The sequence below is a fragment of the Bufo gargarizans genome, chromosome 2 (genome assembly GCF_014858855.1).
Source record: "Bufo gargarizans isolate SCDJY-AF-19 chromosome 2, ASM1485885v1, whole genome shotgun sequence".
Classification (NCBI taxonomy): domain Eukaryota; kingdom Metazoa; phylum Chordata; class Amphibia; order Anura; family Bufonidae; genus Bufo; species Bufo gargarizans.
In genome coordinates this window covers 152,763,876-152,896,879 of record NC_058081.1, presented here as the reverse complement: position 1 = coordinate 152,896,879, position 133,004 = coordinate 152,763,876, and the positions used below count along the sequence as shown (strand labels likewise).

The 133,004-nt window shown below is 44.3% G+C and overlaps 3 protein-coding genes across 5 annotated transcripts; 2 read left to right on the top strand and 1 right to left on the bottom strand.

Moving 5' to 3' along the window:
• Nucleotides 1-40,198: 40,198 nt before the first annotated feature.
• SPATA5L1 (spermatogenesis associated 5 like 1) lies at nt 40,199-62,828 on the top strand. Of its 2 annotated transcripts, XM_044279608.1 has the most exons (9): nt 40,200-40,349; nt 45,665-46,729; nt 48,868-49,053; nt 52,743-52,901; nt 53,909-54,118; nt 54,711-54,932; nt 57,403-57,537; nt 59,531-59,656; nt 62,472-62,828. In XM_044279608.1, the coding sequence occupies exons 2-9, from the start codon at nt 45,665-45,667 to the stop codon at nt 62,649-62,651; spliced, it is 2,283 nt and encodes a 760-aa protein (XP_044135543.1). In that variant the 5' UTR covers nt 40,200-40,349; the 3' UTR covers nt 62,652-62,828. The 2 variants fall into 2 exon arrangements, with proteins under 2 accessions (XP_044135544.1, XP_044135543.1); XM_044279609.1 differs by lacking the exon at nt 48,868-49,053 and having other exon boundaries at nt 40,199-40,349.
• Nucleotides 62,643-106,986, bottom strand: SLC30A4 (solute carrier family 30 member 4). The gene is made up of 7 exons (XM_044279610.1): nt 106,510-106,986; nt 100,570-100,716; nt 98,015-98,168; nt 94,092-94,281; nt 88,625-88,730; nt 78,433-78,567; nt 62,643-65,049 (listed from the first exon to the last, which is right to left on the bottom strand). Exons 1-7 carry the CDS (start codon nt 106,871-106,873, stop codon nt 64,901-64,903), a joined length of 1,245 nt encoding a protein of 414 aa, XP_044135545.1. The 5' UTR covers nt 106,874-106,986; the 3' UTR covers nt 62,643-64,900.
• Nucleotides 106,987-107,313: 327 nt separating this feature from the next.
• BLOC1S6 (biogenesis of lysosomal organelles complex 1 subunit 6) lies at nt 107,314-116,160 on the top strand. 2 transcript variants are annotated; one of them, XM_044279611.1, is made up of 5 exons: nt 107,314-107,512; nt 109,205-109,349; nt 111,253-111,340; nt 114,667-114,753; nt 115,195-116,160. In XM_044279611.1, exons 1-5 carry the CDS (start codon nt 107,437-107,439, stop codon nt 115,312-115,314), a joined length of 516 nt encoding a protein of 171 aa, XP_044135546.1. In that variant the 5' UTR covers nt 107,314-107,436; the 3' UTR covers nt 115,315-116,160. The 2 variants fall into 2 exon arrangements, with proteins under 2 accessions (XP_044135546.1, XP_044135547.1); XM_044279612.1 differs by having other exon boundaries at nt 107,348-107,516.
• The last annotated feature ends 16,844 nt before the right edge of the window (nt 116,161-133,004 follow it).

The window sequence follows — 133,004 nt, the reverse complement described above, 5'->3', positions numbered from 1 at the left end:
CTGGTGGCAAGTGGCATCTTGGCAGCTGCACGCTTGACTTTTCTCAGTTCATGGGCAGTTATTTTGCGCCTTGGTTTTTCCACACTCTTCCTGCGACCCTGTTGACTATTTTGAATGAAACGCTTGATTGTTCGATGATCACGCTTCAGAAGCTTTGCAATTTTAAGAGTGCTGCATCCCTCTGCAAGATATCTCACTATTTTTGACTTTTCTGAGCCTGTCAAGTCCTTCTTTTGACCCATTTTGCCAAAGGAAAGGAAGTTGCCTAATAATTATGCACACCTGATATAGGGTGTTGATGTCATTAGACCACACCCCTTCTCATTACACAGATGCACATCACCTAATATGCTTAATTGGTAGTAGGCTTTCGAGCCTATACAGCTTGGAGTAAGACAACATGCATAAAGATGATGATGTGGTCAAAATACACATTTACCTAATAATTCTGCACTCCCTGTATGCTCCTGAATTACGTGGACGATGCTGCCACCTCATGGTCGTATGACAGAATGTCAATTAGTTTTCGTCCTGAAAACAAAGCTAACATTCTGAAGAGATAATTAGGAGATACCATTATAATAAACACACGTCCAGCGCCCAGGAAGACACACGAGCCAATGAAGACCGTGGGCTGCACTAACCTAATAAGCATAACCTAATCTATGATAAAACTACATCTCCTGGCCTGCACTGCTGTGACGCCTGTGACAACCCAGAAGCTGAGAGTCTAAAATCCAGTACGGACCTGGTCCTTACCAAGTATAGGAAATAGGAAAGCAAAAAAGAGGCCAAGGGTGTCCAAATGGAAGATGGAAAACAGTGTCAGATGCGCTGCATGTCCTAATATGGAACGGTCTTTTGATTTTGTGGACTCTTCTGGAACCCGGTCCTTCAAGATTTATCATTCCCTCACATGTTCTAGTTCGCGGGTGGTATATTATGCGTCATTATTTTTTTGACACAGATCGTGTATGCGATTCATTTGGAGCCTGATACAGGCTTGAGTTAAGGACGAACTCTCCAAGTATATAAAGACCCGGTGAGATTATTCTTATTGTGGGGACTGCTGATTATTCGCGAATATGAATTTTTGGACTTTCACGATTGTCTGGCGAATTTTTTCATGGCCCTTTTCCATTGGGTATTCATTTCATTTTATGCATTTTATTATATTTTATGGATGTTTTTAACATTGTGATTGTTTGATACATTGGCTTTTTATAATAGGATTAATAAAATCTAGCCATTATTAATTTGCTGTTTGTATTCCCTTATATGGAGTGCCCCTCATTTATCTACTATTTTCTCTGGTCTATTTGTGCGGTCTGGGTGGACCGAGAGGTGAGCACCCTTATCCATTCGGTCTATAGGTCGAGTCACTGGTTTACACTGGTTCTTCTAATTCATATTATGCGTCATGCCCGTGTCCCAAGATATATGTGGGCCTGACAACACGCGAACTAAAAACCCGCGTACGCGAACATGTAAAGGACATCCTCAATGCACAGGAAGCACAAGAGGATGAGTTCCCCAAACCAATTGCGAGACATTTTAAAGAGTTCCATTTGTGTAATCCCAGACTTCTTAAGGTTAGGGGAATTGACTGTGTCCAGGTCGATTTACGTGCAGGCAATGTATCTAAGAGGCTGGCTCAGAAGGAGAGCCGCTGGATCTGGCCCCTTGGGACTTTATGCCCCAGGAGCCTAAAAGAAAACTTGGGTTTCTCATCTTTCTTGCAAACCGCTGGGACCACGCCTGTGGGTCCCATTATTTTTTTTTTTTTTTACTTTTTTAGTTAATATTTTTGAATTTTTTTCTAACATGTTCTCTCTCGCCATTATTTTTTTCTTCATAGGACGCCACATCTACATATTTCTTATCCACTTATGCCAGTGATAACCGGACTTCCTTTCAGCCTGCTATTTTTGTTATTTAAGCACCTGTCTGATTATGTCTATTGTATTGATATATGTTCTATACGTGCTTGTTTATTTATTACACTTAATTCCACTTCCTTCTTTTATCATGTTCGTCTCCCTCATGCATTCACTTGATTAGTACAGTATACTTGGAATTTTGGCAATCATGCCTCTTTGTGTACCTACACATTTGTTCTTCCTCCTTTTCCTTCTTTTCCTTTCCCACCCCTTCTTTTCTCCCTCTCTCCTCCCCACTTCCCCTCCCCTTTTTTCCTTTCTGCAGTCAGCACCTTTATTCTTCATTTACCATGCACTGTCATTTTGATTCCAACGGTTGACACGCATTGCAACCTAATTCACATTTCTCTGTGGGTTATCATCCACTCCACACTTTTTTTTCACATTTCTTTTTCTCTTTTTCTTTCTTTTCTCACTTGAATTTTTTTTTTGTTCAGCCCTAGTCAAGCTGACATTCATTTCTGGAGTATATTTTTACATATTCCCTTAATGCACATTGGCACTTTATAGACCTCCGTCTATATTCTATATAGCCCTATATGCACTTGATCCCTATTTCACACATTGATCAAATACAGGTCTATTTTAGTATAATTTCTAGTTTTTGTACTACTATACATAATTTGCTTTTATTATGTACTCTGGCACCTATATTTGTTCATTGTATATATATTATTGCTTTTTGTATGCACTATGTAAAATCGAACTTTCGGTACCAATCATGTATTCAATGGTGGTGCGCACCTCCTATATTATATGTCCGTGGAGATACTCAAGCTACATGATAAGATGTGGTTTTTGTCTTATGAATATAATGTTTTTATCCTTTTCCTCTCCTGTGATGCATGTGCGCGTTGCCTAGCACCGCCCCCGGCGCCTCTCGCCTCTGCGTCCTCACACCACTATCGTCCGATCATGTGACTCTGTCACGTGGTGTGGGCGTGTCGGCGGGACGCCGGCCGGGAGGCGGCTGGGCGCGGCCTGACTAGAGCCCCGCGCGCCATTAGACATTTCACAGCTGAGGACAGGTATGGTTATTTAACCTTCCATTGGTTGAGAGAGCTCTTAAATACGTGATTCACAGTGATGACGTTACCCCCAGGACGAAGGCACGCCAAAACGCGCGTTGGGGTAGCGCCATCATGGGTGATAAAGCACACAGTCTATTTTTTCAGATGAGTCTCCATCTTCTTTTTACTCATACGGCATTCAATACAGGTTTTAATCATACCTGGTCTCTATTGTGGTTTGTTGCTTATACCCTTTTTTTGCACTTACAATACAAACCTTGTGGTTTCTTTTTTGACTGTTGACTCACCTGCATATTTGTATCCACCATACTTCATTGGTCATCGGTCGGTCATTGTACCATGTATATTCTATTTGACCAATACTTCAATCTTTACCATTGACATGTGTGCTAACCCAGGGTGGCACTTTTCTTCTGCTCCCAATTACTTTTTAATGGCATATAATTTATTTCCTTTTTTATATGTATGTTTTTTTACCATGTCATAATTTAATAAAATAAATTTTTACTTTTTTGTACCATGAGCTCCGTTTTCTTGTTTCTTCAAGTATAGGAAATAGCCAGCTCTATATGAGCTGTCTAAACTCTATACATGGTATGGACCTTAGCCCCCTAAGTGGACAGGTCCAGAACAGAGCTAGTGTTTAGCCAGCTCACATGGATTTGGCTAAACTCCATACACGGTACGGACCTGGTCCTTACTAAGTATGGGAAATCGCCAACTCTATAGGAGCTGTCTATTTCCCATGCCTAGTACGGACCTCTCAGCCTCCTGGTGGTCAGGTCCGGAACTATGATGGGATTTAGATGATTCAAAGTGAATTGGCTAAACTCCATACTCCGTAAGGACCTTCTTAACCCTTTGTGGTATGGGATCAATTACAATTAATTTTGCCCAATAAATTGGAACAGATGAGTGGTAGAAAATCTGTTTTTTCTTTGTATTTTATTTTTAATCCTTATAACTGTTTAATATCACCATAAAACATGAATCCATATCATGGAGGCACTTCACCCTGAGTCACCCTGAGCTCAGATGATACTGCAGATGAGCCTCTAATCACTGAGAAATTCCTGCCTTTCAGTGTAGTAGAAAAATAAAGTATCGGCTCAAATTTTCTATTTATCAAGAGTTATCTGTGAATTGCTCCCACCAAAGTATACATTCAGATTGCAAGACTTTGGCGGTAACCGGTGATTTTACCGTCATCATTGTCAAAGGAAAGCTCAGCATGTTTCCCCATCAGTTTTCTTGCTGCTGAGGTCCTCTGCAGGCATGGGGTTTAGCCTTCTCACAGTGTAATGTCTATTTCCCATACCCCAGACAGACCTTTTTCTTGTGTTATATATAGAGAGGTTTTCCTGCTGGTGAGGTCCTCTTCAGGCTCGGAGTTTAGCCTGCTCACAGTGTAATGTCTATTTCCCATACCCCAGACAGACCTTTTTCTTGTGTTATATGCAGAGAGGTTTTCCTGCTGGTGAGGTCCTCTTCAGGCTCGGAGTTTAGCCTGCTCACAGTGTAATGTCTATTTCCCATACACCAGACAGACCTTTTCTATGTGTTATATATAGAGAGGTTTTCCTGCTGGTGAGGTCCTCTTCAGGCAGTGGCGTACATACCAGGGTCGCAGGGGTCGCAGTTGCGACCGGGCCCGGCACTCCAGGGGCCCCCGCTGTACTCACATGTAATGGAGCTCTCTGATGGGGTCCGGCATGAGGTACAGTGGCAATTTCGGGCCCCATCAGAGCGCTCCATGCCACCATTACATGTATAATATGGGGGTGGGGGGGTCCGGGGGGTCAAGTAAGAGGGGAGGGGAGCGCGCACTCACTCACACCCGGCCAGGCAGTTCCGTTTCTATAGTGAAGCAGGGAAACCTCTCTGCTTCCTGCTTCACTGGTCTTCAGAGCTCAGGAGCTCCCCCTGCTGGTCCCAGATCACGCTGCTGCGTGTGGGAGGAGACCTAAAAGCCTGGCAATCTGCCTCCTCTCATCAGGGAAGAAGGTAAGTATGTGTATTTTTTTCTAACGCTGCAGACTGGGGGCAGGGGGGCAGAGGGGAGGGGAGGGGGGGTTTGATGGGAACAACTAGACTGAGGGGGCACAAAAGTTGGCATCTCTACTGAGGGGAACCTAATCTGCCATAACTAATTTGAGGGGGCACCTAATGTGGCATAACTACTGTGAGGGTTGCACATATAAAGGCATAACTATGAGGGGGCACATATGAAGGCATAACTACTGTGACGGGGCATGTAATCTGGCATAACCAATGTGAGGGGCACATATTTGGTCATATCTAATGTGAGGGGCACATAATCTGGCATAACCACTCTGAGGGGACACATATCTGGGCATATTTACTTTGAGGGGGCACATAACCGGGCATAAATACTGTGAAGAGGCACATAATCTGGCATTATTACTGTGAGAGGACACATAGCCTGGCATAACCACTCTGAGGGGGCACATATCTGGGCATATTTACTTTGAGGGGGCACATAACCGGGCATAAATACTGTGAAGGGGCACATAATCTGGAATTACTACTGTGAGGGGACACATAATCTGGCATAACCCCTCTGAGGGGGCACATATCTGGGCATATTAAGTTTGAGGGGGCACTTTAACCGGGCATAAATACTGTGAAGAGGCACATAATCTAGAATTACTACTGTGAGGGGACACATAATCTGGTATAACCACTCTGAGGGGGCACATATCTGGGCATATCTACTTTGAGGGGGCACATAACTGGGCATAAATACTGTGAGGGGCACATAATCTGGCATTACTACTGTGAGGGGCATATAATCTGGCGTTACTAGGTGAGGGGCACATAGTCTGGCATTACTACTGTGAGGGGGGCACATAATCTGGCATTACTACTGTGAGGGGACACATAATCTAGCATAACCACTTTGAGGGGGCACATATCTGGGCATAACTACTGTAAGGGGACACATATTTGGCATAACTACTATGAGGGGGCACATATCTGGGCATAATTACTGTGACAGGAACAAAGGTGGGCATAACTACTGTGAGGGGCCACAAGGTGGGCATTAGTACTGTGTGGTTGCACTTAGGGGAAATGTCCTAGATTACCCTGCTATACATTGGCATGGCTCAGTCTTACAGGCCAGCTGGTGATTTCACAGGGGCAGTCACCATCCCTTCCTTATGTGATTATTCTTTTTTTCTCACCACAGGGACCTTGTTCTGGATCCAGCGGACATCACGCCGATACCAGCGACACCCTGGATAAGGAAGGACCAGATTTTATTAGGACTGGGTGAGTGTAGCCATGCATTGGGCTTAGGGCTCTTTAACACGAGCGGATCCCAAGCGGGTAATCCACTGCGTGAAAGACAGCCAAGCCCCGTTCCGGACAGCAGACACACGGAGCATTAACATGATTGGCAATGCTCTGTGCCTCTCTGTGATCTCTTTACTACAAAATCACAGAGACATAAAGTTGTCACCGTGATTTTGTAGTAAAAAGATCACAGTCAATCATGTTACTGCTCCGTGTCTCTGCTGTCCAGAATGGGGCTTGGCACTCAGTCACGCAGCGGATTACCCGCACAGAAAGAGCCCTTAGTAAGAAAATCTGCCGGTTCTTTGTAAAAATGTTTGCACTGTGGCCCATTACACTATAGTTACAACACTAGTAGGGGAGGTAGTGGGGGGGGGGGCTTGGAGGCAGGTTGGGTGGGCGACGGGGAGGGGGCCCCATAGATCAGTTTTGCACCGGGGCCCCATGGATTGTGTGTACGCCACTGTCTTCAGGCACGGAGTTTAGCCTGCTCACAGTGTAATGTCTATTTCCCATACCCCAGACGGACCTTTTCCTTGTATTATATACACAGAAGTTTTCCTGCTGGTGAGGTCCTCTTCAGACATGGAGTTTAGCCTGCTCACAGTGTACTGTCTATTTCCCATACACCAGATGGACCTTTTCTATGTTTTATATGCAGAGAGGTTTTCCTGCTGGTGAGGTCCTCTTCAGGCATGGAGTTTAGACTGCTCACAGTGTACTGTCTATTTCCCATACACCAGGCAGACCTTTTCTATGTGTTATATACCGAGAGGTTTGCCTGCTGGTGAGGTCATCTTCAGGCATGGGGTTTAGCCTGCTCACAGTGTACTGTCTATTTCCCATACCCCAGACGGACCTTTTCTATGTGTTATAGAGAAGTTTTCCTGCTGCTGAGGTCCTCTTCAGACATGGAGTTTAGCCTGCTCACAGTGAACTGTCTATTTCCCATACACCAGATGGACCTTTTCTATGTTTTATATGCAGAGAGGTTTTCCTGCTGGTGAGGTCCTCTTCAGGCATGGAGTTTAGCCTGCTCACAGTGTACTGTCTATTTCCCATACACCAGGCAGACCTTTTCTACGTGTTATCTACAGAGAAGTTTTCCTGCTGGTGAGGTCCTCTTCAGGTATGGAGTTTAGCCCGCTCACAGCATACTGGCTATTTCCCATACACCAGACTGACCTTTTCTATGTAAAAAGAAGTAACTTTTTTTTTCTTAAATGGCCTTTCAAAATGTATTAATTTATGAGGCGCAGGTCCTAAATGGGTGTTGCCTACATTTCCAATACAGAAGAGATCAGAGCAGACATAACGGCGAGAGATAACTGGCTGTTTGATGGTGATACCGGCAGTGGCAAGTTGTCGATAGCGGCAATACAGTTTGGAACATGATGCGGGCAAAGCAGCCGATGTCTCGCTGTGTAGTGGTGGAAGCAGCAGTGGTGCGTCAACATAAATGGCTGTACAGTATGGAACATCATGGACAAGGCTGGATTTGAATATCAAATAGTGTCTGGCTGTGTAGTGAGAATGGTAGAGGCACTAGTGGTAGTAGTAACTGGTGGCAGCACAGTATGGAACATGACAGACAAGGTGCAGGAGATGTCTGGCTGTGTGGTGCTAGTAGTTGGTGGCAGTACAGTACCCCAGACGATGTCTGGCCTTGCAGTTGTAGTAGCAGTACCAGTGTGGAACATGACGGACAAGGTGCAGGAGATGTCTGGCTTTGTGGTGCTAGTAGTTTGGTGGCAGCAGCAGTGGCAGTACAGTATGGAACATGATGGACAAGGTGCAGGAGATGTCTTGCCTTGCAGTTGTAGTAGCAGTGACAGTGTGTAACATGACGGACAAGGTGCAGGAGATGTCTGGCCTTGCAGTTTTGGTAGCAGTGACAGTGTGGAACATAACGGACAAGGTGCAGATGTCTGGCTGTGTGATGCTAGTAGTTGGTGGCAGTACAGTATGGAACATGATGGACAAGGTGCAGGAGATGTCTGGCCTTGCAGTTGTAGTAGCAGTGACAGTGTGGAACATGATGGACAAGGTGCAGGAGATGTCTGGCTGTGTGATGCTAGTAGTTGGCAGTACAGTATGGAACATGATGGACAAGGTGCAGGAGATGTCTGGCTGTGTGATGCTAATAGTTGGCAGTACAGTATGGAACATGATGGACAAGGTGCAGGAGATGTCTGGCTGTGTGATGCTAGTAGTTGGCAGTACAGTATGGAACATGATGGACAAGGTGCAGGAGATGTCTGGCTGTGTGATGCTAATAGTTGGCAGTACAGTATGGAACATGATGGACAAGGTGCAGGAGATGTCTGGCCTTGCAGTTGTAGTAGCAGTTGGCGACAGCAGTACAGTATGGAACATGACGGACAAATGTCTGGCTGTGGTGGGTTTGCAGTGGCCGCAGGAGCGGACATGTTACTAGTGGACGAACCTAGAAACTACTGTCATTTTCTTTTGCCAAACATTTGCTAACCAAATATACCTCTGTCTACCACACACAAAATCTGTCTGTGATGCAAGAAGTGTATCTTTTTTAAAATACACACATAAATGGTGTTTGTTCACAGCCTGAGGCAAGAAATTGAATTACCACTGAAAATACAATTTTGAAATGTAAGTGTTCTCAAATACTCACCAAAATAGCGTGTGATGATTACCTGCTGTATAAAATGCACCAAAGAAAATAGAAAAAGCCAATTTTGTCAGGCACTGCACTAAATACAGAGCGCACAGTCATTAGTGTCAGATTTCTTTTGCGCAGATAGATTGTGTGGGAATTTGTGAATGTGATGCAGAGCCGTCAGTGACACACACACAGCCTGTGTAAATGACTGCTATGACCCTGCCTGGCACACTGTGCAGAAACTGCAGGGGTGAATGTGTAAATGACTAAGACTCCCCTCCCTCCCTAACACTTGGGGTAATTTATCTGGTGTAAAGTAGAACGGCTTAGTCGCCTATAGCAACCAATCAGATTCCATCTTTCATTTTTCACAGCTCCTTTGGAAAATGAAAGGACGGACCCATTTTGCAGCCCATATAATTCTATTATGATGGAATGACTAACGGAATGCCTCTAAAGGCATTTCATCATAGAATTGCATTATGGTCCGTGGGAACGGAATCCATAACGCAATTCACCTTTTACTACCAAACAAAGTGTTAACGAATTTCATAAGCAGAAATTCGCTCATCTCTATTTACAACGTTCCCTATGAGATAAAACTGACCTGTTCTCTTCATTCTCCAGGTCAGTACGATTACAGTAATACCACATTTATATAGTTTTATGGGTTTTGTATTTACAGCGTTCCCTATGAGATAAAACTGACCTGTTCTCTTCATTCTTCTGGTCAGTATGATTACAGCGATACCACATTTATACAGTTTTATGGGCTTTGTTATTACGGCGTTCCCTATGAGATAAAACTGACCTGTTCTTTTGGGAAGGCGAGATGCCAAAAAGTGATTTTGATGTTTTTATTTCCCCGTTATGCCATTCGCCAAATGGGATATTTTTATATTTTAATAGTATGGGTGTTTTTGCATGCAGTGATAGCTATGATGTTTATTTTTTTTATTATGTATTTTAATTTTGGGAAAATAGTGTGATGTGAATTTGTGTGTGTATATATACAGTACAGACCAAAAGTTTGGACACACCTCATTCAAAGAGTTTTCTTTATTTTCATGACTATGAAAATTGTAGATTCACACTGAAGGCATCAAAACTATGAATTAACACATGTGGAATTATATACATAACAAAAAAGTGTGAAACAACTGAAAATATGTCATATTCTAGGTTCTTCAAAGTAGCCACCTTTTGCTTTAATTACTGCTTTGCACACGCTTGGCATTCTCTTGATGAGCTTCAAGAGGTAGTCACCTGAAATGGTCTTCCAACAGTTTTGAAGGAGTTCCCAGAGATGCTTAGCACTTGTTGGCTCTTTTGCCTTCACTCTGCGGTCCAGCTCACCCCAAACCATCTCGATTGGGTTCAGGTCCGGTGACTGTGGAGGCCAGGTCATCTGGCGCAGCACCCATCACTCTCCTTCATGGTCAAATAGCCCCTACACAGCCTGGAGGTGTGTTTGGGGTCATTGTCCTGTTGAAAAATAAATGATGGTCCAACTAAACGCAAACCGGATGGAATAGCATGCCGCTGAAAGATGCTGTGGTAGCCATGCTGGTTCAGTATGCCTTCAATTTTGAATAAATCCCCAACAGTGTCACCAGCAAAGCACCCCCACACCATCACACCTCCTCCTCCATGCTTCACGGTGGGAACCAGGCATGTAGAGTCCATCTGTTCACCTTTTCTGTGTCACACAAAGACACGGTGGTTGGAACCAAAGATCTCAAATTTGGACTCATCAGACCAAAGCACAGATTTCCACTGGTCTAATGTCCATTCCTTGTGTTCTTTAGCCCAAACAAGTCTCTTCTGCTTGTTGCCTGTCCTTAGCAGTGGTTTCCTAGCAGATATTCTACCATGAAGGCCTGATTCACACAGTCTCCTCTTAACAGTTGTTCTAAAGATGTGTCTGCTGCTAGAACTCTGTGTGGCATTGACCTGGTCTCTAATCTGAGCTGCTGTTAACCGCGATTTCTGAGGCTGGTGACTCGGGTGAACTTATCCTCCGCAGCAGAGGTGACTCTTGGTCTTCCTTTCCTGGGGCGGTCCGCATGTGAGCCAGTTTCTTTGTAGCACTTGATGGTTTTTGTGACTGCACTTGGGGACACTTTCAAAGTTTTCCCAATTTTTCGGACTGACTGACCTTCATTCCTTAAAGTAATGATGGCCACTCGTTTTTCTTTACTTAGCTGCTTTTTTCTTGCCATAATACAAATTCTAACAGTCTATTCAGTAGGACTATCAGCTGTGTATCCACCTGACTTCTCCACAACGCAACTGATGGTCCCAACCCCATTTATAAGGCAAGAAATCCCACTTATTAAACCTGACAGGGCACACCTGTGAAGTGAAAACCATTTCAGGTGACTACCTCTTGAAGCTCATCAAGAGAATGCCAAGAGTGTGCAAAGCAGTAATCAAAGCAAAAGGTGGCTACTTTGAAGAACCTATAATATTACATATTTTCAGTTGTTTCACACTTTTTTGTTATGTATATGAAGTATATAACTTTTTTTTGTTATGTATATAAAGTCAACTTTTCACATTTTTTTTATACAAAGTTGTCATTTTAGAGAGATATTTCTCTCACCCAGCATGGGTATATGTAAAAAGACACCCCAAAACACATTGCCCAACTTCTCCTGAGTACGGCGATACCACATGTGTGACACTTTTTTGCAGCCAAGATGCGCAAAGGGGCCCAATTTCCAATGAGTACTTTCAGGATTTTACAGGGCATTTTTACGAATTTGGATTCCAAACTACTTCTCAATCATTAGGTCCCCTAAAATAGCAGGGCAGTATAATTACCCCACAAGTGACCCCATTTTGGAAAGAAGACACCCTAAGGTATTCGCTGATGGGCATAGTGAGTTCATAGAAGCTTTTATTTTTTGTCACAAGTTAGCGGAAAATGATGATTTAAAAATATATATTTTTTTCTTATAAAGTCTCATATTCCACTAACTTGTGACAAAAAATAGAAACTTCCATGAACTCACTATGCCCATCACGAAATACCTTGGGGTGTCTTCTTTCCAAAATGGGGTCACTTGTGTGGTATTTATACTGCCCTGGCATTTTAGGGGCCCTAAAGCATGAGAAGTAGTTTGGAATCCAAATGTGTAAAAATGCCCTGTGAAATCCTGAAAGTACTAATTGGAATTTGTGCCCCTTTGCGCATCTTGGCTGCAAAAAAGTTTCACACATGTGGTATTGCCGTACTCAGGAGAAGTAGGGAAACGTGTTTTGGGGTGTATTTTTACATATAGAAGTATCTGTCTGAATAGACGTATAGAAAAATAATAATAAATAGTTTATTAAATCAAATAATAAAACGGGAAACTGAATATCACATCCGTGACTATCAGGCTTCCAGACTCAGGTGAAGTGGTGTAGGAGTGGGATTAGATCCACACCACAACCTAAGGGTCTGGACTAGATCCCTATCCAGCTAGCACGTAGGTGCTAATATATGCTGGCAAGGGAAAAGGACACAGTTCATATAAATGAACCAGGCACAGGTGCATCATAGGCGGATCTACCTGACTGGGTGATGTGAAATAGCTAGCGAGTGAAATTAAACCCTGTTAGGTGTAAAGCATCCACAAGGTGCTAGTATATGTGGACGCTCACTCAGCTATCTCCATCAGCCTGCCTAAAACAATTAGATATTCGATTATGATCACAGACCATATGTATTATTATTATTATTTATTATTAAAGCGCCATTCATTCCATAGCGCTGTACATATGATAAGGGGTGCACATACATAATACAGACAATTGCACTAATCATAAACAAAATGAGTTACAAACTGGTACAGAAGGAGAGAGGGCCCTGCCCGTGAGGGCTTACAATCTACATGGTATGGGAGAAGGACACAGTAGGTGCGGGTTAAGTTGGTCATGGCGGTATAGAGGCAGCAGGGTCATTGGTTGTAGGCTTGTCTGAAGAGGTGGGTTTTCAGGTTTCTTTTGAAGGATTCCACTGTAGGTGAGAGTCTGATATGTTGGGGTAGCGAGTTCCAGAGTATGGGGGATGCACGGGAGAAATCCTGGAGTCGATTGTGGGAAGAGGCAATAAGAGGAGAGGAGAGAAGGAGGTCTTGTGAGGATCGGAGAGTGCGTGTGGGGGTGTATCGGGAAATTAGCTCAGAGATGTAGGGAGGGGACAGGTTATGAACGGCCTTGTATGTATTTGTAAGTACTTTGAAGTGAATTCGTTGGGCAATGGGGAGCCAGTGAAGGGATTGGCAAAGGGGAGAGGCAGAGGAATAGTAGGGTGAGAGGTGGATTAGTCGGGCAGCAGAGTTGAGGATAGATTGGAGGGGTGCGAGAGTGCTAGATGGAAGGCCACAGAGGAGAATGTTGCAGTAATCTAGGCGGGAGATAACCAGGTCAGCTGTTGCGCTGCTTGGCACACAGTAACACCCTGCCTAGAGATGTGAGCGCTGGGCGGATCAGGGGTGAATGTCAGATGACGCGCCTTTCTCTGATTGGCTGAGTGCTAACACACGCCCCCACTGTAGGCGGGGTTGACTCGATATCTTCTCGGCGTTCAAGCGGCCGCATACGGCCATCACAGCGCCGAAGCCTTGACACGCAAAAGTGTGAGGCTGTTCTGCTTGACAGGCAACCAATGTTAAAAAGAGATTTTCACTCCTGATGAATTGTGGCTCACATTGCCATAGCGAAACACGTTGAGCCGGTGATCTTTTGTTAGGACACGGCTCTCTAGGCAGGGTGTTACTGTGTGCCAAGCAGCGCAACAGCTGACCTGGTTGCATACATATGGTCTGTGATCATAATCGAATATCTAATTGTTTTAGGCAGGCTGATGGAGATAGCTGAGTGAGCGTCCACATATACTAGCACCTTGTGGATGCTTTACACCTAACAGGGTTTCATTTCACTCGCTAGCTATTTCACATCGCCCAGTCAGGTAGATCCGCCTATGATGCACCTGTGCCTGGTTCATTTATATGAACCGTGTCCTTTTCCCTTGCCAGCATATATTTGCACCTACGTGCTAGCTGGATAGGGATCTAGTCCAGACCCTTAGGTTGTGGTGTGGATCTAATCCCACTCCTACACCACTTCACCTGAGTCTGGAAGCCTGATAGTCACGGATGTGATATTCAGTTTCCCGTTTTATTATTTGATTTAATAAACTATTTTTTATTTTTTTTTCTATACATCTATTCAGGCAGATATTTCTATATAATTAGTGGACGTAAAACCTATTTCCATTGTTTGTGAGAATTAATTATTGCTGATAGTCTTAGTTGGGGAATGTCAGACTTCCTGTCCAACGACATGAGCTCTGAATGTTGGCTGGGGGATCCTAAGGAAGGTGTTCAAGGAAAATGAGTTGCCCTCACAGACAGCTCAAACTAGTATCACTGCATCCTTTAACCACTTCAACCCCGCTAGCTGAAACCCCCTTAATGACCAGGCCACTTTTTACACTTCTGCACTACACTACTTTCACCGTTTATTGCTCGGTCATGCAACTTACCACCCAAATGATTTTTACCTCCTTTTCTTCTCACTAATAGAGCTTTCATTTGGTGGTATTTCATTGCTGCTGACATTTTTACTTTTTTTGTTATTAATCAAAATTTAATGATTTCTTTGAAAAAAAATGACATTTTTCACTTTCAGCTGTAAAATTTTGCAAAAAAAACGACATCCATATATACATTTTTCGCTAAATTTATTGTTCTACATGTATTTGATAAAAAAAATGGTTTGGGTAAAAGTTATAGCGTTTACAAACTATGGTACAAAAATGTGAATTTCCGCTTTTTGAAGCAGCTCTGACTTTCTGAGCACCTGTCATGTTTCCTGAGGTTCTACAATGCCCAGACAGTAGAAATGGCATGGCGAGTTCCTAAAAATTTTTGTATTTTTTGTCACAAGTTAGCGGAAAATGAATTTTTTTTTTTTTTCCCTTACATAGTCTCATATTCCACTAACTTGCGACAAAAAAAAAAAAAAATTCTAGGAACTCGCCATGCCCCTCACGGAATACCTTGGGGTGTCTTCTTTCCAAAATGGGGTCACTTGTGGCGTAGTTATACTGCCCTGGCAATTTAGGGGCCCATATGTGTGAGAAGTACTTTGCAATCAAAATGTGTAAAAAATGGCCTGCGAAATCCGAAAGGTGCTCTTTGGAATGTGTGCCCCTTTGCCCACCTAGGCTGCAATAAAGTGTCACACATCTGGTATCGCCGTACTCAGGAGAAGTTGGGGAATGTGTTTTGGGGTGTCATTTTACATATACCCATGCTGGGTGAGAGAAATATCTTGGCAAAAGACAACTTTTCCCATTTTATTATACAAAGTTGGCATTTGACCAAGATATTTATCTCACCCAGCATGGGTATATGCAAAATGACACCCCAAAACACATTCCCCAACTTCTCCTAAGTACGGCGATACCACATGTGTGACACTTTTTTGCAGCCAAGGTGGGCAAAGGGGCACATATTCCAAAGTGCACCTTTCGGATTTCGCAGGCCATTTTTTACACATTTTGATTGCAAAGTACTTCTCACACATATGGGCCCCTAAATTGCCAGGGCAGTATAACTACGCCACAAGTGACCCCATTTTGGAAAGAAGACACCCCAAGGTATTCCGTGAGGGGCATGGCGAGTTCCTAGAATTTTTTGTATTTTTTGTCACAAGTTAGCGGAAAATGATTTTTTTTTTTCTTACAAAGTCTCATATTCCACTAACTTGCGACAAAAAATAAAAAATTCTAGGAACTCGCCATGCCCCTCACGGAATACCTTGGGGTGTCTTCTTTCCAAAATGGGGTCACTTGTGGCGTAGTTATACTGCCCTGGCAATTTAGGGGCCCATATGTGTGAGAAGTACTTTGCAATCAAAATGTGTAAAAAATGGCCTGCGAAATCCGAAAGGTGCACTTTGGAATATGTGCCCCTTTGCCCACCTTGGCTGCAAAAAAGTGTCACACATCTGGTATCGCCGTACTCAGGAGAAGTTGGGGAATGTGTTTTGGGGTGTCATTTTACATATACCCATGCTGGGTGAGAGAAATATCTTCTCCTTATATTGAGCATACAGGTAATGAGATTTTTTTTTTCCGCTCAGCCTCTGGGCTGAAAGAAAAGAATGAACGGCACAGATTTCTTCATTCGCATCGATCAATGTGGATGAAAAAATCTCTGCCCAAAAAAAAAAAAAGGAGGGGAAAGGCGTCTGCCAGGATATAGGAGCTCCGCCCAACATCCATACCCACTTAGCTCGTATGCCCTGGCAAACCAGATTTCTCCATTCACATCAATCGATGTGGATGAATAAATCATTGCCGGGATTTTTTTTTTTTTTTTTTTTATATACATAGTGTTTGCCAAAGCATAGGAACACCGCCTCCTCCTCAGCTCGTATGCCTTGGCAAACGTATCTTTTACTGCAGAGTAGAAATCTCATCTTGCAGCACCGCATACACCGACTTGCGTGTAAATCTGACAGCAGCGCAATGCTTCTGTCAGAATGCACATCAGTGCTGCAGCTAGTCGATCGGTTGGTCCACCTGGAAGGTACAAAAAATGAAAAAACCAGGCCGCAACGCAATAATTTTATTAACTTTGGAACAGAACATATAAACTTCAACTTTTTGAACTAAACATTAACCTTTTTGCTTAGTTTTTTTTTTTTTTACCTTTATAGAACAAACCTCTCCTTCCCCATGGGTCAATGTGCAAAGCGGAAATCGCACAAAGATGTGGCGAAGTGCGTTATGCACTTTGTCCCAGGTGAAAGGAGAGGTTTGCAGCAGCTGTATGTGAATGGGCCCTAATAGCCCTGTGTGCCTGTCCTGGTGAGATGTGATCCCTATGCTAGGTGTACCTGTGTGCGGTACTTCCGGAAACACTCCCCTAAGCATAGGGCAGGGTGGTCAGGACAGTCAGGACAGAAATAGCGAGTGTCACGCCTTATTCCACTCCTGCTACAGACACAACATCTTTTTCGGGGTGACGTTGGGTTGAGGTACCGGCAACGACATTGGGGAAATGTCGCTCGTGTAGACGGCTAACTACACTGGTGGATGGGGCCACAGAACCTCCTGGGTACAGGAGGTTCTCGATGATCTCTTCCTGAAATTTGAGGAAGGATCCTGTTCTCCCAGCCTTACTGTAGAGAACAAAACTATTATACAGAGCCAATTGAATCAAATATACAGACACCTTCTTATACCAGCGTCTGGTTCTGCGGGACACTAAATATGGAGACAACATCTGGTCATTGAAGTCCACCCCTCCCATGTGAAGGTTATAGTCGTGGACTGAGAGGGGCTTTTCAATGACACGGGTTGCTCGCTCAATTTGGATTGTCGTGTCTGCGTGAATGGAGGAGAGCATGTAAACGTCACGCTTGTCTCTCCATTTCACCGCGAGCAGTTCTTCGTTACACAAGGCAGCCCTCTGCCCCCTTGCAAGACGGGTGGTAACGAGCCGTTGGGGGAAGCCCGCGCGACTAGTTTGCGCGGTGCCACAGGCGCCAATCTGTTCTAGAAACAAATGCCTGAAGAGGGCTACACTTGTGTAGAAATTGTCCACATAAAGATGGTACCCCTTGCTGAATAAGGGTGACACCAAGTCCCAGACTGTCTTCCCACTGCTCCCCAGGTAGTCAGGGCAACCGACCGGCTCCAGGGTCTGATCTTTTCCCTCATAGACACGAAATTTGTGGCTATAGCCTGTGGCCCTTTCACAGAGCTTATACAATTTGACCCCATACCGGGCGCGCTTGCTTGGGATGTATTGTTTGAAGCCAAGGCGCCCGGTAAAATGTATTAGGGACTCGTCTATGCAGATGTTTTGCTCAGGGGTATACAAATCTGCAAATTTGGTGTTAAAGTGGTCTATGAGGGGCCGAATTTTGTGGAGCCGGTTAAAAGCTGGGTGGCCTCTGGGACGGGAGGTGCTGTTGTCGCTAAAGTGCAGGAAACGTAGGATGGTCTCAAATCGTGTCCTGGACATGGCAGCAGAGAACATGGGCATATGATGAATTGGGTTCGTGGACCAATATGACCGCAATTCATGCTTTTTTGTTAGGCCCATGTTGAGGAGAAGGCCCTGAAAAGTTTTAATTTCAGAAACTTGGACGGGTTTCCACCGGAAAGACTGGGCATAAAAGCTTCCCGGGTTGGCGGCTATAAATTGAGTGGCATATCGATTTGTTTCTGCCACAACTAAGTCCAACAGCTCCGCAGTCAAGAATAGCTAAAAAAAAAACAGTGCCGAACCGATCTGAGCTGTCTCAACCCAAACTCCAGACTGGGCGGTGAAAGGGGGAACTACTGGTGCGGCTGAAGTTGGGGGCTGCCAATCAGGGTTTGCCAACACCTCAGGGACTCTACGGGCCTGTCTGTGCAGTGGCTGCGACAGGGGAACTACTGCACGTGCCACCGTACCAGCTTCAACTGCCCTTCTGGTGCTTGCCACTTCACCATGTTCTACGGCAGTGCTGGTACTAGGTCTAGGATGGGCTGCGCTGCTGGTGTATGCCTCACCACGTAATCCGACAGCGCCAGCCCCACTCTGCTGCCCTTGAAGCGGATTCTGCGCAACCTGTGGTCTAGCAACACGGGGCCGGGTACGCCTGGTGGTATCAGGGACCTCAACCTCCTCGTCCGAACTTTGGGTCAGACTGCCACTGCTTTCTACAGGTTCATATTCTGACCCGCTGGATTTGTCAGACAAGGGTTCCCATTCCTCATCTGACTGGGTCAGAAGCCTGTAGGCCTCTTCAGAAAAATACCCCTTATTTGCCATTTGGACTACTAAATTTAGGGGGTATTCCCTGAGACTACCCAAGAAAAAAAGGAAGCCTGTCTTACAAATGGGAGGCTAGCGAAGTACCGGAGGCCGCTGCGATTGATAAAAAAATTTGTCACTGCGGCGGGCGTGGGTGAACGCACATGTGTAGGCGACCGATCAGGCCTGATCGGGCAAACACTGCGTTTTGGGTGGAGGGCGAGCTAAGGTGACACTAATACTATTATAGATCTGACTGTGATCAGTTCTGATCACTTACAGATACTATAATAGTACAAATGCTGATTAGCGATACGCTAATGTCTGACTTCTGATATGTTTTTGGCTTTCCATTGGAGGAATTGCGAATTAAGGGATGTGTCTCTAAATTCTGGGTGATTCCAAAGGGACATCTTGTTGGAGATCAAGAAAGGGAGACCAAACAACCCCCTCACTGCCTTCCAAGCAGCTATTGTGTCTCGTAATAGAATACTATGCTTTATTTTTGGGGATAAGGACGCATATTTGGTATTTAGTAAAGCATTTCAATTCCAGGGCTTGGCCATTTCCTGTTCTATATGTGTGATAGAGTAGTGAGATGTATTATTTAGCCAATCTATACCCTGTCTCATTAAACTCGCCAAATTATACTTCCGGACATCTGGAAAGCCCAACCTTCCTGGAAAGTGTCCATAGTGATATTCTACACCTTTTAGACTGCCAAATATAGGAGCGAAAGGTTTTCTGCAGGTGTTGGATGTCTTTATGCTTCAAGAGCATTGGTAATGTCTGCATAGGGTAGAGCAGCTTGCTGAAACTCATAATCTTCAAAAGATAGCATCGCCCTAGAAACAAGATGGGTAGGTTCATCCATGAATTAAGTTCTGTAATTATTTTTTAAAATAGAGGGGGGTAATTTAATGTATATAGCATATCTGAAGTTTCTCCTATTTTAATTCCCAGATATTTTATAAATTTGGGTGCTATGGTGACTGGTAGATTCCTTAGCGCTGTATTGGTATTGTGTGGTGGGGATAAATCCAATAGTTCACATTTGGGCATATTAACTTTAAAGGCTGACAGGTGTCCGAAGTGAGATAAGAGGTCAAATAGAATCATAGCCCAAGACTATGATTCTTTATGGTAGTGTCTTGGGCTATTGCTCTAGAGAGTGGTTCCAATGCGATATTAAACAGCAAGGGTGACAGTGAAGACCCTTGTCTGGTGCCCTTTTGTAGACTAAATTGGGTTGATAGAAATCCTAGCTAAGGGGGAGCTGTATAAAGTTTTAGGATATGTCCGGAAAGGTCCCGTGGAAACCTATGGTATCTAATACTTCATTCAGCCATCTCCAGCTCACATTGTCGAACGCTTTTTCCGCATCGATAGCCAGAAGAGCTGGAGATGGGTGAAGATGGGGATTGGCCCTGATTTAGTCGAGTACTGCAAATACCTTCCTAATATTATAAACCGCTGACCTTCCTTGAATAAATCCTACTTGGTGGGGAGTTATAAGTTTGGGCAAGAAAGTGGCAAGTCTATCAGCCAAAATTTTGGACAGGTATTTCAAATCGTTATCAATTAAAGATATCTGATGATATGAGGAGGGCAGGGTGCATTCTCTGCCTGTCTTGGGTAGAACTTTAATGTAGGCCACGTTCATGTCTGGTGGCAACCCCTGTCCTTATAATAGTTGATTGTATAGGGGAGTAGGAACCTTGGTGGTTTGTGGGGTCAAAACTTTATAGAATTTGTTTGTAAACCCATAAGGGCCTGGGGCCTTCCCATTACTTGAGTGTTTAATCACTCTCTGAACTTCGTCCTCCGTAATAGGTTGGTTCAGTTGCTCTAACTCTTCTCGTGATACATGTGGTAAGGAGAGTTTTTCCAGCCATGTTTTCCCTTGTGTATTCATATCCTCGGAAGAGGCATAGAGGTCTACATAGTATTCCCTCAAGATATCGACTATTTGCTTTGGGTGATTGAAAAGAGTTCCCCGGAAATGTACGTGGGTGGTTTTAAACCTTTTGCCATAGAAGCCAAAAGCTTCCCTGCTTTGTTGCCATATTTAAAGTATTTAGCTTCCCTCTTTTTCCCATCTAACTCCTTTTTTTTTTCTCATTGCTCATAATTGGTTTCTTGCCATTTGGCTTTAGATGTAGACGTGGACTGCAGTAAATGTTGGGTGTAAAATTCCTTAAGGGCAGTTGATAATTATTTTATCTTTGTAGATGTTCGTTTTTGTAACCCCTTAACATAAGATATGATCTTACCTTGCAACACTGCCTTGCTCGCCCCCTACATGCTAATTGTGCATCGTCAATGGGAGAGTTCGTATCCCAATATTCCACCCACCAGTGAGCCAGCATTTCTGTAAAACCTTCGTTAGCAACTAGGTCAGATGGAAATCTTCATAAGATGTCTGTCCCCCTTGGGATAGAGTCTGAGATTTCCATAATCAGGGGAGAATGATCCAAAATGATCAGATCTCCAATTTCCACAGCTAGTGTTCTGCGGAGGACAACCTCAAAGACTAGAAAATGGTCGTGGTGTGACCATGAGTCATGGACTAGTGAAAAGTCCAGATGGGTGGAGCACCAAGCGTCAAACAAGTTTAGATCGGATGTTATTCTGCTTAGAATTGTCTCTGTGTCTAGGTTTTATGTGTCATGGAACGACGGTCTTCGTCATGGGACATTACCGTGTTCATGTCTCCTGCGATTATTTGGGGTTATATCTTGTAGTATCTTATTTCGTAAAGAATTCTGTGGTATTTTCATTTGGGCCATAGACGTTGAAAATGCTCAAGGTGTCGTTTGAGAGCTTAAGCTGTACGTGAAGGAATCTACCCTCCTTATCTTCGGAAGTGGATATAACTGCGCACTTCAAACGTCTATGGAGCAAAAGTAGAACCCCTCCTTTAGAACTGTTTGGGGGGATCCCAAAACCTGTCCCACCCACAAACGCATGCGGATAAAATCTGTCCTAGGCAAATGGGTTTCTTGGAGCAAGGCTATGTCTACGTTTAGACACTTAAGGTGCCTCAATACCATAAGCCATTTGTGGGGAGATTTCAACCCCTTCACATTCCACGTGACTAATTTAGTCATGATTTAACAATGGAAGGGTAACTACCAAGGAAACTGACTTAGTGAACCTTCTAGTGTGGCCCTGTATCTGAGATGAATACCCAAACAACTTATCCCCAAGACCCCTATCAAACTATGCAAAAACATTAACATCAAGATCACAAGAATGTCATTTAAACGGGCTTCACTTCTTCCCAGCACGATTTTGATCTTCTCCCATGAACGTGCTGTGTTGGAAGTTAAATAACAGTACCTTAGCCCTGAAAAGAATTAGCACCTCAATGTCATTTAGGGACATATGGTATTAACATTACCCAGCAGGTTTGGACCCCATTTTGGAGGATCCTGAAACTTGACAATAAATCTCTGTATAGATCCATGTCCGTCGGGGCAGTCCCTTGGGTAAGTATAAATACTGTAGATTATGTATTGGTTTTGATAATCGTACCATTAGGATTCAGTGCTGTTATAGCTTCTACCGAGACGATCTGTTGGCAGTTTCATGGTGTAGAGCGAACATGTCCGTTCTTTTGCGATGCCTGTTCTCGATTTCTGAGGATTGTGCGCTGCAGAGCACTCCTGGCTTCCTGAGGGTCTTGGAAAGTGTGAATATTCCCCTCGGGCGAATTTGGCCTGTGCTCGATAAAGATCTGAGCAAACTGAGAATTCTCGCCTGTGTTTGGTGACTTCAGCTGAAAAGTCCTTAAATAAAAGAGCTCTGAATCCCTGTATCATCAGAGGAGCCTTTCGTTTCTTATATGCACGGAGAATAGCTGCTTTCTCTGAGTTATCAAGGTAACGAACAATCACCTGTCTAGGTCTCTATGTTAATGCTGAATGCGGTGGCACATCATGGCACTGTTGCCTGGTAGATGCGGGTGCTTGGCCGATTCTATGGGCTCTCTCCACCTTGCAATGAGTCGACAGGTCTAATGCCTGCGGGAGCTCCTGTTCACAGAGGTGTACTAGCTCATGAAGGGGAACAGACTCGGGTATGCCCTCTAACCTCAAGTTATTTCTTTGTGAGCGATTTTCCAAATTAATAAAAAATAGAGAAATGAACAAAAATATATAGAATACATTTTTTTTTGTTCAACAATAAGTTTTTATTAGAAACAGTAAAACCGTCAGCTTTCACTTCGACTTGTACAGTAGAAAATATATAAGAATAAATATCAGGTGCGGAGAACATGAAAATCACACTGCCCACCCCCCCCCTCCCCGCATACAAAAATCACTCTGCACAATATTTCACCGTCCCCCCCGCATACAATATTAGGCTACTTTTACACTTGCGTTCGGGGTTCCGCTTGTGAGTTCCGTTTGAAGGCTCTCACAAGCGGCCCCGAACTGATCCATACGGCCCCAATGCATTCTGAGTGGATGCGGATCCGCTCAGAATGCATCAGTCTGTCACCATTTGACCTCCGTTCCGCTCAGCAGGCGGACACCCGAACACAGCTTGCAGCTTTCGGGTGTCCGCCTGGCCGTGCGGAGACAAATGGATCCGTCCAGACTTACAATGTAAGTCAATAGGGACAGATCAGTTTGTCCTGGCTCCGTTTTGACACGGACCCGTTATAAACCGTTCACGTCTCTGCGCATGCCCAGTAACCTCCTGTCCCGCCCCTCATCGTCAGCTATTTTGAATCATCAACTTGATGAAGACTGGTAAGTATATGAAGTTTTGTCTGTCTATCTATCTCTCTATTTCTAGGGGAGGGGCTGCTGGCACTTGGGAAGGGGTGTGTGTGTGTCTGGAACAGTGGGGGCTGCTGGCACTGGTGGTGGTGGCTGCCTTTATGGGGGGGCTTCTGGTACTGCCGGGGTTTATGTGGCTGGAACTGTGGTTGCTGCTGGCACTGCGGGGGTGTTTGTGGCTGAAACTGTAGTTGCTGCTGGCACTGCGGGGATGTGTTTGGCTGGAATTGGGAGGGGGTCTGCTGGCACTGCGGGGGGGTTTGTGGCTGAAACTGTGGTTGCTGCTGGCACTGCGGGGGATGTGTGTGGCTGGATTTGGGGGTCTGCTGGCACTGCGGGGGTGTTTGTGGCTGGAATTGGGGGTCTGCTGGCACTGCGGGGGGGTTTGTGGCTGAAACTGTAGTTGCTGCTGGCACTGCGGGGATGTGTGTAGCTGGATTTGGGGGGTCTGCTGGCACTGCGGGGGTGTTTTGTGGCTGGAACTGTACAGTGCTTCTGGCACTGCAGGGGTTTTTGTGGCTGGAACTGTGGTTGCTGCTGGCACTGCGGGGGTGTTTGTGGTTGGAACTGTGCGTTGCTTCTGGCACTGCAGGCGTTTTTGTGGCTGGTACTGCGGGGTATGCTGGCACCGCAGGCGTGTGTGTGTAGCTGGAACTATGGGGGCTGCTGAGGGCACTGTGGGAAGGTTGTTTGGAACTGGGGGGCTGATGTCTTTGGGGGTGTTTATGGCTCCTGTCGGATTATTTTTTTTTATCATTTTATTATTAGGGTTATTCAAAAAAACAACTACATTTTTTGGGAGTTTATAGAAAGTTCTGCGGTGGGCAAGCACCAATCCATATTTTGAAAAGTAAGTATTAAAAATAAAAAAAGCCGGAATTAGTACTTACCGGTAATTTTCCATGAGATCACCACGACGGCCATACAAGGAGATTGACCCCTGACCTCTGTGGGGGCAGCAAGCAGAGAAAGGTTTAAATACCCCCCTCCCACCACCAAACACCAGTGCTTCCAAAATACCACAGTAAAAGGTGGTGGATACACACGTGAAAAAAATAAATAAATAGGAGAAGATATTTCTTCATATCAACCCCCAAGTAATGAACAGGGAGGGAAATACGGGCCGTCGTGGTCATCTCATGGAAAATGAATTACCGGTATGTACTAATTCCCGCTTTCCATAGCATCACCACGACGGCCATACAAGGAGGTATATCAAATATACATTTAAGGGGGGGGGGGGGGGACACAGACTGAAGGACGTTCTGTCCGAAAGACATATCAGTCTTTTTGAAAAGGTCCAATCTATAATGCTTGGCGAAAGTATGGATGCTGGACCAAGTGGCTGCCTTACAGATCTCCTCAAGGGAGTCAACCGCTCTTTCTGCTTGAGAAGATGACATTGCCCTAGTAGAGTGGGCTCTGATATTATCAGGGCAAGGAAGATTCTGTAAGGAATAACAAGAAGCGATGGTAGCTTTAATCCATCTGGCAATGGAGGACTTGGAAACTTTCTGACCCTTGTTTCTTCCCCCAAACTGGATAAAGAGACAGTCTGACTTCCTAAAGTCTTTTGTGGTTTCTAAGTAATCGAGTACTGCCCGTCTAACATCAAGCGAATGAAGGGTAGATTCCCAATCATTAGATGGGTTGTTAAACAATGAAGGTAGAGTGATATCCTGGTCTTTATGAAACTTCGAGACTACTTTCGGTAGGAAACACGGATCTAGTTTTAGAATTATCCTGTCGTCCAGGACCTGTAGGTAGGGCTCTCTAATTGATAGTGCTTGTAGCTGATTCTTCTGGCTGAAGTGATGGCAACCAGGAACGCAGTTTTGTAGGATTCAAAGAGCAGTCACTCAGAGGCTCAAATGGAGGATGTGATAGTCCCTTAAGGACAATGTTTAAATCCCAGGTAGGGACCTGAGACCTTAGAGTCGGACGTAACCTCGTTATTGCCTTCATGAATCGCCTTATCCACCTATGGTTCGCCAGCTCGGTGTCATAAAAGCAACTGAGGGCTGATACCTGTACCTTGAGTGTGGATGGTCTCAATCCCATGTCAAATCCTTTTTGTAAAAAGTCCAGAATCATTTGGATGTTTGGAGCTGAAGTATTTGGCGAACCTGACCACGAGCTGAACCGTTTCCAAATCTTCAGGTATATTGAAAAGGTGAGACTTTCTTTCTGGAAGCTTTCAGGGTTGAAATTACTGCTTCCAAAGTCCCTGATGCTTTAGAATTTAGGTCTCAGGATCCAGGCTGCTAGGTTGACGAAGTCCGGGTCTGGGTGTAGAATCGGACCTTGGTGAAGGATGTCTCGCCTCTTTGGTAGAATCCACGCTGGCATACTAGTATGACTGAAGTCCTGTCCTGTATGATTTTCTGTACCACCCTCGGCATTAGCGGAAGCGGGGGGAACGCATAATGAAGATTTCGGTTCCATCTGAAAGAGAAAGCGTCCAGAAATCTCGGGCTATCTCTGGGATCTAGGGAACAAAGAAATGGCAATTTTGAGTTTACCCGAGTGGCAAAGAGATCTATAGCTGGTCTCCCCCACTTGTCCGATATCATCAGAAAAACTTCCTCGTTTAAGGACCATTCTGAGTGGTCTATCTTTGCCCGGCTGAGGTAGTCTGCTTCCACATTTAGGGACCCCTTTAGGTGGACTGCAGACACTGAATGAACATTTGCTTCTGCCCAGGTGAATATCTTTGCCGACAAATCCAGCAGGCTGCTCGATCCCGTGCCTCCCTGATGATTTAAGTATCTTATCACTGTCGTATTGTCTGAAAGGACTCTTACGTGATGGCCCTGAAGATGAATTTTGGCTTGCTTTAGAGTTTCCCAGACTGCCATCAATTCTCGAAAATTTGACGACTGGAGACTGAATGATTTTGGCCAGACTCCTTGGTAGTAAACATCTCCGACCTTCGCTCCCCAACCGTACTGGCTTGCATCCGTGGTGATCTGGGCATAGGGATTCTTTGACCACGTCACCCCCTTGGAGATAGCCTGTTTTTCCACCAAAGGAGGGAGGTTTTTATCCTTTGAGGGATGATCACCTTTTGGTCTAGGGAAGATTCCCTTCTGTCCCAGACCCTGAGGATCCACGTCTGCAGGGTTCGGAAATTGATCTGACACCACTGAACGGATGGTACGCAGGATGTTAGGATCCCCAAGAGACTCATTGAGTCTCTGATGGAGTAGAACATCTTTGAGTTGAAGATGGAGATTCTGTTTTGGATGTCCTGTATCTTGCTTAGAGGTAAACAGGTTATTTCTCTCTGGGAATCCAGAATAACCCCCAGGAACTGGATCTTTGTTGTCGGTTCTAATTGTGATTTCCCTATGTTGATCAACCAACCTAATCCCTCTAGGGTCTGACGGAAAAAATTCAGATCTCTCTGTAGAAGAAGAGCAGAACTGTTTGAGATCAGAAAATCATCCAGGTATGGAAAATCTGTCAGACCCTCCTTCCTTAAATAGGCAACTACCTTGATCATTCGTTTTGTAAAAACTCGAGGGGCTGAGGATATGCCGAAGGGGAGAGAGGTGAATTGATAGTGAAGAATTCTGCCCAGATGGTCTCTGACCGCGAACCTTAGGAACCGTTGAGAGCTGGGATGTATCGGGACATGATAGTAGGCGTCGGTCAGATCGACCGAGCACATTACTGAATTTTTCTGGAGCAGAGGAACTATGGATCTTAGGGTTTCCATCCTGAATTTTTGATAGATAATGTTCAGGCGCTTTAAGTTTATTATTGTGCGATAGGATCCCTCCTTCTTTTTCACTAGGAAGAGGTTCGAATAGAACCCCTTTCCCTGTTCGGATCGTGGTACTTCCGCCACTACCCCTTTTGCGAATAGTTCTCGAATGCCCACGTGAATAGGATTGGGGTCTAGGACCGCAATTTTGATGACTATAAATCTTTTTGGGGGAGGATCTGAGAACTGTATTCTGTATCCTGACTCTATAATCCTCAGAGCCGATGAGTTTGAGGATATTTCCTCCCAACGGGGAAAAAACATCCTCAATCTCCCCCCTACCCTGATGTCACTGGTTTTCATTTCCTTTTTGGGGGGTAGAGACGGGAGCCTTACCTTTCCCCCCTTTGGGATAACTGAAACGGCCTGACTTGCCCTTACCAATTTATTACTTTGATTGGAAGGGGCACGAAAAGGATACTTCCTCCTATAGACTTTTTCCTCCGGGAACCCTTTCTTTTTATTGGAGACTTTCTCTAAGATTTTATCTAATTCTGGGCCGAAGACATACTCCCCAGAAAAGGAAATGGCACATAGTCTGGATTTTGACACCTTGTCACCCGACCAGCATTTAACCCACAAGGCACGGCGAGCTGCATTAGACAGACCCACATCCCTTGCTGCAAAGCGTACCGACTCAGCGGAGGCATCTGCTAAAAAGCTGTAGCAGATTTTAACAGGGGAATAGCGCTCAAAATCTCAGTTGTTGAGGAATCGCTGGAAGCCCTATTTTCTAACTCAGAGAGCCAGACGTACATAGATCTGGCAACTGATGTGGCCGCTATGTTAGATTTAAGCGTGAACATGGCCGCCTCCCAGGACCTTCTCAATAGGCCGTCAGCCTTCCTATCCAACGGATCTTTGAGCTGAGAGGCATCTTCAAATGGTAGGCTGATTTTTTTTTTCAATTGACCCTAGCTACCTGGGCGTCAATTTTAGGGATGGTATTAAAGGTCCTGGCTTCTTCCTGATCAAAAAGAAGCCGGTTTTGGAAGGATCTGGCAACTCCTAGCCGTTTCTCCAGATCTGCCCATTCATCCATAATCATCCCCTTGATGTTATCGTTAATAGGGAAGACTTTGGACTTCTTCACCCTGAGACCTCCGAACATCTCATCTTGTACTGATGGAGTAGAAGGCACCTCTTCTACCCCCATAGTAGCCCTGACGGCTTTTAAAAGCTCGGGCATATCCTCAGAAGAAAAATAAAATTTCCTTCTGTTCTCTGAAAATTCTCATTCAGAGAGTTTATCTTCATCCTCCATATATCTAGAAGAGGAAGCCGAACCACCATAAACTTCAGAATTGGATGAGATATAATCGTCTGATTTGTGGCGTTTGACGGGGGGCTCCGTAACAACGGGTTTCTCTATTTGAAGTGTAGAAAAAGCCGCAAAGGAGGATTTAATCTCTTCCATGAGGGACGGCTGTTCCTCACAGACAATTTTAGAAATGCAGTCCCCACACAACTTCTTAGGGTGGTCATCAAGTAAACGTTTAAGGCATGAAATAGCCCAAGAAGCCCTCAAAGTGTTTCTCAGAGAATCCTTAGCAGTCTGGAAAAGCCAAGGAAAAAACCCATTAATCCAGGGAAAATACCCCCAATAGTGTGCCCAGATAAGAGAGGAAAAAAAACTCTCCCCTATGGGGAACTTACGGACGGCAGGGTAGAGGCCTCAGCGTGCTCAGACGCAGACATCCCGAATGATAGCCAGAGAGGTAAGGACCCACCACAGGACGCTGCAGCAAGAGGATCCATTTAAATTCTCCCACCTCCCGAAGCCGGCCGCGTCACTTCCGGAAACATCACAGCTAACCGAGAGTGACGGATTTGTATAGCGCCGCATGGCGCTGGGAGCACAACCAGACTTAGCTTTAGAACCAGCGGGCGTCTGCGCTCCAGGAGCAGGCCCCAGATCAACCGGAGGAGAGTCTCTCCCTTTCCCCCGTCTGGCGTTAGTACGGGACCGTGGGCAGACAGGGGGGTCCCGCCGAAGCAGGTACGCGACTCCATCCACATCGGGACCTTCATCTCCACGGCTGCTGCACATGGAGACCTTTCTCCACCCCTGTCCTCTGTATAGACAGGAAACACTGGTGTTTGGTGGTGGGAGGGGGGGGGGGGGGTATTTAAACCTTTCTCTGCTTCCTGCCCCTACAGAGGTCAGGGGTCAATCTCCTTGTATGGCCGTCGGGATGATGCTATGGAAAAATTGTTTATATATGTGGAAATAGTGCTCTAAACAGGTTCTTTTAACGTTATCTGCATTTTGTCTGGTATTCTGTTGCATACAGATATCATCAAAGAAGACAATAGATTGGAAAAACCCACCCAGAAGGCGCCGGCATATTCAGTGGCCGGTAAGTATAAAATCAACACTTGGAGTTTGTACTGTTTGATTCGTTGCATTAATCAGTATGTGCTCTTATTATAGATTTCTTCATCCTCAGCGGAGGGCTCTCCAGAAGTGGCCGGCTCACCAGCGTCCAGGGGAGGTGGACCAAGCCTGGGGGCTGTCAAGAAGTGTGTGTATATATATATATAGAAAAATTGGACTGCACTCCAAGCTTATCTTCTCAAAAGATGTGTTTAATCACCCATATAATGGCAAAAGCGACGTTTCGGCTCCAACATGAGCCTTTCTCTTGAGAAAGGCTCATGTTGGAGCCGAAACGTCGCTTTTGCCATCATATGGGTGATTAAACACTTCTTTTGAGAAGATACGCTTGGAGTGCAGTCCAATTTTTCTAAGTGGGTAAGCACCTGTTACCATACTTGGATTTTGCACCCGTCTTTTCCCTGTACTATCTGAGGGTGGTGCCGCCAGTGATTTCTTTTTCTTAGAGATATATATATATATATATATATATATATATCTCTATCTCAATTTTTTTTATTTAAATACATTCTTTTTAAATAATAAATTTTTTGGTTTCAGCAATCTACACCTAGAGCCGCCAGCGAGGATCCCCCCCAGTCGCCTCCAGAGTCCACGGGAATGAGCGTGGCGGTCGTAGACATGTAAGTCTTGAATTAAGTAGTTTTAATTTGCATTTTGTATTAGGATTTACATTTAATTTTGTATTTCCTTTTTTTCAGGGTTCCGTAGGCTCCACCAGGGAAGATGAGGAGTTCGGGGTCCCAACCATCGATAACCTGCTCCTCATCCAACTGGTGGAGGCGCGTCCATCATTATGGGACCACTCCGGCTCTGGAGGGACATCTGTTCTGAAATTTTTGAGACCTGGGGGCTCTAAATGCGGCAGCTTAGGAGAAATATGGTAAGTAAAACAATATGTATTTTAATATATTTAAATATTGTTCTTTTTCTTTCATCATGCTGTTTTTTTCTATAGTCAGTCAAACTGGTTACAACGCGTTGGCGATCTATCCGGGACCGCTTCAGGAGGGATTTTAATAAGGAGGTTCAGGTCCCGAGTGGCTCCGGAGGAAGCTCAGGGACCACATACATCCATACAGCAGCCCTGGGGTTCCTACGAAAGACAATGGCACCAAGAAGGTAAATATTTTTAACAACTTAAAAAAAAAATTGTAAAGGGGCTGTCTGAGACAGTGGAGCGTTCGGCTCCCCTGTTTTGGCCAGCCCCCTACGGTATACGGTAGACATAGCATAGAACATGGATGTTTTATTTAAAGAACAATTCATAACTTTCCTTTTTTTTTTCTACAGAAGTGCCAGCAGCACTCGGGAGCCTGACCAACCTCCTGAGGCGGAACCGGAACAGATCGCCAGCGCCAGCCCTCCTGTATCGGGTCAGGATAATCCGGGTCCCCTACCGGATCCCTCCGCTCAACAGAGGCTCTTAAGGTTTTAGCCAAAATTTGAGAGCCCTGGTGAGCGGGCAGAGATCCGGTAGGCCAAATCGAGCTGATTATGCGAACCTTGTAGAGGTCGTTTCCGACACTCTAGAAGGTTTTGCCGAACATCAGAAGGAGTTTGGTGCTGACTTGATTCGCCGCTGGGAGGGGGCAGAGTTGGCGATACAATGCAGCCCAAACTACCATTATGGGCTAAGCATAATCAGTTTGATGGACTCAATGACGCCCAAGCAGTTGCATGAGTTTAAGATCATGCTAGAGAACGGGTCATGGGAAATTATGCACCATTGCAAGCCCCAGACCATCAAGCCCACGACAGTCCACCTCCCCTCGCCGTTATGAAAATGTATAATTAAAATGTATGTTTATATTTATTTTTTTACTGTTACAAAAATATTTTTATTTTTTTATAGTTTACTGCACTGTGTCTGTGTTTTTATTGTCCTGTACAGGGTAACCTTGGCACTACAGCTGTGTTGAAATTAAAACTACCCTAGTCTCACTACTGTGCGTTTATTATAACACCCTCTGTAGTTTTTATATCAAAACAGCATTAGTGCCAATGTTGTAAGATCCATTAACATGACCATCAATAATGAGCTATCTTTTGGCTCTTTATTGATCGTAGACCCTACGATTGGCACATGAACAAGCAAATGCGTGTTCATTGTTCAATCTTGTGCCCTTTCAGATGAGCCCTTGTGGGAGTCACGGTCCATCTGCATCATCAGGAATTCATTAATAAATTGTGATTTTACCGTTTAATGATTTCCCGATGACGCTCTAATATAACTAGTGTGATTACCACAAGGGACACGCAAGGGACATACAGTTTTTAAAGGGGTATTCACATAGACAATGGGGGGATTTCGCTTGAATATGCCCCCATTGTCTGATAGGTGTGGGTAACATTGGTAGGGCCCGCACCTATATCGAGAACGGAGCGGGGAGCACTGTTTCTGGAGGACAAGAAATTTCCCATGGTATGTCCACCACCAAGCTCTAATCCCCGCCTCTGCCATAGAAATGAATGGAGGGCGGCAGCGCAGCGCGACCTCATCCACTATTTTGGCTCCGTTCTCAATATATGTGAGGGTACCAGCGGTGGGACCCGCACCTATAAGACAATGTGGGCATATCTTAGTGGTATGCCCCCATTGTATGAGATGAGAAAACCCCTTTAAGGCCTCTTGCACACGACTGTATGCCCCAAGAGACATACGGTCCGTGAGTGGGCCATATGTCCCGTAGTGGCATTAATCGTGCGCGCGAGAATACACAGCATCATAGTGTACAGTGATTCTGTGCAAGTTGAGCTGCCCGTGGGGATATAGTCTTGCACTCATAGTAGGGATCGACCGATATTGATTTTTTAGGGCCGATACCGATAATTTGTGAACTTTCAGGCCGATAGCCGATAATTTATACCGATATTCTGGGAATTTTCATTTTTGAAAAAAAAATTAAAATTCCCACAAATCTGCTGAAAATTAATGTTTATTGTTAATGTGTATTTTTTATTTTTTTTGTGAATCTTTCTTTTTCATTTATATTTAATATTTTGGTGTTTTTATTTTTATTACTTTTTTTTTTTTAAACTAACTTTTAGCCCCCTTAGGGACTAGAACCCTTGTCCTATTCACCCTGATAGAGCTCTATCAGGGTGAATAGGAGCTCACACTGTCCCTGCTGCTGTGTGCTTTGTGCACACAGCAGCATGGAGCTTATCATGACAGCCAGGGCTTCAATAGCGTCCTGGCTGCCATGGTAACCGATCGGAGCCCCAGCATTACACTGCTGGGGCTCCAATCAGGGGAGAGGGAATCCTGTGGGGGGCGCACTGCGACTGGGGTGGGGGGGAGGGGGGGGGGCGCACCACTGCTTAATACTGGGGGGGAGGGGGGGCGCACTGCGCCACCAATGCTTAATACTGGGGGGGGCTTGGGGGGGGGAGGCGCACTGCGCCACCAATGCCTAATATAGGGGGGGGAGGGGGGCGCACTGCGCCACCAATGTCTGATACTGGGGGGCTTGGGGGGGCGCACTGCGCCACCAATGAAGCTTAATCTCACATTTATTCGTATACAGGAGGCGGGAGCTGCAGGATCACATAGCCGGCTCCCGACCTCTATGAGCTGTAGCTGCGATCCGCGGCACCTGAGGAGTTAACTACCGCAGATCGCAGCTACAGCTCATAGAGGCCGGAGCCGGCTATGTGATCCTGCAGCTCCCGCCTCCTGTATATGAATTAATGTGAGATTAAGCTTCATTGGTGGCGCAGTGGCCATAGCTCCTCCCCGCCTCTTGTCCCCTGTCCTCCCATTGGCTGGAGCGGCAGCAACAGCACAGGGGGAGGAGACACTGCTCCTTCTCCCCTGTGCTGCTGCTGAGGGAACACGGAGAGCGCTGTCAGCAGCGCGATCTGTGTTCCCAGGACGTTATCGGAATATCGGCAAAATAAATGCCGATACCGATAACGTTCAAAATCCTGAATATCGGCCGATAATATCGGTAAATCCGATAATCGGTCGATCCCTAACTCATAGATCATATGAGTGCAGGACAATAGCCCAGTTTGCGGCACAACATGGTCAGCATCATGATGCTCTGTACTCCCGTACGCACGATCAATGACGATCAGGGACATATGGCCCGCTAACGAACACTATACATCTTTAAAGGGCTTCTGTCACCCCATTAAACCGTTTTTTTTTTTCTTTACTAATAATCCCTACACTGCGATCTCATCATACATAAGCTAATTAATGATTTTCGTTCAGTAGAATTTGTTAAAAATCGATTTTTGAAATATGTAAATTACCTTGCTACCAGCAAGTAGGGCGGCTACTTGCTGGTAGCAGCCGCATCCTCCGATGGTAATGACGCCCCCTCTGCTTGTTGATTGACAGATCCCGTCCGCTGGCCCTTTCTCTGCTGGCCCTGCCTGTTTTGATTCACATCTACACCCGGTGCAGGCACATTGAGGAGCGAGCGGCCAAGCGAGTGGCCGCCTCTCAGTGCGCCTGCGCAGATTGAAGAGAGGTACGGCCGCGGCGCAGGCGCCAGATATTGAATCAAAACAGGCAGGGCCAGCAGAGAAAGGGCCAGCGGACGGGATCTGTCAATCAACAAGCAGAGGGGGCGTCATTACCATCGGAGGATGCGGCTGCTACCAGCAAGTAGCCGCCCTACTTGCTGGTAGCAAGGTAATTTACATATTTCAAAAATCGATTTTTAACAAATTCTACTGAACGAAAATCATTAATCATGTATGATGAGATCGCAGTGTAGGGATTATTAGTAAAGAAAAAAAAAAAAAAAAAAAAAAAAAAAAAAAGGTTTAATGGGGTGACAGAAGCCCTTTCATGACCAGGCCACTTTTTACACTTCGGCACTACACTACTTTCACCGTTTATCGCTCGGTCATGCAACTTACCACCCAAATGAATTTTACCTCCTTTTCTTCTCACTAATGGAGCTTTCATTTGGTGGTATTTTATTGCTGCTGACATTTTTACTTTTTTTGTTATTAATCAAAATGTAACGATTTTTTTGCAAAAAAATGACATTTTTCACTTTCAGCTGTGAAATTTTGCAAAAAAAACGACATCCATATATAAATTTTTCGCTAAATTTATAGTTCTACATGTCTTTGATAAAAAAAAAAATGTTTGGGCAAAAAAAAAAAATGGTTTGGGTAAAAGTTATAGCATTTACAAACTATGGTACAAAAATGTGAATTTCCACTTTTTGAAACGGCTCTGATTTTCTGAGCACCTGTCATGTTTCCTGAGGTTCTACAATGCCCAAACAGTAGAAAAACCCCACAAATGACCCCATTTCGGAAAGTAGACACCCTAAGGTATTCGCTGATGGGCATAGTGAGTTCATAGAACTTTTTATTTTTTGTCACAAGTTAGCGGAAAATGATGATGATTTTTTATTTTTTATTTTTTTCTTACAAAGTCTCATATTCCACTAACTTGCGACAAAAAATAAAAAATTCTAGGAACTCACCATGCCCCTCACAGAATACCTTGGGGTGTCTTCTTTCCAAAATGGGGTCACTTGTGGGGTAGTTATACTGCCCTGGCAATTTAGGGGCCCAAATGTGTGAGAAGAACTTTGCAATCAAAATGTGTAAGAAATGACCGGTGAAATCCGAAAGGTGCACTTTGGAATATGCGCCCCTTTGCCCACCTTGGCAGCAAAAAAGTGTCACACATGTGGTATCGCCGTACTCAGGAGAAGTTGGGGAATGTGTTTTGGGGTGTCATTTTACATATACCCATGCTGGGTGAGAGAAATATCTTGGCAAAAGACAACTTTTCCCATTTTTTTATACAAAGTTGGCATTTGACCAAGATATTTTTCTCACCCAGCATGGGTATATGTAAAATGACACCCCAAAACACATTGCCCAACTTCTCCTGAGTACGGCGATACCAGATGTGTCACACTTTTTTGCTGCCAAGGTGGGCAAAGGGGCACATATTCCAAAGTGCACCTTTCGGATTTTGCAGGGCATTTTTTACACATTTTGATTGCAAAGTTCTTCTCACACATTTGGGCCCCTAAATTGCCAGGGCAGTATAACTACCCCACAAGTGACCCCATTTTGGAAAGAAGACACCCCAAGGTATTCCGTGAGGGGCATGGCGAGTTCCTAGAATTTTTTATTTTTTGTTGCAAGTTAGTGGAATATGAGACTTTGTAAGGAAAAAAGAAAAAAAAAAGAAAAATCATCATTTTCCGCTAAATTGTGACAAAAAATAAAAAATTCTAGGAACTCGCCGTGCCCCCCACGGAATACCTTGGGGTGTCTTCTTTCCAAAATGGGGTCACTTGTGGCGTAGTTATACTGCCCTGGCAATTTAGGGGCCCAAATGTGTAAGAAGTACCTTGAAATCAAAATGTGTAAAAAATGGCCTGCGAAATCCGAAAGGTGCCCCTTTGCCCACCTTGGCTGCAAAAAAGTGTCACACATCTGGTATCGCCGTACTCAGGAGAAGTTGGGCAATGTGTTTTGGGGGGTCATTTTACATATACCCATGCTGGGTGAGAGAAATATCTTGGCAAAAGACAACTTTTCCCATTTTTTTATACAAAGTTGGCATTTGACCAAGATATTTTTCTCACCCAGCATGGGTATATGTAAAATGACCCCCCAAAACACATTCCCCAACTTCTCCTGAGTACGGCGATACCACATGTGTGACACTTTTTTGCAGCCTAGATGCGCAAAGGGGCCCAAATTCCTTTTAGGAGGGCATTTTTAGACATTTGGATCCCAGACTTCTTCTCACACTTTCGGGCCCCTAAAAAGCCAGGGCAGTATAAATACCCCACATGTGATCCCACTTTGGAAAGAAGACACCCCAAGGTATTCATTGAGGGGCATGGCGAGTTCCTAGAATTTTTTATTTTTTTGCATAAGTTAGCGGATATTTATTTTTTTTTGTTTTTTTTCTCACAAAGTCTCACTTTCCGCTAACTTAGGACAAAAATTTCAATCTTTCATGGACTCAATATGCCCCTCACGGAATACCTTGGGGTGTCTTCTTTCCGAAATGGGGTCACATGTGGGGTATTTATACTGCCCTGGCTTTTTAGGGGCCCTAAAGCGTGAGAAGTCTGGAATATAAATGTCTAAAAATGTTTACGCATTTGGATTCCGTGAGGGGTATGGTGCGTCCATGTGAGATTTTATTTTTTGACACAAGTTAGTGGAATATGAGACTTTGTAAGAAAAAACAAAAACAAAAACAAACAAAAAATGTCCGCTAACTTGTGCCAAAAAAAATGGCTGAATGGAGCCTTACCAGGGGGGGAGTGATCAATGACAGGGGGGTGATCACCCATATAGACTCCCTGATCACCCCCCTGTCATTGATCACCCCCCCTGTAAGGCTCCATTCAGACATCCGCATGATTTTTTACGGATCCATGGATCGGATCCACAGAATGCATGCGGACGTCTGAATGGAGCCTTACAGGGGGGTTATCAATGACAGGGGGTGATCAGGGTAATCAGGGTGATCACCCCCCTGTCACTGATCACCCCCCCTGTAAGGCTCCATTCAGACATCCGCATGATTTTTTACGGATCCATGGATACATGGATCGGATCCACAGAACGCATGCGGACGTCTGAATGGAGCCTTACAGGGGGGTTATCAATGACAGGGGGTGATCAGGGTGATCACCCCCCTGTCACTGATCACCCCCCCTGTAAGGCTCCATTCAGACGTCCGCATGATTTTTACGGATCCATGGATACATGGATCGGATCCGTAAAAATCATGCGGATGTCTGAATGGAGCCTGACGGGGGGTGATCAATGACAGGGGGGTGATCAATGACAGGGGGTGATCAGGGAGTGTATATGGGTGATCACCCGCCTGTCATTGATCACCCCCCTGTAAGGCTCCATTCAGACGTCCGCATGATTTTTACGGATCCATGGATCAGATTCGTAAAAATCATGCGGACGTCTGAATGGAGCCTTACAGGGGGGTGATCAATGACAGGGGGGTGATCAATGACAGGGGGTGATCAGGGAGTGTATATGGGTGATCACCCGCCTGTCATTGATCACCCCCCTGTAAGGCTCCATTCAGACGTCCGCATGATTTTTACGGATCCATGGATACATGGATCGGATCCGTAAAAATCATGCGGCCGTCTGAACGGAGCCTGACAGGGGGGTGATCAATGACAGGGCAGTGATCAATGACAGGGAGTTTATAAGGGGTCAATAAGTGACGGGGGGGGGGGGGGTGTAGTGTAGTGTAGTGTGGTGTTTGGTGGGACTGTACTGACCTACCTGAGTCCTCTGGTGGTCGATCCTAACAAAAGGGACCACCAGAGGACCAGGTAGGAGGTATATTAGACGCTGTTATGAAAACAGCGTCTAATATACCTGTTAGGGGTTAAAAAATTCGGATCTCCAGCCTGCCAGCGAGCGATCGCCGCTGGCAGGCTGGAGATCCACTCGCTTACCTTCTGTTCCTGTGAGCGCGTTCACAGGAAATCTCGCGTCTCGCGAGAAGACGCGTATATGCGTCCAGGAGGAATAAAGCAACCACCTCCCGGACGCATATACGCGTACGGCGGTCGGGAGGTGGTTAAGTGCATGTAGTCGTGTACAAGAGTCCGAAAGGTGTGGCCCATTATCAAAGCCGGACCAACTTTGAATTTCAACAAGATAGCCCTGGAAAAATATAGGAGCATGACAACCCCGGGGATCTGAATACATGAAGATGGAACCTAGAGATGCTACACATTCCAAAACGGATCCGCTAAACGGATGGCAAAACGGAAACAAACGTGACAAACGGATCCGCAATACAGACGGATCCGCCTGAATGGCTTCCGTTTGTCTCCGTTTAGTCATTTTATTGACGGATCCGTTTGAAATGCATTTCAAACGGATCCGTGAAACGCAAGTGTGAAAGTAGCCTAAAACGGCCCCCCCTCTGCACACAACATTACACAACCCTCCCCTGCACACAACATTACACAACCCTCCCCTGCACACAACCCTCCCCTGCACACAACATTACACAACCCTCCCCTGCACACAACATTACACAACCCTCCCCTGCACACAACCCTCCCCTGCACACAACCCTCCCCTGCACACAATATTACACAACATTACACAACCCTCCCCTGCACACAACCCCTCCCCTGCACACAACCCTCCCCTGCACACAATATTACACAACATTACACAACCCTCCCCTGCACACAATATTACACACATTACACAACCCTCCCCTTGCACACATTACACAACATTACACAACCCTCCCCTGCACACAATATTACCACAACATTACACAACCCTCCCTGCACACAATATTACACAACCTACACTTACACAACCTCCCCTGCACACAATATACACAACCCTCCCCTGCACACATAACCCTCCCCTGCACACAACCCTCCCCTGGCACACAATTACACACACATTACACAACCTCCCTGCCACACAATATTACACAACACCTCCCCTGCACACAATATTACACAACCCTCCCCTGCACACAACCCTCCCCTGCACACACCCTCCCCTGCACACAACCCTCCCCTGCACACAACCCTCCCCTGCACACAACCCTCCCCTGCACACAACCCTCCCCTGCACACAATATTACACAACATTACACAACCCTCCCCTGCACACAATATTACACAACATTACACAACCCTCCCCTGCACACAATATTACACAACATTACACAACCCTCCCCTGCACACAATATTACACAACATTACACAACCCTCCCCTGCACACAACATTACACAACCCTCCCCTGCACACAACATTACACAACCCTCCCCTGCACAACAACATTACACAACCCTCCCCTGCACACAACATTACACAACCCTCCCCTGCACACAATATTACACAACCCTCCCCTGCACACAATATTACACAACCCTCCCCTGCACACAATATTACACAACCCTCCCCTGCACACAATATTACACAACCCTCCCCTGCACACAATATTACACAACCCTCCCCTGCACACAATATTACACAACCCTCCCCTGCACACAATATTACACAACCCTCCCCTGCACACAATATTACACAACCCTCCCCTGCACACAATATTACACAACCCTCCTCTGCACACAATATTAAACGGGCCCCCCTCTGCACACAATATTAAACGGGGCCCCCCTCTGTACACAATATTAAACACGGCAGACAATATTACACAGCCCCCCCCCCCCATACATTACACAGTTCCCCCCTGCATACAATATTACACTACCACCGCATACAACATTTAACGGGGCCGCACACAATATTACAATGCCAGAGTAAGGGAATCTGAGGTTCTCTGACAAAACACCCCCACCTCAGCATACAGTTCTCGATCCCCCTCCCCTCAGCACGTCCACAGCACACCCTTCCCTCTATGAGCGATAAGCAGCTATCAGTGACCTGCTCTGCCTGAGCTCTCCAGTCTTCAGCTTCCGACCCTTCTTTTCGCGCTGCCGAGTGCCGATTCAGAGTCACGTGACAAGAGAATGTCACGTGACGTCAGGAGGTCCGTTTCCTGTATGGAGTTTAGCCGCTACCATGGAACATGTGGGGGCCGCTGGTGGCACATACTGTCGCTCTTTCTGTACTTACTGTAAATAATGTGATGTTGCGGTGTCTCCGCGCTGGTTGCACTGTGGGAAGGTTAGTAATAAGCATTGCTACATGAGTCCCCTCCTACAGAGAGAAGTCCCTGACTATAACTGTATGTCATGTATGGGGCTGTATACGGCATGCATTAGTGTAGTTACCAGCTACTGATGGCTTAGCCTCATCTGTAGCCTGGACAACTCCTTCAATGGCGCCCTCTAGGGTTATTATATGGTAACACATAAATATTACACAGGCTCGAACTTCATCAGCTTAATGGGATTTCCAGGTGGTACAGAATATTCCATGGTGCAGGCATGTGTGATGATGGGAAGTCTCCCAGTAATGCCATTATGATCTATTGGTGGTTTTTACTGTTTCTGCCATCTTTCTGGAGAGCCCAGTTGCTTACAGTCTCTCTGAGGAGATCGGGGTCCTCCCATGAGGATTTATGTACATGTGTTATCTTCCTACCACTCTGACTGCTGCCCCCTTACTGCAAAGTTATTGAGGAACATATTAGTAAATGATAGCACTTGTAATTCTCAATTATGTCAGCTACGTATATTAACAAGGAACCCCTTTTAAAGGCTATGTACACATTCAGAGCCATTTTTTTTTTATGATTGCATTTCACTCATTTTGGGCTAAAAATCATTTGTTTTAAATGGTCTTTGTTAAAAAAAAAAATAATTGAGCCTGTCTGTCACAAAGGGTTAACTGTCTAGCTGTGTGAATGGTACTTTAACTTTCACATAATCTTATCAGAAAGATAAGAACTAATCTATAATCAGTGTTTATAATGTCCGAGAGCAAAGATAAGGAGCCCATCAGGTGAGCTGGCTGACGGAGCAGAGAGAAAAAGCAGATACCTCTATTAGGCTACTTTCACACTAGCGTTCGGGGCTCCGCTTGTGAGTTCCGTTTGAAGGCTCTCACAAGCGGCCCCGAACCCATCCGTACTGCCCTAATGCATTCTGAGTGGATGCGGATCCGCTCTGAATGCATCAGTCTGGCACCGTTTGTCCTCCGCTCCGCTCAGCAGGCGGACACCTGAACGGACACCTGGCCGTGCGGAGGCGTGCGGATCCATCCAGACTTACAATGTAAGTCAATGGGGACGGATCCGTTTGAAGATGACACACTATGGCTCAATCTTCAAACGGATCCGTCCCCCATTGACTTTACATTGAAAGTCTGGACAGATCCGTCTGAAGCTACTTTCACACTTAGAAATTTTTTAACAATATAATGCAGACGGATCCGTACTGAACGGAGCCACCGTCTGCATTATATGAGCGGATCCGTCTCAGACGGATCCGCTCTGAACGCAAGTGTGAAAGTAGCCTTAGAGCATCTCAGACCTGTACAGGAAAAAGGGCTACATATATTTTTTTTTAATAAAGACCAATTTAAAAATGATTTTTAGATGAAAATAGATACAATGCAATAATGATGGGGAAAAAAAAACAACTAAATTGCCCCCAAAGGTGTACAAAGCCTTTAAAGGGTCACTAGGGGAGGGGGATAGTCTTTATAAACCACTCAAAGTGGTATAAAAAATTCTACTTATCATGCTCAGTTTCATCCAGACACATGGTCTTTCTTCCATCTGTATTTGTACACCACTTATGGACAGATTGTAACCTGCCTGCGATATACCATTTCCTTTAGGTATAATTTAGGATAGATTTTTGTAACATTGCAACATATGGTTAATACTAGTGTTCAGCGAAGCGAGCTTCAGATGCTTCATCCGGAGTTGCTTCGTTCAGAACTTTTGAATAATACTGTACGGAGATTTTTGTCCCTACAGTATTAGAATGTATGGACTCCGATGAGCTGAAGTTAATTATTCGCGAAGTCGCATGTGACTTTGTTGAATAACTTCAGTAGTTGATTTTTAAAGTGGAAAACCACTTTAAAACTTGAAACCGACTCTGCTTCGGTTCCGACTAGTACCTCGGAACCAAAGCCGAGTTCGGTTTCAAGTTTTAAAGTGGTTTTCCACTTTAAAAATCAACTACTGAAGTTATTCAACAAAGTCACATGCGACTTCGCGAATAATTAACTTCGGCTCATCGGAGTCCATACATTCTAATACTGTAGGGACACCAATCACCACACAGTATTATCCCGAAGTTTACAACTAAGCGACTTCGGATGAAGCATCCGAAGCTCGCTTCGCTCAACACTAGTTATTACCATAGTTCTGAATTACTCTCTCCTTTCAGGGAATAATATGTAGGCATTTCCCTCAGACTTAGGCCTCTTTCACACTACCGTATGGCTATTTCAGTGTTTTGCGGTCCGTTTTTCACTGATCCGTTGTGTTTCCATTTCGGTTCCGTTTTTCCATATGGCATATACAGTAACATTTTCAATAGATGGTTCCGCAAAAAACTGAACGGATACGGAAGACATACGGATGCATTTCCGTATGCATTCCATTTTTTTTGCGGACCCATTGACTTTAATGGAGCCACGAAACGTGATTTGAGGCTGTTTTACTATGCATTCTGTATTCAGAATGCTATTATTTTCCCTTATAACCATGTTATAAGGGAAAATAATACAATCTTCAGAACATCAATCCCAAGCCCGAACTTCTGTGAAGAAGTTCGGGTTTGGGTACCAAACATGCCTGATTTTTCTCACGCGAGTGCAAAACGCATGACAATGTTTTGCACTCGCGCGGAAAAATTGCGCATTTTCCCGCAACGCACCCGCCTCTTATCCGGGCAAAAAAACTGACGCCCGTGTGAAAGAGGCCTTAGGGTACTTTCACACTTGCGGCAGGACGGATCCGACAGGCTGTTCACCATGTCGGATCCGTCCTGCCGCTATTTCGCCTTGGCGGCGGCACGGCGAAATAGCGGCAGGACGGATCCGACATGGTGGACAGCCCGTCGGATCCGTCCTGCCGCAAGTGTGAAAGTACCCTTAGCTTATTTTCATATACCCTGTTAAGGATTATTAAATGGGGTTCCCCTTGTTCAAAATCCTCTTCTCTTGGAGGGTGATTACAAAGAGTGTGTCTCTCTTTGATTGGACAGCGTGTAATGCTGCATTTGCTGTGTGGCGGCGCTGCAGGGAAATTAAACACCACGCATTTACACGCACCAATAATAGTCCTGATTATCCGGAACGACCTTTCTGATCATCTGGCCGTCTAAATATGAGTGTGTTCATCGTGTGATCCTGTCGCTCATGCAGGCACCACCGATCATGGCTTCTGAGCAGAAGATTGTGCGGTCTAAACAGCGATATGCTGCTCAGAAGCCATGATTCTGCATGAAGACAAGGGATCGCTATAGCAGTTCCTCATCCTCATACAGTGAAAGAGATCGTTGCATGTAAATGTTTGGTCTCCTTCACTGAACAAGCAGCCAACTATCAGGAAGGAACGCTTCTTTCCCAACAATCGGCTGCTGCATTGCCCCCCGTAAACCCATGTGAGGTACAGGGTCAGTTCTACCTTTGTTAGAAAGAGATTGTCATGTACTATATGTACTATATGATATCTGATTTTCATTATTTACTGCATAACCTCTTTAATGGAGCTTGTGTGAAAAGTGGAAGACATCTGGATGCAATGCGGTTTTCACTGATGGTTGCTACAAGATGATTCTATCGTTTTTCTTCACTCATGAAAAATGCATCAAGATTGATTGCATCCCCACGGAAAAACTGAAAACTGAATGCAGTTGCAGACAAAGCTGATTGAACTTGCGTGCAAAACCATCAGTTTTTTTTCCTGAACAGATTTCCTGAGCAGATCCTGTCACAATCTGTATCACTTGTGTAAACAAGGCCATACTTAAAGGGAACCTGTCACCTCCAAAAAACATCCCAAGCCGGCAGCAGTACCTGAGAGTAGCCAGCAGCGTGTTTGTAATGATCATTTTTCTTCCTGCAGGCAGATGAAGGAAAAGCTGTAAAAACGTTCTTTAATCCCCTGCCCGGCGAGCTTCTCCACACATGCTTGAACTCACGGAGGAGGCGGCGGCCTCCTTGCTTCAAGTCTTGGTAACCGCGCCCCCTTGCCTGCCCCTTCGCTGTGACTGACGGCGCTTATGCACGAGAGTACGGCTGCCTTTGCCGAACTGCCGGCTGTCAGTCACAGCGAAGGGGCAGGGAAGGAGGCGCGGTTACCGTGACTTGAAGCAAGGAGGCCGCTGCCTCCGTGACTTCAAGCATGTGTAGAGAAGCTCGCCGGGCAGGGGATTAAAGAACGTTTTTACAGCTTTTCCTTCATCTGCCTGCAGGAAGAAAAATGATCATTACAAACACGCTGCTGGCTACTCTCAGGTACTGCTGCCGGCTTGGGATGTTTTTTGGAGGTGACAAGTTCCCTTTAAGGCCTCTTTCACATGGGTGTCGTGTGTGAGGGCCGGACAAGATGTGGGTGCGTTGCGGTAAAATGCGCAATTTTTCTGTGCGAGTGCAAAGCGTTTGAATGCATATTGCACGCGGGTGAGAAAAATCGGCATGTTTGGTACCCAGACCCAAACTTCTTCACAGAAGTTCTGGTTTGGGTTAGGTGTTCTGTAGATTTTATTATTTTCACTTATAACATGGTTATAGGGGAAAATAATAGCATTCTTAATACAGAATGCAAAGTAAAATGTCCATTGAGGGGTTAAAAATAATAAACAAATTTAACTCCCCTTCTACTTTCTTCAGGACCTGGCTAAAGGACCTTGGATGACGTAAATCCCCCCAATGGACATTTTACTAAGCATTCTGTATTAAGAATGCTATTATTTTCCCTTATAACCATGTTATATGGGAAAATAATAAAGATCGGATCCCCATCCCAATTGTCTCCTAGCAACCATGCGTGAAAATCGCACCGCATCGGCACTTGCTTGTGATTTTCACGCAGCCCCATTCACTTCTATGGGGCCTGCGTTGCGTGAAATACGCACAATATAGGGCTTGCTGCGATTTTTTTTAACGCAACGTACAAGTGATGCGTGAAAATCACCGCTCATGTGCACAGCCCCATTGAAGTGAATGGGTCCGGATTCAGTGCGGGTGCAATGCGTTCACCTCACGCATTGCACCTACGCAGAATTCTCGCCCGTGTGAAAGGGGCCTAAATGTTTTACTACAGATTTTAGCTGGAGGTTCCAGCAGGGGACTCTTTGTGATCAGCTTATTGTAAAAGCACCCGTGTAACAAGTAGAAATTGATTTCTAAAGCGGAGAGCCCCTTTAATAATGGTGAGCGGAACTGAACAACATAGAGATGTGAATGGAGCCCTAGGAGATATTTTTCGGTCTTTATGCTTTGTGTGGTTTATAGAAAATGTTTGCTCTTTTGTTAGTAATTTCAGTGTTATTTAATTTAATTTTATTTTATAGATGGACCCGCTACTTAGGTTATTACCTTTAAATCATGAAGACCATGGAACCCAAAGATGCCGAATAGGGCCCAAAGCAATGTCTCATCTTAGACTTAAGATTGGATTTCCACTTCTAATATCTTTACCTAGTGGAAGCTGCTTGTGTACTGCTTGGCCGAGAAGAGATCTGTCTGATGGTTTCCTACAAGCTGACCTCATGTGTTCCACATCACCTAAACCTGCGATAGAATATAGGGACTCTGTTCCTCTAAATAACCTTAAAAGATTAAATTCTGTCAAGTTAAAAAGAGTGACTGTGAAAATAGTATTGAAAAATATGGAAGAACAATTGGCTGTATCTGGATCAGCTCTCCTTGACGTTGTCAGAGATTTACTAAGAAATTTGTATGTCTTACTCAAATATGTGGTGACTGTTACAGACATTTCAGGTGTGGCAAATGTGGAAATTTTAGACATGGACCCAGTAACAGATGGAGCAGGATTAATAACGGCCAAAACAAATGTGCATATTAAAGAGACAACCACACTAGAGTGGTGCAAGAACGTATCGGACAGTAACTCTCAATATCAGATGGCTGGAATGGATGATGTATGTGCATCACTAAAAGAGATTCTTAGTTTACCTTTCCTTTACCCAGATACCATAACTAAATTAGGTCTTGCTTGTCCTAAAGGTCTGCTCTTAGTTGGGCCACCTGGAGTTGGTAAAACACTTCTGGTAAAAGCTGTTGCAAGACAAGTAGGTGCCTACCTTATTAGCCTGAGTGGGCCGGTAATTCATGGATCAAGACCTGGAGAAGCTGAGGAGAATTTGAGGAAAATTTTTGAAAGTGCCAGAGTTGTTTCTCGTGGTGGCCCTTGTATTCTCTTCATTGATGAGATTGATTCTTTGTGTCCTAAACGAGGGCACTCCGGTAATGCCCCTGAAAACCGAATTGTTGCCCAACTTTTGACACTCATGGATGGGATTCACAGTGACAACAAGATGGTTATTGTTGCTGCTACAAACCAGCCAGATGTTATAGATTCGGCACTCAGGCGGCCTGGCCGGTTTGATCGAGAGGTAACTATCTAAATATTAATCTGCTCATCTCCTCCCGCTCTATAACCTGCTACCTGCATTTCATGGCGATAGGTTCCCTTTGCAGGTCATGGCTTGACCTTGTGGACTAAAGGCGCAATTCAGTAAAAAAAGGAATTTGGCCTTGCTGCCAGTGGGTTACATATGGAGTTCTCTCCACTTATTGCGTCTAGATAGGCGCTTCAGTCCTGTTAGTATTACTACTTAAATACTGTATAAAATAATACCTAGACACAATGGACTGCCTCACACCATAATCATGTTTCATTCTCAGGATTAGACTGGGAACTTAAAGTAGCCCCCGAAAAAAAACAAAAGTGGTTCCATGTTGTAGGTGGGTCCAAACTGACAGAAGGCAGGGCCAACAGAAGTAGACAGGGATAGCAATATTGTATTGCCGAACAAGTTACTGCCCTAAAACAACCAAATACCACAGTTCAGCACAAAATATTGCCGCCCGCGCCATAGTATGAAACTGTATCATCGTTCTGAGGATGGTAATACAGTTGAATTTAGGAGGGCACCTGTGGCCACTGGCCAGGTGCATAAGTGCCTGATGCTCCCACATTAAAGGGGTTGTCGGGGTTCAGGGCTGAACCCGGATATAAGCTCCCCTTCCATGAAGGAGTGGAGCATCAGAGCATTTCCTTGCTCTGATGCTCCCCTCGCCTGGAGCTGCATCCCGCAGGGCAAGGTCTGTTTGTTGTGAGCCGGTGACGTAACGGGCTTCACATCAATATGCTAGGCAGAGACTTCCGCCTAGCAGGGAGCCCAGTGACATCACTGGCACAGATGGTATTCAATAGCACTATGCAATTTTTGCTGCACATTTTGATATACATGAAGCTCATCATTATTGATTTCATATGATATGATAAGTACATAAGGCTCAGTTCACACTATGTTCAGCTCTGGGCTAACCGTTGGGGGTTTATGTTAGAATGCCTGAGAAAATGTTTTCTGATCCAGTCACTTTAATGAGGCAAACGTTAACATTTACTTTAAAGAGTCCAAAGTTTAATCCTATCCAATTGACCTGTTTTCTGTTCATTTCCTTGTATTTTGGCAAACATGAACATTTTAGTCTACCATGTTGTTCTGTCCGTAAAAAACCCTGACATTAATGAAAAGCAGGTCAGTTGGAGTCCAAAGTTAAATTTAACGTGTCATTAAAATTAATGGTTCTGTGGTGCTTCCCACCCCCCACCCCCCAAACATGGATTCTTCACAGATGAAACATGGACAGATTTTTTTCACGGACATTAAACGGACACGGAAAAGTGAGGGCTCGGTGTTTGTTCAGTGATTGTGAGCCAAAAGTAGGTGCGGATTAAAAACGCAGGACGGGAGCACTACTAGTTTTAGCTCACAATCACTGAACTAATTCCCTGACCAAACACTGAATTTAATGCACACAAATCTGCATGTAATGTGGCCTAAGAAACGAGAAAAGGGACACATGAGGAAACCAAGCCGTCTTGCAAGTTTGTCATATGGAAGGGCTATTACTGGCAGAGGTAGCCATGTAGTTTTTTTTACTATGTGCTGAGAGCGATGGCGCCAGTCAAGAAAAATACTTGTAAAAGGCTTAATTCTTTCTAATTTACCTGTTTTATAGCCTTGTGCAGGTCAGATACATCAGATTTTGTCAGCCTTCAGATGATCAGAATACTTAGGTTCACACATAACAGGATTTACTAAGGTATAGTTGTGGTGCGGCCATCTTGTTCCCATATTAGGATTTGTGTAAAGGAACAGTCAAACTCGCTTTATGCAATTGTGTGATCTCGCTTCTCATGATCAATGTTGGTCCAAGGCCTCAAAATTAAAATGATTTTATTTCTTGGTAGCTATTTCCCCATTTATATATAACAGTGTATAAGAAATTAAACTACCCTCAGTGCCTCGTGGATCCAGGGACTTAACGGACAAGAGCCCTTGCTCATATTTCATATCATCTCAGGGGCCCCTTCCCCCTTTATGAACTGATTGAATGTAGTTCTTGTAAGTAGAGACTAAAAGAAATTATAAAAGACACTAAAAATAGTGCTAGAAACCCATATCAATATGTTGTCGATTCTCTGCTGTGCAATATAATGTGCCTGCTTTATTCAATCCAGATCATTATTGGGACTCCTACAGTAAGCCAGAGAAGAGCCATACTGGAAGTACTAACGTCAAACATCCCCATACACAGGGACGTGGACATGGCTGCTTTGGCTGATATGACAGTGGGTTATGTAGGAGCTGATCTTACAGCCCTTTGCAGAGATGCTACCATGCAAGTGGTGCTTCAAGCCCATGAGGTAAGCACATGAGTTCTATAAAGGGCAAGTTTAGTGTTAATACATAGGACCCATTAGGGGTGGGCGGTATAGGCGATATAGGCGATATAGGCGATATGAATTTGGGCCACGATATGGATTTTCGCCATATCGCCGGACCACGATATGATCGCGCGCACCATGTTCTGAGCCGGCCGGCACAGCGGAGGGAGGAGGAGGGAATCCCTCCCCACTGTGCGCGGCTGCCGCTGAACACCAATGAGGACAGAGTAGGAGGAGGAGGGGAGGGACTGTGGCCACTGCACTACCAATGAATGTGCCGGCCATATCCCTCAGGGTCCCCCTCCTCCCCCCCATCATTGGTGGCAGTTTGCAGTTCCGATCTGGGGCTCCGATCGGTTACCATGGCAGCCAGGAGTCACGCTGCTGAAGTCCTGGCTGCCATGGTATGTTAGTGAGCAGAGAGCAGCGCATTATACTCACGTGCGCTGTGGCCGGCGGTCGCTCCTTCTTCTGTCTGTGCGGCGGATAGCTAATGCTTACAGCATTAGCAATGCGCCGCACAGACCTATGAGAAGAAGGAGCGACCGGCGGCCACAGCGCACGTGAGTATAATGCGCTGCTCTCTGCTCACTAACATACCATGGCAGCCAGGACTTCAGCAGCGTGACTCCTGGCTGCCATGGTAACGATCGGAGCCCCAGCATTACACTGCTGGGCTCCGATCGGGAACTGCAAAACTGCCACCAATGATGGGGGGGAGGAGGGGGACCCTGTGGCCACTGCCACCAATGATTATACTGGGGAGGGAGGGGGGTTTGCGTTACCAGAGGGGGCAGTCAGAGGCTGGGGAAGGGAGGGCAGATCAGAGGCTGGGAAGGGAGCAGATCAGAGGCTGGGGAAGGGGGGCAGATCAGAGGCTGGGGGAAGGGGGGCAGATCAGAGGATGGGGAAGGGGGGCAGATCAAGCGGGGGAGAAAGATCAGAGGCTGGGGAGGGGGCAGATCAGAGGCTGGGGAAGGGGGGCAGATCAGAGGCTGGGGAAGGGGGGCAGATCAGAGGCTGGGGAAGGGGGGCAGATCAGAGGCTGGGGAAGGGGGGCAGATCAGAGGCTGGGGAAGGGGGGCAGATCAGAGGCTGGGGGGGTGGCAGATCAGAGGCTGGGGGGGTGGCAGAGCAGAGGCTGGGGGGGGTGGCAGAGCAGAGGCTGGGGGGGGGCAGATCAGAGGCTGCGGGGGGCAGATCAGAGGCTGCCGCCATGGTCAGCTCCCTGCTGTTGTGTGCACTATGCACAGGGCAGCAGGGAGAGTGTAAAGTCCTATTCACCCTAATAGAGCTCTATTAGGGTGAATATGACAAGGGTTCTAGCCCTTAAGGAGGCCAATAGTTAATAAATAAAAAGTAAAAAATAAATAAAATTTAAACACCCCCCCCCAATATAGAAAACAATATATCGCAATATATATCGCACATGCTTAAAATTATATCGCAATATAGATTTTAGGCCATATCGCCCACCCCTAGGACCCATTACACTGGGCACCTGCATTGCTAATTTCACAAAGAACAACTTGATTAAGGAATTGACTATAGCCATGTCTGCCAGGACAAGATTTGTACATATAAGAGGGGGATGTATCAAAACTGGTGTAAAGGAAAACTGGTTTAGTTGCCCATAACAACCAATCAGATTCCACCTTTTATCTTCCAAAGGAGCTCTGAAAAATGAAAGGTGGAATCTGATTGGTTGCTATGGGCACCTAAGCCTGTTTTCCTTTACACCAGTTTTGATAAATCCTGCCCAGAACTCTACAAAAAGCCTGACAGCCAGGCACGTGTTCATCCAGCAGCTTTCCTCTTCTCCATAAACATTCACAATTAGATCAACACATTTCAGTGTGGCTGCTGCAGGGGTTAAGTAGCATTAGGTGTGGGGATCCCTTCGCTATGTCATCCATATACCCTATTATGACATATAGACAGGGCTTGTCCAGTTGTTTGTAAAGAGCATGGAACTCTATTTAATATAATGGGGTTCGGCGGGTTTCCGGTAGGAATGCCAGGATTCTGATTCTGCCAAAATACTTCTGCATGCGAGTACATGAGGATTGGAGGATGGGACTGAGCATGTGTGACCACCAATCCTGGACACATTAAGTGGACATTCTGAGAGGAAATCAAGGAATACCCGAGGCCACCACAGCAAGTGTGTAACAGCACTACGTAGACACAAGAGCATTACTTTTATATGGTTCCAATTGAAAATTTGTTGTGCTTGTCTGATCTAATAGAAAAAAATGTAATTGTGGGGCAACCCCTTTTATATTCATCAAATGTTGTAGCTAGAACATGATTTCACCAATTCAACTTGCAGTAATTACCTTACAAAGTTAGTACAGTGGCATGGAAAAGTTTGGGCCCCCCTGGTCAAAATTACTGTTACTGTGAACAGTAAAGCAAGTTGAAGTTGAAATTATCTCCAAAAGGCATACCGTTAAAGATGACACATTACCATTGTATTTTAAACAAAAAACAATTTTTTATTTTCAAAATAACAAAAAAAAGAAGAGGGCCAAAGCAAAACTGTGGATGCCCTGCATGTTAGTACCTAGTACCACCCCCTTTGGCAAGTATTACAGCTTGTGAACGCTTTTTTTTAGCTAGCCAAGAGTCTTTAAATTCTTGTTTAAGGGGTTTTCAGTTCTATCAGATTCCTGGGCTGTTTTGCAGGCACTGCTCTTTTGAGGTCTATCCACAGATTTTCAATGATGTTCAGATCAGGGGACTGTGAGGGCCATGGTAAAACCTTCAGCTTGCGCCTTTTGAGATAGTCTATTGTAGGATTTTGAGGTGTAATCCATTTGTAAAAGCCATCCTCTTTTCAGCAACAGCATTTTTACAGTTTGTTATTTTTGCTTCCAGAATTTGCTGGAATTTCATTGAATCCATTCTTTCCTCTACCTGTGAAATGTTCCTCATGCCATTGACTGAACACAACTCCAAAGCTTGATCCACCCCCATGCTTTTTTTTTTTTAAACATACCTTTGCTCACTGTGGCCAAAGAGTTCTATTTTAACCTTGTTTCCAAAATGCATCAGATTTATTTAGATGTTCTTTTGCAAACTTTTGATGCTAAATGTTGTGTTGAGGACACAGGAGAGGTTTACTTCTGATGACTCTTTCTTGAAGGCCATATTTGTACAGGTGTCACTTAACAGTAGAACCATGTACCACAACACCCGAGTCTGCTAAATACTCTTGAAGGTCTTTTGCAGTCAAGCGCGGGCTCGGATTTGCATTTCTAGCATCCCTACGAGCAGCTGTCTTTAAAATTTTACTTGGTTTTCCAGACTTCTTGACTGCCACTGTTCCTGTTAACTTGCAATTACATCTCAAACTGAGGAAACGGCAAGCTGGAAACATTTTGTTATCTCATAGCCTTCTGGCTACTGTGATTTTGGGACAAGGTTAGAGCAGTCTGGGTATTCATAAAACTTTCAAATTTGCATCACCTAACAGGCTATTTAAGGTCTGAGACCTCGGTCAAAGCTATCTAACAAAGTTATCGCAATTTTTTTTTACAATCTAAATTTGTACAAAACCAAAATACTATGCTGATGTTGCTTAAAAAGTTGAAAAGTGTATTTCATCTTCAACTTTGTCTTTTGGGGATCATTTTAAAGCTGTTAATAATTCTGTTCCATTTCAGGACTGTCAAGTAAACCAAGTAAGAAGAGAACACTTTTATGAAGCTTTCAAAAAGATCCAACCTACTTCTGCACGTAGTGCTGTTGGACAGGTGGAGTTTAAGCCAGTGTCCTGGGACCAAATTGGTGGCCTAGAAGATATAAAACTTTTATTAAAACAGGTACAAAAAATGTTTCAGGCTGTGTCCCTTCCTGTTCTGCATTTTGTTGAATCTATTTGAACAAATAACCAGTATCTTAGAGGGTTTCTGTCATCAGAAAAATCGTTATGTAGCTGTCTGACATTAGCGATGTGCTAATGTCAGCAGAACATAACTGTATGGCTCATATCTCCCTGCCTGCCGCCGTTCGCGCTAAATAATGACTTTTATAAAATGCAAATTATCCTCTAGGTGCTTGTGGGGCATTGCTGCGGCACCTAGAGGCTCCGTCCTCTCACCATTTGGCACGCCCTTGTAAAGGCGATTGACATCCTCGGTCTCCTCCATGCCCCGCAATCCCGCGCCTGCGCCGTCCATTTTAGTATTAGGCACAGGCGCAGTGAGTGAAGGACGCTTGCCTGGTGCCGTCCTTTACTCACTGCACCTTTGCCTCATACTAAAATGGACGCCGCAGGATTTGCGGGGCATGGACATGCTCTATCTTTTTTGCGGGGCCGCGGAACGGATCTACGGATGCGGAGCCAAAAATACGGTCGTGTGAATGTAGCCTTAGACTGGATTAGTAAATCTGCCCCACTGAGTTGTGGATTAAGGGCACAAAAAAACGGAAATATATTTACCAACTTCTAGTGCATTGAAGAGTAAACTCTACTATACCCATGTTCCACGGCTAGAAAATCTTGAAATCCAAAGAACCGTCAGATGCTTCCACTTCTGGGCTGGTTTATAGGATTTGGGCTCTGTTATACCTGCACTCATGTTTTAAGTATGTTATCTGGAAAAATGACATTAATAGAGGTATCCTTCCATGACACAGCACTGTAAGGAAAGTTTAGCCATTTGTAACCCAGTTGTTTTGGCAGGGAGTAAATGGTGGTATTTAATAATTACAGTATATTCTGCAATGTGTGCTTCCATGTAGTCATGTAATACATTATGGCTACTGATAAGGAGGGTTAAAAGTGATAACTGGGTACAGTTTAATGCAAATTCATCTTTATTTCTAGAGCATTGAATGGCCCATGAAGTATCCTGATGCTTTCATGAGGATGGGATTAACGCTGCCCAAAGGCGTTTTACTATATGGGCCTCCGGGATGTGCCAAAACCACACTGGTAAAAGCTGTGGCCACCAGCTGCCATTGCTCGTTTTTCTCAATTAGTGGTGCTGATCTTTTCTCTCCATATGTGGGGGATTCAGAGAAGACTTTAGCACAGGTAAGAATATTGAATATAGAATATTGAAGCAGATTCGCCTCCTGATTTTTTTCACTTAAAGGAGTTTGTGCCACAAAAATATTACAATATTTAGAATTTTTTTTAAAACCAGCACCTGGATCTGAATAATTTAGTAATTCCATATGATAAAAAAAATTGTATAGTTCAATTAAATATATCTGTATAGAGCCCCCCTGCTGTTTGTTCTTTTCCTTATTTCTTGTCCACCTGGCTGAGGTGGTCGCACATGCTCATTTTAAAACTCCAACTGCCACCAGCCCTATCTTTTGTTAGAAGCTATGGCAGTTGCAGGGAAAGAGCTACAGCAGAAAGGACCCCCACCCCCGAGCTGCCAGCCTAAAATAAATTTAGCAGAACAACTGGAGCAATGAATGGGAAGATCTTTGGGAGGTAAAGGGCTAATTCTAGCATTGTTAAAAAAAAATAAAGAGACTGTCATGTGCTGTTTGATGTCTGATTTTAATTTTTTACATCAATCATGGCATAACCTTTTTAATGACATTGACAGATGTCCACAGACATTTGTAGGTGGTTTCTCTGAGTTGTAGCATGGTTCTTTTTACCTACACAGCTTTTCCGGCAAGCAAGAGCAAGCACTCCAGCCATTGTGTTCCTAGATGAGATTGATGCAATTGTGGGGTGTCGCACAGAAAGCGGAGCAGGGTCTGGTGTCCAAGAGAGAGTTCTTTCGGTTCTACTAAATGAACTTGATGGAGTTGGGTTGAAGGTAACTGAACGCAGGGGAAGACAAGTACTTCTGGAGGGTGATCATGAGCACTGCCACAATGAAGAGGTCAGTAAACAATAGGGAAGAAATTAGTTTTTTTTTTCTGATAGTTTGGTTGGTCTTATGTATTTTCACCATGTTTGCTATTTTTTGCTGCAGAATTCAGATATACAATGAACATTTCATACACTGTGACCACTGAGCTAGTCAGTTACTTCTGTTTCTGTGACATTTGTGCGGCACTTTTTCTCTGGGCTTTTACTATTGGTGAACACATCAATATCGGATCGGCGGAAATACGACCCCTCCCACCCCTCCCAGTCAGCTGTATGAGGAGACGGTGCTTGCAGTGTGCACATCCCGTCTTCTCATACAGCTGGTCCTGAGGATAGGCCATCAATATTAAAAGCCTAGAGAACCTCTTTAAATATGGAAGAAAACAGTGGGGAATCCAGTTTCCAATCTCCTAAAACCTGCTGATTAAATAACAAAGGGGAATCAGGCCCTTTGGTGTACATTAAAGATATGAAATATTTTGTTTAACCCCTTCCCACTACAACCATTTAAATTTTATTTTATTTTTTATCCCTGCCTTGCAAAAAAGTTTTTCTCCATTCACAACGCCTTATGCCCCATGTACCATTAGAAATTATAACTTGTCCCACAAGAAACAAGCCCCTTGTTTCTTGTGAGACAAGTTATAATTTCTAATGGTACATTTTAATATGCCATACAATGTATTGGGAAGCCAGTAGAATTATTAATGAGGTGGAACAAAAACAAAAAAAAAAACACAATTGCGCCATTCTTTAGCCCTTTCCTGACGCGGCAATTTTCAGTTTTTGTGTTTTTATTTTTCACTCCCTGCCTACCCAGAGCCAGAACTTTTTTATTTTTCCGTTCACATAGCCGTATGAGGGCCTGCGTTTTGCAGGACAAGTTGTACTATCTAATGCCACCATTTAATACCACATATGTATAGCTTTTCTTGCATTTTCATACTGAAAAAAAAAACTTTTTACATTTATTTTTTTCTTTTAATCGCCATATTCCGACCCACATAACTTTTTTCTATAGTTATGTCTATTGAGGATTGTGGTGCTCATTTTTTATGCGGGACAATCAGTAGTTTTTGGTAATGCCATTTTGGGGTGTGTATGACTTTCTGATCAATTTTATTTTGTTTACATTTATTGGGGAGATAAAGTGTTGAAATAAAACGGCAAATCGGCCATTCACCGTATGGGATACCTTTTTTTTTTATATTGTAATAGTACGGGCGTTTTCACACATGGCAATGCCCATGATATATTTTTTTAATTGTTCATTTATTTTGATTTTGAGGAAATGGGGTTAATTTGAATTTTTTTTATATATATATATATATATATATATATATATATATATATATATTTTTTTTTTTTTTTCCAAAACTTTTTTTTTTTTGCTTACTTTTTTTTACTTTGTTAGGTCCCCAAGCAGACCACAACTTGCAATCATCACATTGGAATTTGTTCCATTATTTTGTACTGAAATTGCTAGATCCCAGTTCAGTGCTGCCACCTGCTGGCCTGAACTGGGATGTACAAATGACCCTGGAAGCCTAGTACAGGCTCTGGCTTTTCCTGATCTCCGGCATGGGAAAGCACACACGTCCAGGTTTTAGCACTCTGACGCTGTGGTCACATTCAACCACATCATCTGAGGGATCAAATGTCCACGATCGGTGGTAATGCCGACATTAGCTGCGGATGCCTGCTATATGAAACAGCAGGCACCTGATGGCTATATAGGCGCCATCTTGAGGATAGGTCATCAATATTAAAATCCCAGAAAACTTCTTTAAACTCATTTACAGGAATATTATATTCTTGCTCATCAGATTCCCTCTTTTTGATATTTAAAGGGGTATTCCCATCTCAGACACTGGAATATAACTAGAATATCACATTAATGTTAGATAAGTGCAGAACCTGCTTCTATATCCAGAAGGGAGCCCCCAAAGTAAAGGGGAGCATGTCGCTTTCCACTCACTGCTATGAACGTTGTATAGCGGTGAATGGAGAGCACACTGCGCATGCAGTCACCTCTCCATTCACCCAAAAAGTTTGTGTCTTTTTGACACCGGAAAACGGTCATCACACTGGGCTGGATAACAGAAGTCCTAACTGTTATCAGTTTCTCTCAGTAGCGTAGCTTCACAGTTTGGGCCTGTAACTTCAAGCATCAATCATATCTAGGTTGCAAATTGTAGTGTACACTAAGGGAATTTTTTTAATTCTCATGGTAATTTTCATAAAAAAATAAAATGATTACTGCTAAACGATGGAAACATTGTGCTACGTCACCACCGCTAAGTGTGAACTTGTTCTAATTGTTTGTACCTTTGTCCATGTGATGCATCTGGTACTACTCAATGAACTGCAAAACCAGAAGAACAGCACCGTTTCTGAAAAAGAGAAAGTCCTTTTTTCCTAATCCTGGACAACCCCTTTTATTGTCAATTCTTTTTGCTGTTTTTCCCTCTGCATTTCAGCTGGAGTTTAAGGAAGTTCTCAATAGATCCGTGATGGTTGTTGCAGCAACAAACAGACCGGATGTTTTAGACGATGCTTTGTTGCGGCCAGGGCGACTGGACAAGCTCCTCTATATACCACCACCTGATGATAAGGTAATAGACTGAAGCTGAACACATTAGAGGTGTTACTAGGTGCTTATTTCCACTGCCACAGAAAATATGTCCTACATCACAACCTTCCATTATGAAAAACCCCAAAATGCCTTTGTGGCAAGTGTTGGAAACCATCCAGGTTTTGAACTGTTGGAACATGGATTCCCACTGCAGCTGTTAGAGGAGCAGCACATATAATACATCCACTTCAGGGATGAGGAGAGTTGATTTTGTTGTCTGGCTGCCATTATATAGCTGTAAACAAAGGCAAGTCGCAGTCGGATTAGATAATCCCTCCGACTTTGTGCCGTGGAGCCATAGCCACTCCAGATGCCAATTTATGATACACTGTGTAAATGCTTCTAGGAGTAAGTAGTTGTTCTGTAAGTAATCTTCTGTAACTCTAAATGCGCATTTACACCTGCAGAGCAGCAGCAGATTGTCCGGAAGTAAGCGTTCCTCCCGACAGTTGACTGCTCGTTCAATGAAGAAGAAACATTTATAGGCAGCGATCACCTCCACAGTATGAGGTTGCAATTGCTCATCCTCATAGACAGCACAATCTGCTGCCCAGAAAGGATAATTTAGGTGCCTGCATGACGACGGGCAGATTGTCGGGGATGAGTGTTCACAGGGACATTTTTCCCCCGATAATCTGCCTGTGTAAATCCACTTTTAGGCATAAAGAAGTATAGTAAGGGTCCTTTTACACAGGCAGATAATTGCCTGTAATGAGTGGCAGTTAATGATGTAGCAAATAGATTATTAAAGGGCATCTGTCAGCAGATTTGTACCCATGAAACTGGCTGACCTGTTGCACGTGCGCTCGGCCGCTGAAGGCATCTGGGTTGGTCCCATATTTATATATGCTCACATTGCACATGAAGCTGTAATATATGCAAATGAATCTCTAGGAGCAATGCCGTTGTTGCCGTTATCCTAGAGGCTCTGCTCTCTCTGCAACTACCACTCCCTCTCTACTTTGATTGACAGGGCTAAGCAGGCATGATGAGGTTTTCACTGCCTGGCCCCGTCAATCAAATGCAGAGGGTGCAGCTGTTGTGGAAAGAGCTGAGCCACTAGGCCCAATATGCGGGCACATGTGAATATGGGACCAACACAGATGCCTTCAGCTGCCAAGCGCACATGTAACAGGTCAGCCAGTTTCAGGAGCCCTTTAAAAGAATATTTTAGGCTGGTCAATTGTCAGAGTTGAACACTGCACAAATGATTGTGGGCATTATTTTCCATTCTTGGCAGCAGCACATCCCCTGTTTGCATTGGACAATGTACAGCCAACAAACTATCATTTTTACTGGCACATAAAAGATGCGATGTGGCGACAGACAAGCGTGCGCTTACTGCATTGCCTGTTATATAGAGCAGTGATCTGAAACAAAGCTTTCTATGAACATACTTACGTTTATTGGCCTTTCACGGTGAAATCACACATGGCAGACTTGTTGCATCTGAATAGGGCTTTCAGAAATCCATGCACATACAGATATATCAAGACATTTCTGCAACATATTGCTCTGTAAGAAAGACTTTCTCTATAGAGTAATACTAAACTGAGAGCAATTTGCAAGAGGTTTTCTTATTACCCTACAGAGAGACTACGTAGCCACCATTTTTTAAATAGCTCAGAAATGCTGTCATATAGTGATTTGAAAAATACAAATCAAGTGTAACTAGCATTACTTCCAGTAAATTTGAAGATATTTTCAGTCTACTCCAGGGCTCCTCAACTCCGGTCCTGTTTTCAGGATTTCCTTAGTGTCAGTGCATCAGGACTTACCTCAGGTATTCATTCTGTGGGATATTCTCAAATCATGAGGGGTAGGTGGGCCCTGAACAGTGCTCTACTCAATGCATTACTATGGATAGTCTAGCTCTAGGCTTAGCCTAAGGCTCCATACAACTTGTAGCTTGTATGAAGCCAAAAGGTTTCTGGACTTCTTTCCTTTATATATAATATCCTTTTGTGTTACAGGCCCGTTTATCCATACTTAAAATATGTACCAATAGTATGCCACTTGCTAACAATGTAAGTCTGGACAACCTGGCAGCCTTTACCCAGTACTACTCTGGAGCGGACCTTCAAAATCTCTGTAAAGAGGTGAGAGACTGAAGATTTATGTAGGCGACTCAAAGGGGCTATCCAACCTAAATCAAACATTACTGACAGGCTGGAACATAAAAAAATATATATATATCTTTAGATGTTTCCTCTGTTCCAGCACTGCAATCCTCTCTGGACCAGAAATGACGATGTCTAATCTGTGGTCATGTGACAGCTGCAGCCAATCACTGGCCTCAGCGGTGTCTTGTCTGCGAACAGTATGTGACCACAGAGTCTCAGCAGAAACGGTGGGACTTTTAGGGCTCATTCACACGACCATATTTATGTGTCCACAGCCATTCTGCAATTTTGTGGAACGGATGTAGACCCATTCATTTCAATGTGGCTGGAAAAGATGCGAACAGCACACTGTGTGTTGTCCGCATCCGTACTTCGGTTCCGCGGCCCCCCAAAAAAGATAGAGCACGTCCTATTCTTGGCCGCAATTTGGGACAAGAATAGGTGTTTCTTTCACAGGGCTGGCTGTGTGTGTTCTGCAGAATGCACACGACAGTTATCAATGTTTTGCGGACCGCAAAACACATACGGTCATCTGAATGAGCCTTTAAAAGTGAGGATTTTTTTTCTTTTTGTAAACCAGTTGTCTGTCAATTTCAGAAACCACTTTATAGAGCATTTCCATTATTGAACGCTCTAGCAGCAACCACTGCTCTGCACACACTGTGCTGTAGCTGGATTTTTGTACTTACTGTAAAAAAAGCTCTCACTGAATTCACTTAGGGGGCACAGTACTATGGATATATGATGTGCCACTAGGCATTAAAAAGTGTTGCCTCGGCCTCAGTGGACTAGACCCTATCCAAAGACTAATCAGTTTGTGCCAACAGCAGTAGAAGAGAAACAAAATGAGAAAAATACATGAAACTAGCATGTCCTGGACCCGGGACGAAAAAAAAAAAAATGTAAAACTCCGGGGGGCAAGAGCTGTGTTCCCCAATGAATGCAACAAAAAAGGGATTTTTACAGAAATACAAAAATGTAGTTTTCTCGTTAATATAATTGGGGGGACAAAGTAAAAGTCCCTGAGGGTGGAAGATACGCAATGGACCTGCCTAATGCACATATTCCTGTAGTACCTGATACCCAAAAGTGACATTGGCAGAAGCTATTGTACGGATCTACTAGTATTTGGCAAATGTGTGAACCCAGGAGGCAAATGCCTGAAGCCGGACCACCCAGGAGGCTCTGACTGCTCGAGTGGAATAGGTGGGATCCAAAAGGGTGAAACCCCACCCTTTGACTGGTAAGTTTCTAAAGTGGTAGACCTGATCCACTTGGCGATGGAAGTCGCCAGATGCTTGTATGGATCTTCCATCACAACAAAGTAGTAGTCAGTCCAGTGAAAGGATTCCATCAAGGCCAGAGAGACTCTGAAAAGAGTGCTCTTGGAATGAGAAGAGCAGGGCCTAAAGAAGGAAGTGTCAGAGAGGTATACTTCATGACACTTGCCAAAAAGCTTGACACAAGAGGAAAGCAATGAGTGACTTTTTGGACTTGGCATTAGCCACCCAAGGTTGAAGTAGGATGGTATGCTGAGCAGCAATAGCATTGACAGACTCATGAGTAATTTGTGGGACCTACCCCTGGATAAAGAGGACCAATTATCTGGCCAATGAGGAGGGGGAGGCCACACTGGGGAGCAGTTTTGGCAGGCAGCCCAGTGATTCCACGACAGACTGGGAAAGGGGTGTGTGGGGTGGTCCGATTGAGTATAGATTGGTACAGGCTGGTCACAAGGCATTTGTTTTTTTTATTAAAAAGTAGCCATAGCTGCAGAGGACTTGGGATGTACAATATTTTGGGAACAAAATAAGTAGTGCACAAGGCTATCCAACCAGACCAGGTGACCAACTTCAGGATCCAGGGAAGAGGAGGCTGCAGGCAATGTGAGGTGAAGCAACTTTGTGAAGACAGCCCTTGAGAGAGCCTGCACTAAAAAGGAACTGGCCTCATAGAAGAGACCCTCCCACTGAAAAATGATGTGCTGGTAAGTCACTTAAGGGGACAGGTTAAAGTGAGTACTAGGCATAGGAGACTAAATTAGACCAACTGCTAGCATGACACCTTTGGTGTGGAAGGAATAGGCACGACAGAGGCCTGGCGACCCACTGAGATGTCAGGAAAGGCAGCCCATTGAAGAGGAAGGGGAGAAGCAGCAGTCAGTCCAAAAAAAGCTCCCCTCACCTTAAACCGCTTGGCTTTTAACAAAGAAAGTGCTTTATTTGGAATCTGGTGAGTGCAGCTATTTGCTTTCTCTAACTTCACTGGATGTTTGGAAACTATTTGGCTGAGACCAGCCCCAGTGGGTTGTTCTCTGATGCACATGGCTTACTTTTATATATCAGTGTATGATGTCCAAATACTAACTCTCCAGCACCTTCAGGTACACGCATGGACACCCTTTTTGGAACCTCACCAAAGTGGATTTCCTGAAATCCAGCCACAGTAGTGGAACAAAAGGGAGACTCTGTGACCAGCATGTGGAGACCCTTGGTTTCTGGCACCCACTGGGAGGGCTAATGTGGCAGCCAACACTGATGAAAAAAGTTTACCTCACCCAAAATGAAAACGTGCATAGGACCAGAAATAATGTGTGCCCCCTACAGACACTAGGCTAAAATATTTTTTAGGCCTAGTGTCAGTCTGCTAGTGGGAGGGCCTGTACCCATGAAATTAACGAGAAATAGTTCTTCCACACTAATCTACCTGAATGTGTGTCATAGTACATAGAGATGCAAAGAAATATTTACCTGTGTGTATAAAACTGATAGAGAATTGTTCATCTCTGCAGGCTGCCCTAACTGCATTACATGCAAGTGGATTACAGGCTACGTGTGTAAATGAAGAACATTTTCAACAGGCGTTAGCATCTTACACCCCATCCCTGAACCCCGTGACCTCCCTTGCCTTTGAAAAACTACGTGGTCATACAGGACTGCTGCAGACTATCATCTCCACGAACTCCAAGTAACAACTTTATTATAACACGCTTTATTTTGCAGCTTCTATACCATCCTTTCCATCGTTACAGAAATGTCAGCAATTTTCAAGTACAAATTTCAAAATTATTACATCGTAGATCTGTTGCAAGCGGAAGAACATTTACCAGTAATTACTGATACAATCTATTAAAAGTAACAAATTTCAATAATCGTGTTTTATCTGCATGACCAATCACTCCATACACATGTACTGTGCATTTAGAGATTTGGGTTTCGATGAAGATGGGAGGCCTCGTTTAACAAGAGAACAGCCTGCTGTATCAGTTACAATGCACATACAAAAAATGTCCTCTGAATTCTCCTGACGTCTTTAGTAAATTCCCCCTTAACTAAAAATTCTGGATAATTGTTCTCATCTCTCTGCATATGATCAACCAACAAGAGTGTCGTCTCTACACAGTATGACATTGGCAGCACTGATTGCAAAAGTGTCAGACTTTAGGGACGCACTTCCAACACCCAGTTGTCAATATACATTTCTAGGAGGAATTAACAGAGGAACAGTTAAGCAGAGTTCTAAGAAAAGATGCTCCAGAATTGTTATTATATATAGTAGAGCTTACTAAAATGGACATGTCCAGAGTGGTGATAGCTTCTCCAAATACCTTCGATGAAATACTTGCGGCATTTTATGTTGCCATCCATTTGTATCCCCTGCCCGTACATCCAGTGTGTAAAATCCAGGGGATCTATATACTATTATAGTTACTGGCTAGAACCTGTCACACACTTGAGAAACAAACATTCCTTCCAGCCGGGTATAACACTGTCCTTATTTAGACTGGCACAATATACGGAGATGTGCTTTTATTTGCATTAAGGTGTCCACGCTTTAGAAATATGGGCACAAGTTATTTACATTTGCAGCATATTTTCCCGTACTAATAAGTGTGAGCAGCCATGTTACTTGCTCTAGAAGGGTAAAATGAAATATTCATTAACTCAGAACAGCGCCACTTAGTGGCCAAGTAAATTAGCATTATAAACTTCCAACTCAGTATAAGAAATACCCTTGTTACAAGCCATATAGACTGTATGTGCTTTCCTGGTCGAGAAATCTGCATTTTAAGGCCTCATGCACACGACCGTTGTTCATCGGATGCGGACCCATTCACTTCAATGGGGCCGCAAAAGATGCGGACAGCACTCAGTGTGCTGTACGCATCCGTGGCTCCGTTCTGCGGCCCCGCTAAAAAAAAAAATATATATATATAACCTGTCCTATTCTTGTCCGCACTTTGCGGACAAAAATAGTCATTTAAATTGCCGGCTTCCATTCTGTAAATTGCGGAAGGCAACACGGGCGGCTTCCATTTTTTGCAGATCCGGACCGCAAAAAAACGGCACGGCCGTGTTCATGAGGCCTAACACCGATATGTCTGATCTGCTTTATCGCTACTGTAGTGGTACAACAAGCTACAGCACCTTAGGGTCTGTCTCATTGTCGGTATATCAACAGCAGTGGAAAAGTGCAAAGTTCAACAACACTGTTGCAGAAGACATTACAAGCTTCATTTCCTGCTGTTGCATTGATTCACTCGCAAGAATAAAAATCTAAATGTAGTTAATATATACACCACGAAACTCGTAACAGAGCCCAGTAGGGGTGTGGTACCATTGCTAACAGAAAAACTAGGACAAAAGGGTCCCATAAAGACTTTATGATCGTGTCCTCTTGAGGCTATAAAACTATTATTAACCTGTTTCGTGTAGCAATTTATGGAGTGCATGCCCTGGACTGAAGTTGTATACAGGCTCTTGCTTGATTTGCTCTCTTTTCAGAGGCACATGAACTTTATGTAGGGTGGGATTGCGTGCTCTTATGTACTAACCTCTAGATGCCGCTATGTAAATCTAAACAACCATGTTCTATTAAATAAAGTCAAACCACAGGATCAATAAAGCTAGTGACTTGATAGGATTACCGCCAAAGTGTACTTTGTGTCCTCAGGGCAGGGCTTTATTTTTGTCACCCTAGGTCTGAGGTATGTGCAAACTTGCTTAAATCTGTAAACAGCACTTCAAAATTGGTCTGTTAGTCCACAATGGAGCATTCCTCCTTTCTTCAGACAGATTCTAAGAACCCCAGGTTCTAATACAAAAGTGTGCTTCTGTCGATGTGTATTGCAACAATACACCATCACTTCCTCAGACAGGTTTCTAGGTCAGAGATATTGCTGTAATCTGGAGTGTGCGGTAAGGCAGCAAGCCACAGGACTTAGGCACTGGAACAGTTAGCACATGTTGTGTTCTCTTCTCGGCTGTAGCTCTGCATTTGGATAAAGCACTTGTACATCCCATATGTATTGAGAAGGATCTGTCTGGCTTTGTTTTGCACTTCTTCCCACTTCGATGAGGACCCTGGACCTACATTGAGAGAAGAAAATACAAATTTGAAAGAGTGTGAAGAAAATGCTAAACTAATACCCATCACTAAAACCTTTACATTTTCTATTTTTAACATTAAAAATAAGAAACTGACGTGTAACAGCACCATCCTATCCATAAGGGATCCTTGTTTTGCATCCAATTCAAATGCCATCCTCTAGCAGCCAGATACAGGGCTGTAGTCAGCCAGATCAAATACAGATGCTCTACAAAGTGGCATGTCTGGTAGCCCAACATGGAACGGTGAGTGTAAAACCACTCCAAACCTGACACCACAGTGTATTTTACAGTCCTTCCTATGACGTACCTCCCTTTTTATTCTTGATATAATACATTTCTTATGGAGAAATTTCAGTCATGTACCTTATTGCCCAGATACAGTTGGTTGGAACAGGTTTGTTGCCCTTTACATCTCTACACTAAGACTCCTACTAAGCACTCTATAAGGAGAATTGGTACCCCCTATTCCTGAAGAAGGCTTCTCACCCAGTTAAACCAGTTCTCTCTCCTCTGCACTGATGAGGGGGCAATCACTCCAAAACAGAAGTTTGCAGATGAGATAATGGCTTAGCTATATCACAAGGCCTGTTTGTAGGCGTTTTCTGACTTATGCTGATGACCTGTCTTCAGGATCATGGGGATCCAACTTATAGACCCATACCGGTCAGCAATTTGTGGAGGCCACAAGCATAGTGCTTTACACTTCTGCACTACACTACTTTCACCGTTTATTGCTCGGTCATGCAACTTACCACCCAAATGAATTTTACCTCCTTTTCTTCTCACTAATAGAGCTTTCATTTGGTGGTATTTCATTGCTGCTGACATTTTTACTTTTTTTGTTATTAAATCGAAATTTAACTTTTTTTCTGCAAAAAAATGACTTTTCACTTTCAGTTGTAAAATTTTGCAAAAAAACCAACATCCATATATAAATTTTTCGCTAAAATAATTGTTCTACATGTCTTTGATAAAAAAAAAATGTTTGGGTAAAAAAAAAATTAAAAAAAATGGTTTGGGTAAAAGTTATAGCATTTACAAACTATGGTACAAAAATGTGAATTTCCGCTTTTTGAAGCAGCTCTGACTTTCTGAGCACCTGTCATGTTTCCTGAGGTTCTACAATGCCCAGACAGTACAAACACCCCACAAATGACCCCATTTTGGAAAGTAGACACCCTAAGGTATTCGCTGATGGGCATAGTGAGTTCATAGAACTTATATTTTTTGTCACAAGTTAGCGGAAAATGATGATTTTTTTTTTTCTTACAAAGTCTCATATTCCACTAACTTGTGACAAAAAAATAAAAACTTCCATGAACTCACTATGCCCATCACAAAATACCTTGGGGTGTCTTCTTTCCAAAATGGGGTCACTTGTGGGGTAGTTATACTGGCATTCTAGGGGCCCTAATGTGTGGTAAGTAGTTTGAAATCAAAATGTGTAAATAATTACCTGTGAAATCCTAAAGGTGCTCTTTGGAATGTGTGCCCCTTTGCCCACCTAGGCGGCAAAAAAGTGTCACACGTGTGGTATCGCCGTACTCAGGAGAAGTTGGGGAATGTGTTTTGGGGTGTCATTTTACATATACCCATGCTGTGTGAGAGAAATATCTCTGCAAAAGACAACTTTTCCCTTTTTTTTTATACAAAGTTGGCATTTGACCAAGATATTTCTCTCACCCAGCATGGGTATATGTAAAATGACACCCCAAAACACATTGCCCAACTTCTCCTGAGTACGGCGATACCACATGTGTGACACTTTTTTGCAGCCTAGATGCGCAAAGCGGCCCAAATTCCTTTTAGGAGGGCATTTTTAGACATTTGGATCCCAGACTTCTTCTCACGCTTTAGGGCCCCTAAAATGCCAGGGCAGTATAAATACCCCACATGTGACCCCATTTTGGAAAGAAGACACCCCAAGGTATCCAATGAGGGGAATGGCGAGTTCATAGAATTTTTTTTTTTTTGGCACAAGTTAGCGGAAATTGGATTTTCTTTTTCTATTTTCTCACAAAGTCTCCCTTTCCGCTAACTTGGGACAAAAATTTTAATCTTTCATGGACTTAATATGCCCCTCACGGCATACCTTGGGGAGTCTTCTTTCCGAAATGGGGTCACATGTGGGGTATTTATACTGCCCTGGCATTTTAGGGGCCCTAAAGCGTGAGAAGAAGTCTGGAATATAAATGTCTAAAAAAATTTACGCATTTGGATTCCGTGAGGGGTATGGTGAGTTCATGTGAGATTTTATTTTTTGACACAAGTTAGTGGAATATGAGACTTTGTAAGAAAAATAAAATGAAAATATCTATTTCCGCTAACTTGTGCCAAAAAAAATAATAATGTCTAAATGGAGCCTTACAGGGGGTGATTAATGACAGGGGGGTGATCAGGGAGTCTGTATGGGGTGATTACCCCCCTGTCAGGCTCCATTCAGACGTCCGTATGTGTTTTGCAGATCCGATCCATGTATCCGTGGATCCGTAAAAAACATACGGACGTCTGAATGGAGCCTTACAGGGGGGTGATCAGGGAGTCTGTATGAGGCGATCACCCCCCTGTAAGGCTCCATTCAGACGTCCGTATGTGTTTTGCGGATCCGATCCATGTATCCGTAAAAAACATACGAACTTCTGAACGGAGCCTGACAGGGGGGTGATCAGGGGTTCATAAGGGGTTAATAAGTGACGGGGAGGGGGGGGGTGTAGTGTAGTGGTGTTTTGTGGTATTTTACACAGCTACCTGTGTCTTCTGGTGGTCGATCCAAACAAAAAGGGACCACCAGAGGACCAGGTATATTAGACGCTGTTATCAAAACAGCATCTAATATACCTGTTAGGGGTTAAAAAATAAATAAATAAATAAAAAAAATCGCATCTCCAGCCTGCCAGCGAACGATCGCCGCTGCCAGGCTGGAGATCCTGTCTCTTACCTTCCGTTCCTGTGCGCGCGTTCACAGGACGTCTCGGCTCTCGCGAGATGACGCGCTGGCGCGTCACTCTGCGCAGAGCTGCCGCCTCCGGACCGCGGATCTGCGTTAGGCGGTTAAACCGGTCAAGCATTGACTTATAGGATAGTTACCTTACATCTGGTAGCATCAGAGGTTCAGCTCTTTACTTTTTGAAAGAAATATACAAGACAAAAATCTTCTAGAATGTCGCACCAACTGGTTGGAAAATAAAAATAAACGAGGGTTTGCCACAGATTTCACTCTTTGCATTACAAAAGTCGAAATCTGCAACAAATTCCCATGCTTTGAATTTTAACCAACACTGCCTTTCAAGTTCTGTGGATTTCCTTACAGGAAATGTCCACAGGGTGTGAATGATATTTCTGAAATTCTCACCTACTCTGCTGCTACTATAAACGCTGTAGCTTTTCCACACACAATTTTGCTGCAGAAAATCAGCAGTGTATATGCCACATGTGGAAGTACTCTTACAGGCTATGTACACCTTCTGAGGCAATTTTTGTTTGATTGCATTTTAAGCTAAAAATCATATTGTCGATTGGCTCAATATTTTTAATAAAGGCCAGTCTGTCACAAAGGGTTAACTGTTTGACTGGTACCTTTACTTTGTGCCAGTCATCTAAGGCTACTTTCACACCTGCCTTAGGTGCGGATCCATCTGGTAACTGTACAGACGGATCCGCACGTATAATGCAAATGCTTGTATCCGTTCACATTACCATAAACAAAACAAAACTCATCTCATTTTTTTTCATGATAATGCAAACAGATCAGTTTTGACTTACACTGAAAGTCAATGGGATGCGGATCCGTTTTCAATTGCACCATATTGTGTCAGTGAAAACTGATCCGTCCCCATTGACTTACGTTGTAAGTCAGGACGGATCCGTTTGGCTCAGTTTCCTCAGACGGACACCAAAACACTGCAAGCAGCGTTTTGCTGTCCGCTTCCAGACCGGAATGGAGGCAAACTGATGCATTTTGAACGGATCCTTATCCATTCTGAATGCATTGGGGCTAAACTGATCCGTTTAGGGCCGCTTGTGAGAGCCTTGAAACTGATCTCGCAAGCAGACCCAGAAAGTAGCCTAATAACCCTCATCTCTAAACTACTGAGAGGTCATAAACACTTATTTAATCCACATTCTTATCAGTAAGATACTTGTCATCTCCAACACTCCCATAGAGAAAAAATGCAGCAGCTGGGAGCACGCTCAACCTGCTGGTCCATCAGAACGGAGGAACGTATCCCCTATCCTGAGGATGAAAGATAACTTATTAACTTTGCACAACCCCTTTAAAGCAGACAATGCAGTTTTCCATTCAATAAGTACACTCAGATCTTGAAAATAGTAACTGAGCCAGTTGCCAGGGACTTCTCATATGTCCTTGCAGGTTGACAAATCAGACAAGGATGTATCTCATATGTCCATGGTACTAAAGGATGGATCTCGGGATGTGTAGGAGCTAGACATATCAGTCTGGGCTTAAAGCACTCAATTTGAGCTTTAAAACAAGACCAGAATCCCCGAAGTTGTACATGGTTGTCAACAGCACGTCAAGGCAACTGCAATCATCATATGGTGGGATTTCAGGGAATATACAGGCTTTTGGGGTGCACTTTTCATGAAGCGTAATCCTTGTATTCTATTGGCTGTTATTATTATTATTTTTTTTAAACCACATTTTTTATCTTTTTAATTCTAGTAACTTTATGAAGAGCATGCATATAGGCTTCAGTGTCATGTGCAAACTCAGTACATGTTGAACTTTTATTTTTAGGAGATGTGGTGCATATAACTTTCTATTTGGGTAACACTTTCACACGTAGAGCTGTAAAATGCCCAAGCACCCCTGGCAGGAAAAGGATTAATGGATTATAACATTTTGTAACTTTTTAATTAAAGAGAACTTGTTAGTAGGATCAACTGTATTAAACCAGACTTACCACCCCATAGGTTTGACCATGCTGATTGAAATGATACCTGGTTGGCATCTATTTTGCCATTCCAGTTAAAACAGCTTTATTAGATATGCAAGTAAGGACATCAGTGCACCAAGGAGCAGGCCCTATCCCCTTCAGTATACCTCTACTCTTCCATTTTCCCTCCTTCTGCTTGCCTGACAGGACCAGACAACAGTGTTCTCTCACCTGACCCTGTAGTAGCGCATCTGTACAGTGCACAACAATTTTGTCCGTATGTGCAGAACATCAGGCTCATCTAAATAGATGTTTTTTAACACAAGCTCAAAAAAAAAAAAAAAATTGTGGCATATAGCTCTCTATTACAGACCCAGGAGAGAGAACGGCAATGCCTGGCCTGAACAGTCAAGGAGAGGGGATCCATTCCTTGATGCACGGAAGATGAAATTTGCATATAGAAGAAAAATTTGGATTACACTTACCAGTAAATAATTTTCTTTGAGCCCATGACAGACCTCCACCTTCTATTTGGGACAGGAAACAGGAACCAGAAGTGCTTAAAAAGGAGGAAAAACCTTCCCATATCCCCAAGAACAAAGGCATCATATGTCCCCTTTTCAAAATTAATAATTAACATATTTTTGGGCCATGAAGCAGAAATTGATCTAGTAGAATCTGCTACGAACCAAAACCTGAAAGGAAGAATCTACCCTACAATGAATATGCTTGACAAATGGCCTGTTTGATCCATCTAGGTATTGAGAGGAAACTGATTTCCCGTGCCTAGCCCCATGGAACTGCAGCAAAAGCTGAGAAGATTCCTGTATAACTTACAAATATTGAAAACATCTCCGGAAATCTAGACAATTAAAATCTGCTTCTTTCTAATTTCTCAGGGACGGACAAAGGGATAGTAAGTAACTACCTCTTGGAAATGGTGTAAACTAAAGGACACCCTGGGGGGGGGGGAAATACTATTTTCCAGGATTACCACACAAGGAGGATCTATCGAGAAAATAGTATCTCACTGAAAGGAAAGCAAAATCTTTTTGATAGGTTCAAAAAAGAGTCGTATGTAAGGATGAGCTCTGTGCTGGAGCGAGCAGACTCACTGCTCTAATGAGTCTTTGAATCCAGGAATGCTCTGCTTAGCCAGAGTTCACACTTCAGTTATTTGGTCGGTCATTTCCATCAGTTATTGTGAGCCATAAAGCCTTCAAATAGATCAGGTATAATGGAAAGTTTTGCACCTGTTTGGCTCAAAATAACTTATGGAAATAACTAACCAAATAACTGAAGTGTGAACCCAGTCTAAGCAAAAGTCAAACAGGGCACTCAAAGCTTAAACCTAAACCTTACAGGGTATATACACCTTTGGAGGCAATTTTTATGATTGCATTTTACTCATGTTTGGCTAAAAATAATATTTTCAATTCGCCTTTATTAAAAATATTGAGCCACTGTCACAAAGGGTTAACTGTTTTTCTAACTGCACTGGTACTTTCACTATCACTTTGTGCTGGCCATCTAATAACCCTAATCTCTAAACTACTGAGAGGTCATAAACACTTATCTTACCGATAAGAATGTGGCTTAGATAAGAACTGAGCTATAATGAGTGTTTAGAAGGTCAGAGAACAGAGATAAGAAGTCCATCTGCTCCCAGATGATGGCAGGAACAGAAAATCCACAGGCTGCTACTAGAGCATCTCAGCTATGTACAAAAAAAAAAAAAAAAAAAAAAAAAAAAGGGATTCTATATTTTTAATAAAGACCAATAGGAAAAAGCATTTTTAGCTCAAAATGCAATAATTAAAAAAAAAAAAGCCCCCCAAAAAGGTGTGTACATAGCCTTTAAGGGTACTAGTCCTAAGGCTCCTATTCGATCTATCCTGTAAGAAACTCAATAAGAGGGATATCCGTATTAGCCAACACATCTACTGGCCTAACAAACCAAAACTCATTAACTCCACCCAACATGTCGTTTAATTTGGGGGGGGGGGGGGGGGGGTGATTGATTTTCAGTCAGATCCCCGAGTCCAGGGACTGCTGACATCTGTCCCACTCTGCCAAAATCTGAAGTTGTAATTCTCTTGTATGATACTGTCACGGTAGGTGAGGGAAGGGAAGCAAACCAAACACAACAAAATTACGGTAAGCAAAACAGCAGGCTGGGCCCCACAGCTAGGGAACAGGGAAAGGTCACCTCCTGACAATCCCTGAGCCTTTCCCTGACTGCTATCAACATAAACAAATCTCAATGGTAGAAGTGTTCATGCACACCAACCTAAGCCCTGCTGCAACTGACACAAACCCTCAGCTAGGGAGCAGGCGAAAAGACAACCGGTTCCTTGCAGAAGATGAAGGAACCAGCATCTACCTAAGGCCAAGCCAGAACAAACAGGAGGACTTAACTAAAGACAAACTGGGAGCAGAAGATCCACCAAAACACCAGCAGAGAACTCCAGGAGAAACTAAACTGCAGGTATAAATAGCATCACTAACTAATGAGCAGAACCTGTGAGGGGGTGGGATCCCGCCCAAAGTCACAACAAAGCAATCTGTCGGATAAATCTCCTCAGATCACTCACAGGGCAGGGCGTGACAGATACTGAGGCCATTTCACATTCTTGAACAGACTAACAGAGCCTTTTGGTGGGCAAGAAAACACCACCCCCAGAAACTAACATTGACTTGGGAATAAGTTGGACTTTAGCTAAGACTTTGTTTACCCAGGCTATCTTCTGTCGAAGTCTTTGCTCCAGTTTGCCACCAAAAGGATATAGTCCAGGAAAGGAACGATCACTACATCTCTCTCTCTCCTGGACATGGGGCATCATCTCTGCTACAACCTTGGTAAAGACTCTCAGAGCCTGTGACAGACTAGAAGGGAGGGCACAAAACTGAAGGTGAAGAACTCTGTCTCTCAACTGAACCGCTGCTCACAGAAATTTCCGGCTGGCCAAAGTATTGGCATATGATAATATGCATCTCGCAAATCCATAGTCACCATAAAAACACCCTTGAAACACTCTTGAGGGAATGGATTTCAGCCAAAAACTTTTGTACACCAGACTCTGTGCTCCAAGCACTTCAGATTTAGTATAATTTGAAACCTACCCAATTTCTTTTTTATATTTTTCTTTTCCTCTATAATACTCTCTTACGATGAAAGTTTTCAGCCCTCCTGCAGATCCTAAGGGATCATTAACATTACCGTAGGCTGCCAGTGCCCATATTGATGCAAGTGGGTCTGCAAGATACGGCGTGGAGCGGAGGAATGGATCAGAAGCACTACAAAACGCTTCCATGGGCTTTTAGGTTTGTGCCTCTGCACCACAAAAAAATAGGACATATCCTATCTTTTGCCGTATATTGCGGATCACAGACCCATACAAGTCATTGAGTCCATACCGCAATACAGGATTCACACGCCCATTGCCCATTCATTGTGGACCGCAATTTGTGGTCTGCAGTCGTATGAATGTGCCCCAATAGTATGGAATCCCTTTTTTCTTATCCAAAGCTTTCTCCAGTCATTCATCAAGCATCAATAAAAATTCACCTCGACATGGGAAGGCACATAACTTAGCTTTAGACCCAGCATCACTATTCCAACTCCTAAGCCAAAGGGCCCTATATGGCAAATTAACCACTTCAACCCCGCTAGCTGAAACCCCTTTAATGACCAGGCCACTTTCTACACTTCTGCACTACACTACTTTCACCGTTTATCGCTCGGTCATGCAATTTACCACCCAAATGAATTTTACCTCCTTTTCTTCTCACTAATAGAGCTTTCATTTGGAGGTATTTCATTGCTGCTGACATTTTTACTTTTTTTGTTATTAATCGAAACGTAACGATTTTTTTGCAAAAAAATGACTTTTCACTTTCAGCTGTAAAATTTTGCAAAAAAAACGACATCCATATATAAATTTTTCGCTAAATTTATTGTTCTACATGTCTTTGATAAAATAAAATAAAAATGTTTGGGTGAAAAAAAAATTTTTGGGGTAAAAGTTATAGCGTTTACAAACTATGGTACAAAAATGTGAATTTCCGCTTTTTGAAGCAGCTCTGACTTTCTGAGCACCTGTCATGTTTCCTGAGGTTCTACAATGCCCAGACAGTAGAAAAACCCCACAAATGACCCCATTTCGGAAAGTAGACACCCTATGGTATTCGCTGATGGTCATAGTGAGTTCATAGAACTTTTTATTTTTTGTCACAAGTTAGCGGAAAATGATGATGATTTTTTTTTCTTACAAAGTCTCATATTCCACTAACTTGCGACAAAAAAAAAAAAAATTCTAGGAACTCGCCATGCCCCTCAGGTCTTCTTTCCTATCTTGGCAAAAGACAACTTTTCCCATTTTATTTTATACAAAGTTGGCATTTGGCAAGATATTTATCTCACCCAGCATGGGTATATGTAAAATGACACCCCAAAACACATTGCCCAACTTCTCCTGAGTACGGCGATACCAGATGTGTGACACTTTTTTGCAGCCAAGGTGGGCAAAGGGGCACACATTCCAAAGTGCACCTTTTTTTACACATTTTGATTGCAAAGTACTTCTCACACATATGGGCCCCTAAATTGCCAGGGCAGTATAACTACCCCACAAGTGACCCCATTTTGTTTGAAATCTCTTTTTATTGAGCAGAGAAACAAAGATCATCGGATAATACAAGCGCAATAAAGCGAGCATCACATCACAATCATGTTCAAGTACAAAGCATCAAAGGCATCGCCTAACAATACAAGCTAGGATGCGATCACCGCTTGTCTAGGGCTAAAAGGCCCTGAAAGCGATCGATCTTACAGAACACATAAACATCAGGAACGTTAGGGAAAAACAGGGCCCAAACGTTGTGTCAACCCTAAGCATCGTGCAAATTGCTCAAGTGACCCCATTTTGGAAAGAAGACACCCCAAGGTATTCCCTGAGGGGCATGGCGAGTTCCTAGAATTTTTTATTTTTTTGTCACAAGTTAGTGGAATATGAGACTTTGTAAGGAAAAAAAAAAAAAAATCATCATTTTCCGCTAACTTGTGACAGAAAATAAAAAAATTCTAGGAACTCGCCATGCCCCTCACGGAATACCTTGGGGTGTCTTCTTTCCAAAATGGGGTCACTTGTGGGGTAGTTATACTGCCCTGGCAATTTAGGGGCCCATATGTGTGAGAAGTAGTTTGAAATCAAAATGTGTAAAAAATGCCCTGTGAAATCCTAAAGGTGCTCTTTGGAATGTGTGCCCCTTTGCCCACCTAGGCGGCAAAAAAGTGTCACACATCTGGTATCGCCGTACTCAGGAGAAGTTAGGGAATGTGTTTTGGGGTGTCATTTTACATATACCCATGCTGGGTGAGAGAAATATCTTGGCAAAAGACAACTTTTCCCATTTTTTTTTATACAAAGTTGGCATTTGACCAAGATATTTATCTCACCCAGCATGGGTATATGTAAAATGACACCCCAAAACACATTCCCCAACTTCTCCTGAGTACGGCGATACCAGATGTGTGACACTTTTTTGCAGCCTAGATGCGCAAAGCGGCCCAAATTCCTTTTAGGAGGGCATTTTTAGACATTTAGATCCCAGACTTCTTCTCACGCTTTCGGGCCCCTATAAAGCCAGGGCAGTATAAATACCCAACATGTGACCCCATTTTGGAAAGAAGACACCCCAAGGTATTCAATGGAGGGGCATGGAGAGTTCATAGAATTTTTTTTTTTTGGCACAAGTTAGCGGAAATTGATTTTTTTATTTTTTTTATTTTCTCACAAAGTCTCCCTTTCCGCTAACTTGGGACAAAAATTTCAATCTTTCATGGACTCAATATGCCCCTCACGGAATACCTTGGGGTGTCTTCTTTCCAAAATGGGGTCACTTGTGGGGTATTTATACTGCCCTGGCATTTTAGGGGCCCTAAAGCGTGAGAAGAAGTCTGGAATATAAAGGTCTAAAAAATTTTACGCATTTGGATTCCGTGAGGGGTATGGTGAGTTCATGTGAGATTTTATTTTTTGACACAAGTTAGTGGAATATGAGACTTAGTAAGAAAAAAAACTAACAAAAAAAAAATTTCCGCTAACTTGGGCCCAAAAAAAATGTCTGAATGGAGCCTTACAGGGGGTGATCAATGACAGGGGGGTGATCAGGGAGTCTATATGGGGTGATCACCCCCCTGTCATTTATCACCCCCCCTGTAAGGCTCCATTCAGACGTCTGTATGATTTTTACGGATCCACGGATCGGATCCGCAAAACGCATACGGACGTCTGAATGGAGCCTTACAGGGGGGTGATCAATGACAGGGGGTGATCAGGGAATCTATATGGGTGATCACCCGCCTGTCATTGATCACCCCCCTGTAAGGCTGCATTCAGACGTCCGTATGCGTTTTGCGGATCCGATCCATGTATCCGTAAAAATCATACGGACATCTGAATGGAGCCTTACAGGGGGGTGATCAATGACAGGGGGGGTGATCAATGACAGGGAAGTGATCAGGGAATCTATATGGGTGATCACCCGCCTGTCATTGATCACCCCCCTGTAAGGCTCCATTCAGACGTCCGTATGTGTTTTGCGGATCCGATCCATGTATCCGTGGATCCGTAAAAATCATAGGGACGTCTGAACGGAGCCTGACGGGGGGGGGGGGGGGGGGGGGGGTGATCATGGGTTAATAAGTGACAGGAGGGGGGGGGGGGGGGGGGGTGTAGTGTAGTGTGGTGTTTGGTGCGACTTTACTGAGCTACCTGTGTCCTCTGGTGGTCGATCCAAACAAAAGGGACCACCAGAGGACCAGGTAGCAGGTATATTAGACGCTGTTATCAAAACAGCGTCTAATATACCTGTTAGGGGTTAAAAAAAAAAACCAAACACATCTCCTGCCTGCCAGCGAGCGATCGCCGCTGGCAGGCTGGAGATCCACTCGCTTACCTTCAGTTCCTGTGAGCGCGCGCGCCTGTGTGCGCGCGTTCACAGGAAATCTCGGCCCTCGCGAGATGACGCGTATATGCGTCACTCTGCGCAGGGCTGCCGCCTCTGGACCACACATCTGTGTTAGGCGGTCTGGAGGCGGTTAAAAAGAGCTGCCGCTCTGGTCGATTATCGCAGATAGGCCTAATGCACACGACCGTTCCATTGTAGAAATGCCTATTCTTGTCCGCAAAACTGACAAGAATAGGACATGCTATTTTTATTTTATTTTTTTGCGGGGCCACGGAACGGAGCAATGGATGCGGACAGCACACAGAGTGCTGTCTGCATCTTTTGCGGCCCCATTGAAGTGAATGGTTCCCCTCCCCCCTCTCCTTTGAGGCCTAAATAATAAATCCTAAAACTCATTCAATAAATCAGTTACAGAACAACAACAGGATCAAAATTCCTCTTACCCTACCTGGGTAGCAAAGTCGCATTGGTGGTAGACTACCACGAGATGTGTTCCACAGGGCAGCAAGCCCTTCCTTCAGCGCACATAGGCAAGGGAAGAGACCAGTGAATAGGAAGGGGGAAAGTGAGCACCATACTTGGGCCGCCCAGGGCAACCATCTATACCTAATGGTGTCTCCACATATCTTCCACACAACGATTCTCATTCCACCTGTCACTAGAACGGGAAACAAAACTGTGGCTATGGGAGGGTGTTCCCTCCTTTAAAGGGAACCTGTCACCAGTTTTATGGTGTCCTAACTAAGGGCAACATAAATAAGTGACTGATTCGCTTAGCAAAATGCTGGGTCACTTTCTTTAATTGGCCCAGTCAATCTGCCAACATCTTGTATTGAAAAGCTCCAGTTGATAATGACGAGTCATGAATATTCATGAGCTCCTGACTCTCCCCGCCTGCCTGCTGCTGATTGACAGTTATTTTCCATATGAATCAGCAGCAGGTGGGCAGGGGAGTGGCTATAGCTCTGAATTAAATATACGCTGGACTCAATGACATCACGCTAACCTCGAATCAGCTCATTAGCATGCGGCATCTTTGTGTGTATATTATGAGGTAACCATCTGTCACATCAGTAAGTGAATACATTTAAGGTACTTTTTAGTAGTTAATGATTGTATATAATTAGTTAGATTATAATCAAATATCCACATGACAGGTTCCCTTTAAGCAACTCTGGTTTCTATTTCCTGTCCAAAGGAGGAGGAGGTCTCTCCAGGAGTGCAGTCATAAGGCAAAGGGAAAAAACTCACAGCAGAATAGCTTTTCGCAGTCCAAGTATTGTTAATCAACCCCCATCAGTCAGTATGCCATGTATAATAGGGTTGATACTGCTGACAAATCCTCTTTAAACTAATTATTTTCTGAAACTGAAATTCTACTTCAGGTGGAGATACAGATTAGTGAGGTTTTACCAGATATACTTTCTTCTATTGATGCATTGCTTTGTATATGGCGCTTAATAGTGCTGTCCCGTGCTAGGAATGTACTTACTGAGCTGTAAACGGATTATGGCAGTGGACTTTCCTGTTGTCAGGGACCAGACATTAAGGTCTTCTACTGAATGCACATCATCTATTTTCATCAAGTCGTCTTTAATTTGATCCACATTAAGGTGTTTTGGAACGCCTGGAAGAAATTATTCAAGCCCAACAGTCACTCTTTGTCTTTAAGCCAATTTCACAAGCATTCAGTTTGTTCAAGATTCCTGGCATCATCGCTCATGCATGTCAACGCTCAGTGGCAATGAATAGTGATTACGAGATGTTCAAAGGGATTTTCTGGGAGTTTTGAACATTAGCATTAACAGTATGAAATGATAATTAATACTCACCTACTAAATTCCCCACTTCTCCAGTACTTCCTGAAACCACTGCAGCCAATCAATGACCAGTGTTTGGCTACAGCAGTCACATGGATGTTTACTTGTCCTGCTGTTATGACATCATTTACAAAGACCACTAGAGACCTCCTGAGTGTCAGTGCTGTTGCAGTGGGAGATTTAACAGGTAAGTACTGTGTTTTTTTTTTATTATTAGATTTTCAAGATAAATACAGCCCATATAAACTGTATCTCGCAGTACAGGATAGATATACAACACTTCACTATGACAGAGAGAGAAAGAGAAAGAAAGAAAGAGATAGATAGATCTCTATCTCTTATGTATTATATAATATACTAGCAGAAGTACCCGGCTTCACACGGGTATATTTCATTTTCTCTTTCCGTGCGACGTAAAAAGATAGACAGTTTCCCCCATAACAGTGACCTCCACAGTGGCCTCCCCTTTAACAGTGACCTTCACAGTACCCGTCCCTTTAAGCAGTAAGCAAAAATGGCTGGGTTGTTATGGAAACCTGGAGTAAAAATGTGTTTATGGCAGTTGGGATTTGAAGAGAAAGAATTGTATTAGCTAATGTGGGTCATTTTTTGGGAATATCTCAGGAACGGTACGTCCTAGAGAGCCGAGACCCAGTCTAAAACCTTCCCGGACACCTGATGTACCTGTGTGCCAAATTTGGTAAAGATCGGTTTAGTAGTTAGGATGCGCATAAAAGAACAGACAAACATATACACATTGTGTATATATATTATTATATTACACACACTTAGAAAAAGAGAGCAGCACTCCAGTATAGGATAAAACAAAATCCTAAAGATTTATTCACCCAAAATGTGGCAACGTTTCGGTTCTACAATTCAAGGCTCAAGCAAGAAAGGCTCAATTGTAGAGCTGAAACATTGCCACATTTTAGGTGAATAAATATTTTGGATTTTGTTTTATCCTATACTGGAGTGCTGCTCTCTTTTCTACATGTGACTATTGGGTAAGCTTTACCTTAGAACGTGCACCTGGTTGTTTCAAAGTACATTGAATTAAAAGTTACTTTTATTTAACCAGCAAGTAATTTGACGGGAAATGACATGGGTGTCTCCCAAAAGATAAGACTATGTACAAGAGGCATTAATAGCAATGCGCTTGAAATCTTTCAGGTTGGAGGGTCTTCTTGCCATCACCCTGATCTTTAGCTCTCTCCACAGATTCTCAATTGGATTGAAGTCTGGACTCTGGCTGGGCCACTCCAAAACGTTAATGTTGTTGTCTGCTAACCATTTCTTCACTACTTTTGCTGTGCGTTTTGGGTCATTGTCCTGCTGAAATGTCCACTGGTGCCCAAAGCCAAGTTTCTCTACAGACTGCCTGATGTGGTCATTAAGAATCCTCATGTATTGCTCCTTTTTCATGGTGCCGTTTACGGTGATTAGGTTCCCAGGTCCATTGGCTGAAAAAACACCCCAAAGCATTAGGTTCCCACCACCATGTTTGTCAGTGGGGATGGTGTTCTTTGGGTTGAAGGCTTATCCTTTTTACACCAAATGAAGGAAACATCATTGTGACCAAACAATTCAATTTTTGTTTCATCTGACCATAACAAAGATTACCAGAAGTAGTCTTCTTTGTCCAGATGAGCTTTTGCAAAGGCCAAGCGAGCTTTTGTGTGCCTTATCTGGAGAAGTGGCATCCTCCTTGGTCTGCATTGTGCAGTGTCCGTTGGATTGTCTGCCTTGAGACATTGCCACCAGCAGAGCCCAGATTCACCAGGATGGCCTTTGTGGTGATCCTTGGATTCTTTTTCACCTAACTATCCTCCAGGCCAGAACACTTTGGCTTCCGACCAAGTCCTCTGAGATTTTCCACAGTGCGGAACATCTTGTATTTTTTGCTCAAATGTAAATAAAAGCTGAGAAAAGTTTTTTTTTCTCCCCACAATAATGCCTCTTGTGCATAGTCTTATCTTTTGAGAGACACCCATGTCTTTTCCCGTCACAAAATTACTTGCTGGTTGAATAAAAGTAACTAGGTCAAAATTTGCCAGGGGTATGAATAATTATGGGCAGCACTGTATATAAAACTAGATAGTTCTATGTAGGAATGTAGTACCTAGATGTAGACCATGGGCCCCATAGTTTCAAGTACCTGCCAGGGGGATGGTGAATGAAGGACAGTGATTTCTCAAACGTACAAGTGGAATTAATGTGATCTAGTATATCAGAAATTGGTGGAACGCTTTGTGCTCTTCAAGTTGGCAATAATTGCTAGTTTCATTGCTAGAAATAAATGTGCCAATACCCTTTATATTTGTTTGGTATGTTATCAAATTCCAGCTATAGTATGAGCTATTGGGTAACCCACCAGTTCAGATGCTATAGAAAAAGACCTCTTGCAACATGTTATCAAGAAGAGCGCAATACAATAGGGTATGCATTAAAGTGCTTTTACCACCACAGTTTCTCCAGCACCGATGTGAGATTCCCTGCAACATGTGACACAATCTGTCAGGGGTTTAGTACCACCAAAGCATGGTTTCTTATGTTTTTTTTCATAGTGCATTTTAACAATTTAGCAGAGAAGCGTAACGCTGTCGTCCATTGGACATTATTTTTTTTTTTAAACTCGTTTTATTGAAAAAGAGTAACAAGGCACATATATGGCATAGACATATGCATATCGTAAAATCACATACAGTAGGCTACAGCAAGTACAATGAAAACATACCGAAATGTCACATAATACAGCACAATAAAGAAAGAGTACACCATTGCACAGAAGTCATCACTTCCTTCCCTCCCAAGCACAGTGTGGACAATCAAAGCATCGAATCAAAATAAAGAGAACCTAGAGGTTCTGTGCCCCTCTCAGGGGTTGTCTGACCTTGTAGAATTGGGCGACGTGGTTAGAGTAGAGTCGCACCATAGTCCCCAAACCTTCTGAAATTTGTCAGGGCACTTCCTATTTACATATAATACTTTTTCGTATGGGATGATCTGGTTCACTAGCCTCTTCCAGATTCCCACAGTAGGAAGATCGTCCGCCATCCATTTTAGAGCTATCACCTTGCGGGCCATAAACAGGGATTCACTGAGGAGTATCTTATTGTAATGTGACCACCCGTCATTGTTTAATACGCCCAACAGACATACCTTGGGACATAACGGAATCGGACCCATACCTAATGACGACAAGACTCTAAGGATATCCTGCCAGTATGATCTGATATGGGAGCATTCCCACATCATGTGCCAGAAGTCCGCGCCAGTCTGTGAACATCTAAGGCAATCAGGCTGAGGCATCCTCCCCATCTTATGCAGCCTGGTAGGAGTCAAATAACTACGGTGCAACATATATAACTGTATCAGTCTGTTGTTAACCGACGGTGACACAGAGGTGACAGCCTCCAACGCATCCGCCCATTCCTCTGCAGTAAGATGGGTAATATTACCCTTCCACCTGGCTTCGGCTAGAATGGGTTGTGAAGACATTCGTAACCCCAACAAGTAAGTGTAAAGGGCTGAAATTAGACCCCTAGGCCCTTGTGATTTCACCACACCGATTAAGGGATATGAAGAGATGGCCCTGCTTGGATCCCTAAACTGTGCCTGCAGCGCATGCCTGATCTGCAAATATCTAAAAAATTGGGTACGCTCCAGGCCAAATTTCTCCTGAACTTGAGAAAAGGAACAAAGAACACCATTCTGATACAAGTCGCGCAGCGCATGTATCCCTAAAGATGCCCAAACCTGAGTCCCCTCTATAGATTGCAAATGTGGAAGCAATGGATTATCCCACAGGGGTATATCATCCGCCCAATCCTGATAGCGCCTCAATTTGGAGTCTCTCCAAACTTGATGTGCCAGCCTGTGAATCTGCAATAATTTCACTGACAGCGATCCCGCCCCTTCTAACACTGGCCATAAACTGGACAGCCCCAGATACTGCTGCAGGTAATATTCCATATTCACTAGAGGCTGCCCATTAACCCACCCAGCTAAAAACCTCAATTGACCCGCTAGGAAGTACAAATGAAAATCCGGGAGAGCCGCGCCCCCCGACATCCTGGACCGCTGTAACGTGTGCATGGCTAATTTATGTCTGGCCTTGCCCCAGATAAACTGCACCATTAAGGAATGAAGCCGATCAAAAAAATTCCTAGATATTGGAGTGCAGGCATGTTCCAACAAATATAGCCCCTTGGGTAGTAGGATCATCTTTATCAAGTTAATCCGTCCCATAAAAGATATAGGCAGCGTTTTCCAGATAGCAAACTTGCTAGAAAAAACTGATTCCAAAGGGGCAATATTTTTGGCGTACGCCTCTCTCGGGTCTCTGGTAATGAAAATCCCCAAATATTTAAAATGGTCCACAATCCTCAGATTATGATACTCAATGGGCCAATCAGCGTCCCATAAGGGCATGAGAGCCGACCCGACTTGGTCCAATTAATATGTAAACCCGAGTACCGACCAAATGTCTCTATAATACTGATCGCTCGTGGCAGAGACACCTCCAACTTACTAATGAACAATATGAGATCATCTGCGTACAGGCCCACTCTATCCTCCCTCCCCCCAAGCTCGACACCTGCATAGAGAGGATCCTGTCGAATGCGAAGAGCCAGGTGCTCAATGGCGATCGCAAACAGGAGAGGGGAAAGAGGGCAACCCTGCCTCGTACCTCTTTGTAAATCAAAATAAGCGGAGGTGGTACCATTCACCAAGACATTGGCTCTGGGACTTTTATACAATATCCGAATCCATTGCAGGAACCTAGGACCAAAGCCAAACTTCCCCATTACCTTCAGCAGATAGGCCCATTCTAGCGAATCGAATGCCTTCGCGGTATCGAGTGAAGCCAAGGCCCACTGCCTGTCATCCTGAGTACCAATTTGGGCTATGACTTGAGTCCTACGAATATTGCTAGAGGTCGAGCGTCCAGGTATAAACCCAGTCTGATCGCTATGTATTATGCTGGCTATCAACTTGTTCAGCCTATTGGCGAAGATCTTTGTCAGAATCTTATAGTCAAGGTTCAGCAAAGATATCGGCCGATAGGAAGCACAGTCCACTGGATCCTTATCCGGCTTCAAAAGCACTACTATAGTCGCCTCATACATAGAATCAGGCAACCTACCCAATCTCCACGCCTCCTGGAACAACGCCTTAAGTTGAGGCCCAAGGATATCCGCGTATTTAGCATATACCTCTAACGGCAGGCCATCAGGGCCAGGGGCCTTCCCATTTGCCAGGTCTCCTATAGCCTCCTGTATCTCCTCCACAGTTATGTCCTCCTCCATCACATTGCTGTCCTCCACTGATAAAGTCGGATGGTCTATCTCAGCTAAATAATTCTCCAGTTCTACCTCCGAGTGCTCCTCTCGTGAGCGGTATAGATCGCGGTAAAAGTCGGCAAAACTCGATAGGATACCTGATACAGAGTCCCTCACCACGCCATCTGAGGCCTGTATACGCAGAACCGGTGGAGCAGCCGAATTCCTATGGACAATCTGCGCCAGTACTCTCCCTGCCCTATCTCCCACCTCAAAAGCCTGTTGTTTATAAAAGAACATCTTCCTGTTACTCTTTTCATGCAAGTGTACCAGATACATCCTGCCTTTCTGCAACCAGTCCTGCCTATTCCCCTCAGAGGGATCAGCTGCAAACCTCGCCTCAGCCTCTCTAACGCAAGTGTTAAAGGAGTCCTCCTTCTCCCTGTTTTCCCTCTTGATATAAGATATAGAAGATTTAAGACACCCCCTAAGATGGGCTTTAAGGGTGTCCCACAATAATAAGGTATCCGTATCCACATCCTGTACCTCCAGAAACACTCGCAACTGGTCAGGAATCCTGTCCTGATCTTTCAGGAGGGTGAGCCAGAAGGGGTGAATTCTCAATTTAGTCCCAGATCCTCCCTCCCGTGAATCATTCAGCCTCACTAATAATGGTGTATGATCTGACACACTCCTGGGACCATGAGAGATATCTGACAATCCCAGGCATACCCCAGGGGATCCAAACACGTAATCAATCCTAGACATTGCACCGGCGGAAGGAGTGAAACAGGAATACTCTATGGAGTCCGGATGTTTCTCCCTCCACAGGTCCAACCATCCCATCTCCGCAATCCAGGACGCCAATAAGCTCGGCGCACCAGACGGCGGGGAAGCCGGATTAGCATGAAAGCGGTCCAACCGCATATCCATAACCATATTCAAATCCCCCACACACAGCAACCCAGCATGCGGGTACTGAGCTGCAAAAGTAGCCGCGGTCTGCAGAAGTGACATGTTAGCAGGTGGGGGGCAATAAATGTTTAAAATCACAAACGGCATATTATTCACATGCGCATGGACAAAAATATACCTGCCCTCTGTATCAGACTCAACCGTATGCGGCTCCCACCTAATAGACCGGTTAACAAGTAGGGATACTCCTCTTGAGTGGGAAGTACCAAATGAGTGACTAGACCATTGGACCCAGGGTTTCTTTAATCTAGATGCCGTGTCGGCCGTGAGATGGGTCTCTTTTAAGCAGAGCAAGTGTGGGTTATATCTACGGACATGCGCGAACACAGATATTCTCTTACCCGGAGCTCCCAGACCCCTCACATTCCACGACATTAACAAAATGGCAGCCATTTCTCCAGTGTCATCCAGCTACATACAGGGCTGTCTCCCCCCCAGGGACTTCCGTGCAGGCCCCTCCCCACCTTGCCACAGACATAGAATTTGCCGCCCACAAACAGTGTCATGCCATATAGTGCCCATACACAATAAAACAACATAAATGTAAACCAACCATGCCATAAACTAGCAATGAAAAACATGGTATAATGCCAAAAGACAGGTAATATCTCCTGTGCGGCTACAGATTCAGGGACCAGCATGGTCACACGATGGAAAACAGAACATGCCGGTATCTGACCAACTCCCTCAGCACGATATAGGTCGTGCTTGCAGCTATTATATGCACATAAACAGTGAAACAGCATAACTCACGCCGAGATCATAATGTCAACCCGTTGTCTTGTGCGGGCAGCGAAGCACCACCCGTAAGTGCAGAATACGTCCCGGCTGGCCCCCAAGGTCCCTGGGGTATAACAAAGGCGGGTTATGGATGTGCCGCCATGCTTCATGGCGGTGGTGGTGACCTTCGCCTCTTCCTTGCGACCCAGTCGTCCGCCTCTTTAGGATCCGTAAAAAAGATTGATCCGTCGCCGTCCACCACCCGCAACCTGGCGGGGTACGCCATAGAATACGGCAAGTTCATGTCCCTCAGTCTCCTCTTCACCGCAACGAAGGTCGCCCTCCTCTTCTGCAGGTCAGCGGAGAAATCGGGGAACAGAGACACCTTGGCATTCTCATGCATGACGGTCTGCTTCTTCCTAGCGTGGGTAAGGATCAAATCCCGGTCCTTCCAATTCAGCATGCGGGCTAGGAGGGGCTCCGGGAGGCGGCGGGCGCGCCGGTACTCTGTGGGCCCTCTCAACTGCATACGCCATAGAGAATGCCGCCTCAGGAAAGGTTGATTTAAACCAGGCCTCCAGGAATGCCGCCGGATCCTGCCCCTCCGTCCTCTCAGGTAGGCCCAAGATGCGCACGTTGTTCCTCCTGGCCCTGTTCTCCAGGTCATCACATTTTTGCTGCCATAATGAGACTGAACCCTCCAGAGCTTGTATCTTGGCGGGCAGTGGGCACGTAAGGTCCTCCAGCTCAGAGATTCTATCCTCCGTCCCCCGCACTCTGTCCCTTAGCTGCTGGACATCATGCCTGAGGAGGCCCACATCCACACGTACCTCCTCAATCTTAGTCGTGAGGGAGGTCTGGCACACCAATATCGCGGCCATCAGCTGGTCATGCGCTTCTTTAGGGGTAAGTTCTACCGTCTCTGGCACGTCGGCAGCCGCCTGCAATGCCGCCTGACCTCGGGTGTGCTGAGATCGGGGCGTTCCGCTCGCCGCGGCGCCATGTTGGGTGTCCTGGCGCGCGAATTCTTTCAGCCGGTCCGCCGCGGCCTGAGCTTTGCTGGGACTCATCCTTGACCGTACGTGAGGTCCCGGCTGTATGCTGCTTCGGTTATTTCTAAAAGCTGCTGCAGTAGCACTCAGGATGGCTCAGGATGGAAACGGGAGCCGGAGCTCAGATCAAGTGCGACCGCTCATGTCGGCCGTTAGCCACGCCCCGTCCATTGGACATTTGAGAAGGTTTTGCCTACGTCCGATTCCCAGGAGAGAAAAGGTGAAGACTAAATAAAAAAGTCTCCTTGCTCCCAATCATGACATAAATAGGTCTGAGGGGCATGGATTTCGTCGTAGGGACTGACTATAGTTTCAATAGAGTACGATTAATAGTAGCAGAGCCTCGAAGTTCTGACTGAACAAGATGTCGGTGCCTTAAGTATTTGTAAAGGTCCTTGATCGGGACATTGAAGGTGTCACATAGGTATTGGAAGGAGTGTGGATCGGACAAGGAAGCCACTTGTGATATGTTAGTGATACCCAGTGCCAACCTGGAGTTCAAATCAATGTCAGAAACAAGGAAACTGATGGAGTCAAGCGGGAGAAGTTCTAATATGGCGGTGGGTTTGCAGATGGTCAGCACATGAAACTTCATCCAATTTTTGATAGCCACGTCTAAGAAAGAGGGATTGTTTGGGAGGGGAGAGTACTGTTTTTTTTATTTAAATCAAATTTCCTACTGTTGTCCTAATGAAACCGCTTTCACTAATGCAGAATGACCGAAGAAAAGATGATACACAGAAATGATGGAGGGAAAAAAGAATGACAGAGTGAAGACAATCAGTCATGCATGAGAAGGGAGGACAGTGGAAAATTGGAAGGGGCCATTTTTGGATCAGTGCTTTAGAGGATTTTCCCACTACAGGCAGTGATGGCAGATGGATTGCTGAACAGAGAACTACAACCCAGTCCCATTGACATAATTGCAATTTTTATATATTTGAGCAGATGATTTTTATTCAACAGTTATTAAAGTTACGTAAACATAAGCAACACAGATATCTCAGATAATACCGAGACAAGTTTTCACACCATTATACATAGTTGTCAGCTGTGTACCAAAAAACAGACCCCCCCCCCCCCCCCCCAAGTGGGGGGTTGTGAGAAAAGCAAAAGCCCGGTATTTCTAATCCTGGACAAGCCCTTTAACTGTTCACAAAGTCTTTACTTCTAGTTCTGTGTATTCTGTATAATCCACGTCATTTTTGTTCTCTACATCAAAACATTTCCAATTAAACTAGTCATAGATACAACAATAAAAGTTAATGATCTGAATGTCAAGATGATCATTAACTTATCTTTATGGGACGAATCCATTCTAACCGATGGTACTTTGATCCACTAGTTGTAACAGATTTAGGTGTTCTGCTGAATTCCTCGGTTTTGTCAGCTAATGTGTGACAAGACAACCAGCTATTCCAAACCACATCAGCTAAGAATATATTAGTCATGTTCTAATAATCTATCACGTAGTCCAGCTAGACTACTGTAGAAAATGTGTAAGGCGTCTGAAAACATCACCTAGGTTGAGCTCTGGCTTAAAAGTGATCAATTTCCTGCATAGCATTAAATTTCTCCCACCACAAGTATAAAGAGACACCTAAGGCCAATTCTACATGCAACTTATTTTCTGCAATTTGCTATGCAGATTTACTGCAGAATTTAACCTATGCACTGCAAGAGGTGCAGTCCAAGACAATTCTCCATAAGAATAAGCAATCTGCTGCACTTCCATGATTCCTGTATTGCACTGTAAACTGGAACAGATTTGTGGTGCAAAGTTTGCATTGCAAATCCATGGCAGTTATATATAAAGCAAAATTTCTACTCACCTTCAAGTATAATTAGTACAGTGTCTCTTACAATGCGCACTGTGGTGAACAGGACGAGTACGGAAAATACGTAGGTACAGATGGGGTCTGCAAGCTTGTATTCTGGCTGGAGAAGTAAAGTAAACATTAGATTTAAATCCATCATTTCTACGAATGCCCTCAGTTCATCAGTCTAATAGCAATGTGTGGGAAAATCTGAAAACAGTGGAAACCAGTAGTGATGAAAGCACAATCTTCACCGACCTTGATGTAAAAAACTATTCCCGTGTTCATTACTACAACTGTTGACAGATGTAGAAGGCTAGCTTTACATGATGTTTGGGACATTTGTCCTCCTGTAAGATCAAAAAGAAACCTTGACTGCGGCACACGGGGGAAATATTCCCTACAAAACTTTGGAGCTGTTTTCATTACCCCTTGTGCCACAATCCACTCCTTTTGATCAAAAAGGCAAATCTAAGAACAACCTGCCAAACATCATGTAAACCTAGCTAGAAAGGGCATAGATGGGCATTTTATATATAGGCACAACTCTGCAGACAGATGCCCTATAATATTGTGTGAAGCCGAAAATCTATCTGTATGACGGATTATTTAAGGGTTTTTATTTTTAGCAACGTTAGTAATTGGAATCTTAATTAATGATGGCATGTTAAACATGATCTGGGTCTGTCTTACCATCAGATGTCAGGCCCACTTTACATGTAGCAATTAGCTCTCAGATTACACACATTTTTAAAGGGAGTCTTGATTCTTTTCTTCATTCTAGAGAAAAGGTGCTTATAATCCATATAGAAATGAGCTGTTAAGTGCACCAAGGGCGACATAAGACACTCTTTGCACCTTTGCTCCACCTCTCCTTCTTGCTTGATTGCAGGGCCAGAGGGAAGACTATGCAGGAACCTGACCCTGTACATCTAGGAAGGGGGGGGGATGCTGGCAGAGGAAGCAGGAGGTGCCAGCGTGCACAGATTGTGTTGGACTAGAGTTGAGCGAACTTTCAAGTTTGACGTCCAAAGTTCGGGTTATTGAACAAGCATGCACCACGGAAGCCTGTAAGAGGCATTCCATCATAATAGAAGTCTGTGGCCAGCATACACTTCATGACGGAATGGCTCAGTCATACAATTCCGCTACCACGGATCATAACGGGATTCTTCAATAACCCGAACTTTGGACGCCGAACTTAAAATACAAGTTTGCTCAACACTATGTTGGACTAGGATTGGGCGATATCAAAAATATTCCCACGATAACGATATTAACCCTTTCATGACCAAGGGTCATTGATGCCCCAGTGTCCAGGTCAAAATTTACAAATCCGACATGCGTCACTTTATGTGGTAATAGCTTTGGAACACTTAACCATGCCATTCTGAGATTGTTTTCTCGTGACACATTGTACTTCATGATAGTCATATATTTGAGTCAATATATTTCACCTTTATTTATGAAAAAAAAAAAAGAAATTCTTTAACACATTGAGGGTTAACAGCCAAACAAAACTCAATATTTATTACCCTGATTCCGCGGTTTACATAAACACCCCACATGTGGTCGTAAACTGCTGTACGGGCACACTGCAGGGCGCAGAAGGAAAGGAATGCCATACGGTTTTTGGAAGGCAGATTGTGCTGGATTGGATTTCTGAAAGCCATATGTTTTTTATTTTTCTGCCGATCGTCTTGTGCAGGGGCTCGTTTTTTGCAGAAAGTGTTGAGGTTTTTAATGGTACCATTTTTGGGTGCATAGGATTTTTTGATCATTCATTATTACACTTTATGGGGCAAGGTGACCCAAAAATTGGCTGTTTTGGAACAGTTTTCATTTATTTATTTTTACAGCGTTCATCTGAGGAGTTAGGTCATATAATAGTTTTATAGAGAAGATCTTTACGGATGTGGCAATACCTAATATGTATACTTTCTTATATATTTAAGTTTTACACAATAATAGCATTTCTGAAACCAAAAAAATTATGTTTTAGTGTATCTATAGTCAGAGCCATAGCTTTTTTATTTTTTGGGCGATTGTCTTAAATAGGGTATCATTTTTTGCGGGACGAGGTGACGGTTTGATTGGTACTATTTTGGGGGTCATACGCCTTTTTGATCGCTTGCTGTTGCCCTTTTTGTGATGCAAGGTGACAAAAACGGCTTTTTATTTTTTATGGTGTTTATCGGACGGGGTCTATCATGTGATATCTTTATAGAGATGGTCGTTACGGACGCGGTGATACCTAATATGTGTAGTTTTTTTATTTTTCATAGGAAAAGGCAATTTTTTTTAATTTTACATTTTTATTTATTTATTTATTTTTATTAATTTTTTCACTTTTTTTTTTATCAAGTCCCTCTTGGATCTTGAAGATCCAGTGGCGCTGTACTATACTTTGCAATGCTCTTGCATTGCAAAGTGTAAGGCCTCTTTCACACGGGCGTCAGTTTTTTTGCCCGGATAAGAGCCGGGTGCGTTGCGGGAAAATGCGCGATTTTCCCGCGCGAGTGCAAAACATTGTCATGCGTTGCACTCGCGTGAGAAAAATCGCGCATGTTTGGTACCCAAACCCGAACTTCTTCATAGAAGTTCCGGCTTGGGATTGATGTTCTGAAGACTGTATTATTTTCCCTTATAACATGGTTATAAAGGGAAAATAATAGCATTCTGAATACAGAATGCATAGTAAAACAGCGCTAGAGAGGGGTTAAAAAAATAAAAATAATTTAACTCACCTTAGTCCACTTGCTCGCGAAGCTGGCATCTCCTTGTGTCTCCGCTGCTGATGAACAGGACCTGAGGTGAGCTGCTCCATTAAATACAGGTTAAGGACCTTCGATGACGTCACTCCGGTCATCACATGGTACGTCACATGATCTTTTACCATGGTGATTCACCATGGTAAAAGACCATGTGATGACCGGAGTGACGTCATCGAAGGTCCTTAAGCTCTATTTAATGGAGCAGCTCACCCCAGGTCCTGTTCATCAGCAGCGGAGACACAAGGAGATGCCAGCTTCGCGAGCAAGTGGACTAAGGTGAGTTAAATTATTATTATTTTTTTTAACCCCTCTAGCGCTGTTTTACTATGCATTCTGTATTCAGAATGCTATTATTTTCCCTTATAACCATGTTATAAGGGAAAATAATAATGATCGGGTCTCCATCCCGATGGTCTCCTAGCAACCATGCGTGCAAATCGCACGGCATCCGTACTTGCTTGCGGATGCCATCCGATTTTCACACACCCCATTCACTTCTATGGGGCCTGCGTCACGTCAAAAATCGGACAATATAGAGCATGCTGCGATTTCAACTGAACGCACAAGTGATGCGTTAAAAACATCGCTCATGTGCACAGCCCCATAGAAATGAATGGGTCAGGATTTAGTGCGGGTGCCATACGTTCGCCGCACGGATCGCACCCGCACGGAAAACTCGCCCGTGTGAAAGGGGCCTAATACATTCAGATGCCCTGTAGGTGGCAACAACGGACGCTTTTGCAAAGCGTCTGGTTGCCATGGCAACCATCGGGGCTGCCATCGCAGCGCGGCAGCCCCGATGGTGGAGAGGGAGCCCCCTCCCTCTATTAACCCCATGGATGCCGCTGCATCTATGGGGTTACAGAACTTACAGCAGAGTGTCAGCATAAAGCTGACACTCTAATGATGGCGGCGGATCAGGAATGGAGCCGCCGCCATCAAACACAGCAGAGGGGCAGACGGGGGGGTGTCACGCCAGCAGGGGGCGGACTCAAGGAGGGGGCAGCACTGTGGAAGATGGGGAACAGATGGAGGGGGCACAGATGGGTGTCTGCACAGATCGGGGGGGGGGGGGGCGAGGCACAAATGGGGGGGCTGCATGGATTGGAAAAGGGGGGGCACGAGGACACAGATTTCAGGCTCTGATCTGCAGAGCGCAGATCAGAGCCTGAAATCTGCTCTTTTTTTTTCACTGCCGCAATCCGATTTGGTTAGTCTGCACAGACTAACCAATCGGATCGATTGCCGGCAAGGGGCCACTCTGATTGGTCCCTTGCCGGCATTACTGCACTGTATGCAGCGCTTGGATTAAAGAGCTGCCAGAACGTTTATATACGTGGTAGCTGCACGGGGTATGTGCAGCTATCATGTATATATACAGATTGCGGTCGGGAAGGGGTTAAGAAATGTATCGCGATAATGATAAATCGCGATAAATACCCATTTCGAAAAAAATAAAACAATTGGGGCCACAATGAGACATTACACTGTATGGGGGGCCAAAAGGAGACATTATGCACTGTATGGGCAGGCAGAAGGCCACCAAGAGACATTATATAATATATATGGGCTGGCCGCTCGGCAGGCAGTGGGCCACAAGAGTCACCAGGGCCACTAGGAGACATTATACTGTCTGGACTTAGGAACTATACTGTAAGAGGGCCACAAGGTGACATTATACTGGATGGGACAACAATTTGTAACCCCTCCGCCATCAGTATAATAATGTCTTGTGGCCCCAGTATGGGGGCAACAGAGAGACATTATAGTTTATCAAGTGCCATCACCATGTGCAGTGCAGCTTGCAGGCAGGGCCAGGACCGCAGAAGACAGACAGTTCCACCTTTATTTCTGACACCTGGGCCGTTAGGGTCTCTCACTCCTCTTCCCCCACCTTGGCATGAACATGGACTGCTGACTGACTTTGCGCGCCTCCTGTGCTTGGCCAGTGGGCGGACACTTGAATATGGGAGCGAAGAGGAGCTGGGGGCTGCAGGAACTAAAACGTACGGTACGCAGATGCACCATGCAGGGGCGGGCTGACACAGATTTGGGAGCGGTCAGCATGCATATGACATCACCAAATACCGCGGTTATTTGGAAACAGCAATATCGCCATATCGCTGTTCCTTAATACCACGGTATATCGTTGACACCGGTTTACCGCTCAACCCTATGTTGAGCGGTAACTATGTGAAATATATCATTACATTCAGCTGAGCTGGTCTTACCAGGCATTGTATCTGCTTTCATCCTGGGGGCCAAGTACCATTTGTAAATGGAACTATATGGTAATGGTAACTATCCATAGCTGATCTGTATACAATATCCACTTGCCTCCTCCTGACATTTCCATCGTAACACAGCAGGAAACAATCAGTGCTCAAAAGGGGCATCTGAAGCCTCGGATTCCCAGGACACTGGAAATTTGGGAGTGAGAGAAAAATGGCCCAGCCTTCATAAATATACATTTCTCTGCAGTGCTCAGGAAGGGGTTTATTTGCACTTTGTCCTCATGACCTGCCATCGGAATTAAAGCGCCCAGTGACCGTCACGTGAATTGTTATGGAAGAAATAATCCTGAAACTGATGCTTGGCAAACAGCTAATGCGGTAACCTTGGAGGAGACGCGATGCTGCTAACCTCGCCAATTATAAGATAATACAGTGGTTTCTTTAATGGGACTTATTTCCATATGGGACTCTTACCTTAAAACGAATGATATATGCTGCAATGAGTACACCAACACTTTGAGCAAGGTCTCCCAGCGCATGTACAAATGCGGCTCGTACTGCCAGGCTACTGTGACTGTGGCCATGAGCAGTGGGGGGTGGGTTTGTAGGGCCACCATGAGAGTGTGAATGAGGATGTCCCGCCTGATTCAACAAAAATCCCATTCTGTAAAAAAATTAATAAAATAAAAATGTTAGAGAAGTGGAAAGGAAATACAGGGTGGCTCACAAAAGTAGCCCGCCTCCAATATCTCCAAATCAAACTGCCTAATAGTAAATCTGTCTTAGGGTACTTTCACACTTGCGACAGAGGATTCCGGCAGGCAGTTCCGTCGCCGGAACTACCTGCCGAATCAGTCAAAACGTATGCAAACTGATGGCATTTGTCAGACGGATCAGGATTCTGATCCGTATGACAAAGGCATTGAAATATTGGTTCCGTCTCTCCGGTGTCATCCAGAAAAACGGATCCAGCATTTATTTTTTTTACATTTTTTGCAGTCTGAGCATGTGCACACCGCAATGCCAGATCAGTTTTGCCGGAACGCTTAATGCATTTAAATAGGGAAAAATGCTGGATCTGGATCAGCATGCTGCGGAACTATCTCAGTCCTGAACGGATTGCTCTCCATTCAGAATGCATTAGAATAAAACTGATCAGTTATTTTCCAATATTGAGCCCCTAGAACGGAACTCAATGCCGGAAAAGAATAACGCTAGTGTGAAAGTACCCTTAGTTGTCCATAGCAATCAATCACAGCTCAGCTTTAATTTTTTCAGAGCCCTGTAGGAACTGAAAGCCGAGCTCTGATTGGTTGTTATGGACAACTAATGGCTCTTTCACACTTGCGTTGTCCGGATCCGGCGTGTACTCCATTTGCCGGAATTACACGCCGCATCCGGAAAAACGCAAGTGAACTGAAAGCATTTGAAGACGGATCCGTCTTCAAAATGCGTTCAGTGTTACTATGGGGGAGCAGTATACTTACAGCCCGTGCGGCTCCCGGGGCGCTACAGAATGACGTCAGAGCGCCCCATGCGCATGGATGACGTGCCATGCAATCACGTCATCCATGCGCGTGGGGCGCCCTGACGTCACTCTGAAGCACCCCGGGAGCCGCACGGACTGTAAGTATACTGCTCCCCACTACACTTTTCCATGGCTGCCAGGACTTTAGCATCCTGGCAGCCATGGTAACCATTCAGAAAAAGCTAAACGTCGGATCCGGCAATGCGACGAAACGACGTTTAGCTTAAGGCCGGATCAATGCCTTTCAATGGGCATTAATGCCGGATCCGGCCTTGCGGCAAGTGTTCAGGATTTTTGGCCGGAGCAAAAAGCGCAGCATGAACTGAACTGAAGACAGTTTTTAACTTTTTTTTTACCCAGACCCACTTAGTTCTTGAAGATCCAGTGGGTCTGATGTCTGTATAATACAGTATAGTATATTGTACTGTATTTTACTTACTCTGTCTGAGCAGATCTATGCCTTTAGCACAGATCTGTTCAGCACCATGGACAGCAGCATGCTGAGAAGGCGTCCTGTTGCCATGGGAACCTTCCCCGTCTGCCACAACTGAGCAGACGGGAAAGGGGAAGGAGGGGAGCTCCCTCCCTCTGTCACCCCATCCTGTCTGGGGGCTGCAAAGGCACAGCAGCCCCCCCGATGGGAGAGGGAGGGAGCTCCCTGACTGTTAACCTTTTCCATACTGCGGTCCGTATGGAAAGGGTTAAACAGCTGACATCGCAGCACAGATGTCAGACGTTTATACCAGAGTGTCAGCAATGTGCTGACACTCTGGTATATACCCACTGAACACCAATAAATATTCAAGAGGAGGCGGGTGGGGGGGGATCACGATCCCGCCTGCCGCAACCCACCCGCCGCATAAAATCATTCAGGGGTGCAGGGGGGAGGGGGTGAAAAAATATCTTTTATTCTGGGCATTTTAAAGTTTCTGATCCCCGCGGTCCCTATCAGAAACTGCAGAAAGCGTAGGTGTGAATTGACCTGCAGTTTGCAGCGATCGCCGATACAAAGGGGGGGGGTCACAGCACCCTCCCCTCGGCATTGACCCTGGGTGCCTGGCTGTGTGTAACAGCCCGGCACTCAGCGCTGTCACCATGTCTGCAGACATGGTGACAGTTTAATGCCATGACGAGTATACTCGTCATACAGCGCTAAGTAGCAGTGCTCGTCATAGGTCCTTAACATGTTAAACTAATAACACACAAAGAATTAAATGTTACCATGTTTTGTATTAAACACACCATGTAAACATTCACAGTGCAGGTGGAAAAAGTATGTGAACCTCTAGACCAAGCAGGGTCAACCTGCGGCCCTCCAGCTGTTGCAAAACTACAACTCCCAGCATGCCTGAACAGCCTACAGCAGCGCATTGTGGGAGTTGTAGTTTTTACAACAGCTGGTGGGCCGCAGGTTGAGCATGCCTGCCCTAGACTAATGACATCTCCAAGAGCTAATTGGAGTGAGGTGTCAGCCAACTGGAGTCCAATCAATGAGATGAGATTGGAGGTGTTGGTTACAACTGCCCTGCCCTATAATAATAATAATTAAAAAACACACACACACACACACACACACACACACACGTTCTGGGTTTGCTTTTCACAAGAAGCATTGCCTGATGTGAATGATGCCTCGCACAAAAGAGCTCTCAATTAAGAAATGTTGACTTGCATAAAGCTAGAAAGGGTTATAAAAGTATCTCCAAAAGCCTTGCTGTTCATCAGTCCACGGTAAGACAAATTGTCTATAGATAGAGAAAGTCTACCCTAGGAGTGGCCGTCCTGTAAAGATGACTGCAAGAGCACAGCGCAGACTGCTCAATGAGGTGAAGAAGAATGTCAGCTAAAGACTTACAAAAGTCTCTGGCATATGCCAACATCCCTGTTAGCGAATCTACGATACGTAAAATTCTAAACAAGAATGGATTTCATGGGAGGATAGCACTGCTGTCCAAAAAAAAAAACATTGCTGCACGTTTACAGTTTGCACAAGAGAGCACCTGGATGCTCCACAGCAATACTGTCAAAATATTCTGCGGACAGATGAAACCCACAACACTATGTGTGGAGAAAGAGAGGCACAGCAAATCAACATCAAAACCTCATACCAACTGTGAAGTATGGTGGTGGGGGCATCATGGTTTGGGGCTGCTTTGCTGTGTCAGGGCCTGGACGGATTGCTATCATCGAAGGAAAAACAAATTCCCAAGTTTATCAAGACATTTTTCAGGAGAACTTAAGGCCATCTGTCCACCAGCTGAAGCTCAACAGAAGATGGGTGTTGCAACAGAATAACGACCCAAAGCATAGAAGTAAATCAACAACAGAATGGCTTAAACAGAAGAAAATACGCCTTCTGGAGTTGCCCAGTCAGAGTCCTGACCTCAACTCGATTGAGATGCTGCAGCATGACCTCAAGAAAGCGATTCACACCAGACATCCCAAGAATATTGCTGAACTGACACAGTTCTGTAAAGAGGAATGGTCAAAAATTACTCCTGACCGTTGTGCAGGTCTGATCTGCAACTACAGGAAACGTTTGGTTGAAGTTATTGCTGCCAAAGGAGGTTCAACCAGTTATTAAATCCAAGGGTTCACATACTTTTTCCACCTGCACTGTGAGTTTTTACATGATGTGTACAATAAAAACATGGTAACATTTAATTCTTTGTGTGTTATTAGTTTAAGCAGACTGTGATTGTCTATTGTTGTGACTTAGATGAAGATCAGATCACATTTTATGCCCAATTTGTGAAGAAATCCATATCATTCCAAAGGGTTCACATACTTTTTCTTGCAACTGTATATAGATACACACTTAACTGCAGAATCAGTCTAGTCACCCTTACCAGCCAAGTGTTTAACTTACATGAGGTTCACCGCAACACCGACAGCCGCCGTTATCAGCATTACATCTCCATTAATGCTGTAGTCCATGTGAATTGTTCTCTGAACTGCTTCATAAAGCAAAAATCCTGTGAGAACGTACACCAGTAACACACTGATGATGGCCGACAGAACCTCTGCAAGGACAGAAGAGAAGATGAGCTCCACATGCACCGAACGAGATCAGGTTAGATCAGATGTGCTCCATGGGATAAATCCGGCTGTTTTACGCGAGCATGTATCCTGCCTGCGCCTTGGAACAGAAGGAAACATTTGCCTTCAATGTGCAGCTTCACTGTCCACCCATCAGCAGACAGAGGTAATTTATGAAATAACAGTCTGCTGCCAGGATCACGAGGGGCAGCAGTAAAAGTGAAGGAAGCGACTCTCACATTGAAAAGGATGCACATGTAGATGTAAAACTGAGAAAATCCATTCACTGGAATTTTGAAAGAGTTTTCGTGTACTCCCCCTGAGCAAAAACCCACTTTGAGTCAAATACACATCTTCCATATTGAGCAATAGCACAGTCATTGGCATAAAGTGATGTATTGCAGTAGACGAGTAAAGATACCCATTATAAACCAGTTCATCAAGAGTAAATATGCATTACTAAACTATAAATAATGGGCTTATGTAAGGTTTACATTTTAAGTGCAGGTTACAAAATGAAAGCTGAACCCTTGGGTGCGGCCACTACCCCTAGTGTTGAGAGTTTGGTTCGAAGTTTTAAAGTGGTTTTCCACTAGCGAAGTTATTCAACGATGTGTCTTCGGCTCATCGGAGTCCATACATTTTAATAGTGTATGGAGACGGATCTCCGTACAGTATTAAATCAGAAGTTTTGAGCGAAGCAACCTTCGGTTCTGCATCCCAAGCTCGCTTTGCTCAACACTAATTACCCCTTTCACCGTCAAGGAACTATTGTATATAATATGTCAGTACTTCTTGTAGGCAGAGATTAGATCTCTATATCCTAGCTTTCAATTCTGTGACGTCTCTCTGGCTCAGTGGGTAGCACTGGTGCCTTGTAGGGTTGGGGGTCCTGGATTTGAATCCAACCAAGGTCAACATCTGCATGGAGTTTGTATCTGCTCCATGTACATCAGTTTCCCCAACACTCCAAAAATATGCAGGTTATTTCAGAGTTTACATTGTGAACCCCTCCAATAAGAGTGACTTCAATCTCCATACTGTGCTGCGGAATATGTAAGCGCTATATAAACTAATACAGTAAGTGATGGGGGGAGATGCTGCAACTGACATCCGGAACACAGATCAGTCCCGGTTACTACCATCCATTCTCTCGTAGAGTGACCCCTGGGGGGGGGGGGGGGGGGGAATACAAGAATTCACCCCATCACAGGGTTCTCCACTTTGAACTACCCCTACTAAGGCATGCATTTTGTACTCACTCTGTACAAGACCCTCCCCTATTAAACGGGTTGTGTGCTGTAATGATATTGATGACCTATCCCCAGGATAGGTCATCAATATCATATCTGAGGGTCTAACTTTCTGTATCCCTGATTATCAGTTGCTTGAAGTGGTTGTGGTGCCTGTGCAAGCACTGTATCATCTTCAAAGTTTACCTGCACACCATCTAGCTAGTAGTGGTAATGCAGCGTAATAACTGCTCATCCCATTCACTTGGTGTGCACCGAGGTAAACTTTGAAGAGGAAACAGGGTTCACACAAGCGCCGAAACCCTAATCAGCAGGGGTGTCAGGAGCCAGACCTCTGCCGATCTGATATTTGCTGAAGATAGGTCATCAGTATTGTTACAGTGCACAACCCCTTAGAACTGAGAATTCCCAAAAAAGGGAATCTGGTTTTCAGGTTCACAATTTGGGAATTCAAAGGCTAAGGACAATGGCATTACAAGTGAAGCAAACATCAGTGACCTCTACCATTTATTGTAGCCATTTCTGACACATATTTCACTTCATTTAAAGGCTATGTACACATTTGGAGGCAATTTTTTTGTATTATGGCATTGTACTAGTTTTGAGCTTAAAGTCATTTTTTTTTTAAATCGATTTTTATTAAAAATGATGAGCCGCTTTCTCTGCGCAGCTTTGAGTTTATCTACTAGCAGGATTTGCATTTTCTCTTTGCTCCATCAGGCAGGGAACTGACTGCTTCTTATCTCTGCTCTCTAACCTTTCAAACACTTATAGCTCAGTTCTTATCTTACTGATAAGAATGTGGTTTAGGCTACTTTCACACTTGCGTCTTGTGCGGATCAGTCATGGACGGATCCGTTCAGATAATACAACCGTCTTCATCCGTTCAGATCAGATCCATTTGTATTATCTTTAACATAGCCAAGACAGATCCATTTTGAACACCATTGAAAGTCAATGGAGGACGGATCAGTTTTCTATTGTGGCAGTGAAAACGGATCCGTCCTCATTCACTTACTGGTACATTGTGTACCAGGACGGATCCGTTTGTCTCAGTTTCATCAGACGGACACCAAGATTTTTAGCCCGTAAAAGGTGTACATAGCCTTTAAGTAGCGCAAGCTAAACCTACCTAAGCGGTGGAATCCAAATGTAAAACGCTTGTTTGGAGACTTTGCGGACAACCACAGTGCAAGTAAAGTCAGGATAATACTGCTCAGATCAGTAAGCATATGAAGTGCATCCGTCATGATCGCCAGGCTGTTGGCAACATACCCACCTGTTTAAAAGGATTAAAAAGTTAAGTACATTGAGAAGAATTTTTTAATTAGACTTTACCAGGCAGGGCGCTTATGAAATAAGATATAAACAAGCTGACTTTTAGAAATAACATAACGCAATTTCCTTGTGATATGGAAAGTTTATTTTTCCATCAAGGACTACTCCCTTTCTCCAGATGGAGATGCTGATATAGTGTCTCTAAGGGCTCTTTCACACTTGCGTTCTTGTCTTCCGGCATAGAGTTCCGTCGCCGGGGCTCTATGCCGGAAGAATCCTGATCAGTTTTATCCTAATGCATTCTGAATGGAGTGAAATCCGTTCAGGATGTCTTCGGTTCCGGAACGGAACGTTTTTTGGCCGGAGACAATACCGCAGCATGCTGCGCTTTTTGCTCCGTCCAAAAATCCTGAACACTTGCCGCAAGGCCGGATCCGGAATTAATGCCCATTGAAAGGCATTGATCCAGATCCGGCCTTAAAGGGACACTGACAGGGCCAATAAGCATATTGAGGTATGTATATATATATATATATATATATATATATATATATATATATATATATATATATATATATATATATATATATATATATATATATATATAGCAGTACAGGTCTTATAATGGGTATTACAATCATCTAAGTATCCCCCCTGTCCACATTATACATACAGTAAACTTAAGTTTTATAACCTGCTCCAACGGTCTTCAATCTGCCCAAGGGGCGGCGTTTCACCTCTCTTGCGCCCAGCCAGCCTCCCCCAACTGCCGCTTTGAAGCGCCGCCCAGCAAACTGAATATTCAGTTTGCTGGGCGGCTTCTGCGGTCCCCGCTCTGAAGCGCTGCGCTTAACAGTGCCCAGCGCATGCGCCGGATCTTGTGAAGTCCTGTACAGTAAGCGCCGCCCAGCTCATCAATATTCACTTCGCTGGGCGGCGCTTACTGTCCCCGACTTCACAAGATCCGGCGCATGCGCAGGGCACTGTTCAGCGCAGCGCTTCAGAGCGGGGACCGCAGAAGCCGCCCAGCAAACTGAATATTCAGTTTGCTGGGCGGCGCTTCAAAGCGGCAGTTGGGGAGGCTGGCTGGGCGCAAGAGAGGTGAAACGCCGCCCCTTGGGCAGATTGAAGACCGTTGGAGCAGGTTATAAAACTTAAGTTTACTGTATGTATAATGTGGACAGGGGGGATACTTAGATGATTGTCATACCCATTATAAGACCTGTACTGCCAGATATATACCTCAATATGCTTATTGGCCCTGTCAGTGTCCCTTTAAGCTAAACGTCGTTTCAGCGCATTGCCGGATACGACGTTTAGCTTTTTGTCAATGGTTACCATGGCTGCCGGGACGCTAAAGTCCTGGCAGCCATGGTAAAGTGTAGTGGGGAGCGGGGGAGCAGCATACTTGCCATCCGTGTGGCTCCCAGAGCGCTCCAGAGTGACGTCAGGGCGCCCCAGGCGCATGGATGATGTGATCGCATGGCACGTCATCCATGCGCATGGGGCACTCTGACGTCATTCTGGAGCGCCCCGGCAGCCGCGCGGACTGTAAGTATACCGCTCCCCCGCTCCCCGCTCCTACTATGGCAACCAGGACTTTAATAGCGTACTGGCTGCCATAGTAACTCTGAAAGCATTTTGATCAGTCTTAAAATGTTTTCAGTACACTTGCGTTTTTCCGGATCCGGCGTGTACCTCCGGCAAGTGGCCTAAGCCCTCAACCCCTTGTCAAGGGGGAAACAAAGTAGCAATTTTTTTTAAAGTCAACTCACAGATGACACTATTATTTCTAGTGTAGAGTAACTTTTGTCAAAATTATAGATTTTAAAACTTAGTCACTGTACTTTCACACAATTTAATAGAGAATGGAGTAACTATCAAATTTCTAAATCACTTCACATAAAAGATATGCCTGCATCCACCTGAAAAAAAGCTGTAAAGTCATGACCACTAGAGGTCTCCCTTCCACCTAAGCTGCTGTCCTCTGCCTGTTGTCAGGCAAGAGCCGACCCTGGTAACAGAGACTCAGAAGACTGCTCACAGGAAGTGGGGGTGTCAGAGGTAGCTGATATCCTGAGCCTGATAAAACAACTGCTTCTACACTCCTTTTGAGCGTCACAGGAACCTCCTGCCTTTCTGAAAACAAACAGTGGGAACTAAGGCAAAGGATGTCACAGCAGTACAGTGCTAGCATAAGAGATATGCCCCCTACTTCTGAGTGAAATGGATCTAGCCGTGCAGTTGAAAAAAACGCTGGGAAAAAAAAAAAATTAGGGAAGCGCAAACATAACTGTTCCTTCACAGTCATGATTGTACAAAGCAGCATAGCCATTATGCAAACTTTTTTTTGAACACTCAAGTATGCTTTAACGTATGCAACTTAAAAAAGCCATTGGTTTTGAGTGTCAAACTTGACCCAACCCCACTGAACACAATGAAGGAAATTTACTACTGTGATTGTGCCTAGCCATTCTAGAGCATAATGGCACATCAGGTTTAAGACCTATTTATGAAGCAAATGTGCCAAAAAGTGCAACCGAGAACCAAAATTGTGGAAGAAAGTAAGGCAATTGATAATTAGTGTAAAGTTAGACAAAAGTACCTAGCCATACAGCAAATTTATAATCCAGCATCAGCCACTGGGATACACTAAACAGTCTCACGATACTCTGAATATTAGGCTACTTTCACTCCTGCGTTTAGGTGCGGATACATTGTGTCAATGTAAACGGATCCGTCCCCATTGACTTACATTGTAAGTCAGGACGGATCCGTTTGGCTCCGCATCGCCAGGCGGATACCAAAACGCTTCAAGCAGCATTTTGGTGTCCGCCTCCAGAGCGGAACGGAGCCAAATTGATGCATTCTGAACGGATCCTTATCCATTCAGAATGCATTGGGGCTAAACTGATCCGTTTTGGTCCGCTTGTGAGAGCCTTCAAACGGATCTCACAGGCGGACCCAGAAACGGCAGTGTGAAAGTTGCCCAAGTGTACAGGGTCTACATTTTAAAGGGGTTTTTCCAGGAACTTGATATTGATGACCTACCCTCAGGATAGGAAATCAATATCAGATCAGCGTGGGACCAACCCTACCCGATCAACAGTCTGAAGAGACTGCAACACTGGTGAGCGTTGCATCCTCCTCGCAGCTTACCAAGCACAGCACTGTCCATTTGCTAGTGGCTGCGCTTGGTATTGCAGCTCAGGCCCATGCTCTTACATGGGACTGAGCTACACCTAGGCTGCGTGACTGATTAACGTGATTGCACTGGTCTAGGAAGAGGCTGCAGCGCTCACTGGAGTTCTGCAGTCACTTCAAACAGCTGATCAACGATGGCGCCGGATCCCCAAAGATCTGATGATCTTTGTTGAGGATAGGCCATCAATATGAAAATATCGGACAACGCCTGTAAACAGGATTAGTTAAATCTGCACCAAATGGCTTTTTGTCACTGAAAAGGGTTTGAATTTGTTACTAAGTGCTAAGATGCTGCTATGTAGGAGACTGTTCTGAACACAGTCATGTGTAACATGAGTAATACAGATCACTTCACAAAAAGTACTTTGAACAACTCCTGGCCACATACAAATGAAAGGTGTGTTTACAGGGGAATTATTATTATTTTTTTTAAAGGGGGCAGAATGAGTAAAAAAAACAAAAAAAAAAAGTCATCGGTGGAGAATCAGTGTCAGTGACTGAGCCGGGATCATTAAGGTGAATAGTTTTTTTTAAACCCCTTCTGGGAGAGATATATACACACACACACACACACACACGTGAATTTGAATATCGTGCAAAGTTCATTTATTTCAGCAATGCAACTTAAAAGGTGAAACTAACATATGAGACTCATTACATGCAAAGCGAGATATTTCAGGCCTTTATTTGGTATAATTTGGATGATTATGGCTTATAGCTTATGAAACCCCAAAGTCACAATTTTGAGGTACCCTTTGCTCAGGGGATATGGATTAATTAGCTGACTAGAGTCTGACACTTTGAGCCTAGCATATTGAACCTTTTCACAAAACTCTAATTTTAAGCTGCATTAATGCAATTCCTTTTAATTTGCATTACTGAAATAAATGGACTTTTGCCCGATATCCTACTTTTCCGAGTTTCACCTGTACATACATAGACACACACATCCCCCCTGGAGAATCACTTCAGCCTCAAGTGTCTGCTGGGTATTTCTTTCACAAGCAGGTGTCCTGCAATTTTGACAGCAACCTCTCCCATCGAGACCAGCTTGGTGAAGAAACGTGCCTCAGACATCTCAGCCAGCACAGTACTTACTCCAGGTGCTCTCCTACAAGATGGCACACATGGACAGGTTCACAACAGTCTCCTTTAAAGAAAGTCCAAGGTGTTTCCATGCAGCAAACCTGTTTGAGATGGTTTACGTATATAGTCACAGGGAAAATTCCTTCCTCTTGCAAAAGATATTTGGCCCCAAGGACTGATCGAGGGAGGCTGCAAAAAGCTGGGTTCAAGCGCGTTCTATATTCAAGACGCCCTGTACACAATATACATAAAGCCTGTATTAAGGCTACTTTCACACTCGCGGCAGAGGATTCCGGCAGGCAGTTCTGTTGCCGGAACCAACAATCCGGACACAAACTGATGGCATTTGTCAGACGGATCAGTCTGACAAATGTATTGCAATACCGGATTAGTCTCTCCGGTGTCATCCGGAAAAACAGATCCAGTATAAAAAAAAATGTGGGCATTTTTAAAGGTCTGCGCATGCGCAGACCGAAAAGCAGGGTCCGTTTTTCCGGCAATACATTTGAATGTAAATTAATGCCGGATCCGGCATTCCGGCAAGTGTTCAGTATTTTTTGGCCGGAGAGAAAACTGCAGCATTCTGCAGGAATTTTCCCCGTCCAAAAAACGTAAGAGGGACTGAACTGATGCATCCTGAACAGAATGTTCTCCATTCAGAATGCATTAGGATAAAACTAATCCGTTTTTTTCCGGTATTGAGCTCCTGTGACGGAACGCACTACCAAAAAACAAAAACACTAGTGGGAAAGTACCCTTACACGGCCTGATTTTCCAGCAGATAATCGTTAACAAACAAACACTCATTAGTGATCATCTGGCAGTGTAATACTGCTGCCGACTGCCCAATGAACAAGCAAATGCCCAATCATCAGGCAATCCAAATCTTTTGACAGATCGTGCTGTCTAATAACAATCTGCTGCCGGCAAACCACTGTACAGCGCTCGCTCCTCCCTATACTGAGGAGGAGATCGCTGCATGTAATAACAGTGGTCTCCTCTGCTAGCGAGCAGGCGATGGTAAGAGACTAAACTTCCTCCCCTAGGTTTAGATTGCAGATTACAAGGCTTGTATGAAGGAGATCACTGCTGTTACTTGCAGACCTGTCTGAACCTGATTCCTTTCCATGGGAGACCTGATGGATGCCAAAAGGACACTCCTTTGGCATCCGTCTGATGACTGCAGCCTGGCATGAGCTTTCCAGGTGTATACCCCGCACACACACGGAGCAGCACGGTGGCTCAGTGATTAACGCTGGGGTCCTACGTTCCATCTACATGGAGTTTGTATGTTCTCCCAGTGTTTGCGCGGGTTTCCTCGGGGTTCTCCGGTTTCCTCCCACACTCCAAAGACATACTGATAGGGAACTTAGATTGTGAGCTCTGCTGGGGAAAGCAAGCAGTGATCATCAGCGCTATATACATCAGTATGGAAAACCATGCCAAGGGGACAGCCTTGGCATACAAAGCACACATCTACTCATGTACTACTTGGCCCACTCACCGATCAGCTCGCCCACCATGAAGAGAAGGTAGAGGACCGCCGCCAGCCCCAGCCTCCTCTTCACCATGCTCTGCTTCCTCCGCTCCCGCTCCTGGCGGCAGCCATCGCACGGCTCGGCCCGGGACTGCGGGGCATCTCGTTCCAGCAATGAGTCATCATCGGAGGACAGGGCCAGGGGGCCGCCATTAATGGCTGGGGCATCATCGGCAACCAGAACCCGCAGCTTGTTGAAGCGGGGCAGCTCGTCCTCCGCTGCCACCTCATCCGGGTAGTCAAAGCCGGCGTCATCGCTCAGGTAGGGAGGCTGGTCACCTCTGCGGAGCTTTAGCCGGACCGCGCTCCACCAGGAGTGAGGCCGCCACATGGCAGCCGGGCTTCAGCACTCTCCCGACAGAACCTCCGAGCCGCTGCCCCCGACGTATCTGACACTGCCACTTCCGGGTTTCGGCTCCAAACAACGCATCACATGACCACACTGTCACCCGCCCTACTGAGAGGACGTCATATGACTCTCGCTATAAAGCTTTATATGTCACGTGATTCGCGGGATCGCGCGCCGCTGACAGCTAGTAGTATTGGTTCCCGTGCGCGCGCTTTAAACGGACTCACGTGACACCTCGTGAGCGCGCATTGACTGACCAGTTTTAGCACTATTAGAACAAAACATATTGCACATGCTTTTGCACTTGGAGCTGTCACCTTTCTGTACTGGAGACCTCTAGCGGTGTAATGGGTGTACTGAAGCGAAACATTTTTTTTTTTTCGTTCAAGCTTTATTTAAAACAACTTTAAACAAACAGAAATAATCTTAGGAGAAAGTAAACGAGTTGCTTCCGGGTTTCTAGTCCCCTGGATCACGTGTCATAGGCAGACTGCGGCTGGAACCAGCTTTATGTGTCCGCTCCAAGGCACCAAGGGCTGGATTTCATGGAGGAAGGAGGGAAGAGTGATGGCCAAGTAGTAGAGAGCAGCACATCCTCCCAAGGGCACAATGTTGCCGCAGGTAGGTAGGTAGCTGTGTAGTGACTGCCTCGAGCAATTGCTGGACCCCAGTGTACATTAGATATCTGTAGTGATCACCCTCTGGGTATTGGAGTAGCAAATATGTGTGACATGCTAGTATCTAATGCATGGCACTGCCAGGCCACAGTCTGAGCTGCAGGGTATGATCTGATCACTCCACTCATGAGAGGATTGATTACCATGTAGCATCATTACATTAGAATGGTTTTTGCCAACCTGTGACTCTTCAGATGTTGCAAAACTTCAACTCCCATCATGACCTGATGTCTGCAGATTGTTAATGCATGATGGAGTTGTAGTTTTGCAACACATGGGGAGTTTGGAGACTATTGCATTAGGAGATTTCAGTTATACAACTGCCAATTGTAATCTAATTTCTGCAAAGTTAGATCTGTATAATAAGCGCCTGCTCATGCTCTCATGTGGGCTCATTGTAACGATGCGGATGTCATCTCCCCGTCACATGAGAGACTGTCACTATATGCAGTGTCTTCCTACAGAATGGCTTCTTTGAGGCTGTATTCACATTTCACTCCAGTGTTGACCCTGTGAACAGATGAGGTCTATTAACAGTCACTTAGTTGCGAACAGTCAATCACACTATTTTTTTTTTTTGCACACCATTTTCGGCTGAAATTGCGACATTAACCTCATGTGTATGGTTAGCACTGCTGTCAGGGTCTATTTTGTCAGATTTTCATTGCTTCCATAGCATTTCCTTGGGGTGTACAGACGTACAAACCAGACATTGTGTGAATATTGCCTTAGCTATGAAGCAATACTTCAGACAATAAAAAAAATGCCACATCATGGAATTGCTGTTTTTATTTTGCTAAGCATATTTTCACTTTAAATGGAATCTGTCAGCAGTTTTGGCCAAGCTATTGGGCAAATTGGCCTAATTGCTGGGTCATGGTGAGCAGTACAAACGGTACCGTGTACAGCGGTACCGTTTTTTGTGGTCAGCAAAATACAAATACCGATCGTGTGCGTTCCGCATTTTGCGGAACTGAAGGTCTGGCCCTTAATCGACCAGTCCTATCCTTGTCAATGATATGGACAAGGATAGGATGGTGGTACGGATGCGGACAGCACGTGGAATGCTGTCCGCATCTTTTGCGGCCCCTTTGAAGTGAATGAGTACGCATCCGAACCGCTAAAAACACGGCTTGGATGCAGACCGAAACTTCATTTGTGTGTATGAGGCCTTACAATGCTATTATCAGGAGCAGTGTAACTATGAACCTTTATTCCACCAGGTTCTGCTTCTGCAAATGCACTTGGAGTGACAGCTGTAGCATCCATCCAGAAGGCCACTACAGCTTTCACCGTGAAGCAGCACCTCCGAGGCACTTGCTTAGAACAGAATATTTTGGAATAAGTTTCGGAGTTTCTGAGTTTATATTCACACTGATAATAAAAGCTGGCATTTTTATCCTGTTGTCTCCGTCCCCTACCTAGTACGCAAATAATCATTACGGAAGACTTATACTGCTATTCAGTGAAGTCCCATGTAATTGTGATGCATAATTGAAAATAATTGTAAGAATATCAGAGAAGTGTTTCCGCTTATGCATAAAGCCTGTTCTGTATTCTTACTACATAGTGTGCTTTCAAAGTGATGTGAACCACATAATTAAATGTGTTCATGTTTTCTGTAAATGTTCTCCAGGAGAAAGTATTGAGGTTGTAGATGAAGGATTGCCGGACGACCTGCCTTCTCTGGACTCAAGAGCTGTGGAGCAGCTGAGTGCAGGGCTTATTTCTCACTACTTGCCCAATCTTCAGAACTCCAAGCTTTCCTTACAGGAGCTCACGTATGTATGAATACATCTACATTAATTATTTTAGGGAGGTACGACTGCAGACTAATTCAGTCATAACTGTGTAGCAGTCTGCAGCCTAATTACACAGATTGTCCTAAAGCTACCTAGGACTGCTCCCGCCTCTGACGACGGCATGATCTGCCTGTGGAGAAGCTGGTCTTTGCTCTTCTTCATCAACTTTTTTTCACCAGTTGCACAAGTAAGCAGTCAGAGGGAGAACTCCTGCACACAGACTGCCAACAGACATTTTCTGACAGGACGTAGCTGTCATCAAATTAAATATGTTGTCCCATTACAACAACTTATCCCCTATCCACAAAATAGGGGATAAGTGTCTGATCGGTGGGGTCTGACCACTGCGGGTCCTGCCAATCGTGAGAACAGGGCCAGTGTTCCCCTTGTTTGAATGGTGTGCCGAACACCTGTACAGTGCCGTTCCCTTCTGCTCTATGGGGGCTATGGAGACAGCGCTCCCATACAATTGAATGGAGCGGTGGACACACGTGGGAAAAAGGGTCCCTGTTCTTGTGATCAGCGGGGGCCCAGTGGTTGGAACCACGCTATTCAGACACTTGTCCCCTATAATGTGCATAGGAGATAAGTTGATGTGATGGAACAACCCTAAGGCCCCTTTCACACGGGCGAGTATTCCGCGCGGATGCGATGCGTGAGTTGAACGCTTTGCACCCGCACTGAATACCGACCCATTCATTTCTATGGGGCTGTTCACATGAGCTGTGATTTTCACGCATCACTTATGCGTTGCATTAAAATCGCAGCATGCTCCTCTTTGTGCGTTGCGGTGCGATAATCCACGCAACGCAGGCCCCATAGAAGTGAATGGGGTTGCGTGAAAATCGCAACCAAGTGCGGATGCGGTGCAATTTTCACGCACGGTTGCTAGGAGACGATTGGGATGGAGACCTGAACAGGACCTGGGGTGAGCATTAATTACATGAACAGGACCTGTGATGACGTCACTCTGGTCATCACATGTTCCATCACATGATCTTTTACCATGGTGATGGATCATGTGATGGAACATGTGATGACCGGAGTGACGTCATTACAGGTCCTGTTCATGTAAATAATGCTCACCCCAGGTCCTGTTCAGCAAAGGAGACAGAAGGAGATGCCGGGCTACGCAAACAAGTGGACTAAGGTTAGTTAAATTTTATTTTATTTTTTTAACCCCTCCAGCGCCATTTTACTATACATTCTGTATTCAGAATGCCATTATTTTCCCTTATAACCATGTTATAAGGGAAAATAATACAATCTATAGAACCCCGATCCCAAACCTGAACTTCTATGAAGAAGTTCGAGTACCAAACATGCACAATTTTTTTCACGCGAGTGCAAAACGCATGACAATGTTTTGCACTCGCGCAGAAAAATCGCGGGTGTTCCCGTAACGAACCTGCTCATTTTCCCGCAACGCCCGTGTGAAAGAGGCCTATAGGGGTTAAACAGGCTTTTAAAATTGATAACTATCAATATTCGATTGATGCAGTCCAACTGTCTGCACCCCCGACGATGAGCTGTTTGAAAGGGCTTCGGCGGCCTGGCAAGTGTTGCAGCCTCTTGATTGTGTACATGGGTCCAGACATTGAGGTTCACACTGCCAAAAAAACAGGCTGCGGGTATCGGCAGTGCAGGCTATTTAAACTTTGCAGCTTTGTCCCGTTCACATGATCTGATATTCATGGCCTATTCTAAGAATAGGCCATCAGTAACCCATTACTGTGTCTATAGTTGGAGCAGGATTATTAATCACTGTCAGATCACTAAAACCAACAGTTTGGAAACTGCTATACAATTGCCTTTCTGCTATTAAAATAAATTGGCACACAAAAGGATTCTTTTTTATAATACCCTATATATTTGGTTGCAGGCAAAATCAAGTGGTATTGTTAGACACGCTTGAGCAAGAAATTTCCAAATTTCGAGAGTGTAATTCAATTCTTGATATCAACGCCCTGGTAAGTTTTACATAACTGCTTCTAAAGTACATATGGGGATATGAAAATGTGGGGAAGTATATTTAGGCTATAGACTGAGCAGATTACCTTCTGATGTTAACTAAGTTCACATGAAAGGGGTTATCTCACAAAAATAGCGCAGTCAATTACATAGAAGGGAACGGAGCGTTGGACCGACGTGCACTACTGCTCTATTCAGACAGGGAACTTGGGAGCCCTCCTTTCTTAGGTTTGCTGAAGGTGCCAGTGGTCAGACCCTCAGCAGTCCAACATCCTGTGGCTAGGTGATAAATACCTTTCATGGGATAATTCCTTTTTTGTTTTTTCCTTTTGCCTGGGTTCCAGTGTTTTTAGTTTTTGTTTTTTATGGTAAGAACCTCTTCACACATATCATTTGTGTCCAACCAGCTATTTTATTTCGGGATCTGGACACAACTGATGTGTATGCATGTCAGTGTACAGATCCGGCATCTATACATTGATGGCGCCGGACAGAATAACCGAGCATGCAGCATTTTTGTGTGCGGCTATTTGAGATCCGGCATCACGACTCATGCGCTGGATTTATGAGAACGATCCCATAGAAAACTATTGGATCAGTTTTGGCTCAGTTCTGACGTTTTCTGCTTCATGCTGGAGGGCTACTGACATATGTGAGATATGTGAAGGAGGTCTAAGAAAAGCAAAGTCCATAGCTCTAATCTCTCTGTTCATTAACAATGGATGAGTTTGAAACAGATTCATCATACAGGGCCCCTGATTTAAATGTCTATGTAAAACTGACAAAAGCCTAAGGCCCCTTTCACACGGGCGAGTATTCCGCACGGATGCGATGCGTGAGTTAAACGCATTGCCCCCGCACTGAATCCCGACCCATTCATTTCTGTGGGGCTGTTCACATGAGCGGTGATTTTCACGCATCACTTATGCATTGCGTGAAAATTGCAGCATGCTCTATTTTGTGCGTTTTTCACGTAACGCAGGCCCCATAGAAATGAATGGGGTTGCGTGAAAATCGCAAGCATCCACAAGCAAGTGCGGATGTGGTGCGATTTTAACGCACGTTTGCTAGGAGACGATCGGGATGGAGACCCGATCATTATTATTTTCCCTTATAACATGGTTATAAGGGAAAATAATAGCATTCTGAATATAGAATGCATAGTAAAATAGCGCTGGAGGGGTTAAAAAATAATTTAACTCACCTTAGTCCACTTGATTGCGCTGCCCGGCATCTCATCTGTCTCCTTTGCTGAACAGGACCTGTGGTGACGTCACTCCGGTCATCACATGTTTCATCACATGATCTTTTACCATGGTGATGTGATGACCGGAGTGACGTCACCACAGGTCCTGTTCCTGAAATGAATGCTCACCACAGGTCCTGTTCAGCAAAGGAGACAGACGAGATGCCGGGCTACGCGATCAAGTGGACTAAGGTGAGTTAAATTATTATTATTATTTTTTTAACCCCTCCAGCGCTATTATACTATGCATTCTGTATTCAGAATGCTATTATTTTCCCTTATAACCATGTTATAAGGGAAAATAATACAATCTACAGAACACCGATCCCAAGCCCGAACTTCTGTGAAGAAGTTCGGGTACCAAACATGTGCGATTTTTCTCACGCGCATGCAAAACGCATGACAATGTTTTGCACTCGCGCAGAAAAATCGCAGGTGTTCCCGCAACGCACCCGCACATGTTTCCGCAATGACCGTGTGAAAGAGGCCTAAGGGGCTGGACACTCTTCATTCAAGCAACTGGTAAAATCATGCACCTCCAATAATCTGCTCAATAGTAAATGAGAACACATGTAAAGATGCAAAAGTAACTTGACTTCTGCTGACATCCCAGCCTTCTAATTTTCATTTCAGGTCGGGTTGATCATGGTAATTATTTACACACATTTGTATATATCAAAATGGAAATTGAGTTTATTATACATCTAATGTCATATTTAGAACTTAAAGTTCGCCCCAGATTAGAAACAAATGGCTGATTGCTTCCAAAAAGAGCGTCGCACCTTTCCACAGGTTGGTTGCGGTATAGCAGCTCATTCACTTCAACGAAGCTGAGCTGTAATACCTGACACAGCCCATAGACAGGTGTGGCACTGCTTCTAGAAGAGAGCGGCCATGTTTTTTTAACCCCTTCAGGACATGTACAGCGGAAGTCCGGTCTTTAAACGTGCAGTGGGCGACATAGCAGCTGGGTTTCTGCTGTTTAAAATGGAAGACACCCGTGGCACATGTATGTGATCAGCCATAAGTCTGATTGCATATATTTCCCCCTTTTAGATGCCATGGTCAAATGTGACCATGGCATCAGAGCAGTGGGGAAGCGGGTGGCAGCACTGTATTGTTATATTGAAAATGAAGTGTTCAATGATGGCTATATAGCCATGAATGAACACAATGGGCAACCTAATGATTGCCAGTTATAGTCACCCAGGGTGACATAAAAAAATGTTAAATAAAAAGCTTTTAAAAATATAAAAGTTCAAATCACCCCCCTTTCCTAACAATATTAATGGCAAATGGCGTAACGGGAAAAAAAAACATAAAAACCAATACGCCATTTTTTTTCACTCCCAATCATTTTTTATAAAAAGTGATAAAAAAAGTTGCACACACTTCAAAATGGTATCACTGAAAAGTACAGATCGCCCTGCAAAAAAAAATTAGTCCTCACAGAGCCCCGTACACATATCTGCAAAAAAGTTATAGGGGTCAGAATATGGTGATAAAATAAAATAAATAAATATATATATATATATATATATATATATATATATATATATATATATATATATATATATATATTTTTTTTTTTTTTATTTTTTTTTTATTTATTTTTTTTTCCCAGTATTAAAAAAGTGTGTTATTGTTGTAACCATACTGACCTGGAATGATGTAAAACAAATTTTATTTTTTCCCAATTTTACTCCATTTGGAACTTTTACCCTGCTTTCCACTACATTGTATGCTACCGTAAATGGTGCCATTAGAAAGTACAACTTGTCCCGCAAAAAATAAGCCCTCATAAGGCTATGTGAACGGAAAAATAAAAAGTTAGGACTATGGGAAGGCGGAGAGTGAAAAATGTAAACGCAAAAATGGAAAATCGCAAGGTCCTCTAAGGGTTAAAGCATATACTGACTAATGCTAATCTCCCAGCCCCCTAACTTTTAACGATCATGGTAAGTATCATCATTTACACGTAGCGGCATATTTCAGAATAGAAATGGAGGCCATCGTTGGTAAACTCTTCTGTTACATTTACTTGTTTGCCTAAATAAATCCTGTTTTTCTCTTACTTAGTTTTCAGAAGCCAAATATTACCACAGCAAATTAGTGAACATTAGGAAGGAAATGATTCTGCTCCATGAAAAGTCCTCCAAATTAAAAGTAAGTTTCAGATCGGGAAGTTTTACTCCTACATGATGCATTTGAGAGACGTGGAGCCTGGATATATAAGGCATTGGGAAGAAGAACCCTGAATTCCCCGTGCTCTCAACACCACTGCCTACCAATAAGGCTTTCTAGGAATGTTTTCATGGTTTTATCGTAAAAGTCATTTTTGGAAAACACTTTTCATTGTTTCAGTTGGGGGAAGCCACCGCCAACCAGACAGATACCTTGCTGCTGCTGCCATTACATGGGAAATGTATCATTAAATGCAGGCCATTTCTATAAGTGGATAGCTGCAGGAGCCCGAGGTGTAGCTGTGCATGCCTTCACCTGGGCCAAATTTGGAGTTTGGTATCCCAACCAAAGACGTCTTCATGATACAATGTAGATGTGTTTACTGCAGGGTTATGGTGCTGATGATAGTCCTATTTGTTTCAGAGACGTGCACTGAAGCTCCAGCAAAAAAAGCAGGAGGAAAACCTAAAGCAAGAACAGCAAAGAGAGCGGGAGCTTGAAAGAGAGAAACAGCTGACTGCGAAACCGGCAAAAAGGACATGAAAAATAACTCGCGCTTCAGTCTGTTCCACGCAGCAGTAAATCCATGCCTGTTTAAGGAGGCTCGTCTGACCCTTCACGAAAATGACAACTGCTCTGTCTTGCCGTCTTTGTTGTATGTTATATTGTGTTTAGAGGCGAAGAATAGAAGATTTTAGTTGTGTTTTTTTTTTTTTTTTTTTTTTTTTTTTTTCTATGCTTAGTTTTTTTACCATGTAATTTTTCCTATGCTTACCTTAGTTTCCACTGCCTTGTAGCCAGATAGTCTTTACTCCATTGCAGGACTTCTGTCTACGTAATTTTTTTGTGCACATTTTATTTTATTTTTTTCGAGTACTTGAGATTATAATGTTCCACAGGTACAAGCCCCACAAGACTTTCTGCATGAGAAATTGCTATGCTTTTTCTGAGCCATAGGCTACTTTTCAGATTTCTAATTACCATCTCATCAGTTACAGCTTTTTAGAGGTATTTAATCATCTAAAGGAAAATGTCCAGATTTAAAAGTTCTGTTTACTGTATTATTCATGCATCTAGATTCAAACCACCAGATAATTAACACTTCTAGGGGTATGAACAACATGTAATGTATGATTTGCTTCCAGCACACTGACTAGACCGAACACCATCAGCAGTTAATGACATGGACGTGTGCTTCTCTGTTTAAACACTAGGTGGCACAATTTTCTTTCTAAAGGCCTATACTCTGGATGCAAACCATTTGCACTTCAGCGGTTACGTATTCGCCTTTCATGTCTAGTGTAATAGCTGTATTGTAAGGTGGATAAAGAACAATCCACTTCAGTATCAGGATACCAAGCCTAAAATAAAAGTTGCTTTATAGTAATACCATCATTCTCTGCCAACATTTCTTATTTACTTTTGGAGTTTTATATATATATTTTTCCCCCCTCGCCTATGACAGCACCCATGGATACCATCCGCCCCCTTCCTCAGGACAGGAAACAGGAAGCACAGCCTCTTCAAAAGGGAGGTACAACCCCCGTCATGCCAGTTCTGTTTCCTGTCCTAAGCAGTGTTCCCTCTAAGCCTTGGCCGCTGCTGAGCGCGGTCGACTTAGAGATGAGCAATGCTTAGTCAAAGGTGGGCGATAGGACAGGCAAACAAGAAGGGGCAGTATTATAGTAGTTATATTACTGCACATAGGAGCAGAATTATAGCAGTTATATTCCTGTACATAGGAGCAGTATTATAGTAGTTATATTCTTGTACATATGAGCAGTATTATAGTAGTTATATTCTTGTACATAGGAGGCAGTATTATAGTAGTTATATTCCTGTACATAGGAGCAGTATTATAGTAGTTATATTCTTGTACATAGGAGCGGTATTATAGTAGTTATATTCTTGTACATAGGAGCAGTATTATAGTAGTTATATTCTTGTACATAGGAGGCAGTATTATAGTAGTTATATTCCTGTACATAGGAGCAGTATTATAGTAGTTATATTCTTGTACATAGGAGCAGTATTATAGTAGTTATATCCTTGTACATAGGAGCAGTATTATAGTAGTTATATTCCTGTATATAGGGAGTAGTATTATAGTAGTTATATTCCTGTACATAGGAGGCAGTATTATAGTAGTTATATTCTTGTACATAGGAAGCAGTATTATAGTAGTTATATTCTTGTACATAGGAGGCAGTATTATAGTAGTTATATTCTTGTACATAGATGCAGTATTATAGTAGTTATATTCTTGTACATAGGAGCAGTATTATAGTAGTTATATTCTTGTACATAGATGCAGTATTATAGTAGTTATATTCTTGTACATAGGAGGCGGTATTATAGTAGTTATATTCTTGTACATAGGAGGCAGTATTATAGTAGGTATATTCTAGTACATAGGAGGAAGTAGTATAGTAGTTATATTCTTGTACATAGGAGGCAGTAGTATAGTAGTTATATTCTTCTACATAGGAGACAGTATTATAGTAGTTATATACTTGTACAAGGATGTAGTATTATAGTAGGTATATTCTAGTACATAGGAGGAAGTAGTATAGTAGTTATATTCTTGTACAATGGAGCAGTATTATAGTAATTATATTCTTGTACATAGGAGCAGTATTATAGTAATTATATTCTTGTACATAGATGCAGTATTATAGTAGTTATATTCTTGTACATAGGAGGCGGTATTATAGTAGTTATATTCTTGTACATAGGAGGCGGTATTATAGTAGTTATATTTTTGTACATAGGAGGCGGTATTATAGTAGTTATATTCTTGTACATAGGAGGCGGTATTATAGTAGTTATATTCTTGTACATAGAGGCAGTATTATATAAGTAACAATTATTATTTTGCACTTGGTTATATGATGGTGAACATAAAATATGCCTTTGTCCTTCATTGAGTGAATAGTTTCTTTAACACTATAAAGACAACATTGTGGTCTCATTTGAACTTTTACTTTTCTTTGCTGCAGCTTCTTCTGTATTGCAGAAGAAGAAGGTGCTGCACAGCCAGGCTGCAACCTATGTGGTATGTGCTGTGGAGATTGCCTACTGTACCCTACATAGTGGTAAGGTCGTGCTTTCTCCCTCCAGCTACATACCATGCTGAGGGCAGAGTGAGGCACTGGGATATGAAGGGACTGGTAATGTTGTGTGGGAGACATGCAGTGAAAGCCTGAAGCCCTCCTCACTTTGCAAACATAAAATGATAAATTTCTCATTCAAAGGGCTGTGCAGTGTCCTGTTCAACTAAATGTAACATGAAGCTCTGTAATTACCCTGCACTCTGCTCCCGCGTGATCTATGGGAACACTCAGGGAGATTTTAATGTCTTCACTTTGCAGGCGGCGTCTTACCCTGTCCCTGACACAGCAGGGTAAAACCACTTTAGCCTCCCTCAGGTTAAAAGACAGCTCCACCTCCACATTACCTTGCCCTGCTGCTTCGTGCTGCTCAGTCCTCCTCTCCTCTTCCGGTCAGAAAAAGAAGGAGGAGCTGCAGCAGTAGCGCAGAAATATGTGGAGGCGGCGCCGCACACTGAACGTATTGCTGAAGAAGTCATCATCATGATGACTGCAGGTGCCGCTGAGCGGACATTATAAAGTGGTGAGCGGGGGCACAATAATTGATGCGCGGCCGCGCACCCGCGCACCTTAGAGGGAACACTGGTCCTAAGGGACAGGGTGGATGCACAGCAGTTAGAGCAGAGCTGCGGGAGCCCCTTGGTTAATACCCGTGGGAGGAGGGCCTACCCGAGCGGCGTAAGTCTTCCTCGGAAGCCGCTGCTGAAGTCTGGCCCCTTTGGACTCCCTCTCGTCCGGTCACTCCCCCGTCAGGGCTGCTTCAGTATCCCCGGCTTGGCGAACCTCTGCGGCCGTGCTGTACGTTCGCGCGGGGCGCGGCGCGGCGCGGCGCAATTCCTTCCGGGTAGGTCAGGCCGGCGCTGACGTCATCAGTCGGCGCCGGAGCCTGGCCTCCGGCGTTCAGCAGTGGGAGGAGGCGTGGCCTTGGACCGGAAGGGGAGGGTGCCGGCGCGCGCCCGGCAAGTTCAAAAACCAGCCAGCTCTCACTGCAGGCTGGTGTTTTGGCCTGCAGTGATCTCCATGGATGAGAGCCAGTGGCAGAAAATGGAGCCCACACAGCGCGCAGAACCCACTGAAACCACCAACGAATCCTTGGTACCGGTGGGGGTAAGAGGGGCGAATGCCCTGCCTTTTCCATTTATCTCAGAGCCTGATGGTTGTCTTTGTTTTGTGTGTTTAGACTTCCAAAGAGAGAAGGGGGTCAAGGTCCAAGGAGCGGGGCTGTGCTATTTGCAAGAGAAAGCTACCGTCCGGTTGGGGCAAACCTGCATGTCAGGCCTGCGTAGGCAAATTATTGGAGGATGAGGCCCTCTCTCTTATCAAGCCTAAAGAAGATTATCAAGGATGAAGTTAAAGAATCAGTAAAAGAATCCTTGAGTAATCTGCTTGAAGATCGCCCTAGTACTTCCGCTGCGGTCTCTATTCCCGCTTCAAGCGATCAGGAGCTGTTATCGGGATTAGAGGAGGAGGGAGAACTTCCATCCTCGGATCATTCGCAGGACGAGCAGCTGGCAGGGAGACCCTTGTTCCTCCCAGAGAACATTAATTCTCTAGTCGGGATTGTCAGGGCAACTATGGGGCTTAATGATCAAGCAGAACCCCAGTCTATGAGGGATTCCATATTCGAGGGCCTAGGTCCCAGAAGATTAAAATGTTTTGATGTGCATGAAAACATAACTTCGGTTATTAACCCCTTAAGGACCAGGCTCATTTTCACCTTAAGGACCAGGCCATTTTTTGCAAATCTGACCAGTGTCACTTTAAGTGCTGATAACTTTAAAACGCTTTTACTTATACAGGCCATTCTGAGATTGTTTTTTCGTCACATATTGTACTTCATGACACTGGTAAAATAAAGTCAAAAAAATTAATTTTTTTGCATAATAAAATACCTAATTTACCAAAAATTTGGAAAAATTAGCAAATTTCAAAGTTTCAGTTTCTCTACTTCTGTAATACATAGTAATACCCCCAAAAATTGTGATGACTTTACATTCCCCATATGTCTACTTCATGTTTGAATTATTTTGGGAATGATATTTTATTTTTTGGGGATGTTACAAGGCTTAGAAGTTTAGAAGCAAATCTTGAAATTTTTCAGAAATTTACAAAAACCCAATTTTTAGGGACCACTACAGCTCTGAAGTCACTTTGCAAGGCTTACATAATAGAAACCGCCCAAAAATGACCCCATTCTATAAACTACACCCCTCAAGGTATTCAAAACTGATTTTACAAACTCTGTTAACCCTTTAGGTGTTGCACAAGAGTTATTGGCAAATGGGGATGAAATTTGAGAATTTCATTTTTTTGCCTAATTTTCAATTTTAACCCATTTTTTCCACTAACAAAGCAAGGGTTAACAGCCAAAAAAGACTGTATCTTTATTGCCCTGACTCTGCCGTTTACAGAAACACCCATTATGTGGCCGTAAACTACTGTACGGCCACACAGCGGGGCGTAGAGTGAAAGGTGCGCCGGATGGTTTTTGGAAGCCAGATTTTGCTGGACAGTTTTTTTGACACCATGTCCCATTTGAAGCCCCCTGATGCACCCCTAGAGTAGAAACTCCATAAAAGTGACCCCATCTAAGAAACTACACCCCTCAAGGTATTCAAAACTGATTTTACAAACTTCGTTAACCCTTTAGGTGTTGCACAAGAGTTATTGGCAAATGGGGATGAAATTTGAGAATTTCATTTTTTTGCCTAATTTTCAATTTTAACCCATTTTTTCCACTAACAAAGCAAGGGTTAACAGCCAAACAAGACTGTATCTTTATTGCCCTGACTCTGCCGTTTACAGAAACACCCCATATGTGGCCGTAAACTACTGTACGGCCACACAGCGGGGCGTAGAGTGAAAGGTACGCTGTATGGTTTTTGGAAGCCAGATTTTGCTGGACAGTTTTTTTTGACACCATGTCCCATTTGAAGCCCCCTGATGCACCCCTAGAGTAGAAACTCCATAAAAGTGACCCCATCTAAGAAACTACACCCCTCAAGGTATTCAAAACTGATTTTACAAACTTTGTTAACCCTTTAGGTGTTGCACAAGATTTAATGGAAAATAGAGATACAATTTCAAAATTTCACTTTTTTGGCAGATTTTCCATTTTAATATTTTTTTTCCAGTTACAAAGCAAGGGTTAACAGCCAAACAAAACTCATTATTTATGGCCCTGATTCTGTAGTTTACAGAAACACCTCATATGTGGCTGTAGACTGCTGTACGGGCACACGGCAGGGCGCAGAAGGAAAGGAATGCCATACGGTTTTTGGAAGGCAGATTTTGCTGGACTGGTTTTTTGACACCATGTCCCATTTGAAGCCCCCTGATGCACCCCTAGAGTAGAAACTCCATAAAAGTTACCCCATCTAAGAAACTACACCCCTCAAGGTATTCAAACTGATTTTACAAACTTTGTTAACCCTTTAGGTGTTGCACAAGATTTAATGGAAAATAGAGATACAATTTCAAAATTTCACTTTTTTGGCAGATTTTCCATTTTAATATTTTTTTTCCAGTTACAAAGCAAGGGTTAACAGCCAAACAAAACTCATTATTTATGGCCCTGATTCTGTAGTTTACAGAAACACCTCATATGTGGCTGTAGACCGCTGTACGGGCACACGGCAGGGCGCAGAAGGAAAGGAATGCCATACGGTTTTTGGAAGGCAGATTTTGCTGGACTGGTTTTTTGACACCATGTCCCATTTGAAGCCCCCTGATGCACCCCTAGAGTAGAAACTCCATAAAAGTTACCCCATCTAAGAAACTACACCCCTCAAGGTATTCAAACTGATTTTACAAACTTTGTTAACCCTTTAGGTGTTGCACAAGATTTAATGGAAAATAGAGATACAATTTCAAAATTTCACTTTTTTGGCAGATTTTCCATTTTAATATTTTTTTTCCAGTTACAAAGCAAGGGTTAACAGCCAAACAAAACTCATTATTTATGGCCCTGATTCTGTAGTTTACAGAAACACCTCATATGTGGTTGTAGACCGCTGTACGGGCACACGGCAGGGAGCAGAAGGAAAGGAATGCCATACGGTTTTTGGAAGGCAGATTTTGCTGGACTGGTTTTTTTGACACCATGTCCTATTTGAAGCCCCCCTGATGCACCCCTAGAGTAGAAACTCCAAAAAAGTGACCCCATTTTAGAAAGTACGGAATAGGGTGGCAGTATTGTTGGTACTAGTTCAGGGTAGATATGATTTTTGGTTGCTCTATATTACACTTTTTGTGCGGCAAGGTAACAAGAAATAGCTTTTTTGGCACGTTTTTTTTTTTTGTTATTTACAACATTCATCTGACAGGTTAGATCACGTGGTAATTTTATAGAGCAGGTTGTCACGGACGCAGCGATACCTAATATGTATACAATTTTTTTTATTTATGTAAGTTTTATACAATAACTTCATTTTTAAAACCAAAAAATTGTTTAGTGTCTCCATAGTCTGAGAGCCATAGTTTTTTCAGTTTTTGGGCGATTATCTTGAGTAGGGTCTAATTTTTTGCGGGATGAGATGACAGTTTGATTGGCACTATTTTGGGGTGCATATGACTTTTTGATCGCTTGCTATTACACTTTTTGTGACGTAAGATGGCAAAAAATTGCTTTTTTTGCACAATTTATTATTTTTATTTTTTATGGTGGTCACCTGAGGGGTTAGGTCATATGATATTTATATAGAGCCGGTCGATACGGACGCGGCAATACCTAATATGTATACTTTATTTTTATTTATGTAGGTTTTACACAATGATTTTATTTTTGAAACAAAAAAAATGATGTTTTAGTGTTTCCATAGTCTAAGAGCCATAGTTTTTTCAGTTTTTGGGCGATTATCTTGAGTAGGGTCAAATTTTTTGCGGGATGAGATGACGGTTTGATTGGTACTATTTTGGCGTACATGCGACTTTTTTGATCACTTTTATTACCTTTTTTGGGAAGTAAGGTGGGCAAAATTTCAATTTTCTCATAGTTTTTATTTTTTTATTTTTATGTAACTGTATTTTACTTAACTGTATTTTTATGTAACTGTATTTTACTTACACTGAACAGATCTATGCTTTCAGCATAGATCTGTTCAGCACCATGGACAGCAGGACGCCTGAGCAGGCGTCCTGTTGTCATGGGAACCTTCCCCGTCTGCTCAGTTATGGTCAGAACTGCGCAGACGGGGAAGGGTAAGGACGGGGCTCTGGGGGGGCTGTCTGGGGGCTCTCTCCCTCTCCCATCGGGGGGCTGCAAAGGCACAGCAGCCCCCCGATCGGAGAGGGAGGGAGCTCCCTTTTACTGTTAACCTTTTCCATACAGCGGTCCGTACGGACCGCTGTATGGAAAGGGTTAAACGGCTGACATCGCATCAACGATGTCAGCCGTTTATACCAGGGTGCCAGCAATGTGCTGGCACCCTGGTATACCCACTGTACACCAACGATTATTCAATGGGAGGCGGGCGGGGGATCGCGATCCCGCCTGCCGCACCGCCCGCCTCCCGCAACGCCCCCACCGCCTGCGACACCCCCCCTGCACCACCCGCTGCCATCAAATCATGCAGGGGTGCAGGGGGGGGTGTACTATATTGATTTTAGACACTCTAAAGTTTCTGATCCCCGCGGTCAGGGACCGCGGGGATCAGAAACTGCAAAAAGCGCAGCAAACCGCAGGTCTGAATTGACCTGCGGTTTGCTGCGATCGCCGACACGGGGGGGTCACATGACCCCCCCTGGCGTTTTAACAGGATGCCGGCTGAATGATTTCAGCCGGCATCCTGTTCAAATTAACCCCTGCGGCGCCGGAATGCCGATTTTAAAGTCAGGACGTACCGGTACGTCCTTGGTCCTTAAGGACTCGGGAAATAGGGCGTACCGGTACGTCCTATGTCCTTAAGGGGTTAAGAATGAGTGGAGCAGGCCAGACAGAATTTTTTTTTGTGCCTTCTGCCTTAAAAAGGAAGTATCCCTTTGAGGACAAAGCCTCTGCTGATTGGGATAGAGCCCCAAAGTTGGATGCTCTGGTAGCGAAGATTTCTAAGAGAGCAGCCCTCCCGTTTGAAGATTCGGGAACTCTTAAAGATGCTATGGACAGAAGAGCAGAGGTCTATTTAAAGAAGAACTGGGAGGCGACGGCTGGTTCTTTTAGGCCCGCTATAGCCGCCACTTCTGTTGCCAGGTCTTTAAAGGTCTGGATGAAAGAGATGGAGGAGCAGATGAAGAAGGGAGCGCCCATGGAACAACTCCTCTCGTCTTTCCCAACTCTGTACAGTGCCATTGACTTCTTAGCGGATGCCTCAGTGGACTCCCTGAAGCTGTCAGCAAGAGCAGCAGCTCTTTCGAATTCCGCCCGTAGGGCGATTTGGCTAAAAGATTGGAAGGGAGATGCAGGGTCGAAGGCGAAGTTGTGTGCTATTCCCTGTCAGGGGGAATTTCTTTTCGGGCCCACGTTGGATGATCTGCTGGAAAAGGCTTCTGACAAAAAAAAGGGTTTCCCTTCTATTCATCAGCAGCTTCCTAAGAAGCCCTTTCGTTCTCAGTCGGCCAGATTTAACTTCAAGAGGATAGAAACTCCCAGGCAGTCTGGTAATGCGCCCAGAAGGAGCAAAGGATTTCTTTTTTCAGGTGGAGAGGCCTCTAAGAAGCCTCCGCAATGACGCCAGATGCCCAGTTGGAGGTCGTCTCTCCCTCTTCGGCAGAGCAATGGCGGAAAATCTCGAACAGCCCCTGGATCCTTTCAATCATTTCACAGGGCTATTGCCTGAACTTCCTGAGAACTCCTCCAGAAAGGTTCGTTTTGACAGACTATCGCTCCAGCCCAGAGAAGCTAGAAGCATTGCGTCTGGAAATTTCAGATTTACTAAAGAAAAGGGTCCTGCAGGAGGTTCCAGCTCAAGAGAGGGAGAGGGGCTATTATTCGACACTTTTTCTTGTAAAGAAGCCGAATGGCACCTTCCGAACCATAATAAATCTGAAGCTGCTCAACAAATACCTGGTGTACGAGAGATTTCGTATGGAGACTATCAGTTCCATAATCCCAAATTTATTCCTGGGCTGCTACATGGCGACCCTGGACCTCAGGGACGCTTATTACCACGTCCCAATCCATCCCAGTCACCAGAAGTACCTGAGAGTAGCAGTTCAGTTCCCGGACAGACTCTTACATGTACAGTTTCGGGCCCTGCCGTTTGGGTTGTCTCAGGCACCCAGGCTTTTCACGAAGAAAAGAGAAGGATCTGATTGTCATTCCCTATCTAGACGATTTCCTCCTTCTCTCTCAGGAACCGGGGCAATTAATCGAAGGGATTGCCTGGGTCAGGGAGGTTCTGGTAAAGTTGGGTTGGGAGTTAAATCTCCAGAAATCCCGGTGGTGGACCTCTTTGCCACAAGGGGAAACAGAAAAGTGAAAAGGTTCTTCTCTCTATCCCCACTAGAGCGGCCCACGGCAGTGGACGCTTTGGCCCAGTCATGGAGAGTAGGCCTCCTGTACGCCTTCCCTCCTATAAAGCTACTCCCGAGAGTCCTGAAGAAGATTCGGGAGGAGAAGGCCCTAGTAATTACTATAGCCCCCTTTTGGCCCAGGAGGGTCTGGTTTTCCTGGCTAAGGAGGATGTCGGTAGCAGACCCCTGGGTACTTCCCGTCTTCCCGGGGCTACTAGTTCAGGGGCCATTACTTCATCCACAGTTGGAGAGCCTGCACTTGACAGCCTGGCTGTTTAGAGGCAGATCCTAGAGATGAAGGGTCTTTCCGGGGAGGTGATAGACACCCTTTTGTCCAGCAGAAAAGCTGTTACCTCTAAAATCTATTTGAGGGTTTGGAGGGCCTTCCTTCGTTTTGCAAACAAGCCAGTTAATGTCTTGGAACCCCCGGAGTTGCCTTTAGTCCTGAGCTTCCTCCAGGAAGGCTGGAATAAGAAACTGAGGCCTAGTACTTTAAAGGTCCATATCTCTGCCTTAAGTGCTCTCTTTGAGTATAAGTTAGCAGACCACCCCTGGATTAAGAGATTTGTAGTTACAATTTCTAGACTTGCTCCCATCCAGAAATCCAGAGTTCCCCCCTGGGATTTAAACCTAGTCCTGTCTGCCTTAACCGGAGATCCCTTTGAGCCCATTGAGGACATCTCTGTCAAAATCTTAACCTATAAATTAGTTTTCTTGCTAGCCATTACTTCCGCTAGAAGAGTGAGTGAGATTTCGGTCCTCTCTATCGAGAAACCGTATCTCAATATTTTAGAAGATAGGGTTATTTTATCTCCTGACCCTGCCTTCCTTCCAAAGGTTTCATCATCCTTTCATCGGTCTCAGGATATAGTTTTACCTTCCTTCTGTTCCTCACCCAAGAATCAGAAGGAGAGGAAATTTCATTGCCTCGATGTTAGAAGGTGTCTAATCCAATACATTTCGGCCACTCAGGACTGGAGGTCGTCCTCTAAGCTTGTGGTTTCCTTTCAGGGACAGAAGAAGGGCTCCCCTGCTTCCTCTCAGTCCATTGCCAGGTATATGAAACAGGCCATCTATCTGGCATATTCCTCTAAAGGGGTTCCTCCTCCTGCCGGGTTTGGAGCACACTCAACGAGAGCAGTGTCTACATCCTGGGCAGAAAGAGCTTCCGCTTCTATTGACCAGATTTGCAGAGCAGCTACATGGAGTTCTGCTCATACCTTCTTTAAGCACTATAGGCTGCAGCTTCCTTCGCAGGAAGGTTTAGGGTTTGGGCGTAAAGTCCTCCAAGCAATTGTCCCACCCTAGGTTGATCTCGCCTAGATATCCATGGGTGCTGTCATAGGCGAGGGGGGAAATATGGGATTACACTTACCGGTAATCGTTTTTCCTTGAGCCTATGACAGCACCCGCCTAATTCCCTCCCCAAAAATTAAGAAAAAAAAAATAATAATAATATATATATATATATATATATATATATATAAAAAAAGAGAAATTTAGAATATATAGAGAGAGATATATTCGTGTGTTTATACACAGATAGGAGCATTTGTTCTGTTGTAGATTTGTGGTGTAGTTTTTGTCTCCTTAGTTCTTGGAATAGGACTGGCATGATGGGGGTTGTACCTCCCTTTTGAAGAGGCTGTGCTTCCTGTTTCCTGTCCTGAGGAAGGGGGCGGATGCTATCCATGGGTGCTGTCATAGGCTCAAGGAAAAACGATTACCGGTAAGTGTAATCCCATATTTTTTCCCAAAAAGTGCTAGGCCCAGATTTGCAAGATAAATCCCATATGGGACATTGATGGAATATCGTTACCGTTTCCCCTCATGTCTGATGGATGTGGGGCTCACCTCTGGAACCTAGTCTTATCTCCAGAACTGGGCCCCCAATACGAAGGAGTGCGCATGCACTGCTTGCTCTCCATTCGCTGCAATGGGATTTTCTAAAATAGCCAAATGAGCATGTTTGGCTATTTTAAGAACGACTATAGCAGTGAATGAAGAGTTGACACCTTTGTACAGTGTGCTCTTTTTCTATTTATCTCTCATTCTGGAGATAGCTGCAGGTCCCACCTCTAGGACCCACTCCTATCTGACATTGATGGCACACTGCTAGGATATGCCATCAATGTCCCAGATGGAAATACTCCTGTAAAGGGGTTTTCCAGTTAGCTGAATTTTTGTAAAGTATTTCTTTTAACTTTTATTGCTACGATTTCAGTCAGTGGTCGTATATCTTGACTTCTCCAAAACATTTGATACTGCGCCACATAAAAGGTTAGTATATAAAATGAGAATGCTCGGACTGGGAGAAAATGTCTGTATGTGGGTAAGTAACTGGCTCAATGATAGAAAACAGAGGGTGGTTATTAACGGTACACACTCAGATTGGGTCACTGTCACTAGCGGGGTACCACAGGGGTCAGTATTGGACCCTATTCTCTTCGATATATTTATTAACCGCTACCCGACCGCCTAACGCAGGATTGCGTCCTGCGGGCGGTCGGGTTATTCCTCCTGGACGCATCCGTGCGTCATCTCGCAAGACGCGAGTAGACGCACCAAGCCGGCCCGCACGTGCGCAGTGCGGGCCGGGAATCGTCGCAGGAGAAGTTCGTCACCAGCCTGCCAGCCAATGATCATCGCTGGCAGGCTGGTGACTTTTGAAAAATCAAATCAAAAGCCATTTAACACACTATATTTATAAATTATAGTGTGTTAAATGGCTTCTGTGCTCTCTGTTGGGTCCTTTTCGTCGGTTGGTCCCAGCAGAGAGCACAGATAAACTGTAAGTGCACAAAACACAACACATTTAGCCCCAGATCACCCCTGTCAATCACTAGTGAAAGGGAAAAAAGTGATCAGTGTAAACTGGCACTTTTTTTTTTCACCAGTATTGACGGTTAGGTTTTAGGTTAGTTTAGGCCCCTTTGTTAGGTAGTTAGCACGTAGCCCACCGCACCGCAGTCACTGATTCGCTGATTAGCATATCGCAGCGAATCGCTAATCAGCATTGGTACTTTTATAGTATCTGTAAGTGATCAGAACTGATCACAGTCAGATCTATAATAGTATTAGTATCACCTTAGCTCGCCCTCCACCCAAAACGCAGTGTTTGCCCGATCAGGCCTGATCGGTCGTCCACACATGCGTTCACCAACTCCCGCCCCGCCGCAGTTTTTTTTTTTATCACTGTGCGCAATCACTACACAAGCGCTGCGGTGATAAAAAAAAAAATCAGTTTTGATATTTTTTATCAATCGCAGCGGCCTCCGGTACTTCGCTAGTCTCCCATTTGTAAGACAGGTTTGCTTTTTTTCTTGGGTAGTCTCAGGGAATACCCCTAAATTTAGTTGACCAAATGGGAAGTAAGGGGTATTCTTCTGAAGAGGCCTACAGGCTTCTGACCCAGTCGGATGAGGAATAGGAACCCTCATCTGATGAATCCAGTGGGTCAGAATACGAACCTGTAGAAAGCAGTGGCAAAGTTCGGACAATGAGGTTGAGGTCCCTGATACTACCAGGCGTACCCGGCCCGTAGAACATGGTGAAGTGGCGAGCACCAGAAGGGCAGTTGAAGCTGGTACGGTGGCACGTACATTAGTTCCCCCGTCGCAGCCACTGCACAGACAGGCCCGTAGAGCCCCTAGAGTCCCTGAGGTGCTGGCAAACCCTGATTGGCAGCCCCCAACTTCAGCTGCACCAGTAGTTCCCCCTTTCACCGCCCAATCTGGAGTTCGGGTTGAGACAGCTCAGATCGGATCGGCACTGTTTTTTTTTTTTAGCTGTTTTTGACTGCGGAGCTCTTGGACTTAGTCGTGGCAGAAACAAACCGGTATGCCACTCAATTTATAGCCGCCAACCCGGGAAGCTTTTATGCCCAGTCTTTCCGGTGGAAACCCGTCCAAGTTTCCGAATTTAAAACTTTTCTGGGCCTTCTCCTGAACATGGGTCTAACCAAAAAGCATGAATTGCAGTCATATTGGTCCACGAACCCAATTCATCACATGCCCATGTTCTCTGCTGCCATGTCCAGGACACGATTTGAGACCATCCTGCGTTTCCTGCACTTTAGTGACAACAGCACCTCTCGTCCCAGAGGCCACCCAGCTTTTGACCGGGCCCACAAAATTTGGCCCCTCATAGACCACTTTAACACCAAATTTGCAGATTTGTATACCCCTGAGCAAAACATCTACATAGACGAGTCCCTTATACATTTTAATAGGCGCCTTGGCTTCAAACAATACATCCGAAGCAAGCGCGCCCGGTATGGGGTCAAATTGTATAAGCTCTGTGAAAGGGCCACAGGCTATACGTGCAAATTTCGAGTCTATGGGGGTAAAGATCAGACCCTGGAGCCGGTCGGTTGCCCTGACTACCTGGGGAGCAGTGGGAAGACAGTCTGGGACTTGGTGTCACCCTTATTTGGCAAGGGGTACCATCTTTATGTGGACAATTTCTACACAAGTGTGCCCCTCTTCAGGCATTTGTTCCTAGAACAGATTGGCTAATGTGGCACCGCGCAACCTAGTCGCTGGGGCTTCCCCCAACGGCTCGTTACCACCCGTCTTGCAAGGGGGAAGAGGGCTGCCTTGTGTAACGAAGAACTGCTCGCAGTGAAATGGAGAGACAAGCGTGACGTTTACATGCTCTCCTTCATTCACGCAGACACGACAATACAAATTGAACGAGCAACCCGTGTCATTGAAAAGCCCCTCTGTGTCCACGACTATAATTCGCTCATGGGAGGGGTGATCTTATACCAGCGTCTGGTGCGTCGGGAAACTAAATAAGGAGCATGCTATGGTTTTATCACCGGCGAAAAAAACTGAAGACTTGCCTGAATGCCGGATCCGACATTTTTCCCCATAGGAATGTATTAGTGTATTAATACAAAAATGCCGGATCCGTCCTTCCGGCAGCGCATGCGCAGACCGGTAAAAATGTGAAAAAAAAATACAAGACGGATCCGTCTGTCCGCATGACAAGCGGAGAGATGGATCCGTTGTTGCAATGCATTTGTGAGACGGATCTGCATCCGTCTCACAAATGCTTTCAGTCACATCATAATCGGCGGATCCGGCGGGCAGTTCCGAAGACGGAACTGCCCACCGGATCACACTGCCGCAAGTGTGAAAGTAGCCTTAGATGAGGAAAATTGGCTTCTACCTCACAGGGTTTTTTGCCTTCTTCTGGATCAGCTTGCAGGATAACAGGCTGAACTGGATGGAGAGATGTCTTTTTTTCAGCCTTACAAACTATTGGGGTCATTTATTAAAACCAGCATTTTAGATGCCGGTATTTTTTCTGTCCTAAAGGGGTTAAAGCAATCTTTATGTAAACTGTAAGGGTAACCATAGTGGCTGTTACAGTTTTTACAAATAAGTATAACCATGAAACAAACAAATAAGATGGTGTATATCATCCATCACCCCTAGGCTCCCATTTGTAAAAAAAAATACATCGGTATAATTTTTTCCTGAATACTTTTGTATAGAACAGGGAAGCTGACTGATGTATATCAGCCTGATGGCATCAGCTGGACTCCTCTTGACATTGTTGGGTGAATAGGGGTCTATAGATATGTCTGATGTATGTGCCAGAAGAACATGAGCAGACACACCAATCAAAAACAGGAGTGCAAGACCTAATGGCCACAACAGTACATTAAACTTACACTGACACCCACACATACCTATAGGAGCTTTTATGACATCCCATCCTAATTCCACAGGCATTAATGTGGAGTCATCCTCCCACCCACACCACTCACCCTTTGCAGCTAAAGCTACTTTCACATTAGCGTTTTGGCTTTCCGTTTCTGAGATCCGTCATGGGCTCTCACAAGCGGTCCAAAACGGAACAGTTTTGCCCTAATGCATTCTGAATGGAAAATGATCTGCTTAGAATGCATCAGTTTGCCTCCGTTCAGTCACCATTCCGCTTTGGAGGCCTGCAGCGTTTCTTTGGAGGCCATGTGGTGCGGAAAATGTAAGTCAATGGGGACGGATCAGTTTTCTCTGACACCATAGAAAATGGATCCGTCCCCCATTGACTTTCAATGGTATTCAAGACGGATCCGTCATGGCTATAGAAGACATAATACAACCGGATCCGTTGATGCATGGGGTTGTATTATTGTAATGGAAGCGATTTTGCAGATCCATGACAGATCCGCAAAAAAACGCTAATGTGAAAGTAGCCTTAGGCCCCTTTCACACGGGCGTTGCGGATTGGGGCCGGATGCGTTCAGGGAAAATGGTGCGATTTTGACACTAAAACAAGTCAGTTTTCACTGCGATTGCGTTTTTCCGTGCGGGTGCAAAACATTGTAATGTGTTTTGCACGCGCGTGAGAAAAATCGGCATGTTTGGTACCCAGAACATGGTTATAAGGGAAAATAATAGCATTCTTAATACAGAATGCATAGTACAATAGGGCTGGAGGGGTTAAAAAAATAATTTAACTCACCTTAATCCACTTGTTCGCGCAGCCGGCATCTCTTCTGTCTTGTTCTGTGAGGAAAAGGACCTTTGATGACATCACTACGCTCAGAAGAGATGCTGGCTGCGCGAACAAGTGGATTAAGGTGAGTTAAATTATTTTTACCCGATCATCTCCTAGCAACCATGCGTGAAAATCGCACCGCATCTGCACTTGCTTGCGGATGCTTGTGATTTTCACGCAACCTCATTCATTTCTATGAGGCCTGCGTTACGTGAAAAACGCACAAAGAGGAGCATGCTGCAATTTTCACGCAACGCACAAGTGATGCGTGAAAATCACTGCTCAGCTGCACAGCCCCATAGAAGTGAATGGGTCCGGATTCAGTGCGGGTGCAATGCATTCACCTCACGCATTGCACCCGCGCGAAAATCTCGCCCGGGTCTATTTGTACGATCAGACTGACACTGGACGAGAGGGTCTGGCTCATCCTAGCTCATCCCAAAGGTGTTCAATGGGGTAGAGGTCAGGGCTCTATGTGGGCAAGTCAAGTACTTTCACATTCAGGATACCTACCCACTATTCCGATTTTTTGGGGGCGTGGATTTTCTTAGTAAAAACTGCATAGTAATACAGCGCCTGCAAAGTGAATGAGATTAGAAAAATTTCTGTGTGGAAATTGACCTGCAGTTTGGATCTTGAAATCCACAGGATGTCAGTTCTTTGTGCAGTTCTTTTGTGCTGATTTACCCCCTTTTCAATGCAAAGGTGAGATCTGTGAAAACCGCATCAAATTCAAAAGCCAAAAACTGTAACTAAAACATGCGATTTTTAGTGCAGAATTTCTGCAAGACAGACCGAATCTGTGTGCAGGTAGCCTAATAGTACAGTCGTGGCCAAAAGTTTTGAGAATTGCATAAATATTGGAAATTGGAAAAGTTGCTGCTTTATACGTTTTTATAATAGCAATTTGCATATACTCCAGAATGTTATGAAGAGTGATCAGATGAACTGCATAGTTCTTCTTTGCCATGAAAATTAACTTACCGTATTTTTCGCCCTATAAGATGCACCGGCCCATAAGACGCACCTAGGTTTTTGAGAAGGAAAATAAGAAAAAAAATATTTTGAACCAAAAGGTGTGCTTTTGGTGGGTTTTGAACTAATTGTGATCTGTGGATGGCACTGTTATTGGGGATCTGTGGATGGCGCACTGTTATGGGG

Excerpts from the sequence above, each read along its gene's own strand:
- BLOC1S6 (XM_044279611.1), top strand. The coding sequence starts at position 107,437 with ATGGAGGAAGGAGGGAAGAGTGATGGCCAAGTAGTAGAGAGCAGCACA. Across the intron at positions 107,513-109,204 it reads AGGGCACAATGTTGCCGCAG|GAGAAAGTATTGAGGTTGTA; the intron begins GTAGGTAGGTAG and ends AATGTTCTCCAG. Across the intron at positions 114,754-115,194 it reads AAAAGTCCTCCAAATTAAAA|AGACGTGCACTGAAGCTCCA; the intron begins GTAAGTTTCAGA and ends TATTTGTTTCAG.
- SLC30A4 (XM_044279610.1), bottom strand. The coding sequence starts at position 106,873 with ATGTGGCGGCCTCACTCCTGGTGGAGCGCGGTCCGGCTAAAGCTCCGC. Across the intron at positions 100,717-106,509 it reads CATGGTGGGCGAGCTGATCG|GTGGGTATGTTGCCAACAGC; the intron begins GTGAGTGGGCCA and ends CCTTTTAAACAG. Across the intron at positions 78,568-88,624 it reads TGTACTAATTATACTTGAAG|GCGTTCCAAAACACCTTAAT; the intron begins GTGAGTAGAAAT and ends AATTTCTTCCAG.
- SPATA5L1 (XM_044279608.1), top strand. The coding sequence starts at position 45,665 with ATGGACCCGCTACTTAGGTTATTACCTTTAAATCATGAAGACCATGGA. Across the intron at positions 57,538-59,530 it reads TACCACCACCTGATGATAAG|GCCCGTTTATCCATACTTAA; the intron begins GTAATAGACTGA and ends TTTGTGTTACAG. Across the intron at positions 59,657-62,471 it reads TTCAAAATCTCTGTAAAGAG|GCTGCCCTAACTGCATTACA; the intron begins GTGAGAGACTGA and ends TCATCTCTGCAG.